This window comes from Barbus barbus (genome assembly GCF_936440315.1).
Source record: "Barbus barbus genome assembly, chromosome: 47".
In the NCBI taxonomy this organism is placed as follows: domain Eukaryota; kingdom Metazoa; phylum Chordata; class Actinopteri; order Cypriniformes; family Cyprinidae; genus Barbus; species Barbus barbus.
This window is the reverse complement of record NC_136725.1, coordinates 10,948,945-11,087,111: the sequence shown is the minus strand read 5'-3', so window position 1 is coordinate 11,087,111 and position 138,167 is coordinate 10,948,945. Positions and strand designations below refer to the sequence as shown.

At 36.3% G+C, this 138,167-nt stretch overlaps 5 protein-coding genes across 8 annotated transcripts in view; 3 read left to right on the top strand and 2 right to left on the bottom strand.

Annotated features, from left to right (window-relative positions):
* Positions 1–1,386: 1,386 nt before the first annotated feature.
* LOC306865600 (short transient receptor potential channel 4-like) lies at positions 1,387–17,929 on the bottom strand. Of its 2 annotated transcripts, XM_079410307.1 has the most exons (12): positions 17,436–17,929; positions 13,600–14,003; positions 13,085–13,214; positions 11,779–12,297; positions 8,148–8,493; positions 7,901–8,040; positions 4,902–5,230; positions 4,613–4,808; positions 4,207–4,401; positions 3,853–3,894; positions 3,539–3,628; positions 1,387–2,667 (listed from the first exon to the last, which is right to left on the bottom strand). In XM_079410307.1, exons 4-12 carry the CDS (start codon positions 12,196–12,198, stop codon positions 2,224–2,226), a joined length of 2,202 nt encoding a protein of 733 aa, XP_079266433.1. In that variant the 5' UTR covers positions 12,199–12,297; positions 13,085–13,214; positions 13,600–14,003; positions 17,436–17,929; the 3' UTR covers positions 1,387–2,223. The 2 variants fall into 2 exon arrangements, with proteins under 2 accessions (XP_079266433.1, XP_079266432.1); XM_079410306.1 differs by lacking the exon at positions 13,085–13,214 and having other exon boundaries at positions 17,436–17,884.
* Positions 17,930–49,394: 31,465 nt separating this feature from the next.
* Positions 49,395–57,732, top strand: LOC306865616 (ubiquitin-fold modifier 1). Its single transcript, XM_079410331.1, has 6 exons — positions 49,395–49,648; positions 49,749–49,805; positions 50,672–50,729; positions 52,775–52,814; positions 53,478–53,510; positions 55,925–57,732. The coding sequence occupies exons 1-6, from the start codon at positions 49,575–49,577 to the stop codon at positions 56,020–56,022; spliced, it is 360 nt and encodes a 119-aa protein (XP_079266457.1). The 5' UTR covers positions 49,395–49,574; the 3' UTR covers positions 56,023–57,732.
* Positions 57,733–65,162: 7,430 nt separating this feature from the next.
* On the top strand, positions 65,163–120,995 carry LOC306865530 (FRAS1-related extracellular matrix protein 2-like; the record flags this gene model as incomplete). The annotated part of the gene is made up of 25 exons (XM_079410199.1): positions 65,163–70,161; positions 72,726–72,815; positions 81,537–81,683; positions 85,927–86,157; positions 93,015–93,140; positions 95,035–95,286; positions 106,715–106,864; positions 107,383–107,592; positions 107,768–107,965; positions 110,627–110,791; positions 110,928–111,110; positions 111,364–111,494; positions 111,579–111,737; positions 112,339–112,642; positions 112,831–112,962; positions 114,350–114,681; positions 116,495–116,687; positions 117,852–117,956; positions 118,093–118,119; positions 118,216–118,343; positions 118,549–118,683; positions 118,981–119,107; positions 119,262–119,449; positions 120,229–120,375; positions 120,495–120,995. 25 exons carry the CDS (start codon positions 65,163–65,165, stop codon positions 120,993–120,995), a joined length of 9,360 nt encoding a protein of 3,119 aa, XP_079266325.1.
* A 5,122-nt stretch (positions 120,996–126,117) lies between these two features.
* trim47 (tripartite motif containing 47) lies at positions 126,118–133,765 on the top strand. Its single transcript, XM_079410552.1, has 8 exons — positions 126,118–126,372; positions 126,661–126,878; positions 127,118–127,163; positions 129,401–129,496; positions 129,642–129,866; positions 130,532–130,554; positions 130,684–130,799; positions 131,775–133,765. The coding sequence occupies exons 1-8, from the start codon at positions 126,187–126,189 to the stop codon at positions 132,302–132,304; spliced, it is 1,440 nt and encodes a 479-aa protein (XP_079266678.1). The 5' UTR covers positions 126,118–126,186; the 3' UTR covers positions 132,305–133,765.
* The window catches only part of trim3b (tripartite motif containing 3b), a 33,781-nt gene continuing 29,057 nt past the window's right edge, over positions 133,444–138,167 (bottom strand). Inside the window, exons 10-13 of one of the 3 annotated variants that reach the window (XM_079410550.1) lie at positions 136,865–136,924; positions 136,527–136,597; positions 135,817–135,957; positions 133,444–135,717 (exon numbers count right to left, since the gene is read on the bottom strand). In XM_079410550.1, coding sequence (XP_079266676.1) covers positions 135,565–135,717; positions 135,817–135,957; positions 136,527–136,597; positions 136,865–136,924 — 425 coding nt within the window. In that variant the 3' untranslated portion in view covers positions 133,444–135,564. The remainder of the gene's footprint in view (positions 135,718–135,816; positions 135,958–136,526; positions 136,598–136,864; positions 136,925–138,167) is intronic. The other 2 variants (XM_079410549.1, XM_079410551.1) reach the window with 2 other exon arrangements.

Here is a 138,167-nt window from a genome sequence, read left to right as displayed (position 1 = left end):
TCGTGTGACTGGCTCCTTGGTCGGCTTCCTGGGATTTCTTCTTCTGTGAGCTGCCCTTTGCATCCCTGCACTACTGTGACTTTTCAGCCCTCAGCTAGACTGATGTGGACTCGCATTTGTGTTTCTTCTGAGATTCTCTAATAAACTGTTTAGCACCCGTTATTGAATCCTGTCTTTTCTTCCTTGTGACATGTATTTAACATTAACAAAGTCCCATAAAAAGTCCACTAGGGTCACTAAGCAGATTTCTTTTACAGTATCTTTAGATTTTACAACATTTCCGAGAGATGCATTGATAATAAAGATCCCTTCCTGAGTTCTGACAAGAAGTGACAAGCTGAACAAAGGTCTACAGAGTAATTAAGATTGTTTTCTAGAAGATACTGATTAGTAGTCATGTTCAGTAGTCTATAGATTAAAATACCAGTACCAGAATAGCTATTTACAATGTGCAACACCCACACAAACAAACAAACAGAACAGACTCATTAATTCCAGGGAATTGTAGCAATGAAATTTAATAAACGAGATTCATCGGATCATTGCCAAATTTGCATCAGAAAATGTTGAGTCATGAATTAACGTAAGTTTTGTGTTGGCGTGGTGGATTTATAATTTTAAATTTATGATAAATTTTGATAATTTTTTCGAGGTTAGTTTGAGTGTATGTTTCAGAGACTCATAAAGGCAGAATGTTGTTTTGTACCTGAATGATTCAATGTGTTTGAAGGAATCAATTGAATTAATATATGTCGCTTGTTGTCACCTTCCGGTTAACCTGCAAGTCACTGAAACATCCTCACCACTAATACACAGACTGGCAGCCTGTCTGGAATACACAAAGATCACATTTTCTGTATTTTTCTATGCCTTTTCAGTGATGTAACTGTTGAAAATCCCTATGAGGTCAGCTCAGTAGTTCTGGATTTTAGCATTCACAAAGCATAGCGTGTTAGTGCATTGCTCCTCTCCGCAGTGCAAATGACTTGCTGCTCTTTTAAACTTCTTTCAAGTGCCCTTGGGCTGCACACTGGACTCTCTAGGGTGCTAATTCAAATAAATTATAGATAGGCCTTTGTATCCCGGTGAAGGATGGAAAATGTGAATCAAATTAGATGGTGAAATCTGCCCACAGTTTAATGTTCCCACCCCATCAAACTGTGCAGCACTGCAGGAGTCTGAGCCTATTTACAGTATTACCATTACAGATCCTCCATTTACATCAGTAGATAACCTGTTGCTGGCTAAAATACGGCATGCCATAGGTCAAAATAAAATGAATCACAAGAGAATTTACATTAACCTCAAGCTCTCTCTCACTGTGCTGTTTGAATGCAGTGTAAGATTTTATTTTTTTCCCTCAGGATATTAAAATATATACCGAGTCATAGTACAGCATATATGTATTTATTTATATTTGTTCATTTATTCATGATCTGTAATATGAGGCAATAATCTGTTATGGAACCAACAAGGATAGATGGAATAAGACATTTAGAAGCATAAAGGACTATGTACTGTGCAAACTGTTTAATATTATGTTCTCCTTGTTCTTTAGGATGAATACAAATGAGGAGGAGGAAACAGACATGACTACACAGTACATTGTACCATACTGACTTTGATATGTAATGTTTAATTTGGACTTTAATCCATGTTTATAAAAACACACCCTTCAACTGGTTCCTTCTTTTATACAACTGCCTCTTGCTCAATGCAAAACGTGACTAAAAAGGTTAAAAAGTAGTAAATATTTGCATAGTAACCTTTATTAAAGAAATTAGGTTGCATGGCAGTAATGACATCTCTTAACGCTGGAACTACAGATAACATAAAATTCTAAACAGCGTAAGGCAGAATGAAAAGACTAGAATAGCAAGGGGTCGGCTATTGCTCCTTCATATATGATTCAGGAGAAAGAGGAAAACAGAACAGCGATAAACTACAGGAGCATTTACACTCTTGAGATTGTAAATCACTGTGAATGACAACATTGGACCCCCTTTTCTCCTAAAAGTGGCAATCATCCCTGAGACTCCAGAACAACACTTGATGTTCAGATCATACAGACGCAGCGCCCTGCACTGGACCTTCACCACAGCTGCTTCTGGGATACAAGAGAGAGTTCAGGAGAACAGTATCTTTCTCTTTCTTTTGCAGCATTTGGAATCTGATCGTCACTTTTTCAAAGTGTGAATGCCATTATAATCTGCTTCCTTCATATTAGTTTTCCTCCTTCATCTCTTCATCACACATATAACGCATATATAACATTTCTTCATCCTCTTGCAAAGAGTCGTTCATTCCATCCTTCTCTGTTTCATTGATTTGGTTCTCGTTTTCTCCCTGTTTGTCATCATCCTGTTCTTCACTCTCAGATTCACCAGCTTCTTCTGACACAGAGTAAATCTCTCCTGGGTTGTTTGGCTCTTTGCAGTTCATTTGATTGCTAACAGTCTTTTTTGAGATGAAAACTTCCGCTAGGCTGCTCAAGCCACCAGGCTTCCAGGGGTTGCCAGCTGAAGTAGAATTGCTCTTCAGAGGGTTCTCAGCATACACTAGGTTTGAAGCTCCTGTGTTCCCTTTTGAGTTTGACACACCAGTCTTAGTGCCCTTTATCATTCCCATCACCTCGTAACGGAAGCTTGAGATGTCCTGTTTAAGTTCCTATGGTAATAATAATCACACATTGCTCAGTAAACTATAATGTATTAACTCTTTTTTCTTTGATAAGTAGCTGTATAATAAAAATGTGAAAATAATGTGTTAATTGTAATAAAGCTATATATTTGACCCTGGACCACAAAATAGTAAGGGTCAATTTTTTGAAATTGAGATTTATACATCATCTAAAGGTGAATAAATAAGCTTTCCATTGATATATGGATTGTTATGATAGGACAATATTTGGCCGAGATGCAACTATTTGAAAATCTGGAATCTGAGGGTGTAAAAAAATCAAAATATTGAGAAAATCGCCTTTAAAGTTGTCCAAATGAAGTCCTTAGCAATGCATATTACTAATCAAAAATTAGTTTTGATATATTTACAGTGGGAAATTTACACAATATCTTCATGGAACATGATCTTTACTTAATATCCTAATGATTTTTGGCATAAAAGAAAAATCGATAATTTTGACCCATTTTGTTGACTATTATATATACTTTACTATATACCCATAATACTTATGACTGGTTTTGTGGTCCAGGGTCACATATATAATAACATACATTTATATAGAAAATGTTGAAATGGAAATGATAAGCTTTGGCTTGACAAAAAGTGAAGTAAATTTAAGTTAAATGACTAAAATTATTTAATTATTAAAATGACTAAAACTAAAATAAAGTAATACAATATTAAAGAAATAAAAATAAATTAAAGTTACAAAGAAATATTATAAATAAAAATAATAATAAAATTGACAAAAGCACATAAAAATGACTAAATGTTAAACTAAAGTGAAAACAGGAAATGTAAGAAAAAGTTAATTCAAAATATTAGTACTATAATAATATTAAAAAGCACACTTTACCTTAAAGTTCTCCTCAGTTAATCCCTCTTCTTTTTTGGCATTCCTAATCATTGCTGCCACATACCGTTTAACCAAGTTTCTAAGTACCTCCTAAAAAAAATTCAATTCATTTGATTATGAACCGGGAAAAGATTAGACCAAACAAGCGGCCTACAGAGTCTTTCAGAAGAATTAGATTGTATTTGAAGGGGAGATTAATGTCTAAATTCCGAAAGAGTTGAGTTGATTTACAGTGTATGAAATAAGAGATTGTGGATCTGATGCACTTTGTAGACAGATTTAATGATCGGTTGCTTTGAAAGAGACACCATTACCTGATACTGGCGGTTTGTGCGGACATTTTCAGCAGCACGTATCTGAGAAAAAAAGAGAATAGTTCAATTGTATTGATTTTTCATGATACCTACTTTACTATATTACAAGGTAGTGAAAACCTCAGCAGCTCCGATCATTTTGTTCACTGAATCATTTAGCCTCGTTTCAACATTTTGACGATTACTCGTCATACAGAGCAATTGTAAGACTTAACAAGACGTGGACTCTGATGTTTGGTTCTTTCTGTATATTGACAATATAAATCACCAGCTGTCTGTTTCCACTTCAGAAACATGAGGGTTCATTTTTTTATATTTATTATGAACAGAAGAGGAGAGCAAATGGCTTTTTACCCCAAGTGATCCAAACGTCTCTGTTCTTTTTCTGTTTTTAACATTGAAGCAGTGGGTCTTGATCCATCTGATGAGGTACCACGCTGATTTTGGACTTGGAACGATGTTGAAAGGTGGAGGCAACGTGCCGCCCTCCTCAAAGTAGCTCATCCAAAGTTTAGTTCTGGCAAACTTCCATTCAATATCAGCATGATCCTGAGGAACAACCAAAGAGAAGAGCTGAATATGCCAATTAAACAGTAAACTGAAAGAATATTTGTAATTCATTTGTCACACCAAAGGGGCCTAAAATTAACTAATGAGGCAAAAAGTAATATGAAAAACTTGAACTATATAATTAGGATATTTATAATAAATGTATAATTTTTTAATTGTGCCCAAAAAACTAATCATTTACAGCACTTACAGCAATATGTTGGTAGGAATTATTCATCATAGCAATGAGCATATTAAGAAGCACCACCAGAGAGATGATGTTGTAGGTCCCAAACATTGTGGCTCCAACAAATTCGGTGAAATAGTGTTCGGCGTCAACTTTGGTCACATACAGGGCAACAAGACCAAATATAGACCAGAACAATGACTGCAATGTCTCAAACATGCTGAAAAAAACAACAATCAAAAAACATAATATCATTATTTTACTGCAAAACAAGCAAAATTAAGATGAAATCTATAGATCAGAGATTGCTCACGTGGTGAATGCATTGTTCTGATTTGAACAGCGGATACCCTTGCATACGACGTTACTTATATTTTTGGCATCAGTTTCATAATAGAAATACAGTTGATTAAGTCCATTTGCAAATGCGAGCAGCACCAGGCAGTAAATGAAGAGGAATTTGAGGATGTCCAGCAGCATTCGGCCAAGAGAGATCTGAAGAGGGCCCAGGTGCGAGTTGGCTGTGAAGAGTGAAATAAGTCGTAGGGAGCTAAATATGTTAGCAATGGCGAACAAGGCCTCGCCCACCAAGGCGGGGTGCCACATCCCCCATTCCTCCCGGTGCCCGTAGTTTTCAGAGTACTGCAGAAAGACAAGTGTTGAGAATTACAGTATCATCGTTTTAAACCTCTGGTCAACCTCTTTCCAATTAAGACTGGACTAATATCTTGTCCTAACCAGGCACAACCAATACGTTTTCCATTGACAAGTAATTTGTTTGTCCACAATGAAAGTCCAAATGTTTTGAAGGCAAATCACAGGCAATCAAAAATGTTTATGGTGTAATATACGGTTATGCGGACCACAATTTTGATCCAGTGAGATTCCACACTGGGCGGGGCTACCCAGCACTAGTTAGCAGCACTTCCAACTGGTCAGTAGGTGGTGAGATATCTACTTGCCATGCAAACATTTCAATTTCGTTTTTTTTTTTTTATTATTAACCCTTTGGTATTGTTCTTTTAGTAGGTACACTTGTATTATTTGCAGTCAACAAAGACCATAATCGTATAATAATTTTAATGCACTATTTTTTTTCTTTAATATTTGGTATTTGGGAATTTCATGTTACTGTATTACAATAATCACATCTAAATTATGCCAGCAGTTTCATTGATGCATTATTTGAGAACCATTTGGTCTATCAAAAACTATTGGTAATGTGTTTCAGATTTTTTTGACAAACCGTTCAGAAGCCTACGGTGATGCATTGCTGCCGCACACATATTATTTTTTCCACTCAATTATGTCGTAATAACGACATATTTTCTAATTTTAACGACACCTTTTCTCGTTAAAACAACATCTTTTCTTGTTAAAACAACACATTTTTTCTCATAATAGCGACATATTAATTAATAAAAACGATATATTTTCCCTTTACAATAGATGGTAGCCTATATTATGTGAGCAGCTGAGCGATTGTCCGTGCTTATGTCGCCAAAGTCTTACAGAAATGAGGATCTACACGCTGCTGAAGTTATGAAATACACTGTTTTAAATGTATTTTAATGTAATGGTTTTAATTTGTAGCGGCATGTTTATTAGGATTAATTTCCAATCTGTCTACATTATAGTGCTATCCAATAACTGCAGTCAGACCCATGACTTGTTTAGGCTATGACCAGATCAAAACAGTTATTTTTGAATATGGACTCTGGGCTTGGAATATTTCTATATTTGAATGACTGAAGTTTGATTTAACAGCAAATGTCTTGCTAGCTGTGTGTGTCCATTAACTGATCGTCTTTTTCCGTTATATTTGTATATTATTATTAGCTATTATTATTATTGTCATCATCATCATCATCATCATTATTATTAGCCTATTATTATATTTTTATATTCGTTTTTTCCCTTCATTTCGATCTCTTTACATAACTTTGACTAGTTTTGTAAATAAGTCTACTGTAAATGCTCGACATGCTAAAGCTTTGATTATGCTGTGACTAGAATTTATAGGCTATTGGAAATGCAGTTTAAAGTTTTAATTTAACATATATTTCTTTTTTTTTCCTGCGAATGAATAATTATAAATATTATAGCCTACTGCCTAGTGTTTCATTGAGGAATGAATCATTCACGTAGTTTCATTTGTAAATGAAAACACAACACGCTCATTTATCATCATGCACTGGCATAAATAGCCTACAATCATTAAGTATTGGCATAATTGTCAGGCATTTACAGTATTTGCAAAATATATGGTAGCAAAAAGCATAATTATATACACAACGTTATAATTATAAAAATATAAATAAATATAAAAATATAGCCCTAGCAAGTTAATATAACCTAATAATAATAATAATATACAAATATTAAATGAAAGGTTTAATGTTAATAAAAAAATGTTTTATCCATCTCTGATAATTCCGGGTTGCTATGGTCACGTAGGTTTGTTTACGCATTAAACTGGTGGCCACGAGAAATGGATGTCGTTCCCTCAACATAACATCTCGAGGCCACGACATATTATCACGTTCCCACGACTTAATATGTCGTGGCTACGACAAAAGTAAGTGAACCGAAGACGGTCCCTCACGGCACCGTACCTCACCAGTAGGTTGTACTGTGCCAAAAACTACTGCAAGTAGCCTCAAGTGTTGCTTATGATGCCGTACCAAGTTTACTCAGAATACGCAAAAGCATTGCCAAGATATAACCTTGCTTTCAATATGGTGTCCTCTTCATTGAATTTGTTCATGTGATGCTCGAGAAGGGTTGAGTTTATCAAAAGGCTTTTGATTATGTTTTTGCCAGTGTGGTCTGAAGATGATCTGAGACAATTTTGGTATTAAAAAAAATCAGACAAACCTTCTAGGACAAGTTTAAAATGGCAAAAAATTGCATGCATTTGACTCGGCATGAGCCAAGGAATCAGAGGGGGCAAACTAACAGATACAATAGGTGCTTGGAGTTGGCCCCAATAATATGTGACAATGTGAGTGTTTTTACTCTATTTTTAATTAAATAAATGGAGTCTTTGCGAGGATAAGACTTATCCTTTGATTTTGAACAGTATTGTATATTATTGTTTATTAGGTTTTTTTTTTTTTTAAATGAATGTTGCAATTGGAATTTTCCGATGCCTGGATTGTTCTTTTGACATAATAATTCACACATAAAATATCAGGGAAATGTTTAAGTTTGTAAAGAATCAAATCTGTTAATTAAAAATGCAAAGGTAAAATTAAGCCAAATTCGGTTTTATATAAAAAGTGTAAGAGTACTAAATTTTTGATTTATTACCTTAAAGTAAGTGACGAACTTCAATGAGATGGTGGCCAGATACAGAGAATTCATGACAAAGTCCATGAGGTTCCACCAATCATGAATGTAATCCTGAAAGCCACCGTCCCACATTTGTTTGATTTCAGCCCATACAAATCCTGTAAAACAAAGAAATTCAAGAAAATGAATCTACAACGGAACTAATAATAATAAAAAAAAAAACTGTTCAAATCAGACAGATTTTTCAGCCCTAAATACAAATTACCTAAAACCCAGGGTAGGATCATCCATTCCACAGTGGTAGGCTCTGGTCTCTGCTTGGTGGACTCTTGATTGTTCATGCGGTCCACATGTTGGGAGGCCAACAGCAGGAGAAAGAGGAAGGTCAGATAAGAAGCAGTGTGGCATATAAACTTGATGAAGGGTTTCCGGATGAAGAGGCCATATTGGCTCTTGGGAGCGATCAGGTAGAGCAGCGAAAAGAAAGGGAAGAGGAATCCGATGAACATACAGGTGATGAACTTGCTGGCCCAATGGCGGCGTCTCCAGCCTGAGAACTCATCGTACCAGCGAGATGCGAGCAGCTGCTGACAGTTTGGCTGTGCTACAAACTAACCACAGAATAATGAAAAGAGATTAAATTGACAATGAATGAACTACAAGAGTCTGTTACAGGAGTAAATTCACTGTTGACTAAATAAATTAAGACAAACAGTACATGTAATGTGTACATTGAATTATTGGGATTTTGCTGAACTTTAATTTAATGATCTGCCTGCATTTTCCCACTGGAATGTGCAGCAAAGCAAAATAATTTTCTGCCTTCTATCATGCATGGAGACTGTCATCATCTGCATCTGCAGTTGCAGAAGAAATGCTCTCTGCAAGAGAAAACAAATAACGGAGCCATGTCCTAATGAGAAACGAGTGCCATTTGAGAGCAAAAAAAAAAAAAAAGGCACAGAAAGGCTTACAGTAACACGTTGTTCTTTTCTCTCAGCCTGCTAAGAGAAAAGATCTGGCTTTCATCATATCTGGTTTAAATCCCTATATGGTTGTTGCATTAGAGCTTTTCTGCATCTTTTGTAAAACCATCTGGGCTGCACATGGAACCCAGCAAGCCAAACACTGACTTGTGTGAATCAAACGTGTGACTGTCAATTTGTGATGTCAGTAGCAGCAAAATCAGCAGATATATATGGATAATAAAAATGTAAATGACTAATTCAATAATTATGTATAATATATCATTTTAATACTACATATATTTGGTAATTAAATAAAATGTAACAAATATAAATATGTATTTTTATGTATTTAATTTTTCACAAAAGCTATATATTTATTTGACACTCAGTCAGAGCTGGGTAGTAACTGATTACATGTAATCTGGATTACATAATCAGATTCCAAAAATTAAGTACTTGAAATCAGAGTAAATTACATTTTAAAATACTCCTAATCAGACTACAGTTACTTTTTTATGGATTACATGATTACATATTATTCACACAATAGCAATAAATTATTAATAAATAATTTATTCCCCCTAATTTCTCTTTTTCATCTTTTAAATGTTCCTTTCTAAAATAGTCTACCGAATATATACTTATTATATATGTATAAATAGTCCAGTTTTGTGGACATTCACACAAAGATCAGTCATTATTCAGGTGGCGACAGCATTTGACCACTGGATTTACAAAAATCATTTCAGGTTTAAGAAGGGTTTCAACATTGCATCAACTACTGATGAACACATTCATTTTTATTTGAATTATTACTCTGTAGGTTTTTTTAACCATGTATTATTAATTATAACTAATTAAAATGCACATATTCACGTTATTTCTTAGATACATGTAATGCAGGCATTCCAAAACCTTATTCACCAAATATATTTGCTTTAAGTACCCCTGAGAATTTAAAATAAATATTTCAATAATTAAGTATCACATTTGCATGTTCACGGTTTCTTTGATGTTGATTAATGATCACATGGCATGCAGGTAAATACAAATATTTCATCTTTTTTAGTAAGTGTTTTATTTAAAACAAAGACTATAGAAACACAAAGACTGTTCACTCCTATACTTATGAATGGGAGAAACTGCAACACGCAATATGGAGGAATAGTCCCACCTTCGAAATGAAAGAGTCAAATTTCCCAAAGAAACCTGACTAGACCTGCCAATCCACATGTACTGTAAGCAGGTTATGATTCAGCATGCACATTGCCTGGTCTAGCCTGAAAAATACGCTTTTTAAACGCTATTTGAGTATAAGAAACAACATTCATGGGGCAATTAATTTCAGATTTTTGTTGCTGATTTGACATAATGTGAGTTCAGCGAGCAGTGTTTGAGATTTCAGGATTCCCCTGTTCATTAAGATTGTCTTGTATGAGCTGACTGGAGGCGTTGCAAATATGGCTGAAGTGAAGAGACTTTCCTCGAAAGGGAGTTCAAATAAAAAAATAAAAATAAAAAAAGGGGAGTTTGTTTTAAAATGATTTATTTTAATTTAATTTTTTATGATTTCATTAATTTTCAGCTTTTCATTAAACTCACAACCCCCCTGCAGTTCCTTTACGAACCCTAGTTTGGGAATGTATCGGCATCCTGACCAAATTTGCCCATTGGCCTCTGACCATCATGGCCTCCTAATCATCCCCATACACTGATTGGCTTCATCACTCTGTCTCCTCTCCACCAGTAAGCTGGTGTGTGGTGGGCGTTCTGGTGCAATATGGCTGCCATCGCATCATCCAGGTGGATGTTGCACATTGGTGGTGGTTGAGGAGAACCCCCCCCCCAATGTAAAGCGCTTTGAGTACCCAGAAAAGCGCTATATAAATGTAACAAATTATTATTATTATTATCTACAGATGGAGAATATACACCTGTGAAATGTAAGTTATGCATTTAGGAAAAGAGCAAATAGCTCAAACCAGCTCTGTCAGCGCAACACGCAGCCTTTCTGTCAGAGCCGCTTTGAACTGAACCTATAAACTATCGGCTACTATATCTTCCGAGTTTTTTTTAAAGCCCTTCATATAAATCTTGTCACATGTTTAGAACAAAGTGTATTATGCACTTTCTCTGCAGCAGTTCAGTCTGTGTCCTCCCTATAGATATTTTTTCAGACTCTCATATCAAACTCGATATTAACGGTATTGCTTCATACCGTATCGCTTATAAAAAATATATCGATATATCGTACAAACTCGATATACCGCCCAGCCCTACTTGCAATATGACGTATATCACATAGAAGCCTCTCCTGCATAAGAAGAAATATCCTTCTACCTTTCAAACAGAAAGAAAGAGCTTGTAATGTTTAATGTGCACAGAAGGGGGCAACATAGATCCATATAATGTTGCCTCCACTCTGCAGCATCCCTCTTGAGCAGTTCCTGGATGCCTCAACACTGCACATTTGGCATATCTTCTTTGTCTGACACATCTGATTCAACTCATCAGCTCAGTAGTAGAGACTCCAAGACCTGAAATGGGCTTCCAGGAACATGATTGGGAGCCACTGCTCTAGAGGGGATAAAAAACAACCTATCTTCTTGGGGTGAAAATATTCTACAGATTTAAACCCAGAATTTGCTAAATAGGAAAACACCACCACCTGAAATATATTATCCACAACATGTAAAATACACCAAATTGCCAAATCAACAGGGCAGTCATCCAAGCACAGTCCCTGACTATTGAAACAAACAACTATAAACACCTGTGTTTGTAATAATGAACCTTTGTAATATGTTCAAGTGCTGTTCCTATCTGCAGTGATTTTTTTGTGCTACTGCTAATGATCTTGAAGTAGTTGCAGATTGCTTTCAAAGTTCTTGTTGTCAAATGTTGACATCTGAAGAGCACAAAACTCACCTCTTTCTGGTGGTACTTGATAGCCAGTTTCAACCTGGCAAGATCATTATTCCCCTCATCCTCCAGGAGATTCATATCGTCCCTGTAGTTCAGAATCAGTTCGAGCTCTCTGGAGCTGCGCGTTTGGTCAAGCAGATTTTTGGCGAACTGCTTGCACTGCTGGGAAAGCTCTTCATACTCTGACTTAAATTCATTCTCCACCTTGCTAAGCTCCTGGAGCTCCCAGCTAAGCTGGAAGGCCGTCAGGAAGGGGTCTTCACTGGAGAGGGCGATGAGCGAGGGACTGGCCAGGGCATGGTAGATGTTGAGACGGGATCGGGAATGTCGCAGGCAGTCCACGTCTGAGCTGGACACGCATTCCATACAGTTGCAGCGCACCTGGTGAGGCTGGGGCATAGACACACCCTTCTGAACCAGCATCTTGATGATCTCATAGTTGTTGGTGTGAGCGGCCAAGATGATGGGCGTTATGTCAGGGGTAAAATCGGAGAACTGTTTATCCAACAGGATAGGAGGAACCTAGAAAGAGAGAAATCAGGGTTGATAAAGTTCACAATCAATTTCTTATTCTGTACTTTTGTCTTGTTTTCTGGTATAAATGTCCTTAAAACAAGATACATGTGCTTGAAAAAGCAGAATTAAGACTTTTAGATCTCAGAGAACTAAATTTAGTTAAAATAAGAAAAAAAAAACTTAATGGTTGAATCCAGTCAAATCCTGTTGGAAAATATTTCAAGCATAAACCTCATTAATGGTTGATTTCTAATGAAAACAATACCTTTCCCCGTAGTATCTTATTTTAATGATGCTTTCACTGGAAAACAAGACCTGAATACCGAGTAAGAAATTGATTTGTTTTTAAAAAAGGCACAAGCTATCACCTTTAACCCCAGGATGCTTCATGGTGTCTGTTTCTACAATAAATTAAAGTCCATGAAAGGCAAGTCAATTCAATCAGTCAATCTTGGTTACACCCCCGGGCAGATATTTTGTGTGCAAGCTATAGATAAACATGTAAACAGTAACTGATGTCTACTTGAGCCAAACAACTTATCAAAAATCTGATTTGCTCTTTTAAATGAAGGAGATCCGTTCCTCTTGCCACCATATTATACATTACAATTTCTCTTTATACAATTGTATAATATACACTACTGTTCCAATGTTTGGAGTTGGTTTTGGAGATGTCTCTTATGTTCACCAAGACTGCCTTTATTTGATTAAAAATACATTACAATTTGAAATACCTTTCATATTTTTAAAAACTTAAATATGTATTTAACTTGCTCAACCAGATATTAATCACCTTATTTTTCTGTGAGACATGGTGGCATGCCAATCAATTTGCTACACTGTGTGCCACTGAAGTCATTAGCACTTTATCTGTAGCAGGGGTCTAGCCCTTCAAACAAAGTGGGAAATTACTTAATCTTCAACTGCAAGACAGAGACAAGAAAGTTATGTTCATGGAAAAGCAAGAAAGCACTTTTAAAAAGAGCACTACTTTCAAAACTTTTAATTAAACAGCCAGGTCTACAGGGAACAAATCACTTTCAGAGAGGATTAGTGCATTCTCGCGTTCCAGGTATCACTGCAACATGGTCAGGAAAACTATTTGAAACGCTCTAAAACAGTTTGGGCGTAATCTGCACATTTACAGTCGCTTCACAAAAGAAGGGATTACCAAGGCAACTGGGAATTCCTGCAAGTGTAAGCTGAATTGAAAAGAGGACCCGAGAGATGCTACAGTAGGTGAGACATCAAATTGTTTTGGGTATACAGGAAACTCTGAAGTAAATTTGTCAGAGATTGCCATCTTACCTGCATGCCTCTGCTGGGCTTTTTATGATTCAAAAGCAGCTCCACAGCCCCCACCACTTCCTTTCGTATGGCGTGTAAAAGCGCATCCCCCACATACACGTTAAAGCTGAGCAGCAACTCAATAATTTCCAGGTTCTCATTCTCAATGGCAATCAACAGAGCTGTCCGTCCCAAAGGGTCGATGCAGTTGATGTTGATTTTGAAGTAGATCTCTGCTTCTATCAGCGCTTGTTTAACGCTGGCATAGTCACCTTTCTCCACAGCGCACAGGTAAGCTTTTTCCAGCGGTGACAGTTCAGACTCTGCTCGAACTATTCGCAAAGGAATCCGGTCCCTATACGCGAAGTCGACTGGTCTGTGAAAGTAGAGCTGTGACATTGCTGCTATGCCTTCATGTGAGACAACTGGGCAAGAAGAGAGATGGGAATAGTGAGACCAAGAACAGACAATGAAAGGATGCTGGTAAATGAGGATATATAAAAATCATGCATTACAGAGGAAATGACCCTAAGCACTGCAAACCATCATCTCCACACCCAACATCCCATTAGCATGGCACTTAGCCCTCATTTGCTTGGTTTTCTGTTAACTTCGAGGTTATGAGGAGGTTATTAGATTTGGGTGTTGTGTTGAAGGCCACAATGAAAACCTCAGATACTTCTAATGGGACAAGGTCTTAATGGAGTTAAGAGCACACTTGATATATATTAAGTCATAAATGTATACCATGGACTGGGTTTTTGTTATTTGTCTAAGGGCAAGGCAACGCGGTACATTCAAAAGTCATTAACATTATCAATAAAATGTCTGCAGGAATTCAACCTGTTGAAATCGTCCCAACAGTTTATCAGGCATCTCATATCCAAATATTTTGATCAGATTTGCTTTCTCTCACCACACAAAGGAGCTCTGAAAACGCCCTCTTGTAAGCTGTCATTTGGATTGATGTAAATCACTATAGACTGCTGTGGGGATGTTGTATTTTTGTAGAACAAAACCCATAAATGAGTTAACAATTTAGCACTTCCGGTTCCACCGGTTCGAATAGTACCTTTCATGCAGTGTGTAACGTAGCTGTATGTGAATGCAAATGATCTGCAAAGTTGTAAAGGTGAAAGTGCACGATAAATAATGTTATTGTCTCCCAAAAGAAAGAATTGACTCTGAACAGCGTAAACAAGTCGTTGATTTGAATTCTCACTTTTGTGATGGCTACACCACGTCACAGGGTAACATTATGTGTGCCTACTATGTTGGCTGGCCGAGAACAACTTGACCCGCCCACAAACATGTCATTTTAATTACGACTGCTTCTCTAATCTCAAGGAGTTCATTGCGGGATTCACAAAATGCTTGTTCTTTAAAAATGGCTCAGTACCTAGTTTATTTGGACCAGCCAGCTCCTCTGAATCTCAACTTGTAAGTATGACAAATAGTAGATGTTTATATTTTCAATCAAGCTTTCAAAATATGAAACTATGACAATGGGCTTTTCGTTTCCGACACGCACTATACAGGGTAGACCAGTAATCCTGAAATCTGGCCCCTGCAGAATTTAGCTCAAAACCTGCTCAAACTCATCTACCTGTCATTTTCTAACGATCTCCTAGACATTGATTAGCATGCTCAGGTGTGTTTGATTAGGGCTAGAGCTAAACAGGAAAGTGAATCTCGCAAGCCGGGTTTGACTGGGCCATCTGACCAATCAGAGCAGAATAGGCTCACAGAAAGGAGGGGTTTAGAGAAGCGATGAAAAATGAGGTGATACTAAATGCATATTTTGAGAAAACGAAAGCATTGTTTGACCTTGCATGCATGTAAACCTATTGTAGGAGACTCCCAAAACAATATTAGGAACCTTAAAATGGCATAACAAGGGCACTGTGTCTGTGGTTAACTCATATTTTTACTAGTGATGTCCCAATCAGAATTTTTGTGTCCCCGATCAGAGTCATTGAATAGTGAATATCTGTCAATACCGAGTCCCAATCTGATACTTGTATTTTCCTATTGCTTGGTGCAAACTTCAAGTACGTTAAAGTTATAAAGTAAAAAAATCCAGTTTCTACAGGGATGTGCAGAGAGTTGGTTCATATCCAATGTTTAGCTTTTGCCAATTGCATTTAGGCTTTAAAATTCATAATATTTGTTAATTTGTGAAAACTATCATTAGCAGCAAAACATGTAAGAATCATAAACTTTTACTGGTCACAGAGATTATTTTTTGCAATAATCCAAAACCCAATGGAAAAATAATATTGGCTTTTAATCGAGGGAACCAGGGTGATGCTAACCTCTGGGCTGGCCTACAAATATATGTCATCACTGCAGCACTCGTAGGTGACATGGGTAAATTATATCTGTACTCACTGAAATCTGCATATGTGTCCTCTAGATATGAACTGACTATTTGTCAAATAGGTTCATATCAGGGGACTGAAAATCAATATCTAACAATCCACAATTGAGTCAGCTTGTAGATGATGCTGATGTTTTATGGACAGTGCTTTCTGGTGTGTGCGTTACAGGAACATGCTGTTAAAACATTTTGTTCTTCAACAGACTTAACGGTTACTATTCTAAAACCTCATGGTGTTTTACAGGTCCAAATATATATAGTTAAACAAACACTTGTGACTGACACTGTCAAATATAGTCTAGTGATAAAACATTATGGTCCTCCAGTGTTCTCACACAAACTTGTAGACTCATGAGGATCTTCCAGACTTCTATTGTTGCACTCACTGTGTCAAATTAAACAAAATTGTACAGTGTAAGATGAATGTTTTACTTTTTTTAACCAATTTAACCAAGTTAAATGCAAAAATACTATTTGCAATAATTTATGATATTTTAAAAATAATTTAAGCAAATTTAGTTTCTTTAATTCAGCAAAAACATAAGATCTGAGTTCAACAAATTGTTCAGTTCACACTTGCAGAAGACTACCTTAGAGGAACTTGATAGGCTACAAGAGAAAGAAATGTGATGTAGGCTACATCAACCAAATAAGTGTTTATTTCGATTTTTAAAGGCGTTTTAGACACATCTGCACCACGTAAATTTGAATTCTGGCAATATTTAGTCTATTTATGAACGTTTTACCCAGTGAAGAGGTTTTACTATAATTTACGAGGGCATTTTCATAATGTGTGCAGAAGTGGTTGATGAACACAGTGCGCAGTGCGCTCTCCAGTCTCCACTCATGACTGCCGCAGGCTGTGTCTCAAAATATAGTGAGCAGCCTACCTCAGCGGCATTTCTGGCCGTAGATGTTTTTGTCGCGTTTCGAGTTAGCAAAATGTCAAAAAAAAAAAACAATCCACGCGCATCCAATGGCCGAACATGATGCATACTATTAAGGTAGGCAACGTGCGTTAGTGTGGAAAGCAGGCTACGTTTCATGCAGTGTTTAGTTTAAAAGCAGTCTTTACAGACACTTACTTGAGATTTAATGTATTATTGATTTCCAAATACCACAGTAATTCATTATCTCTCTGGAAAAGCGCTTTTATAAAACGGAACTCGTTGTCACTTTAAAGGAATCGTACACCTTAAATGCAAATTCTGTTGTCATTAGCATACTCACCTTTGTGTTGTTCTTAGCCTATGACTTACTTTTTTCTGTTTTACACGAAAGTACATGTAGGCTAATAATAGCCTCAGTGTCCATTGTATAGAGAGAGGGAGAGAAGTAAATGGTGACTGAGGCTGTCATTCTGCATAACACCTCCATTGTGTTTAACGAAAGAAAGTCACACAGATTTAAAGAAAAGAACAGAATTCGCGTTTTTCGGTGAACTGCCCTTTTATGAAATAACGGAATCTCACCTCACCTGTTAGTTTTGGATGTTGCACGACTCGTGACTGATTCCGTCTAACTAACGTACAACAGGTGCCCAGCGCGAGGAAAATCCGTTACACTCCAACCGCCTCCACAGAGAAAACGCGCGAAAATGCGCAACTATAGAAACAAAACGCGGGAAAATAACATCCATTTGTACGCGCAGCAAGGCTCAGTGATCCTCTCATTTCGCATTCAAGATGGAGCTAATCTGCAGAGTTTCCCAAAGCTGAAAATATTTGTTGTTTCCAGAAAGTGCATGTGCGAGATCTTTGATCGTTTATCATCTTGCATATTCGCTTTCCCAAGCAGGTTTCATCGCACTTTGGTGTGACGCGTTCTCATCTTCCTTCTATAAGAGTTATTTTGATCATTGAAGAGACTTGGAGCGCAAAGGCTACCAGATGTCCTGTCTGCATAGTCTCTCTCTCTTTCTCTCCTGAGAGAGTGCTTGTACACGTGTATACGGTTCACCACTCGACGTCTAGTAGCCTATCACAGACAGTCTTTAAAGGTGCACTCAGATTTTAAATGCTAATTAAAAAGGTTTGCACATAATGAATTGAAAAGCACTTTTGAAAAATATTATTTAACTAGAAAAAAAACTAGATATATAATTGCCTAATATACCTAGAAAAACTGGCTCCTTCTTGGGCACTGCCATGTTTGTAATCACATGACCAATAATAATATTAATAATTACTTTAGAGCTTTCAGTGAGTCTTTAAGGCACTTAAAGTAGGCTATAGAAGTCAGCAATAAGTAAATAAATAGTTTTAAATCCTACCAGTGACTTTAGGCTATAAAAATAGACTGAATGAATTCCCAATACTATCTCAAAATTGATTGTAATTTATCTCAGGCATGAGTTAATATAGAAATAATAAAATAGAGATGAAAATGTTTCAGAGTAAAAAGATGTGGAGCCATAAAGCAAATTTCACATAATTCCTCAGCAGCTATTGCAAAATGTTCACCACCTGTCATATTCAAACTCCTCTGAGAATATGCAGGTCTTCAGCCCAAAATGAAAATCTGCTTCTGTTTTTCCTTTTTTTAATCTTTCTCTTTCACAGTTGTTTGCATATCAGTCATCTGATCCTCAATGATGAAGAAAATCTTTGCAAGCATTCTGGCAATCCCAGAATGTTCCAGCCAGAGGATGAAAAAAACTCATGATTGCGAGAAAAAAGTAGGAATTGTCAAATGAAAAGTCGCAATTACCTTTTTTATTTTTAATGGTGCAAGTTCTGACTTTTTTCTCCCCTCATAATCGCAAGCTTATGTCAATAAAAAAAATCTAAATCAGAAAAAGTCACAATTAAGCTTTTTTTTTTTTTAATCCTGTGGTGGAAATGGGCTTCCATACATTCAATGTATTGATAAAAACATAAATTAATAATAAACAAATATATAATTAAAAAATAAACAATTAATAAATTAAATTAAAAAAATGTATTTTATTTTCATTCAAATGTATATGCTTGTTAGAGTATTGCACAATTTAAGTTAGCAACATACTAACAAAAAGCTTCTGAAATCAACTGGCTTAGCAGCAAACAAATCATTAATATTATAATAATCAATAAATAATCAATAGTTCAACTTAAAAAAAAAACATGTTAAACATTCAAATGTGTATAAGCTTTTATCCCAGATGCCAATTAAAGCCATTCAAAAGAACAAATTATGCTTTTTTTCAGTTTAGAAATAGTAAGTTGTTTTTTCTTCTAATGCTGCTGGAGACACTGTTTCAACCTTTCCCTGGCTATAATTGTTTAGAAAAATGCAGGGTGAATAAATCATATAATGTCTATACATGTGCTACACCCTGTAGATTCCTTGCATGGGAAAAAAAATATGTCAGTGAGAGATAGGATGATGGGGAAACAAACAAACAGCTGAATTAGCTTTTAGATGTTCATGTTTCTATATGAGCCCCTGTGTGAAAGCTGGGTATACACTGCTACCTCCAGGCAATAACAGAAAAATCTTGGTATTCACACATCTTAATATAAATACTCACAAGCCTACATAAAGAAAAAGAACAGGGGACTCAAAATGAGAACAGAAAATAAATCCAATATCACCTTCTTGATTCCAATTGCTCTAAACAAATACCAAGATTTTCAGTGTGACCTTAAGTTCTCCATTTAGATCATTAAAGCATGTGAGCAGATAATGACACAGTGAATTATTATAAAATGGGATAATCTTGCAGAATGTCAGTATTGATTTACTGGGCCAGACATAATAAATTAAATGTCTCCTGTTCTTTGTTAGTGCAGGTAGGAGAGTTTGTGTATAGCCTACTTGTGGAGAAATGGAAAGAAAAGCTTTATCAGGCCTCTATATTCACGGCAGATGTTTAAAACCGTATTAGTGTTTGCCACAAAGAGACCTGGCTAATTAAAATTGATTGGATTTTACCCTTAGAGAGCCCATGGCCAGACACGGCTTGTCCCAGTGATCAACATTCTTGGACCCTACTAATATTTATACAGACAGCAAGACAGCAAACCTCCTTTTAATAGTGCAAATAGAAAAATAGACAATATTGTTCTAGAGCATTCACTTTATTACTCGCCATTTTCTTTTCTTTATGCTTCTTGTTTCAAAATCACTTCAGTGTCTTTTTTAAAGGGGCACATAAAGTATAAGATTACAAGTACAAAATAAGCACTAATTCACAGGACACTGCTTTGAATTGGGTATCCGCCTAAAAAGATAATTATAGGATGCAAAAAAATTACTGTTAATAACTGTTTTTGTAAATATGTATTGTATAATTTATCTTAATTGAATTATTTTTCATTAAATTTATTTCAACATTACATTTAAATAAGAGTATTTAGGATGGATATACTAATATACAGGAGTCATTCATGCAAACATAAAACACCATCTTGGTTACACATGACACTTAAATTATACAATAAACTTTCAGTAGACAACAGAAGAGGTAACATAAAACCCTAATGTACATAACTGATTAAAAAACTATTAAGAAACGATTATTTAAACAAAATGCTTTCAAATGTGAAGTGTCACGCAGGGAATTCTGGGAATATAAGTTCACAGTTACACGGATCTGTTACACAGTTCACAGATACGTTGATCTGTTATGTTTTTACTTGCAATACTGTACAATTAACAGCATTTTACTGTAAAATTACATGAAATGTCTGGTTAGATCTTTTCCCTGTATTTACAATATTTTCAGTTAAAATTTCACTCATTTTCTACAGGATAGATGGATAGATGGATAGATAGATAGATAGATATTACATAATTGCTAATTTTTTATCCTTGCCTGCACAAAATGTACTTATGGAACAAACAAATGCAAATGTTCCCTATGATTCCATCATCGAAAGAGTTACATTTCCTATTGGCAGCATCTCACCAAGCTTAATTCATAAAGTTTCCAGGCTTTTATCATTAGCGTAAGGTTAATAAATGCAGCGTGTCTCCTTATGGCAGCTGAATATGTTCTCTCTGTGATAGCTGTGGTAATTTGTCTGGCTCTTTCAGTTTGAATGGATGGTAAGCCAGGCTTTTCTCTGTGCTGACTTCACACTGCCGAGCTTGATCTGTCACACAGAAGCCACAACAGTGGAAAAACTCTCTTGGAGCACTGCTTTTATTATTTTGAATGAAGAAATGTGAAAGGGGTTGACGGCGAACTGTCACTTGAACAATAGGGACTCAAATCCAAAATGTCCAGAACAGAATAAATGAGGAAAATATATGAAAAAAGGCGGATGGGGGGGAGGGAAAAACCCACCTCCTGTTACCTAGGCTACGGGTCTCTAGAGATGGTGTGATGAGCGGCCGTCACATCGCAGTCCTGTGAATAAATACGTCATTAGCTTGTGGATTGGGTGGCATGTCTGTTGTTTTCCATCAATGACCCCACATTTTGGACACATGTGATGTTTCAGACTGAGCAAATGCCATAGAAAAACATCTAGAAACTGATTAGAGTTCAGCGTTTCCATCAGCAATGGTTATCATTCAAAATGTACTCACTTCTGACCTCGCTGCCACAGGAAGTCGAATGAAGCGATACAACTCGGAGAAATATTTTGATATGTTGTCAATCACAGAATTGCTTGTTGTGTTTGTAATAGGAATGTGAGTGGACTAATCTGAGGGGGCAATTGAGAGCAGAAAGCTTCCCGCTGAATGCTGGACAGATTCTTTAGAAGGTTGTTGGCAGCACTGGAGCGGGATGAAAGAAAATCACCTCAGGAGCTGCTTGATAGTCTTTGATGGCTTTAGGAAGCCTCACTGAGTAGAATGAGATTCATGGGTACAGGGCTGCGTTAATGAAAAGGATTTGCGAATTACACACTTATCCAAATGGAGAGACTTTTCAATTAGGTTGGAAAGATAGAGATTGCAAATTATGCTTTACAGCTGTATAAAAAGTTGAAATACTTTGAAGCCTTTGTGTGTGTGTGTGTGTGTGTCTTTTCAAATCCCTAGTAACAACAAACACAAGCTCTGAGCTGAAAAAGTATAGAAAAAAATTGCATCTCCAGTCTCTTTTCCACTTGACTCAAGAGACTTGTGTTTGAAATCCATACTCTGAGGTAAACATTACTGAACCCAAGAGTGGTACACATGTGGTTTTATTGTTGGTGGTGGTGTTTGCATAAATTAATCTTCAGAGACCTGTAGATAGCTTATTCATTTACTCCTCTTCTGATTATTTTTCTGACTATAAATAAATAATGATTTTATTATTGGTTGAATTTCATAAAACAATACATTTCCAAGGTAACACAATTTCACCACTGCTACCCACCTTTTAGCTGAACGCAGAAGTCTCGTGTCTCGCCTGACTGGAACGATGCTTTACATTTCCGGTTTATGGTGTTTCTAGTCAAATTCATGTATTTTCCGAGCTGATGATATAACGTTAAACCTATGAAAATGGTTTTAAAAAGCACATGGCGCCATAGTTTCATCACTTTACTGTGTCACAATGACCGTCTTTTTGCAGAAACTCATAGTTTAATGAGTGGGTAGATGACATGAAGCGACCCGCAGTTAGCTGCATTGAAAACACATGAGTGCACATATCCTACATCCAGCTCTCGAACAGGACGAATTTATTTGATCATTTTCACACACAGTATTTTAACTTAGGCACTGCAAGCCATGCTAGTTTTCTCTTGTCAGCGTTTGACATAAAATGCAATGCATACACTGCTGGATACGGCCAGCTTTGCTGGTGTGCAAAACTTCACAGTAATTCCTTAAAGGGGTCATCGGATGCAAAATGTTGTTTGAACATAAATGTGTGTAGGCAGTGTGTGTACACATCCACCCTTTAATAATAAAAATCCACCTGGTGGATTTAATAATGTGCCAGTTAGCAAGGCTAAATGCGGCTAAATTAAACAGTACTGCTCCTCACCCCACATAGAGAGGGGCGGGGTCAGCAGAGCTCATTAGCATTTAAAGGAACATGCAAAAAAACAGGTTGCTTTGAAAAGAGGTGATTTTGATGAGTTAAAAAGGGTGTTTTTTACAGGGAAAATTTAACCCTAAGTTAAGTTTAAGACCCTAAAGAATCATATCAACTTCTGGAAAATGGGCATCCGATGACCCCTTTAAGTTTATTGCTGTTACTGTGGCAGCCAATAACAGCACAGCGTAACCATGTGCACATTTTTATATTTGGTTACACTGAAAAAGTTTCAGTTTAATTAATTCATTCGATGTCATTACACCGTTTTAACATGAATTTCTATAGAGACCGAAACATGAGAGCATGCAAAAGTTAGAACCCATCATGGCAGCGCTCATCAGTTACTCAGGAAAAAGGTAGATATATACAACTACAAATATTTTTACATTTCTTGCGAAGTTTTCCAAATAAGCTGTAAGGGTTGAATTTTGGATATGTTCATGTCAAAACAGCTTTCTTTCACTTTCTACAGTTTTGTAATTGTGAGATACATCACTGACCCCCTGTAAAATACCTGAGAATCCATTTTAAATACATACTGTGATGACCTCAGTAGTTGCTTTGACCTTTATACCTGACTTCAGAGTGAGCTACAAAACTAGAATATCAGGATGTTCATGTCAAGGCACATGTTTTACAGCATCAAGTTTCATATACCTGGGATATTCCTACACCACACTGACCCCTGGTATAATACCCAAAATAGCATGTTAAAAGAGACCTTTAGAGAGAGAGCAGAAGGCTGAAACTTCATGTTCACTTCAGAGCACCCCTCCAACACTATTATACAATAGATTTATTACATAAATTAGTGTAAAGGGATATAGTTCACCCAGTTGTCCTTACTATTTTTCTGGGCCTTGAATGTAGTAGTTGTGATGCTGTGCAGGTCAGAAAGCACTCAAATTTCTTCAAATATCTTAATTTGTGTTTCAAAGATGAACAAAGGTCTTACGGGTTTGGAACAACACACTTAAAACAAAAAAGTTTTTACGATACTGTTCACTTTATTTAAACAATTCATTCTAATTTTACACAGTTTTGGGTTCTTGTTCAAACACAGTTGCAGTGTGGTAAACTGACTTGAAACAGTTATGCTTTGGTTCAAATAAATGTTTTCAGTTTGAAAGAACACGTGCCAATGAAGTAGGTCAAAAGAGCATTTGGTGCTTGTTCAGTTTACTTAAATCAAGTTAACCTTAACCTAAATTATTTTCAACCATATTACTTAATGCAAGTTTACTCAATTCAGTTTAGTTCATCATAAGCCCTATTCAGACGGTAATTGTTTCTCAGGGGGACGTAAGTGATGAATAGGGTAAATAGGGTTATATTATAAAATATGCTTGTAATAATAAGAATGCATTTTACATAAATAATAAGTATTTTTAAATGCATTTTACACAATAATAAGAATACATTTGTAAATAAATTTCATTTAATTTACAGCACACAATCATGTGACTGGCCACGTGAGCAGTGCGTTCTCTGGTTCTCAGGATCACAGAACTTGCTCCTCCACTGTGAATAAATCGCCATCCGAGGTGATATGTAAATTAATTTTTACAGGCGTCCATATGAGAAACAATTAATTACTGTCCGAATCGGGCTATACATTATGTATCTGAGTAGAGATAACATGTTTCTCTTATGTGAAACCACTGAACTAAGTTAGTTTAAAGTATCTCTTTTTTGAGTGCATGAGGGTGACTAATTAATGACAGAATTTTCATTTTTGGGTGAACTATAGGTTTATATTATTATGTTTACTTTTGTTTGAATAAGAGAATTTTTCATATTTACATATTTTTGGGAGATATGGGCAATTATCTATCTAACCATACAGGCACAAACACATTGCCATTCAAAAGAGTCAGTAAGATTTTTTGTTGGAGAAATTAATTAATACATTAAATTGATTAAAAGTGACATTAATGCTGTTCTTTTGAATTTGAAGTTTGAAATAAATTAATAATATTTTAATAAATGACATTTTAAAATATATTAAAATAGAAAACAGTTCTTTTAAATTATAATAATAGTTTACAATATTATTGCTTTACTGTATTTTTGATCAAATAAGGGCAGAGCATAATAGACTTTTTTGGATTGTTTAACAGAAATTGAAGACTAGAGATATAAATTGTTCCTACCAAAATTGGTATCATGTGAACTGCCTTTAACCCATGTTTTTTTTAAAGAAAAAAATGGTACACACACACCTGCTGCAATATTGCTACCGAGTGTTAACTGGAGAACCAGGTGACTGAGTTAGATACCCTTTTAAATAATAGCAAACTACAGCTGAATTAGGGTCTAATTTCAGATAAAGTTCATCAGATGCCTCAGGACAAAAACATGAATGCTATTAGTGTCACTCACTCTCTTTACAAGTATGCACGCCCCCTCTCAGCAGAGGTCTGTGAGGGGTTTTTATTAATTAAATATTGATCCATCACAGACGAAGTCAGGAGAGTGGCTTCAAATTCGTTTCTAACGACATGCAGAATGGCTAACTGGAACTGTAAAATGTTAATAGATTCTTTGCATAGAAAAAAAATTAAAATAAAGAAATTAAGTGATTTCAAAGATGTGATTTAATATGGCTTTAAAAGAGTTAAATGGTGCCTGAAATAAGTATCTATGTTTGTTTGTTCAGTGTTTTCATCAGAGGAAGTGGCTGCTAGTACATCTCAGGTCAAAGATCATACAAACAATGCCAACAATGTCTGTGTATGGCACAAAAAGGTTTTTAATACCAAATGGGTTTCCAAAAACTACAATTTGCAAGCACTAAAACCAAAAGGAAAAAATCCTATTCATGGAATGAATCCTTTGATACGCTTCCCCATTAAATGGATTTCAAATTCAGGTGTGATGGCAAGATAAACCTTTGTCATGAGCTGGGGTGATATGAGGTGTCTGTATTCTGGAGGTGGTTTTATTTCCAATGTTTGGATTCTCGTGAAGCGAGTGGGTGGAGACAGAAGATGAAACATATTTCCCACTGTCTGGAGCTCAATATAAGACATGAGTGAGCAGCTAATAAAATTCACTCCAAGCACAGCCAGGGGAGCGACCAGCTACTTTAAGACAATTCTGAACTGCCACAAATGCATCTGCGGAATTTTCACTCCAAACACACAAAAGCCCAACAGTATTTTAAAATTTATACAAAGTCACCACTCAGCTTAAGAGGAAATAGCAATTTTGCAACGCATTTAAAAATAATGAAGGCGAAAACAGAAAATAATGGATTTACTCACATATGTTTTAACTAATAAAGGTCAATTTGCTGGTGACAGATAATGGAGGGGAATCTTGTGGGTTTTCAAATAGTTCATCTGTTTCTGGGGTTCAATTCACATGATTGACAAGTCAAGTTAAGTCAACAAAACAGTTGGATTTGTTCCATTTCAAGGATCCAGATAATTACTTCTCACCGTGAGCAGATGGATATTGAATAGGGCTGAAAAATCAAACCTAGTTCATTTCTTGCCGAGAAAGGTTTTAAGGCTGAAGGTTATGGCAATATAACATATAGCCTTATTTCCTCTTGTGTTATTTCAGTCTAAACAGGACTAGCTTTAAAATAGGAACAGCTTTTTTAGAGATCAAGGTTGTGCCTTAGTTCTTGACTGTGCACTGAAAATGTCAGAAAAAAAACCTGTAATTACAGAACACAATCTTCAATAGCTGAGAACGTCTGAGGTTACGCATGTAACCCTGGTTCCCTGAAGGGAACGAGACGCTGGTTCGGAACGCTAGGGGAACGCCTTCAGCATGACCACACTCTGAATCACGTGTGTAATCTGTCCAATGGATGGGCGAGACGTCATAGGCGGGTGACGTCACCAACCGGGAAGCATAAAACCACATGTGGAGGAACTGGTATTTGCTTCTAGGAATGAAGCAACCTCCGGCAGGGATGCTGGAAGTATGGCCTAGAGACGCAGGGTCTCGTTCCCTTCAGGGAACCAGGGTTACATACGTAACCTGAGACGTTCCCTTCCAGGAACTCTATCTGCGTCGGAACGCTTGGGGAACGAGATGCCCACGCCTCCAGACTTCCAAGTCCCTGCCCTGTAGGTATCCCTCAGGAGCACAATGAGGGTGAGAGGAAAAAGGGGCCACGAGTGGATAAAGTGGGTTGGGCCTGCGTCCCAAAGGCCAACTTGCTGCCACGTAAACCCTCAGGGTGGAGTGGGTTAACCCTGCGGAGGAACAGGCCAGCACAAACTCCCGAACTGTACCAATCAGGCAGTTGACTGGGTCGAGCTGGCAACCTCCGCACCATGAAGTGACACTTCACTTCAGGGCGTACAAGTTCCTTTGTTGTGGAGGAAACATGTAACTGAGGGGTGCCTACCCACTGAGAGGCCACCGAGAAGGGCGCGGTAGGCCGGATAGCCGCCACATAGACCCTCAGGGTGGAGTGGGTTAACCCTGGAGGAACAGGCCTGCACGAACTCCAGAACTGTACCAATCGGGCAGTTAGCTGGGTCGAGCTGGCAATACCATACTCCCCAGTGGAGCCGGATGAAACAGAGAGAACCAGAGGGGACATTGCGATGTCTCCTGAATCACAAAGAGGTCCACCTGTGCCTGGCCAAACACTCTCCATATCTGCTTCACAACCTCCATATCTGCTTTACCACCTCGGCTAGCATTACGCGGCGACCAGGAGCTCCCAGCTCCGGCCCTGAGATGAGAACCAAAAACATGTCTAACATGTCTAAGGCACGTAGGCATCGCCGCATAACCTTGAATGCAAAGTGGGTTTCCCCTTGGTTCTGGGCCACCACTGTAGGGGTCTCATGTACAGCAGGCCAATAGATATCACGATGGACGCAGCTGCCATCAGACCCAGCAGTTTTTGAAACTGCTTGACAGTGAGACCCAGGAAAACTTGATTTTCGCATTGATCTGAATGAAAATGCAAATTCATTCTTTGCCACTAGATGTCGATTTTGGAGCGTTAAAAGCTCACAAACACTGTGTTAAATTGAATCGACCAATCACCGCAGATTAGCGTCATGCAAAGGAGGGGTTTGGAAAAATTCATCATTGAGCGAATCGTTTGGGAGTCATTGAGCAAATAAATAATAATTGCATATTATACGAAAATGAAAGTGTTTTTTGACCTTGCATGCATGTCAACCTTTTGTTGGGGACTCCCAAAACCAAAATATGAACCATTCATAACCCATAATAGGGGCATTTTAAAACAGAAAGCACTCTGGTTATCAATGGCTGTTGATTAGGCATTAAGGGAATAGTTCCCTAAATGAGGATTAAGTCATTATTTTCTCACCCCTATATACTTCTGTTATTTCTGTCTGTACAACACAAAAATAAACTGTTACACAGGTCTTTCCATAATCAACACCTCACTAACTAATAAAACACCACAGCAGTGTTCTGTACCACTTTATTTTATAGTCCTGTTCTACATGTACATGTAGTTATTATAGTAAATGCCAAGTTCTATCATGAAACTCTACACAGACTGATGGGTTGTTAATGCAAATTGATGATATTCACAGTGTTAAACTACTTGGCACAAACTAATTGGTTCATATTGCATACACAACCAATGTCAATGAGCTTATTGCTTAACATTTAAATGGCTGGTTAGTGTTCACTAGAGCATTTTCTTCCTGGTTTCATGGCATTTATGTACCTGGGTGCACTTTTTAACGTGACGCGAAATAAGTATCAATAAGTACATATTTAGGGTTTAGGGTTGGGTCTGGTGTAGGGCATATTTGTAACCGCTGCAATACGTTCCTGAAGCAATGTAATAAAAACACAGCAATATGTACCTATATCAACATAATAAAAATGTGCCAGGGTTTACGTATTGAATCCGTGTTTTAGCGCCACTCAGTGGACATTTCTCTTTGAAACTGCTGCGAAACATGCAGTAAGGTATGTAAAAACGGTGTTGCACAAAAAGTGCACAGAGGTACATATTTTTATGAGACCAGGTTGAGCATTTCACAGTGTGCTTTCAGAGTTCCTCTGAAACCCTCCACCTTCCCAGCTCCACCTAGATCTGCTATTAGTTATTATTTGCTACTTGTGCAGCAGCAGTATGTCTTAAATACTCATAGCACCATATCACCTTATGTATTGGCAGTAGCAAGTTCCTGTTCTTGCTTTAAAACAGCAACAATAATCTCTTACAACATTAATAACCAACAGCAGCAGCAGTGTAGCAGATCTATTCTGCCAAGACCAAATACATTAACATTGTCATATCCTTTTCCATGCTAAAATCTTCAGAGAATTGTAATGAAAGAACTGCAATCATTCGCTAAAAACTAGATACTAACCCTGAACCTACCCCTAAACCTAACCTTAATCCATAGTTACCTTATATTACAGTACGTTTTAGGTAAGTACACTGTAAGTACATGTAAGTGAATGTACTGTAAAATAAAGTGCAACACTATATTTCAAATATTACTTAAGTCATTTGATAGGTTTGTGTAATGTATAAGGCTGCAATTTACATCTTTATTGATTAGGGTTGCAAATCGGGACACATTTTTTTATTAATTTGTTTGATTTTTATAAATAGCAGAATGTTTGGTTTGGTTTTGCAAGTTCGTTCTTCAGCCAATGTGTTTTAGCCTACTAAAAGGGTCTGAGTTTTTCGCACCCAACTACAGAACACAAATTCCTGAACAAACAACTCTTAATTTGTTCTTTTTAGTGAATCAAACACAACTAATAATAAAAAAACATAAAATCTTAGGCAAATCAGTGTTTGTTTAAGTGAGTGATGATTACTGCTATGTTTTGAATTTTAGTTTTGTTTACTGTTGCTGTTTTTGTTTTGTTTACTATTTATGACATAGATAAGTACAATTTATAAGGCTAATTTATCTCAATTGCATGTATCCACCATTGGCAAAAAATATTCTAAATTTTTTTTTTTCAAATCTTCTCATCATTTTGACAATATAAAAAATCTATCAACTTCAAAGGACTTGGAATACATCACTACTTTACAATACTTTTTTCCTTGTTTGTTTGTTTATTTATTCATTCCTTCACTATAAATTTATATGGCAAGACCACATGATTTCTAGTTTTGCGTTTCACAGAACAAAAAAAAACCTGTAAATGTATTTAGAATAACATAAGCCTGAGTAAATAACAGCATATATAAAACAGGTCATATTTCATATCGATGAAAATCATAGCAAGTATTTCACAGTGGTCATAAACCGATTCATATTGAAAGTGAACCCATTAAACCATCTTACTCAGAATGAAGAAAGGCCCCAAGTAGAAATTTATTGTGCAATTATCTGCTAACAAGTCAAAGAGGAAGGCAGACCATCTTCTCTAGGATGAACAGAATAATAACAGAGTAACGCTTGTGGCTCCAATGAAAGCCAACACTTCACTCCTGTCAAACAGACTAACAATGAAGTGCGTGTTGTGCTGGTAAGTGCAGAAAGGAAAACCTAATGGAGCCCAGAGGGTTGGAGAGTGTTTTTCTGAGAGTGAGGTAATGACTGTAACCTCTGCTGCCGTCCCATCTGCCAGCTAAGGCTGAAAAACCACTCAAACCAACTGAAGGAGAACCTGCCAGGCTACTGGACTACAGACAGTGGGCACGGCAAGGCTTGGGAAATGCTTTGCTTGAGCTGTGTGTGAAATAAGAGACAATATCAAGAAATTAAATTTCAAGAAACTCCTGCTAATAAGTTTAAATTGACAACCATAAGACTCATAAGGTACATGGGAAATTGTTTGTTTTTATTCAATCTAATGCTTTGAGGAATCCAGCGTAGTGCTAATGATGCTCATTAAGAAATTAATTATCTGCTAGGTCTTTAGAGGGTCGTAATAACTCATTAAAACATGTATAAGGTTCATTTAGTCTGTTGAATCACACTGTAGGACTGGTGCTCAAAAAATGACATAATCTAAGAACATGAGTTGTGTCTCTAACACAGTGTAACAGGGACGCTGGAGTTTGGTTATCCATAAGCGGAAGTTTATTAGAGGACAGGGCTTTAAACAGTGATTGGTAAAACAGGAAGAAGGTCAAACCAGAGAAGCAGTTAGATCGTTCGTCAAACACAGGGGCAACATCAAAGACAATGGTGATAAGGCAGGCAAAAGGTCCAAACACAAACATCAGTCAAATCAGGCGTCAGAACAAAGGGGCAGAGCACAATACCATACGTCAGGCAGGGTTAAAGACAGGTTATCAAACAGGAACAGTAGAAGGAACAAATGCTTGGTAAGGCAGAAAGACTGGCAATACTTCGCGACTAGCACGTGAGCAGGTCTCAGAATTTATGAGAGTCAAACAGGAAGTGACAGCAGAGGGAGCGGCCAGGTTCAGTACTCGGGTGAGGGTTCCCTCTGCTAGCTAGACGTTACACACAGTTCAAAGATCTCCTCAAAGGCTGCTCAAACCAGATAGTGTGTCAAGAATGCCACAGAACGAGATTTCACCTAAAGGAATGATCTGAAAATAGCAGGTGCTTTCAGCTGTTTATTCTGTTGGCTCTGTAGTGTTTATTTTGTGCTGGAGACTTCTTCTGCATATAAACCTAATTCATTATATTCAGCCAAAAGATGTTCTGTAAAGGCTTTCCATATTATTTTTGGCATTACTACTGGGATTTGCCAAACAACATTCCAAAAAAAATGTATTCACTGTGCTTTGCTTCATAAGAGAATCATAGGGTCTTGAAATGCAATCATACTGCATAATTGACTAGCAAGGACTGAAATCAGAGTGAAGAGTGATGTTTTCGAGAGGTATAGCAATTAAGATAAGACATTGCTGAGATTTAATCAACCCTGCCACTCTGAACTGTTTAATAAAAAATGAGTGCCATTTATAGATTAAGAGCTTCTTGATTTTAAAAAAGATTTAGAATGCATATTTTGAAGGAATTATCACTGTACTTATGAAATATACAACAGCAGGGGCAAATTTAATTTTAACACAAATGTAATGTTTCATTATATTGTTTTCAAATAATGTGAACAATGTCTTAAAACTAGAGTACAATAAGAAATACAAAAAATTACGAGACAAGAAATTCTAACCAAAAAAAAAAAGCAATCCAGCTTCATGTCTCTATTTTCATTTTTGATTGTCATGACGAAATCTGTATATTTGCAGCTTAAATGAGTACAATAAGAAATCATGCAATATAAAATAAAGCAATTTCATGTAAGCTCAAGTCTAGCTGCATGACTGTGATATTGTTTTGTTTTATAAAAATAATATGAAATAATATGTATCGTGAAAAGCGCTGTACAAATAAATGTAAAGTGAACTCAGTTGAGTAGCCTACATCAGTGGTGCAAAATAAATTTAAGAATGAAGTAAAGGAAAATAAAATTACATAAAAAAAATAAATGGTAACTTTAAAAGACATTAAATTTAAAAGCGCTTTCTCTGTGATTGTCTTACAGTCGTCATGTTTGGCCTTTTTGAGTAGAAACATTTTTATTTTTATTTTATTTTTCAACATCAAATGGCAATGAAATGGCTTCCTGTTCTTCTCTCTGAACACATTAGGACCACTTTAGCAGTTTTTTTTATTGCCTTTGGTTTCCTGTTTGCCATGTTGATTGTAGCAGGGAGAGAGAGGGACACAGTTTTTTCTCTAATGTGGTTGGATGCAAATGCAAACAAATCAGTTTAGACATGAGACCATCCCAAACCACAAAGACAGACCCATTTTCGTCATGCACAATCAAGCACTGATATGTTTGAAAGTCATCTGAGTAATATCATCTATGTGCTGTACAACTATACACGCGGTTTACCATAATCAATACACATCAGAGAAATTATGAAAATTACCAGCAATAGAGTTTTCTGTCCTTTTAATGGTGGGAGGAGCATTTAGCACTCTGATTTAATTTTTTACATATCTGCGAGCATGGTTCTGTACTATTAAAGTGTATTCAAAATATCTGATATGAAAAAAATGATCTGAACATAAAGCAATAATACCATAATTGCAGCATCTGATGTGATTCACCCTGACCCATCAATTGTATTTCTTTTATAATGATATACTATTTATGGTCTCAGAAATCCTCAGGGAATGTCACACAAGCTTGAGCCACATATATGGAACAGAAGATCAAAGAGAAATGTAGGCTTGACTATATTCCCCAGGTGGTCATCATCTGCCCTTCAAATTATTGTCCAGCATACTGATATTTCTCAGATATTTATAGGCTTGTGTGAAAAGTGTCTGTCTAAACCCTATTAAAACTATCCACAGACATACTTTCTTTGAACTAACATTCATTATCATGCACTGACACTCATGTCCTATACGCCTACATGATTACTTTAAAAAATATACGAATTATAGAACTAATGATTAAGATCACAGAGCAGGATTGTGTCGTGAGACTCGCACTGTAATTTTAAGTGACTGGTTTGCAGCTGTGCTATGCATAACAACCACATAAATGACCCTCTGTTGTATAACTGGACCTTTGGAAAGCCTACGGTGTGGTTATCATCAGTAGTATACAGTACTTACATTTCCCACAGTGAACTCTTGGTTTTTAGTATGTTTTAGTTGTTGCTACATACATTCTGTGTTGACGGGCATAAAGGAAAATTGTTATCCTTTTGGAACAGCAGCTGCAAACAATATAGAATGTAAACTCAAATGGAGTCCTTGAGATTAGACACAAATGAATCATGTGGATAATTGATTTTTTGATTAGCAGTAATGTACACAGTAGCAGGTGCCAAATGTTGCTGCTGGCAACAGTATAATCAAATATGTAACAGTCTCTGGAAACGGAAAATGGTAAATGGTAAATGCATAAAATTATTGGTAAATGCATAAAAAAACAGAAATACTTATGTAATATTTTAAACAATTACATGCAAGAAATACTAAATCTGTTTCACATGGACTTCAAGTAAAAGCAAATGTTATATCAGAAAAAGCAAGAGTTCAAAAAATATATATATTAAGGAGCCAAATTGCATAACTTGGCATAGGTGGCCATTCACAAGTTCCTGTGATTAAAATTAATTCAGCAAAAATTTTAAATAGCATTGAAGTGCATTTATGCATGTATGCATGCATCAATCAATCAATCAATCAATCAATTAAACCAAGCAAAGCTCAAATGACTAATATAAATGTATATTCTCCCCTCTGGGTGATCTTGCAACACAATATTTTGAGGAAAACCATCCACAAATGGCTTGTAAGGTAGGATTTTTTTAAATCTAACATATAAAAAAAAAGCAGGGAGAAAAGCAGTTAAATGTCGCAATGTGTAGAAATTGAGCACCTTCAGACCAAACGCAGTGCAATAACAGCTCAATGTGGATTCAGAATCCAGTGCCAAAAATCTATTTCCTGTCTATAGCGTGCTGCATTGTCAATCAATAACTGCTCTGAAATAATTTCCCTCTGCATTGGTACAAAAATATCCAGATGATTCACTTTTCCTTCTGTGAAGTGGAAATTCAACTGCCTCTCAACATGGGGCTGTTCTAATTTTAGCACCTCTCTGTCTCGCTACCTTTTCTATATCTCTCCGTCTCTGTCTTGTTACGTCTGTATGTGACATTCTCTCTCTATGTCAGACACAGAAAGATACACATGCGATCATCTGGTGGGTTTTTTGAATAAATCATTTATCACATTTAGGTATTCTGTTACAAACTGTTCATTTTTGGGCTCAGGAAATTCCTAGTAACACATCCCACATAATAAAGAAAGCAATATTTTATCACTGTCCTCAACCTCTGTAGACCTCAGGTGTTGCTAAGGGAGAGATCAATGATTTGGAACAGGTGCCGTTTCTAGCCAACATTATGAGAAGTGAGGAGAAATACAAGGTTTTGTGCACATCAATGCATGCTTGAAAGATTAAGCCCCAATAGAACCATATATTGTATCTTGCCTCACATTTTTCTCAGTATCTCTGCTCCATAAGAGTTGGTGTTGGACACATTTCCTTTCTTCATTATTTCATCAAGTGGTTCAACTGACAGGGGTGCAGAAATGTTCACACTTACATGCAAAAGAATATTCTGATGCTAAATGGATTTGGTCAGATTCTGATTATGTATGCATCATAAAAATATGCTAAACACTTTCCATAACCCAGTTAAACCAATTGATCATGTATCAATCAGAATTTGGGTCCGTTAAACACCTTATGCTGGGAACACACTGCATGATTCTCAAAGCTGTTGCAACACTGTTCTTCTCACACTACTACATGGCTATCTGTGGTACCATATAGTTGCTTTTGTGTGCATATTACACCATGGAACACTGACAAGAAGTCACACATTACACAACTTTTCAATTCGGAAGAATCCCCAACAACTGTCTGGTCTACAATCTCACAACCAAACACACGAGAAATGATGCAGGACAAAACATAACGTCTTCCTGTTAGACTTTGTAGACAGCAAGAAGCTTGTGATATGCTGGTTTGCAGTGAAAAATAAAAAAAGAATATGAAGGAGACAGTGGCGTGCGGTAGTGCTTTAAAATGAGGCAGTTTTATATATGTGTGTGTTTGTGTCCCTGTTACACTTAATGTTGTCACATTTTCCTTGGTAAATAAATATTACATAAAAAAGAGAACAAATATAATTATATTTTGTATTTTATTAATATTATTTTTTATTTTATTTAATCGTTTTAATACTAATTATACATTTCATAGTGTTTTTATGCATTTTATATTTATTCCAAAATAATAACTAAAGGCAGTAACAATTTGAACAATATTCTGCGAACAATAAGGTTTCATTAGTTAACATTAGTTAACTACTTTAGTTAGCATGAACTAAGAATAAACAATAGCCTATACTTCTACAGCATTTATTAATCTTAGTTAATATGAATTTCAACATTTACTAAAATCAAAAGTTGTGTTTGTTAACATTAGTTTATGCACTGTGAACTAACAATGAACTGTCTTTGTATTAACTAATGTAAACAAAGATTAATAGGCTAAATACTGTAATAAATGTTCATTGTTTGTGACTTTCCCCCACTCATTGAAATGAATGGGGGAAAGTCACGCGATCATAACCGATCACGTGACTTTCCCCCATTCATGTCTTTTTATTTTTTTATTTTATTTTATTATTATTTTTTTTTTTCATTCATGTCACTAGGTGCGTTCGACTTGAAGCACGGCTACAGACGGTGGTCAACGAGAGTAGCCGCTTGCAGTCAGGGGCGGAGTTGAAAACGGAGTCATCAAGTCGGACACTTCGGGGCTCTCGTAGTTTGCTGCATCTACCTCAGTCATGGCAGATCACGTGGCGTTTGCTTGCTTTATTGCAGACGAACTGGAAGCTATAGAAATGCCGTTATTGTTGTATGAAATTGAGCACAATGAGCAACGAAAGTGAGTAAAGGTTCAATGTAATAAGTATTATTTTTATATATCCAAAGGGACATGGGACCATACCCAACACCAGTGTGACTTGTTATTTCTAATACTAACCAATCAATGCAATTATACTTAACAATTTTCATTAGAAGTGATTCTTTTTTTATTACTATGTTGGTTTATGTTTTAATAAACCTTTAAGATGTATGTAATATTTTGAAAGGGTGTCATCACGACAGAAACGAGTTAAGTAAATAAATAGAACATATTGAAAATTTGACTTGTGCAGTATGATTCATTATGTGTGTTTTTGCTACTGCAACTTAATAAAAATAATCTATGAAGATAATAATTGTATGTACTAAATGTGGTTTTCATTACAGATAAAAGAATTAGGATGTTACATATTTGTTTACTTATTTTACTATTTCTCCAGTTAGGTAAGCACATTTTAGTAAGACATTCATACGTGAACACCATGAACAGGCCTACGGATAAGCCCAATTTATTTGCCTTTCTATTATGATTTATACCATCTTATGAAAGTGATCTGAATGTTGTATTAAGTTGACATCCAGCCAGAGTTGTTGGTAGTAATCACATGCAAGTGAAGATGGATGAACCCAGCAACTAGACAATTAGTATCAATCAGAATCCATGATGACCACATTATATTAAAAGTCTGTAAGATTGACACTTGATTTATTCCATAAAAAAATTATCTAAATAGGTTATGCAGCTTAATACTGTAAAGGGTCTGTATGAAAAAGGTCCAAAATAAACCTATGCACAAAACCTATATAAACGAATTAACAAAAAAGTGATTGCAGTAAAAATAATTGTAATCTTTTAATAAACATGATTTACGAGATGAAGATGACATGAAAAGTTAATTTATTTTAATTTTTTTGAAAGTCCGTATATGAGCATTAGTGGGACTGAAGTTGTCAGAATAAACCCGAAATACACGTCCTTGTTGTCATGTGGTGAATTTGGCCAATCGTGAAACAGCTGTGTCGTCATCAGCGCTCCCGCAGTCGCTCTGGAGAAATTGCGCCGGCTGAGTCAGCCGGCTGCTCTCGAAACGCTATCGCGGTACTTTGATGCCACACGTGACAGTGACGTGTGGTCGGCGCCGGTTCAAGTCGGACTAAATTTCTAACCGGCATGCACTGCTTCAAGTCAGCCGCCGATCGGTCTGCTAAGTGCTGCATGAAGTCGAACGCACCTAATGAGCCTCCAGAAAAGTCATCACCGCGCGCTTTTTAAGTCTGTGGACCGAAGGGAGGCAAGCCTCCGCTGTAAATTTACCTGCGGGTGTCGCTGTTTGACAGCGTTACTTTATAAAAAAAACCGAGTGACTTTTATACTTTTAATGCCATATTTAATGCATATAATATTTGCGATTTATGTTTGTAATATCGATTATTTTCTCATCCAATTTTTTGAGGAGACACTGCCTCCCTTGCCTCCTCGGAGGAAACGCGCCTGGAAGGAGAGTAAAAGGAGGGTTGCTTGCAGAAGCCATGCTTGCTAATAATTTTGTGACTCCTCCCCCTGAACCTTCCCTCTCATTGGCTGTATGTCATTTCCAGTCAAAACACATTTCACACTGCAGGAGTTGTAGACAGGTCCAGATATCTAGCATGATAAATATCTCATGGTCATCCGTGACAAATCTGCACTGCTCTCAGATCATGCCTTTGATAACACATACTACGTGATTGTTGTGAACACTTTACTTAAAGCCTTTATGCATTATAAAAGGGGATAAAGCATTATAATTATTCATAATGTGGGTTGTAATACATTATATCTTGTCGTAAATAACTGAATTTAAAATGCATGGTGTAACAATGAATTGATAAGTGTTATAATCTATTAACTGTGGTTACAATTATTCATGAGATAGTACAATGCATTATAAGGTGCATTACAAAGCATAATTAATGCATTACTACTTTCATAATGCATTTTACATAAAGGCTTTAAGTAAAGTGTTACCTATTGTCCTTCACATGAACGAGCACCAATTTGCCTTCGATTTCAGACATTTGTCTGTGATTTCGACAAGTGAAAATTGGGGCTTAAATCGTGCATTGTGTGCCTGGCTTATCTTGGAACATCCACTATAACATAATTGCATTTCAATATTACACACATGGCTTCTCTTAAAATGAACCACATTAATTAAAATGCTTTGTATAAATGATATGAAAGGAACAGTTCACCCAAAATAAAAGTCACTTACCTTCATGTCATCCTAAACTTTTCAACAAGGAAACACAAAGATGAGGGAGTGGAGAAAAACACATGAAAGCTACTATATAAGTAGTCCATGGCTGCATCCGAAAACTTAGGCAGCTGACTTGCTGCTTCGATGCCTTATGAGGCAATGACTTTGCAGACAGCATTTTTACACGAAGGCACCTCATTAAACTGATTTCGGACAGCCTTCTGATGCAGCGTAGCGGTTTAATGATCTAGAACAAGTTTTGGTGATAACTAAACTAATTCAACTAAAATTTAATTACCATAATACTGATTTCTCACTAGAAATAACATCATAAGTGCAAAAAGTTAGTCAGAAATATACATTTACACTCAAACTGACCACCGAACGCAACTTTCAGAGGCCATCTTTTTTTTTTTTTTTTTAGCTCAACCATCACGGAATTGAACGCACAGGATTGTGGGATACTATATGCTGCCTTCAAAAATCGATCAGATGAAGGCATCTCATGAGACAGGAAGTAAAGCTAACTTTGGATGTGCCTCGATGCCTTCCTACCATGGAATGCGTCCTCCGAAGGCAGCCTTTTTCAGTTTTCGGAAACAGCCCATGTAATTTTAGTTTTTCTTTTTGTGTAGAAAAACATATTCACTCAATACAATCCAGATTTTTAAACGTGTAAGGGGCGTGTCCCAAATATCGAGAACCACCTCATCAACAGAACTCGTTCAGTCCTTAAAAACATTTCAGTTAAAATTGGAGTTAGAACATTTTACAAGAATGTAATTTTAAAATTAAACCCAATCAAAAAATCGACTTCACAATTATATATAATATATATAATAAAGAAACATCCTAGCAAACATTTGAACAGTAAACCTAATATCAAGTGTAACACACATTCATTCAACAATGGGTGATGCACATATGACATACTTATTTCTAATGTCAAATGCCACCATACAAAGAATACAAGATGTGTCTAATAACAAAACCATTGACAATCATTTTGATATATATTACCATTTGTTAATACTTCATTAGTTTTGCTGGGTAGGCACTTAAAGTCCATTATAAAATCTGAGAGGTGTAGCAAACCCAGTAGACAGCCACTGATCTAACCCCTTTGCCCTGATATATGCCGCTATAAACAATATAAAGCCTTGCATAAACTCTCATAAATACCCTGAGTATGCCCATGCACTATGTCATCCTGAAGTACAATTTCAAGTGAAAGAGGGGAGATGTGCAGCTGTAATGAGGCTTTCTGCTCTTGAAATAAACCGTACAGCTACCTTCATTATCACTGGAAGGCATGAGAAATATATTTCATTCTACTTGTGTTCTGGCAGCAATAGTAAAAAAAAATGACAACTTAAGGTTGAGCTCACAGTGTGTGTCTATATGTCTTTGCCGGTATGACATTTGTTAATGGGGCAGGCGCCAGTGTCTCACACATTGGACAGAGGTAACAATAACGGAGGAGCGAAAAGCGGATGTTTGAAGAAGATGGCAACAATATTAGATGACGCAAAGCTTGGTGCATGTCTCCAGCTGTGCATGCTTCATTAAAGGGTTACTAGGTGATGTCTGAAAATGTGAGGAAGGCAGTGGGTGTATTTGTATGTACAGGATAGAACCTAGTATTCAAGTATAAAATCAGACAAAACATTATGACCAAGATTTGAGAGTCAATAAATGCATTTATATTTACTGAATATTTTAGGATATGGAACTCAATTTAAATAGTATATCATATTAAACAAATTACAAATTTTAATATACTTGAAAATATATTAACTCATAAATTAATGATCTTTCTGGAATATTAAAATATTTATTTATAAATGCACATATCCGTGTTATTTCATATTTCACAATGTAATGTAACTCACAGAAACACATCATTAATGTTGCACACTGGACTTCATAATGAGAACAAGAAAACAGTTGAATAGTCAATTATGGCACCATAATAACTGTGAGAGTATTGATCATTTAAATGTAGCTGTACCTCCTCAATGTTATTTCAGAGCGAGTCTCAGCTGCCCACGCACTAAATGAAGCTCAAGGCGCTAATTAGCAAATCTGTGATTACGGTTCAGGCCTCTGACTCCTTGTCATCAGAGCCTGATCATACAAGCTAAATATAGAGATATAAAAGGAGAACTGAAAAAAAATCCCAGCATGACTCTCCACTTACAAGATGAAAAAAAGCTATAAATGTAATCTTGAAAATGAAAATACACATATGAACATAAACTGTAACATTGCAGTGATATTCTTTAATGTAATAGCTCACTTCAAAATTATAAAATAATACATTTAGAAAATTAGATAATTAAACAATTTAAATAATAAAATTTCTTTAGAACTGTTTTCATTTAAAACAGTGCTTGATTTATGTATATTTTTCACCTGATACGGTCACGCTTGACCAGGAAGCAAGGAGCGAGGAATAACACAAAACGCAATCTTTAATAGTCCACACACATAGGAGACACAGGAGCACAATGAATGACGTTTAAGAACCGACAAACACTAACAGAAGGGCTGGGGCTTTTAAACATAGAGAAATCATGGAAGACGACGAGACATACCTGGAGGAAATTAACACAATCAGACTGGGGAGAAACTGGGTCACAGGGAACACATGAGGAGCAAAAACACAACAAAACAGTCCAGGATCCTGACAGATACAGACGAGTCCAATTTTTCACTGGAGAGAGCAATATTATTCAAACGACTCATATTTTAGTTGGAATCTGCGGTTTGAATTTAAAAATATCTTAATAATACCTTTGTTAATTGATGGACTGGAGTCATATGGATTGCTTGTGGATTTTTGTGATGGTTTTTTTTTCAGCATTTTGACGGCACCCATTCACTGCAGAGGGTCCATTGTTGATTAATTGATCAAATTCTACATTTCTCCAAGTCTATTCCAATCAAAAAACAAACTCCTCTATATCTTGGATGTCCTGAGAGTGAGTAAATTTTCAGCAAATTTAAATTTTTGGGTGAACTAGTTATAAGGGTTGCTCTTTGATTAATCAGCTCAAAATGTCATGCTATTGTAAGCTGAATTACAATTATACACAGAGAGAAGAAAATCCCACCTTCCTTTATTAAAAAAAAAAAAAAAAACCTGAACATGCCCATGCTACAAAAGCAAACCCACAATACATGATGAAAATGTTGCTATCAATGCTAATGATGTTTAGATATCGACTGTCATTTCTTATAACTAAAATGATCACTAAAATGAGGCATCTGTGGTTTTGTTTTTATCTTATGATCACTGAATTGCATTTTAATCATAATGACTCACAGCATGTCAGCTTTCAGGTGTACAGACATTTATTTGCCATCCTTGGCTGCTTATGATTACTGATTTGCATATTGATCGAACATGCAAAAATGTGAAATTCTTCACTCCAGAAGCGGAATATCTTAACATATGGCAAAATCATTTCAAGAGGAAACACAGGAAAGAAAACATCAAATAGAAAAGAGATTTACATTTTCCACCTATATATAAAAGTTGTTTATTGCTACGTCCTGGTGAATATTAGATCTCTGATTGTATTTGGCATGGAGATTACAGATTGCAGGGACCTGTCAGAAGCAAGTAGACGTGAAGATGGTTGATATAACATGCTGAAATCAATTAAACCTGCATGAAGGGTGAAAAATATAGACATCTAGACTACACTCACGCAATTTGATCGCCAGCAAATCCTCTGCATTTTACATGGTGGCACTGGAGAATCTCCACTTTACAGTAATTTAGCAGATCACCTATTTGCAACAATTAGCACATTTGCTCTGAGCCATTGCAGAAAATTAAAGAAATAGTTCACCCAAAAATGAAAATATGCTGAAAATGTACTCACACGCCATCCAAGATGTAAATGAGTTTGTCTTCATCAGAGTTTTTTTTTTCTTTTAATCATTCGTTCACCAATGGATCCTGTGCAGTGAATGGGTGCATTATCAACACAACTGCAGCTGCTTTTATCAGCTCTTTGGACACTCATTCTGACGGCACCCATTCACTGTAGTGGATCCACTGATGAACAAGTGATATAATGCTAAATTTCTCCTAATCTGTTCAGATGAACAGACAAACTCATCTATCATCATGAATGGCCTGAGGGTGAGGATGTTTTTCAGTGCTTTAGTGGCACATTTCAAATATATGAGAGTAAATGATGGCAGAATTTTCATTTCCAGCGAACCATCCTTTTAATCCTTAAACACAGAATATGTCCTGTGAGCCCTGATGAGCAACTGTGTGTCTCCCTCCTAGATTAGCACAGTCCACTTCACATTAAGAAATCAGCTGTGTAAAGTCTTGGAGAGACAAATAATTGGCTTTGATTGCCGTTTTCTTTGCTGAACCATTTGGCTTATTTGTTCCCTGTTGTTTCAGGTCACTGCAGCCCATAGAACCAATCAAGTGGACACAAATGATTGTGTAATCCAATTGAAAATCCATTTAATCAATTAAATCCTACATATTGGCACAAACTCTGTTTGTCCAGATAAGGTTGAATTGTGTCCAGAATTGTTGAATCTAATAGAATTGGTGGACCTGAACAGAGTAAATCGGCGATTAACTGTCCACCTGGACACCTTTCTCCTTTTTGTGCACTACAAAATGATTTGAAACAAGCATGGCTGCCACCAACAGACTTCCAGATGTGAAATATATTCCTCTGAAAATGTCTTTGTCACTTTTATTTGTATTTCTGCTGTAGCTATGTACTGTAACTACTATTATACAGCTTGATAGTTTAGTCTGTAATTAACCATGCATATCAATTAATTAATTAATGGTAATTAAACAAAGAAAGAGCCATGAAGGGGCACCGTCCTAATGTTCTTCACGTTCTGCCTTCTATCTGTTTTGAGCTGTTGACACAATCAGAGCAGCACGTTCAGAGCTTCACCTGCAGAGATTATGCTGAAAAATAGATGAAAGTGGGGCCACTGCACACAATGTGCCACTGTTTACTAAAATAGTCCATTTAGATAAGCTTAAATTAAATGAAGAAATAAAAATCAGAGGTCAATTTTAACCATATATTTGTCATTTTGAATTAGATTTTATTTATTTAGATTTTATTATTATAGTCTGTTTTCATTTTAAAGTTTCAGTTTTGATTTGTTTTTTAGCTTTCATTCATTTTTATTTCATTTTTGTATGTGTATCTATTTTTGGTAACTAACAATTATGTTTTTCATCTAAAATGTATGTTTAATTTCTATTTATTTATTTATTTATTTTCATTAAATTATATTTTATTTTTATATTTTCAGTTTAACTTTTAATTTTAGTTAAAGTTTTAGTTCTTAAGCTAAAAATAGTTTTCACACACACAAAATGGATATGTAAATGTACTTTCTAAATATGTTGTCACATGACAAAACTGTGGACAGTTTCCTAGATTAAATGAGTATTTGACACATCTTACTCTTATTTTATACAAAATGTCTGAAGACACTTTTGTCTAGATCTCAGTGTATGACCCTTGACAATATCTGCAGCACAGCAAAATGTCACAGTGACCAAGTCAATTGGATTAGCATTGGGTCCCCTTTGTTGCAAACCTTTCAGTCTGGTACCAAAACGTGATGTTCTGTGGAACTCACTTGCAGGCACCTTCAGTGAAGTGAGTGTAGGTGTTCAACAGAGTGCCAGTTTAATTAGAGTGAAAGTACAACGTATGAATACCTTATTAAGGAACTTACACTGAACTTCCAATAAAGTCATTTTAACCTGACTGTTTAAAGTAGGCTAATTTTCAACAATTATAGTTAATTTAAAGCAGAGAGCGTACTTCAATAGCACTTAAAACATGTAGCAGAACAAATACAATAGGAGATTAGTAATAGCAGGGTATTAAATCTTATGAAATGATTGCACATGTTCTTTGTTTTCGAATATATGCAATTGAAGTACAATGTTGACCTTTTCTGCATTTAATTTTTATTTCTTTTGATGCACAAGCACGCCATTTGAATCCTAACAGGTACATTCAGATGTGTTTAAGGCTAAATGACACACTGTTCTGTTATTTTCAAAGGGGATGTGCCAGTTGTTAGCATTTCTAAATATCGTAAATAGAGAGAATTGTCAGGCCACAATAGAGGCCCATTTTTCCAAATGACTGGCACTAGCACTGCTCTCGGTTTTACCGGAACATTGGGGCGTCTTTTAAACAGTACATGACAAATAGTTCCTAATGCATTTTAAATCTACATCTGAACAGTCACAGTCACGGAAAAAGTGTCAAGTATTTTAAAAATGCTCAAATGGCTCGGTTTTTGTGTCATTTGTCTCTCCTCCAGGCTTAACTGAAACATTAACCTTTAGAAAGAACTAGTTCACCTTTCCAATACGGCCAAAATAAATCTATATAGTAGATGGTAATGCAGGAATGAAATAAGAATTGCACAGTCATAAAAAAATAAATAATAATCATTTAGATGTGACAAAGACAAATGTTGGTTTTGACCTGGTCACTATTTTCCATTATTAAGTTTTCAGTTTTAATATTGCTATTTAAGCTTTACAACTGAACTACTGTATTCCAATACTTCAAACATGCACTGTATTTTGTTGGAGCTCATATCCCTGAGGGCAGTCCGGAACGCTCGTCTTTTCCACTACACTGAGGATGCCACACTCCTTTGCCCTTATCAAGAGTCTGCAGATGTTCTAAGCTCTCCAAATCCTCCTTCCTCCTGAAAACAACCTAATACTGCCTGAAATAGCCATCTAGATTCTGCAGTTCTGCCCTGAGGAACCACAAACTGACTCGTGTTATATGCGTGTTATATATAGCACAGGTGAGGTGTCACACTCAAGACAATGGAAGAGGAAATGGCTATGTTAAAGTCCTATGGTTGCCTATAAAATTCTTGCAGTGAATGCAAACACGACGGCTATGAAATCATGGTAAAGAAGGACCAAATGTGTAGGCGTGAAAGGTTTTATTTTTAGAAACACAGCAAACAAAGATTCCTCATCCTCCAAAAATATGACTAATTTTAAATCACATATTGCGAATTTCACTGCTTGGATATCTCTGTTTTTTTCACTTATTGAACTCGATTGAATGATTGGGGGAAAAAAAGATACTACAAACCTGAACAGTCCCTGCTTTAGATACAATGGCTTTTCTGTGTTTTTCTTGTAAGGTTGACACAAATTCTTTAGGTCTTTTGCTTTAGATTGCAGCGTTCGGTTTTCAGCACCATGGACAGCAAACAAGGAGACTTTGAAACTCGCTGTTCCAATTCTCCAAAATACTCTCTTTCATTACAAAAAAATTAATGCTGATACTCTGACACACTTGGACAGAGGAATGTGTTATCATTTCACACATTAAGTTAAGTATGTCCTAATTCAAAAGAAGGAGGGAAAAAAAACAAAACATTAAAGGGTTTACACACAAAGAATTTTTGTATGGAGCCTGATGATATAAGACAGTATTTTTTGTGTTAAACACTACAATTAAAACTGTCTTTATTTATTTTGTTATTGCATGTTCCTGGTCTTATTGCATGTTAGACTCAAGAACAAAAAATGCTTGTCTTTCTAAATTTATTCAAAAAAGAGCATTATCATATTTCGTGTTGAATATCTTTTGTAGAAGTACAGAGGTCTTCTTATACAGAAGTAAAAATGCTAATTATCTATATTAGATTAGATTAGATTACAGTAGATTAGATTAGATTATTTTGTAATAATTATATTTAATATTATCATTTTGTAGTTCATATAAATATTATTTCAATATAATATTTTTATATATAATGCTATTTTCCAATAATAATATTATTTTATATATTATTATTTTTAATCCATGATGACTGATACAAGTCAGTACAAATCCTATTTGTGACCCTGGACCACAAAACCAGTCTTAAATCGCTGGGGTATATTTGTAGCAATAGCCAAAAATATATTGTATGGGTCAAAATGATCAGTTTTTCTTTTATGCCAAAAATCATTAGGATATTAAGTAAAGATCATGTTCCATGAAGATATTTAGTAAATTTCCCACTGTAAATATATCAAAATTTAATTTTTGATTAGTAATATAGATTGCTAGGGACTTCATTTGGACAACTTTAAAGGTGATTTTCTCAATATTTAGATTTTTTTGCAACCTCAGATTCCAGATCTTCAAATAGTTGTATCTCGGCCAAATATTGTCCTTTCATAACAAACCATACATCAAAAAAATTAAACACTTCTTAACATTGACACTTAAGGCTGGTTTTGTGGTCCAGGGTTACATTTGTAGAATCATAGTGTTGCATCATATCAATAAATATGGCATATCTACACTAATAATTTGTTAAAATACAAAGCATCAAGAGATACATTACTAACTATTATCCATTTTTTTATTAAACATTATTATGTTATAACAGTAACTAACTTTAAAGGTTTCTTTCAAAAATGTAAATTAAAATCCAATAAACAAGTAGCTGTTTGCTTCTAATTTAACAGATCTTTGGTGTGTTTTCCAAAGTTACGTCGTTACCAGTATACTTCAGTAGAATAATGACCATATTTAGCTAACGATGCTTTTGGGAAACGCACCCCAGAACATCCTGCAAACAATCCTGATGTAATTTCACATTGTTTAAAGTTTTCACCACATCCATTTTCTGCCTTCAATTGTCACAGCTGAATTATTTGTTAGATTGTCTGTACAAAAAAGTTCATCTGACAGTATGAGCGATGATTTTTATATCTCATCCTCATCACCATGGGAACCGCACAGCTGCTTGTCGCCACAAATGACTCACTACGAGCTTCAGCACGGGACATGATTAGGATTTAGACGACAGATTCAGGAAATTCCTTCAGGAGATGTTTGTCAAAGAAAGGAATAGGCTTTTTTTGGCGTACATATCTGTAATATTAATTACTGAAGACTCAGTGTACAATGTTTGTGTTTTGAAGGTGCCATGGCTCCTGCCTCTGGGCGCGATTCGGAGAGAAAAGATTTGCAAATTCTTCAGGTCTCAGTTGCTCAAATTTGATACAAAACAACTTTACTTGTGTCAATAATGATGCAGAGCAGCTACTCTCTGGTCTGTATTCAGAGGAACAACCTTTCCACTTGATCTAAGTGGTTTCAATAAGCCAGTGACAAAAGTGTAATGGACTCCTACAAAACTGTCAGCGTCTGGTGAATTTGGGTTTCGAGTCTGTTTTCTTCAACACCCACATGTCCCTCTAGGGAAGCTGCTGGCAGTGTGCCCTATGGTGCCAGCAAGCAGGGTTGGCTTTATGAGGATGACTCATGAGACTTAAGTTAGCTTCCAGCCCTCCTTAAATCCAACAGCTGCCGGCGCTATACAAGCTGAACTCTGAAACCAGCCAGAAAATAGACCTCTGGGCCAAACAGATTATGGCAAATGTGTATTTAAAATATGATTAATCAGTTGTTCCAGCACTAGTCCTCCCCTGATCCCTAATTGGCCTAAGTGGGCTTTTTGCATATGAAAAATTATTTGAGTATTATACGCAGGCCTATTTCCATCTGTGTTGCTACACTGATCCTGGGTATTCTGGCTTATTTTGTATCTGTGGCTCATTGGTTCAGCTGTCTGCATTGGAGATATAAAACATAAAAAAAAACATTATTAACATCCTTACTGAGTCCTCTGAACTTCTGCCAAGAAATAATGCAGTTTTTTCTAGATAAAAAGTGTGAAATACAACACTAGGTCTCCTAGAGTGACTGTGAATTAACTTGCACAACATATACAGCAATGGTGTAAGAAAAAAAGAAGAAGCTGTGACTGACTACTGGTGTGAACAAAATTAATTCAGATGTTTTCAGTTATAGTTTTGCGCTTCTATTCCAGTATCTCTTTATTTATAAATGATTTTAAAAGTTTCTGAACGTCAAAGTACAATGATAATTATTTTAAAACAGGGTTCATAGACCTAATTTAATTCAATCTAAATATGGCTTTAAAAAAAGTATTCTAAATTCCATATTTTTTTTTTTTCTAAAGCACAAATTATAGGACCAAACAACACTGATTTTGTCATGAGACTTATTAGACATGTTTGAGCAATAATTATCTAAAAGTCATGTTTTAATCACATCAAATGTCCAATGGCCAAAATAGCCTATTCCGTCTCTTAAAATGAGCAGAAAATAAATAGCTTTAACAATAAAATGGTGTTGAGTTGACTATATTGTCTGAAGGTTTTCTAAAGGTTTGTCTTCAACTCAAAATCTGACCGTTCCTTGAAGAAGAATATTTTTTTTGTTTCCTATTTGTGGGAATAAGTTAATATAAAGAAATAATCTAGCACAAGCACACTTTAAACTCAATACATTTCACAAAAATACGTTTGGTAAGTTTCAAATGATAAAAGGAACTGATTTCCTATGCATTGTGACATTTAGACCAGCCGTTAAAGGCAGTCATATTAAGTTATGATAGAGAAAATGTTCGGCATAATTTGTCTGCAGAGAGTATACCACTTCTATTAATAGTTTTTACAGAAATGGAATAAGTATTTACCATTTTAAGTATGAATAAATTGCCAAAATAATTTTCGGGCCGTTGTATACAAATGCATCACTGTTTCCCTTCATTTTAAATGCTCTTTTTTTATTATTATTATTGCTTAAACATACAAAAACACCAATTAACAACAGTCAGAAAATTCTTAATAATTGTATTAAGAATTTTCTGACTGTTATTAATGGGTGTTTTTGTATGTTTAAGCAATAAAAAAATTAATAAAAAAAAAGAACAACACACTTTACGGTAATACCCACTTTTAGGTCAGCTTGAAACTTGCCTGACTGAAATGTACAAGCCGCAGCACTTTCTGTTTTACCTGCTGATCGTATATTTTTAAAATTCTCTAAAATACATAAATATGATCCAATCGATTAAGTCTAATGTTAGAAGATTAAAAAAAGTGAAAAATAACAAAAGACGGAAAAGAGAGGTCCATCGAACAGATGACGTGTTACAGCGGGTCCTTGCTTCTTCCGGCTCCGCGTGTAAACAGTCCTGTCATACAGATCAGAAAAATGTAAGTAAACCATTTATCATTAAACAACACTTTATTTTAGCGATATAAAGTATCGTATCTATAAATAATCTCTGTGAATATGTGTCTCTTTCTGCATTAGGTCAAAAGTAACGTTTAAAATCACGCTGACGTCGGATCCTCGGTTACCATATAAAGTGTGAGTGATCATTCAACACATGACAAAAACGAAATATTAATATTCATGATTTAACGGATTCATTAGCCCTGATTTGATTCATTCTGATAGGAGCGTGTTTTAATATGTGCGCCGGCTCTTGAGTTTGAATAGCTAAGTATTTTTTTTTTCCTCTTCGTTATTTATACACTTATCTATTTACTTTTTTTTTTTTTTTTGTTAAGTGAGTAACGTTAATTGATAAAATAACGGCCTGGCTGGGGAATTAAACTGGCACTCCAGTATTAATATTTAGTAGCACAGCTGTCAACAGAGAAATGCACGACGGTACTTTAAGCCTAGATAAAATAGGTTAAACAGTTTAACTTCTAGATATCACCATACTTCCCATGTTGAATAATCATAGTACATAAAGAGATTTGTGCATGAAAAAAGTGTTGTTCTGTCTGCTATATTGATTGCAATCACTTAAGTAGTGCTATGGTCGGTGGTAATCCATGGATGTCATGCTGTGTCTGATGGATGGGCAGACACGCATGCTGTGTGGGTGAGAGTGGTCTGTCAAGGGCCATTCAAACAGGCTGATTTACCTGATTCATCTCCGAGCACCTGCAGTGCTGATTGTTGGATGATTTTTCACATGCCAAGTTTTTGCAAATGTCTTTGATCTCATAGAGCAGCTGGTTAAGATGACCAAAGAATAATTTTGAAAAGCATAATATTTCTTAATGTGCTCTGGTTTAAAACAGAATAAGGCAGCAAAATTGTTTGTGCTTTGTTTCTGGACAACACACATTCACTAATGTTTTCCACACTGGGTAGTTTTCAATATTTGTGTGTGTGTGTTTACTGTTGCACCGAGATTCATTGGAATAATTGTATTTCAGATTAAGTGTACCTGAGAGCACGCCATTCACGGCAGTTTTGAAATTCGCAGCGGAGGAGGTAAGTTGATTCATCTTATGTTCTTAATAGACTTGTTCATAGTCTTATTGCAACCTCATTTGAAAATTTATTTTTGAGAGATCTGCTGAAATGTATTGTATTGTATTGTATTGAGGTTAGAGAGAGCGCTGTACATTCACTCCCCCCCACCTACAATCCCTGCTGGACATGAGACTCGAACTCGCAACCTTTGGATTACGAGTCCGACTCTAACCCGGGGTTCCTCAAATCTTATCCTGGAGGTCCAATCTGCTGCAGAGTTTTAGCTCCAACCCTGATCAAACTCACCTACCTGTGATTTTCTGATGATCTTGTAGACTCAGATTAGCATGCTCAGGTGTGTTTGATTAGGGTTAGAGCTAAACTCTGCAGGAATGCTCCAGATTTGAGGATCCCTGCTCTAACCATTAGGCCACGACTTTAAATTGGCATGGATCATAGCATATATCATGATGTGAACTTTAGCTCAATTGTATCCTATGTAATAATAGTGTGTCCTTTTGAGTAGGTAATGATTTAGTCTCATTTGAAGCACACTCAGACTTATCTCTGTGTCCACAGCCTCTCAGATCAGGATCAATCCAGAATCATATATTACATTTGGCTTACAGTCTCAATGAAACTAGAGCCAATGTTATTTTGACTACAAGGATATGATTAATGGGAATAACAATAGGTTTTGCTGATCATCAATCTGATTATTTAAGACTTTATTTTAGACATTTTTATTGTTTAAATAAAAAAAAATGTCATTCACATTAGAGATTGGCTAATAGGCTATTTTTAGGCTGTTTTTCCTAATATGATGTATTAATTTGATATATCGTGAAGCTTAAGTAACCAATGTAATTGAATATGATTTTAAATTATTGTAAAAAATATATAGATATTATTGTTATTTGTTAGATAACAACAATGCATTATCAATATTTTACTATTCATTAATAGCCATTAAATTATATCTATACAATATATTTGATTTTGTTCTATTTTGCTGTATCAACCTTGGTCACTTATAGTATAGATCAACTATTTAAACTGGAAAAGTAAAGTCTAATATAAAGCTGATACATTAATGAAAAAAAACACAAATAATGGCTGATATCGATATGTTGGTGATTAGCCATAAATTTTAGGAAATTAGGGTCAAATTTGACAGAACCCTCTTGATTTGTGGTGGGCTGTCTGGTCTGTTTCACGGCTGTATTCAAGGCACGCAGACCTACGGCATGGCAGGATGATGTTGCAGATTAGCTTGGGTCGTCGCTTCTTTTTTGACATAATGAAATGCCAAATCTGACAACCTCATAATAAGAAGGTCTAATGCATCAAGTGGAAGCCAGAAAGAATGATAAAGTGCCTTTTTAAAAATGCAAAGGCTTATTTTCAGCTTTTTTTCACCCTCTCAAAAACTATTTTTGTATTCCCGCTTCAGGTTATGGTTATGCCATAACCTGAAGCGGGTTATGGCATAACCATATGCCATAACCCGCTTATGGGTTATGGCATATGGTTTTCGTCTCTTTTCCTCCTGACAAAAGATAGGCAATGTAGAGTTCGAAACTGAATAAACACCCACAAAAATCTGTAGTGAATTAATTAAATATGCATTCTTGTGCAATATAAACAGTTATACATTTGATTTGCTGATCACTAATTCTGCCACTAGCCTGGCTGCTTGCTCCACATCTGTTTTATGCTGTTCAAGGGAGTAGAAATGCCTTCAGGTCACCCGGCAAGTTTTTCAAAGTCCCTTCAGAATGAATTTGCCTGTTTTTTTTTCCTTTCAGTGGCTCTTTGTGACAGTGACAGTTTCTTTTAAGCTCAGCCCAGAGAGCTCTTTCCTCACACGTTTGAAGGCTTCTGTTCTGTAGGACAGACTCTTTAAATCACCTGACGCAAACACAGACTCAAGTTGATTTTTTTCTTATCCTTGCCTGACAGAGGGACTCTGCAGGGCTGTTTATGGGACGTATTTGGCTGTCAGCAATTTGTTGATGGATTGAACAATAAAACTTGTTTTCTTTTTATTCTTGCATTTATAGTTTAAAGTGCCAGCAGCCACCAGTGCCATCATTACAAACGGTAAGTTATTGATATTAATATAATCATCATAATGCTCATATTTGGTCAAATCCTTAAATCAGAGGTTCTCGCCTTTTTTGACTAATTAAACTAAAATAATCAGGATTTCCTAGACCATGGGAACTTAAAAAAAAAAAAAAAAAAAAAGAATAAATAAAAATATCTTGATTCTTGTTTTAGCCTATTTTAATGATTTTTTTGTTTTTTGTCTTATTTTAAATTGATTTAACGCTCTGGCAGATTCTCTCATCACCTTCACATCTTCATTGGGTTGGATTCGTCGTCAGCTGCACAAAAAAAACAAAAAAACACATTTGCTCAAATTACAAAATGGTTGTTTTTTGTGAATCGGACAAACATCTGCTGAATCCTTCACATAATGAATTCACTCAAAATGAGCTGTTGTGTAATTTTATAGTTATAGAGGGAGACTGCGGGGCTATGCTGCGTTATGAGTAATTATTTAACAAATCATAAACAGAAAGAAGACAACTCACCTCTCACACGCAGGACAGATATTGTAAATGAGATTAAGCGTTTTAGCACTTCAAGGGTTTCTCTGCTCTTGGCCATCTGTCTTATTCATTGATTGTCTTTAATGATTGTTCTGCGTATGTACTCACATTGTGATGCTGATGTTGTTTGTGATTATTATTTGTGTAGATGGCATCGGAATCAACCCGGCGCAGACAGCAGGTCGGTGACGCTCCTTCACTCGATCAGGGCTGTTCTGTGCGGCAGCATCTGGCTGTAATAAATGTCATTTTGTCAGCCGTAAATTATTTAGATATATCCAAATGTCACACAGGACTGGAAATAGCGATATTTGTGCTTTTTTTGTTTATTGGTGCTTCAATCCACTTTCCATGTTTTTTAAGCTTCCTTTTCCATGCATTTTCTCTTAGCCATCTTATGAAATAATACCTCATCTTGCTCTCACTGTTTACTTGCATGACTGCGATTTTCCTGCCTATCCCTCATAATCACGGACATGCAAATGAATGGATCCTTCTGTTTACTGCCTCATATTGTTCATGTTTATCTGCCTGGGGACCTTTTGAGAGATCAAATGATTTCCTGAGACTCCTTCAATAGGCTTTGCATGTGAATTTCACATATTACCTTATGAATATTGATGATGTGCTTCAATTACACCATCCCCCATTGCTGTGAGTTTATTCCCTTGACTAAATGTTTCTTTATAAATGTTTTCCATCCTACTTTACTTGTCATTTAATGCTGGAATGATCTTTGTAATCCATTATCCAATGCATTTACAAGACTCTTCCAGTCTTGTAATAAGGATTAAAGGGGTCATATGACGTTGCTAAAAAGAACATAATTTTGTGTATTTGGTGTAATGCAATGTTTATGTGGTTTAAGGTTACAAAAACAAATTATTTTCTACATATTGTACATTATTGTTGCTCCTCATTCTGAGAAGCGAGGCGTGCTCTGATTGGCCAGCTATCCAGTGCATTGTGATTGGCCGAATACCTCAGTGGTGTTACGCCCCTTACCATATTGTGATGCCGCGTCCCGGCGCGATGACACAAAAACAATAAAACCCATTATAAATGAGGCATTTGTTGCATCCAGTGGGGACATAATTACTGATTATAATGACTTACAGTCTTTTTACGCGTTGCATTGCATCGCGCCGCGTAAACATTACCATGTCTGCATTTGTGATCGGAAACGACAAGCAACAAGCACTACTCTACACTGCTCAAAACTCGCGTTTGAATCGTCAGTGGCAAATTCTTTAAATATGAAAACATACTTACAGGCTGTGAGTCAGAAGCACCAGACTGTGCTTGCAAAGTTGGAATTGCCCCACTTTATAGAAACAGCCTTTGAGCAAGCCAGCATTGTAGGCTACACTCCTGCCAGGTTCAGGAAATAGTCCTCCGTAAAATGCGCTGCACACACACTAATATTTGGGTTGAACTGTTCTGGAACAGTGTTGTAAATACAACTTAACCACTGATTTCTAGTGGTGTTCTCTTTTGGAAGCCCAAACAAAATACTTTAGCTTTCACAACGAAACACAGCGTCTCCACGACATGACGCTGGCGGCAGCAACAATACTACAGCGAGAATAATAGTTCCACCTTCTTTCTTTGTGTAAACATTTGGGCGGTGTTTTGCAAATCTTCCCACACCGTGACGTAGACATGTGGGGGCGTGTTTGAATGAGCCGTTTTAGGAGCGGGTGGTTGAGTCTTTTATAAAGAATATCTCTTTGGTTTTGACACTTTAGTCTTTGCAACTTCAGGGATCTTATCTATGCACAAACAGCTTGTAACACTCCAATGAGAAAGGAAACTTGAAATCGCATCATAAGGATAAGGGTTTTTCATAACCCTGGAAACCATGTTTTTAAAAAATAAAAAAAACATTGAAAATAAGAAAGATTGAATGATTGTCTTAGACTCTATCAGTAGGCTTTGCGTGTACAATAAATTTCACACATTAGCTAATGAATATTGATAATGTGCTTCAATTATACAATTTCTCATTTTTGTGAGTTTATTCCCCTGACTAAATATTTCTTTACAGATGTTTTCCATTCTGCTTCACTTGTCATTTAATGCTGGAGCCATCTGTAATCCATTTTTTGCTGTCTCTAATAAGCTGTCCCAATGGCGTTCTGTCAGTGTTTTCCTCCCTGAGTGCCGTGCTGCATCTAATCACATGAAAATGGCCTATAATTTTTCATACGTCATGGGTTGAAACTTAAATGTCAAATAAGCTGTGATTCATTAGTTTTATAGTAGCAACATGTCTAGCCTGACCCGAATATGCAGCGTGTGTGTATTATAGAAACAGATACATTCAGCTCTGCAAGTTATACAATCACATACTAAATATAGCAGACACCTGAATAGATTTTGCTTTATGTGCTGAGTGAGTTACTTATATCAGAGGGAACTGTGTGAGTCACAGTTTGTTGCTTATACAAGTGCTTTAGGATGATTTCATGAACTTTGATGAGAGGAAAACCAAGCTGTACTAATCAACCACTGAACAGACCTTTATTTATAGTTTTAGCTGTAATCGTGTGTCATATACTGTACATAATATTTTATATCGCTCTGATTCTACAGGAAATGTGTTCTTGAAACATGGCTCGGAGCTACGAATCATTCCCAGAGATCGGGTTGGAGGATGTGACTATCCAGTGCTTTTCTGTCACAGACAATGAACATGCTTATTTATTGTTCGGCCCTGAGGTGTCAACTCTCACGGGCACTGCTGCAGCTCCAAATCTGTCAGAGGACCTCACAAATCTCACCTAGCTGCCGTCACAGCCCCCTTCTCAAAGATATACACTCACAGGATGTTGTCGATTTGTTGTGCTCCCAAATTCCAAACCACTAGGTATTTATCTTTTGATCTTTCACAAAAAATTCCAGCTCTCTTTTTTAAGATCACACACTGTTATAGTCTTAAATACATAATGTTTACTTAAAGTCCAATTAGATGTTTAAATACTGTTAAATAATATGATTGTCATTTTCCATTTTAAGAAGAAAAGAAAACTTTTTTCTTCATATTTTATTTAATTAATGGTTGTTTTGAGTTGTGATGAAACTCCTGCAGCTGTGTAGCTAAACAAAACTATACAACCGTATGATTAAAGAAGCTCTAAATAAGATGATAAAAGATGCATTTCATAATATAATTACTATGTAAAAAAAATTTTACAAAATAACTCTTCCCATACTTGTAATGAAATGTTACATAAACCAATTTGACGTCTCAAAAGTCGCTTTTTGTAACTTTCGTGGTCACTCAAGTCGACGTGTCTTTTCATTAAGGCTTCAAATCATGGCTTGACTTGAATAGTACATCAGGCTATGACAGGCCATACCTGCTTGTACACCCTCCACTTACCCTCCTTCCCTTACATTACTGCCAGGCGGAGGAGGAGAGGGGTCTGACTATTCAGTGTGATAATGGATCTTTCATTTGTTTTAATAAAAGAGCAGGCATGCTGTGCCCTTTCCATGCCACTCATTACTGGGAAAAGGGGAGAAGTGCATTATAAATACAGCAAGGCCTACATTATTCAAAGTAGACATGTTACTCTGGATCACATTTGAAAAGGCATCGCTTGCCTCTAGCCTCATTTGGCAGGAAATGATGTGGTTTGTTCATTAGCCGTGGAAGAAATTGTGCTTTTACGTAAGTGAAAGGGCTTGCCAGTGTGACAAATGTCAAATTTAGAAGTAAAAAACTTACAAATACACTTGTAGTATTCTTGTCATAAACATTAAAGAAAGCATTGAATACCATTCTGTATAGTGCCTGTTTTTGTTCAATATGTTCAGCTTGTAATTCTGCTACTTAGGATGTCATGGCTGTTTGTTTATTTTTTTCTTATTTTATTATTTTTACTGACATTTTAAAGATAATGATTTTTTTATGTAATTGTTTACACGATAAATAAAATGATTTGTTTATGTTTAGATCATCGTTTTAATCGTAATAACTGATTAATTAATAAACATTATTAGAGTGTTCGTTCAAAGTTATATGGTCTTCAACAATGTTTTCAAAACATTAGCAAAAAACATTTATACTTCATGGAATGTTTGTTTTATGAAACATTTCAAACATCAGACAATATTTATTTTTAATCATGTAAATATTTTTTTTTACAGGATAAATTATTTGTTTATATATCTATTTAGATCATGTTGTAATTGATTAATAAACTTTAATAGAACATTCATTCAAAGGTATCTGGTTTTTAATAATGTTCTAAAGTCATCAGCAAAATCGTTATTTATACATTGTTCATGAAATGTATTTGAAACATTTTAGTTGGACATTGGATCATTTTTCTTTTTTTATTTGAAAAGTTTATGTAAAACATTTTCACACTATAAACAATAAAACTGCTTAAGATTATGTGTTTAGATTATAGTTTTAATCATATACTAGGCTATTTGATTAACAAACCTTAACACTTGTTAATTTAGAGGACATTAATTAAAAATGTTTTTAATACTTAAGAACGTTAGCAAGACATTCTTGGAACATATTTTGTTAGCTTTGGTACCCTCATCAGAACAAAACATCCAAACAAGGTTTCATAAATGCAATTTATGATAATTGAATCAACAAACACGATTAAGCTGGAATCTGATACAAAATCATCTCGAATAATGAGACGCAGTATAAGCTAAAATCCTCAGAACTCATCTAATCCAGTATAAGTTTCAATTCACTATTATTTACCAAATGTTCAAGCATTTCAACCTAATCATCCCTTCATAAAAGTGTTATTTGATATCTCACATTTGAAGAACCAGATTGGTGCAAGCATAGCCTACAAACAACAGGCAAACGCTTATGAAAGGAGCATTATGTCACTCCACGGCATCGATTAGGCCCTCCATCTACAGCATGTGGCCTATAATTAACCTCCATCCCCTCTCTCTCTTTCTCACGCCACTCCTCCTTCCTTGCTTTCTTCCCATTACTTTGGACAGGGAAAGTATGATGTGGTGGCACCAATTATAACAGCCTATTTTCTTTAGTGGCTGCACAGAGGTAGACATTTGGCTGTAGAAAGCAGCAGCAGAGCTCTCCAGAGAGCCAGATTAGAGCGGTCAGTTTGCCCACTGCTTTTGTCAGCCTCATTAATAACCATCTCACTCCGCCACCGCTGATGTATTACTGTCCATAAAAGCATTTTGGAAACCACAGCTCAAACTGCAATCCAGCTGAAGTACTTTGTCTATGTACAGAAAGATTTGAACATGGCTCGTGTAGTGATTTGCGAGCATGTCCGCTCGGTTTGATCCTCTCGGTGCTCTGAGCCAGGAATTCATTTGAGTGTTTAGCTGTTGTTAATATTGCGTGTGATTCTTGATTAGAAAGTCGAAAGGGCTCATAATAAATCTGATAGAGGCTTGTTGCAGGCAATTTTCAGAATGAAATTGTTTGGAGGGTTTGAAAATTAAACAGCACTTTTTCCACGTCAGATTAACTTTTTTAATAAGAATAACTAAAGCCATTTATTTTGCATGTGATTTATAGCTATGAATTATGGGATTGCAGTGAAGAGGTGTAGGTGAATTGAGCCCATTTAGGCACATTATAGCCTGTAACAATTGTACATTTTCTTTTTCTAAAAGTAATTAAAATATTTCCACAGTGCAATTTTCAGCTTTCAAATCACGTGTTATGATAATTAGCAATAACACAAAATTAGCAATAAAAGCTTGATTAGAAATGATGTGCAATAAAAATATTCTTTATGTAGTGAAATTAACCTTGATTTTTCTTTTTCTTCATACATCGTGTTTTTTTTTTAATCTCAGGCTTTTTGTTAATAGCAAAAAATAAAATAAAACATTAAATAATTTAAAGAGATTTGTTTTTGTTTTTTGAAAAATGCATAATCATTTTCACGCTGTAAGAATATTGATGTGATATATTTAGTAAAATAACTTTTTTACTGACAGTGTAAATAAACAAACAAACAAATAAATAAATAAACAACAGAACAAATAAATAAATAGTTTTGTGTTGTGGAAATGGCAGAACTGCAGGGCAGTCATATTTTTTGGGGGGAAAAAATTACACTATAAATATTGAAATAATTATCATAGTATGCATTTTCATAGTTTCAAAAATATACCAAATAACTACAAGAAACAATTGATGGGGGTTGTAGCTGCTAGGGTAAACTATTAAATCTAGGGTTCACATACTTTTTCCAACCTGCCTACTGAGTGTTTATACGATTTATTGAATAAAGTCATGAAAATGAAACATTGTGGATGTTGTTTGTTTAAACAGGCTTTATATTTGTTTGACTTGGATGTTAAGTTCAAATTTCATGCATAATTTTAGGTAAATCACAAACAGTTTCCTTCTTATCTTACATGTTAGTGTTTGACATAACCCAAGGAATATAATGAACTCTACTGCAGTCTGTTATAATTGTCTTTCCTCCTCCATCATGACTTTAAATGTGCAGGTCTGACCTTCTCACACGGCGTCATTTCAAAAAGCTTTACCCAATCTTTGCTGGAGGCTGGATTCTCTCTCAATCACCGCAGTCAGATTCAGTGTGAGGGTCTGACCTAAAAACTGTATTTCATTCTCTCAGGTAGTGATATTAGAAACTAGCCATCTGATGTGGCACGGTCCTTTCAGGTTGAGCAGATCTTCGCCTGTGGCCTCTCCTGATACCAGTGCATCTATCCATCCACCCTCCACAGGGCCTGCATTAGATCTCGTTTTAGATTACCTGCTTCTAATGGAAATCCAAGCGACCTTTCACCAACAGTCTGAACATACGCAGAAGACAAACATTTCTCCTTCTTTGATTCTTCTCCACTCTTGTTCAAGCTTATTCTTTCAATTTCAACCTGACACTGTAATATCCCTTGAAATTCTGCTATTGTTTGGATCAATACTGTAATCAGCTGAAAAAATGACTATTCTTTGGATCATTATTGAAGGTTGGACAACAGTACAACAGTGCCCTCATCTGGACCATCCACCTTAATGCACGAGGATTTGGACATTTGCCATGAAGCTGTAATGATGCCTAATTATAACTGGCTGCCATAGAGCTGATGAGGTCTGTACTTCTCAACCCCTACAATCAGAACCCTTTATGTAACACTCAATTAATCTCTCGAACAAGCCGGAGTATGAGAGCTTTCTCTCTCCTGCGGGTTACTTTGGAAAATTAGCCTCGGTAATAGCAGCAGGTGCCACACCGCTGGCTGCCAACATGTAGACTATATTACACCTCACTGACTCATATGTCCTTTTTGACTGTATATTAGATATGAGACTTACTTTTTAACAGTGACCGGAAAGGCCTTGGGTTGGTAGTTTGTCCTTGAACTTCAACAGCGGTCGTTTGAATAATGATATCAGTCAGTTAACAAGCGCTCGTGCGCATTTAGTTACAGAGTACAATATAGAGAGTAAAGTGCAAATGAGGCACTAATGAGGGTTGTTCTGGAATGTCGGAGAAAGATGTGTAAATATTTACCACGTAGTGTGACATTTACAAATTGGGCAACAATGTATTAATTATACTAATTACTACCCCCCCCCCCCCCCCCCTCCCCCTGCCAGCAGCACTAATACAGAGAATTAGCCTAAAATGTCAGTGCTTTGTATGGAATATCTGCATATTTCCTCCCCAGAAATGCGAACCCTCTTAAAAGCTTTAATAGTTTCGCCATATTTCTCCATGTGTTCTATTTCACGTGTTGTGTCCTGTTATCTTCCATTAGTTTTTTTTTTCAGCCAAAAAAAAAGTGATTTAAAGAAAATCAAAACAAAACAAAACAAAAAAACAGTAATGTGAACAGTAAAAAAAAAAACAGTATGTGAAGTTATGTAAAAACAGTATGTGAAAACTGTATGTGAAATTATGCTTAAATTTAAGCATCCTCTTTTTGACATTTTCCATTAAAGACAAGGCATAAGAAGCAGCCAATTATACAAAGGCTTACATAGGATTGATGAAGCTCATAAGCCTTTATATAAAACTTCATATTAAGCCAACAATGACTTTTTATCTCATAATATCATCATTTTATCTGATAATTATTCCTTTTATCTCATAGTTTAGTCTTTTATGTCATAATTATGTCTTTTATGCATGAATTCTTCCCCCTTTTTCACATTTGGAAGAAATGGTCTTTCATTAAAAGCATGTATGAATATGCTAATTATGACCTAGAATGTCATATATGTGACTTCTTATCTTGTCATTTCAACTTACACTGTATGTCAAAATTATGACGTTTAATGTCATAACTATGACGTGTTATCTCATAATTATGACTTTTATGTAAAAATTATGATATACCAAAGCATTTTTTTTTTTTTCTCGTGTGGCAGAAATGGCCTTCCATAAAAGTATGTTTGATGCTAAATATGATAATTATAGCCTAATTAACATCTCATTAAGGTGACTTTTATCTTGACATTTTGACTTATGTAATAATTCTGACATAATTTAGACTTTTTATCTTATGGTTAAAAGTTGTCTAATAATTCCACCTTTTTCACCTAATTCCATAATAATGACTTTTTATCTCACACTATGACAAAATTATGATTTTTATATCATAATTATGATTTAGCAATACATGCTATTTCATATGTGGCACAAATGTTCATTTATAGGCCTGCGTATATAATTTTAGTTATGCAATTTTGTTTCTTTATGTTTTATTGTTGAATGCTGCCAATTTATAGCAGTTGGAAAGATATTTTTTTTTTAATGGCAGCAGTTATTCCTGAGAGCAAACACATTTCTCGTCTGACTTGAGCTCAGTGCCATCAGCAGGGCAGTTGTTTCAATAATTGTCATTTAGCTCCAAACAAAGTTCTAATTTGAAGCTAAAGCTCTAAAGGTGATGAAAACATCTAATGTTAAACGAACATTTAGACAACACCTGAGTACTGGCTTGAGAATATTTCCCTTCCCTTCAAGCATCTGTGACAGAAATACCAACAGTTCTCAAGAGGAACAAGCAATCTTTCCGAAAACACATGATAATGTTCTGATACTCTCTCACAAATCCTTTAGATGATGCTTTACTGCTTTGTAAAGTTGAAAGATGCACCTTTAATTCCAACAAGATATTTTTAACTGTGATATAGCTTCTTTCAGATCCATTGGGGGGACAAAGCCTAGAAAACATTTTGTTATTGTAGGCCTAGTACCAAGAGAGTGTTCCAGATATATTTTCTTTTGGATACCAGGAGGATTGTGGGTAACATGTGTCTTTAATAATCTTACCTGTGTTCATCTACTGTATGCGAGAGATAAATGAAGTTGACAAATTTGTGAAGAACCTGATGATCATGTTATCCAGCATAATTTGAACACCTCCAAATAATAATTCTTATTTTAAAAAAAATCTGGTTTTAAGTTGGTTTGATTCATGACTTATTCAGTAAGACTGTCTGACAAGTGGGCATTTTTAAATGTGTTTCGGTCGTGTGTACTATTTTTCATTGTAATTCTGAACTTTTCTCAGTCTGCAGTCATAGATGACAGACGGTCACCACAGGACAACAGAAGGAACCTGAGAATGGACGTCCAACAGCTGTGAACTTTAATATGAGTGGGCTGCCTTTTTTTCTCACATGTATTAGGATGATGTCATGTCTATATGAAAATTAAATGCACTGCTAAAAAAAAAACGTATAAGATATTAAACAAATGAATGTTTTTGTCACTCGTTGTGTGCATTATGTCATTGGACGGCTCAAGGCATGATTTCATCATTTAATACCTAAAATGCTTATCGTTTAAACATCAGTTTAAACATTGGCACATTTTGTTTCCTTTCTTTGTTTTTAAGTGCCCCACTTTTTTGCAGCACTGCAGACTTTTCAAGGTACTTTTAGTCCCTTTGGACAAAGTTCGTTATATTCTTGATCACAGAGATTAGAGGTTTGATCGATTCTGTCTACCTTCACCAATAAAGTGGCTGTATTTTCCCAGGGCTACATTGAGACAAAATATTACATTGAAAAACTGAGATGGGGAGAGAAAATACCAAGACTCTAACTCAGTCGAGCCATCAGGAGTTTTTGGTGTCTGAACAGATGATTGATTACAGGTTTGAAGGTTTGTGGGAAACAGTCATTCTCAGAGAGCACACATGAACACACTGACTATAGTCTTTCATATTGTAATTATAAAACACATGTGACCCAACGAACTTCTGAAGACTCTCGCCTTTCTTCTCCCTCCAGCATTTTTCTTTAACCAAGAAGAAATCATTGTCCAAAGTGTCTTCCCCAGAAAATCTCAAACTGTAGAAAAAAGGCAAAACGTTTGTTTGTTTATTTGAAAATTTTTCTTATTTTCTCAGAGACTACACACAATACAATTTTACTGTCCATCTTTTAGTATAAGAAAAAATATACCCTGACAGTAACAGTATAATTTAATAGTATTAATTAGTTAATACAGTAGTTAATACAGTAAAAAGGACCTGATAATAATTTAAAATTAATTCAAATTAATACATCCTATTGTATCTCACATACATCACTGATTTTTATTGAGTATATATATATATATATATATATATATATATATATATATAATCATTAATATTGCTGTCAGGAATGATAGATGCTTAAAGCAAAAGTTGTAGCTACACTTTTTATAATGGGTTACATACTTTTTACTAAAATATATTCATCAGCAGAAGTCAAGAACAGTCTTTTTAATATAGGCACATTAATGAGATAATGTTCATTACATATTTTAAATATTCAATACTTCAATTCAGTCATACATTTTTTATTACATAGCTAGCGTTGCCCCGACTTCATAACTAAGATAAGATTAAGTATTTTATGGCTCCCAGTGACATTGTATGTAATGCTTATATTAACTCTTAAATAGTTTCAGTATTCTGGGGGTTACATATATTGGAGAGTCTGGAGGGAGGAACAGTGAGTAAGTGGGCCTAATTTCTAAGTAAAATATTAAAAAGGGTCCCTGAGGCAGGTCAAAAATCTTAGAATAAAAACTCTAGCATTAACTCATCATCTTTATCTGATTTAGGGTAAATGTTATTCACCTTGCTGACTTTTTTGAATGCACTTATATTGCATTCAAGGGTCACATCGAGTATTATCACTTCTTGCATTCCCTGAATCGAACCCATCACCTCGGTATTGCTAATATTAAGCATTGCCATTTGCGGTACACAGGAAAACTGTAAGCAGTTTTTTATTTTATTTTGATGTTTCAAAATTGCAATACATTAATTTAATATAGGAACAGATGCAAGTTTAAATTCAAATGCTTTATAACTATAGACAACATGAATAAATAAATAATGGATTTCCAGGGGACAAAGAGACTTTTACAACTTAAATGTTTTTTTTTTTTTTTTTTTTTTTTTTTATAAAATTAAAAGATACCTTTAATGAAAACATTTTAAAAAATCTATGATTGTTTCTAATGTAAGAAATGCAGAAAGTTATAAACGCGTCTGTCAGATGTAGGCTATAAGACAACTAAAGAAGACTTCTGAGAACATCACCTGCGAACGTGGGAATACAAGTCTCCGTCCAATAGAATGAGCCTGTGGGCGTGTCCTCCTGCTGCCATCCATGCACAAGTTAAAACTGAGCTCGCGCTGAGACTGTGGGAATGCTGCGCGAGCATCCTGACGTGTGTGTGGGATTTTTCAACTTTCTGTGTTTGTCTCCTCTTCCCTCTTGGATGTAAAGCATAAGAGCAGAAACCCCCATCGAGCTCCATTTGGATATTTCAATTGCCCAAGAACCTCTTGTGGCTGTGTACCTTGCGCGTTCAGCATGGAACTTCATAGATTTCTAATTCTCTTGCTTTCATTGACAGGTAGTTCAGCGCGAGGAGTTGAAACGCACGGATTGTCGTACGCGTACACGCCAGAACTCTCCGAGGACGCGATACTGGTGGAAAACAACGGCATACACGTGCCTTTCGGGAGATCTGTTTACATCGATCCGATCAACGACTTGGTCATTGAAGTTCAGCCTGGAGACAGGTGCAGTATTACCGTTCTGGATAATGATCCGCTGTCTCAGAGACCGGGACATGTGTCTCCTAAAAAGTTCCCGTGTGAATTTGGTCCTAACGATGTGAGATACTCTCATTTCGGTTCTAGAAGCCCTGCGAGTGACAGAGTGAAGCTGCAACTCAGGTATGACACTCAGATTGAAACTATTATCATCCCCTTTATGCTAGAGGTGGAGGTTGTTTTCACACAATTGGAGATTGTTACTAAGAACATGCCTCTTATTGTTGATAAACTGCATGGTACAAGTAATCCAATCGGCAGAAAGGTTTTAGACTTCACCTATGATAAAGACTTGGAACAATGTGAGGTAATATCACTGGCAGCCAGCAGTGCGCTTCCTAGATATGGTAAAGTTGTTGATGAGAGCAAACTAGAGAAAATGATGGATTGTGACCCGTTTCTCAAATCAGATATCCGCTATGAGCACACATCTACCCACAAGTCCCCTAATAAGGATTACATCCCAATGGTTGTGGAGCTACGGAGCAAAGAAAATAATTTACTGAAACAAGAGTTTTTCCATGTGATGATTCGGATAAAAGAGGGTGAAGAAAACACTCCCCCCAGACCGAGTTTTGTGGCTATGATGATGATGGAAGTTGATCAGTTTGTTATGACGGCTTTAACTCCTGATATGTTGGCTGCGGAGGATACAGAATCCAATCCTGATGATCTTATTTTCAACATCACTTCTCCTCTGTCCTTTGAGGAGGGATATATTGTGAGTACAGATGATAGGAATTTACCTATCACATCCTTTTATCAAAGGGATCTCAAAGATCTGAAAATAGCATACAAACCTCCCTCTTTGGACTCCGATAACGAGAGGATCTTTCAAATAGAGTTTGAGGTCATAGACACAGATGGTGGCATTTCAGATCCTTTTGCTTTCATGATTGTTGTGAAGCCCATGAATACATTAGCGCCAGCAGTCACTAAGAATACCGGCCAGCTTTTATATGAAGGCCAGTCTAGGTCTTTGTTTACTCAGAACAATTTAGAAATAAGTGATGAAGACAACCTGGACAGTGTGAGGATAACGGTGGTTGATGGACTGCGTCACGGTCATTTAACTGTTCTGGGCACCAACAGGAAGTATTTTACGCCGGCTGATCTGGAGGTCGGTATTGTGGTTTACCAGCATGATGGCAGTGACACATACAGTGATAATATAATATTCAGAATGTCAGATGGTAAGAATGAAGTTGAGTTTTTGTTCCCCATTACCATTGTACCCACAGATGATGAGCCACCCATCATAAATGCAAACACTGGGCTGATTTTATTCAAAAATCAGATGGTGCCCATCTCACAGCTCATGCTCAGTGCAGCAGACATTGACTCAGAAGATTCCACCATTAAATTTACACTCGAGCCTCCATTTTCTGCTATTGGTGAGGTCGTGATGAGGCAATCTGAAGCACCCGAGGACCCATCGTCCTGGAAATTTAATGCAGAAGATGGTGTGTATGAGAAAGTAGTGACACAGTGGCTTCAGAAAGATATTACAGATGAAAAGCTCTTCTATAGGCACATAGGTCCTCACGTCACAGAGACGATTATTGATCAGTTTGTTTTTAGAGTACAAGATGATGCCGATCCTCCCAACCAATCTGGTGAGAATTCATTCGTTATTAAAATTTTACCTATTGATGATATTCCACCCGTGCTGTTCCCAGGCACTACTTTGCAGATGACAGTACATGAGTACAAGCTGACTCATTTCAACAAGAATGTTCTTCGTTACACTGACTTGGACTCTGAAGACCGTGACCTGAAGTATACAATAACTCAACCGCCAACTGACACAGATGAGAATAATCCCATTAAATTTGGGTCTATTGTTTTGACTGACAGCCCCGATACTGACGTAACAGAATTTACCCAAGCGCAAATTAACCATCATAAGATTTCCTACAGCCCACCAGACCTTGAGCTTGGCATCACACCTCATGTGGTGCAGTTCCATTTCACAGTAGAGGACACTGCTGGAAACAGTGCTAATGGAGTTTTTACAATTTTCCTGCAGCCTGTGAACAACAAACCCCCACAGATAACGAACACTGGATTCACAGTCCTTGAGAAAGGGGTGCATGTCATCACGAGTGCTGAACTTGACTCAAATGACCTTGATACTGACAGTAAGCACATTTCATTCACGCTAAGTCAAACTCCACAGCACGGCCATGTTCAGCATGCGTTTACTGACTTAAAAAAAGGAAGTAGTTTTAATTTGATGGATATCTCTGATGGCAAAGTGTTATATATCCACAATGGGGATGAAACCACAAGTGACTCTTTTAAATTAGATATTAGTGATGGTGTTCATGTTGTAACAATCACTGTGAAGGTAGCGGTAAAGCTTATTGATGATGAGACACCAACTCTCAGACTCACAAAGGGCACCTTTGGCTCTCGCTTGGATGTGCTGGAAAATGGTGCCACAGAAATTACCACCAGTGTTATCCAGGGAAAAGATGAGGACACTGATGATCTGAGGTTGACGTTCATTGTGGAAGAAGCCCCTAAGTTTGGAGAAATTCTGGTGAGTGGAGTTTCCTCAAGCAGATTCACCCAAGCCAATATCATCAGTGGCCTGGTTGTGTATGCTCACACCAGTGGTGAGATTGGTCTCACTTCGATAGAAGACTTTTTCAACCTGACCCTCTCTGACATGTCTGATGAGTGGACTGTAGGGGGTAACCAAGTAAATGGAGTCCGTTTTCACGTCACCATTCTGCCTGTAGATAACCAGACTCCAGTGGTCACAGTTGACCCTACCTTTACCGTCTTTGAGGGGGATAAAAACACAATTGGTAGGCATCATATTGGGGTGGAGGATGCAGACACACCAACTGAGGACATCCTGTGCACTATCATTGTGCAGCCCACATCAGGATACGTGGAGAACATCTCTCCAGCACCAGGCTCTGAAAAGTCAAGGTTGGGAATGGCAGTAAGTGCTTTTTCCATCAGAGATGTGAATGAAGGTCATATCCACTATGTCCAAAGCATACATAAAGGAGTTGAGCCAGTGGAAGACAGGTTCACGTTTAGATGTTCAGATGGTGTGAATTTCTCAGAGAGACAGTTCTTTCCGGTTATAATTATTCCCACTAATGATGAAAAACCGGAGATCTTTATGCGAGGGTTTGTTGTAATGGAGGGCATGAATGTAATCATTGACACGCCACTCTTGAATGGAGTCGATGCTGATGTTCCTGCAGAAGAGATGATGTTTATCATCACCAAACCCCCAAATCATGGCTTCATTCTCAATCAGCTTGCTAGTGGCTCTGTTCCAATCACAAATTTCACTGTGGAACAAATCAAGGAAGCCTCTAGCATAATTTATGAACATGATGATTCTGAAACCACTGAAGACAAGTTTGACATTCTTCTTACAGATGGGAAATATTCAGCTAAGGCCACCATCATGATCATGATTATTCCTGTGGATGATGAAACGCCAAGGCTTGCCATTAACGATGGGCTCGAAATCGAGATTGGTGAGACAAAAGAAATAAATAGTAAAGTACTAACAGCTACTGATCTGGACTCAGATGACGAGTCTCTTACTTTCATCATTCGCTACGGCCCGGCTCAGGGCTTCCTTCAGAGAAAATCAGCAGGATATGTGGGGGAAAGATCTGCTGGGTCTCTAGACAACATAACAGTTGGCATGAACTTTACGCAAAATGAGGTGAACAAGAGTCTCATTTTGTACACTCACAATGGACAGGAAGGCATTCGAGACCTTATAAAGTTTGATGTAACAGATGGCATCAATCCTCTAATTGACAGATACTTCTATATTACTGTGGGCAGCATTGACATGGTGTTTCCTGATGTCATCAGCAAAGGGGTGTCTCTTAAAGAAGGTGGTAAAGTGACACTCACAACGAACCTCCTCAGCACTAGCGATCTCAACAGCCCTGATGAGAACTTAGTCTTCACCATCACAAGAGCCCCAGTGAGAGGGCATTTGGAAAGCACAGATTCACCAGGCATGCCTATTGTGTCCTTTACCCAATTACAGCTGGCCGGGAGCAAGATCTACTACATTCATACTGCCGATGATGAAGTCAAGATGGACAGCTTTGAGTTTGAGGTGACCGATGGCTACAACTCTGTGTTCCGCACGTTCCGGGTTTCAATTGTTGATGTTGACAATAAAAAGCCGGTACTGACCATTCATGACCTTCTAGTGACCGAGGGACAGACCAAACTCATTACGCCCTTTGAGTTGACCGTTGAGGACCAAGACACAGCTGAGCGCCTTCTCAAGTTTACAGTCACCCAGCTGCCCATTCATGGCAAACTGCTCTTCAACAACAGTCGACAGGTGACTTCGTTCACAAAGCAGGACCTGAATGAGAATATGATCAGCTACAAGCATGATGGCACAGAGTCGGACAAGGACAGCTTTTCTTTTACAGTCACTGATGGCACCCATTCAGATTTTTTTGTCTTCCCTGATACAATTTTTGAGATCCAAAGACCTCAGACCATGAAGATTTCCATTGTGTCAGTGGACAACGGTGTGCCACAGATCGTGGTTAACAAAGGTGCACCGACTTTAAAGGTCTTGTCTGCGGGTCACTTAGGTTATCAGATCACAAGCAAAGTCCTGAAGGCAGTGGACAGAGACAGCAGCCCTGAGGATTTGGTTTTTCACATCACCACACAGCCAGAGTATGGCTACCTGATCAGCCTGGACAGAGGGAATGATTCAATCGACATCTTCACACAAGGTAATGTACCATTAGAAATGTTCTTATCAGCTGTGATTGGTTCCTGTGAAATCTTATTACTTTTTTACATTTGCTGTGCTAGAATTGTGCAGTGTAATGCTCTGTAGAACCATCATTTGAAGATACGCATGTAAGAATTTTCTCTGTAAGAAATGCTATGTACCCATCATATTCAGGACAGGTTCTCTGGTCTTATTAATGCTTGAAATAATGTAGGTTCTATCACAAAACAGGCACTTTGCCCTTTGCCAAGAGCGCAAGCTGTAAGATGTGTCTGTCTTTTAGCCTTCGGCTTAAATTCTTGATGAGACAACTAGAGCGTTCACACATCTCCTTTCAATTATCAAGTTCTCATACTTTTGTCTTCTAACTTCCCTGTAGTGAGAAAGGAGTTACTAGTTACAGGCAAACCACATTTTAAAAAGAGTTTGAGGTGAAGGGTATAATTTGTCCGCTGCTAGCCATAACAAACAGACTCGCAGGCATTGTGGTTTTTAGACAGGTAGCCCCGTCTATTACACTCTCAAACTTTAATTGGCTATTTAAATACTCAATGTCAGGACTCTTTGTTTTGTAATTTGTTTATAAGTTTACACACTCCTTGCAATATCTTAAAGAAGTTTAGTTTTTAAAAAAAGAGAAATAATGCATTATATATTACAAATTTTATATATAAAATTATAATTGTATATAGCTAAACTATATAACTTAAATTTAAATTAACGATCTTGAAGTTTGCAAATCTGTAAACAGGGGCCTGTACCAAGTAAGTTTCAGTTTAGTTTGCACCAATCCTGGGTTAAGTACCATGAAAGAGGCTTGACTTTTAGCTGTGTTCATTGCCATAGTAACTTACACTGTTAGAGAACTCAAACTGAAATTGGACCAATCAGATGTGAGCAAAATGACACATGTCTAGCACAAAAAGTCACTCTCCCAGTTTCTCTTGCTCCAAATTAAAGGTCACTAGTACTAAATAAATAACAAATAATAATAAAAAATGTCTGGCTTTAATGATAATTACTTGGAGTTGTTTTATATTATTTATATAATTATTATATGATCTATATTATTGTTAATCCATTACACATAATCAATTTTAGTTTAACAGTTATTATAAATCATGTATTTTAAATGTGCATATATATATATATATATATACATACATACATACAGATCATATGTAATATAAATGAGCTGTAGTATCAATAGATAACACCATTTTAAAAATGAGTCTCTATCGCTATATATTTTCAATTGTATATACTAACTTAACAAGTTTAACTTGTGACTGCACTGATAGAGCACAATCATTTTTTATTTGTCCTCTTTCATGTTTCATATGACATTTAAATTAGTCATATTCTTCAAACTATTAATCTAATATAAATAGATTCATAGTATATAATTTTAAGAAACTCTTTTTCTGTTAGTTTGCTGAACGATCAGGGTGATCAGTTGCTTAGTTTAATGGCCTCCTAAACAAACAAACTAACTCTATGCAGATTACAAAAAAAAATAAAAAATACTTTAAAATAAACTAGCCTGGCTTTTCTGAATTTTAAAAATATCCCTTTGCACATCCCTACCCATCAGTCAGAATAAGAATTTTGTTCAGAAACGAGGTGTATTAATCAGCACAGCTTCATGGCTTCGAAAGCATAAATGCACTCCTTCAAACATGAGAGCCATAGTGAGAAGATGTGAAATCCATGTCAGGCTAACTTAGTCTGAAATTTGTCTCAGACATTGGAAGAGGCAGAAGTGTGAGAGGGAGAGAGAGGGAGAGACCTAGCAAACCTGACTTGACCTCATCAGTATGAGCACTGAAGCAGAAGGGACAATCACTTCTCTTTATTTACTTTGCCCTTTCCCCATATTCTGCTACCGCTTGCTCTTTGGCATTTGCTAAATATTGTATGATGAGAGTGTGTGTGCTGGCGATGAAAGAAGACATTTTATTTTCAATATGAAAATGCATGGTTTCATCCATGCATAAAGAATCACAGGTTTACATTTTTATGAGGCTTCTTCCACTGATATCAATAATTTAAAGAAGTGGGTCAGAGCAAGGGGAAGAGAGACCCAGGTTGATCATGGTACACCGTAACCTAACTGCAGTGTATCAATGCAGAAGTGGTTAAGGGGTCTAATTTGGGAGATGGGACAGACCAGATGTAGGGAAGTCTGGGTCTTTGTTTAAAATTCTTGTTCTCACCTGTCATTATGTAACAGCTTGTCACCTGTTTTGCTGATTGTTTTGTGACTCACTCCCTGCTGCTTTTGTGAAAATTCTCACCTGGATTTATTAAAACCTAAAAATCCTTTTATCAACATGCTTTTTTTTTGCAAAACCAAGCATGCTCTTTGAATTATAATGCAGATATTTTTTAAGTTGATCAGCTTATAGAACTATTTTATTTTAAGGGTTAAACTCTAGGGTTTGTAGATCATCATAAAAACAAAGAATTTCATAAATTGTTTTGAGATGTATTTTCTTCTGAATGAATAATAAATTGCATTGTGCAGTTTAATGTTACAGTTTTGTGTTTGTGTGTCCTCAGCTGACATAGATGATCTTAAGATCTGCTATATCCTGAAGGATAAGATTAACGCCACCAGTGACATCTTTAGTTTCACCGTGGAGGACAATGGTAAGAAAAATGGCATTGACATTTTTCAGGCTTTTTAATGGTTTGATTGTGCGTTTAGAGTTATTCATTAACACATTTAGCCATATAACATGAGGAATCAGCACAAATCATTTGAATTCATTATTGATATAATGTCCTCTGATTTTAGGTGTTATTGCATATGAAATAGCCTTGGATGATTAATTGTGAACCCTTAGACCAGAGAGGGATATATTTAGATATGTAGCATTTAATTAGGCCTTTTCTTTCCATGGTAGGTGAACTGTCTGTGTGTGCAGCTTATTACATGCTGTGCTACCTTTGACTGCAAAAAAAAAAACATTTAAATGAGTTTTTAGTACATCAAAGAAAACGTAAAATTGAGTTAGTGTGGGTTACAATGACCCTAAGAACATATTTCAACAAGGCAGGATTAAATCTGGTGAAGCATAGATAATCATGTATAAATTAGGTTGAACGTGATGATCCAAGTAAAAGCTTGCGGGTAAAGACCTTGTTGCGTTTAGTGATGATTTGTGTTTTGTTTGGAAAGCCAAATATGTGTGATATGCACACTACAGAGCATACTGTAGATGTGGATTGTCTCAGAAATGGACATTGTGGACTGAAGGGTCTGCATACATGCAAGACAAAGGTCTGTTTGGTATATAAAGCTAGAGGCAAAATGACACATAATTAGAGCCTGTAGCCATGAGTATAAGACACACCCCTTGTCAGGCTTACAATTACTTTGAGTATTAGAGGGTCTCTAGCATTGGAAAGAGTTGGGAAAATACAAGCTCTATAGGAAAACAGCTGGTTCAACTGCTGTATTGGGGCTTTATGTCTCTCCCATGCTTAAAATCACCAGCTTTGTCATGAAATAATCTGTTGTGGCTTGAAACAAGATGACCATTACAATCTGCTTAAGCACCTTCAAGTCAAAGAGGCAGGATTGTGCAGTGGCTGCATTTTGTGTGTTTTTTTTTTTTAAACCATTTTAATTTAATTAAGTGCACAATATGCTAATGGGACATTGGTCCTCAGCTCAAATTTTTGATATCGCTAATATATTTTTCTGAAGAAAGATAAACATGTATAGTGATGAAAGCCAAAAGATTAAATGTCGTGGATGAATATTTACTGAATATTCATCATGCAGCATCATAATGTTATTTTTACACAGAGATTGGTAGGTCTGTTAATAAAATCTATTGACTTTAGCAATCTTTGTTGCATTATGTGCCAATGGTGGTGACCATTCAAAAATGGGGATGCCTGTAACTCAAGAAGTATTAAGTATATCTTAATGCCCTTTTAGATATTGAGTCTTAAACTTTCCTTTTTGAATCTTAATTTTTAAGGCCCTATATTGTTCAGTTCCTGAGATATTGGGATTTCAGTATAGCCAGGAGTAAATCATTAAATTGTACACATTTCCAGTGGTCAAAATACAAATAAGGGGTCACTTTGCAAAAATATAATTCTTCTTTTCTTTTAAAGAGGAACGTCTGAAGAGCAAATAATGCCGACATTAGAAATGTATCTGGTTTCCTTCTGTCAAAACAACTTCATTGAACATACCCGAGTGTCATAAATATTGTCTTTCCAAAGTTTGCGTGCCTATAACTCAAGAAATGGTAAAGATATCACAATATGATTTTATATTATAGTTCTTAATAAACTTTCCTTTCTTTTTTTAAATTAAAATTTATTTGAAAAGGGACCATGTACAATTTTAACATAAATGTTTCCATTTCATGCATTGTACCGAATTTAGCCAATGGCTAGTTTCCATCCGTGGTCCCTTGGCAGGTAATCATAATCACAGGTAAACATAAAAACAAGACAACAAACACATACAATACAGTAATACTTATACACATCCTATCCTAATAGAATCTTCATTTTCAAAATCCTGTATCATTCAGTTGTAAAGATATGGGGTTGATACGGAATGACCCTAATTAATTTTGTCTTTATTATTATTATTACATTTTATGCATTTTAAATAAGCATTTATTTACTTAAAAAAAATTTATTTTACTTTTTTTTACAAAATTAACACATTGTTGACAGGACTAGTTTTTAGAATTGTTTTTGGTTTATGTTTCTATTTGTTCCCTTCACTTTTTTTCCCCTCTTCCTCCCTCCCCTTTGGGAGTGTTTGTCCCTCTGTCAGTCATCTCTCAATTCAGGCAGGAAAGACTGAGGAATAGGAACTCATTGGTATGCAGCTGTGTTGGTGTCTGACCCCTGAGCCCAGTGGGTCATTACTGATTTTGTTTTTTTGCATTCCTGTGGATAGTTTCACTCCATTGGTTATGGATGCATTTATTTTATTGGAAAGACTTCAAGCAGTAAGGGACTATCTGTATCTTTCTCATCTCATTTTACAGATGTAGTGTGCAAACACCAAAGGGCTCAGCTGAGCTGTTTTTATCATGAGGTGCCTCAAGGCTTTCTCCTAGGACCCCTTTTTCCCACATTTGTGCAGTAATGTACAGCTTCAGCATGAAATTCAATGATTACAACCATTTTGCCGCATTATGCCTGAAGAAGCTGAGCTAATTAGACTATCTTAGTTTGTGCTTGTCCAAAGAGCCTGACAACCTCAGCTAACATCATAAACTCAATTTTACAGCCAATTTGTGTTAAACAGCTGCATTTATTTAATGCACTCTGTTAGACTGTGACTTACGTATTTAGTACAAGTAGTATTCCAGAGGGGTTTAAATAATCGCTTTGTTTTCCAAAATGTTCTTTCCCTGCATCCCCTATAATGATGATGAGGCTGTTTTTCAATGCAAAAAACTATTATTATATTTTCCACATGCAGCTTAAAGGACTATTTGAGTTCAAACAAGATTGTGACCTTCTGAAGATATTTCTGTGTATTTTTTCAGAATTTATAAATTAGCAACATTTTTGTTGTACGGCTAAGGCTGCATACTAGCTTTGTTTTAGTCTGTAAACTGTCCATCAGAGTTTGGCCTAGATCATCTAATTTTTGTTTATCTTTGCCTCTGACTCTTTTGCTCTGTTCCAAAACCTAGCAAGCTGCCTCTGGAGACAACATTGTAAGGCATCATAGGTGGACTGCTGATGCTAAAGCTGTTCCAAAATGTAGGCAACTTCATCATTCTGCCTCCTAAAGCCTGATTCACACAGACAATGATTCAGTTGATGGAGATCAGAGAGATGCACACAAACAAATCACCTGCTTTCATTGAAACTAAATGATATCCAGTTGTTTTGTCATGACAAACTGTCGTCACTACAGTATTAACATACCTTACAAAACCTTTTTTTAGCATGTATCCCTTGTGGAAAAGGTATAATGCACTGCAACAAGCTCCATGAAAAAAAATTAAAGGTGAACAAGGCAATTAATACATTTATTTTCATTTCATTCGATACCAAAACACATTAATAAACATAATATTTGATTGTGCTATGTATTTTAATACCTAAGTGCACCCTGTACCCTCATCCACTATTCCCTACCCCACTAACAATTAGCAGTTAGTGCACTTAAAGGGGTAAATTAAAACAAGTGAACAAATTCAGACACTGAGTATGCCTGAAGTGCTTTTAGACACCATTACAGATGTACTGCATTTGATTTTGTACACAACATATTTACAATGTTCAAGAACAGCTAGGATTCTGCCTTAGAAGGCAGTTGCCTATTGTATGTAGTCAGTGAGGCAGCTCACTAGGTTTGAGAACAGACCTTGTATCGAAACTCTTTTTTTAGTCACATAAACAACCTTTGACTGACACTAATAAATGCAGTTCTCCATTTGAACTATTTTGCAACTTGCAGCTCCCAAATTTAACGGGCAAAAGAGGACAGATTTATCAGTTACCCTTCCTTTGCAAAAGGTCATAACGGGTAGCACTTATTTTGAAACCTCTCACTGCAATCATGTCTCAGAGGCAGCTATAGAAATATGACAGGAACGACTGCAGGGAGACATAGGCAACAAAGATCAGAGGGAAGCTTTTCGTGATGCATCATAGCTCTGCTGTGGGACTTAGGGATTTTTTTTTAAACATTTGTCGGTGTGAACCAGTGTTCACTCTAAAGCAAAAATGTACTTAAAAATACTTAAATATTTTTTTCTATGTACTGTTAAAAAGAAATATTGGTTTATTTTCAACAGACCTGACCATCGACATCAGGTTGGGAACCAAAATGGTGCCAATTTTATGCCATTTTAAACCATTTATGTTTCCTGGAAAGCAATTTTGCAGAGTGTTCACCACCTTTTAGGTTGTTCCTAAAGCTCTGTTGTGTCTGGGTTAAAAGAAATCTCATTGCTGGCTCTGTTTTCCCCAGTGTATACCTTGTATTGTGAAGGTTTTTTTACAGGGGATTTGTTGAACAGGATCCAGGGCGCTGTAGGAACAATGCTAATCTTAGCGTGGTTGTAGATAAACATGTGGTTGTGCTGTTTATTTTCTTCTCCCAGAAATAACATTGCAATAGACCATTTTTGTAGCTCTGTTTCTCATTGTTGGCTAGACATAAGATTGTGTATTCACATGTGGATTAGCAAGAGCTAGCATTGAATTTCCCCTGAAAGCTTAGTTTCTTCTGACTAAACCAAAGTTGGGATGTTTTGTTTGGTTCAGAGGGTAGCGCAGGTATTTAGGGTCAGTTCAGATGTGGATTTCTGGATTAACCTTAGACCTGCATGGCTGACTGTTTCAGTGACAAGACCACACCTGCAGGTATTCCTGGTTAAACATTTCAAAGTGCCACTGATCGAGTGGACAGGGGATGGACCAATAAGAGGTTTGTGACTGCTATCTTCAATCAGTCTGCTGACAGTTCAAGGATCTGCTGTTCTTGCAACAAAGTTATTTTAAATAAGGTTATGCAGGTCATTGGTGAAGACAGAGGCACAGAAGAAAGTAATTGAGGGCATCCAGGCAAGTCGTGACCTTCATTGAAGATAACTTCCTGTGTTTTGTGAGGTTGTGAACCTCTTGTTTAAATCTGAGCAGCCTGGATGCTATGAACTGTCTTTATTGCATGACTATATGTCCTTGTTGAATGTTTCCAAGTTCTGCTAGACTAGCTCAGCGTTTTCAATCCAACCAGAAAACAGTAAAGCACACAGTCAGCCAAAACTTTGTGGCTGTAGTCAAGAACCCATTGAGCTAGACGAGGAGAGGCTGGAGGAACCATGTAATGAACAACAAGCTGCTGTTCTTCGCTCAGCACGTGCATGTGTTGGTAATTAATTTATATGATAGTTATGTTGTGATGTCCTTTCTTCTTAATTTTCTGCTCTTTGAGAAGCACCTGACCCCATTTGTGCATTTTCAGGGAAACCTACTGTTTGGGGAGGCATAAACTGACACAACTGTTATCATACATATGCATAGGTGTGCATGTAATCCATCTAGGAAATCAATATAGAAACATGAGCATGTGCATCATGCATAATAGTTTTGATAAACAGGTCTCAAAGTTGCACTTATGCCTTGTGTTTAACTAAGTTTTGGGAGTGTGGTGCTCCTGAGGGTTTGTTGATGTTGATGCTGTTGGCATAGAATTAATAAAAAGAAGGAATTGGGCTTTATGGCACATAATACTCTACCCTTCTCATTCATTCTCGTATTCAGATTTATTTTCCAGCCCTGATAGTAGAAGACCCTCATGATTCACTATAGTGCTTTGTAAGTACCCTCAGGGGTCATCTCCATTTGACTTTATCCAGTCACTCAGGAGGATTGAGAGCTTATCTGATGAATTATTTGTGAGCTCTATTTATAGATGCTGTTAAGAAGTTCTTCAAAATTTCTGGATAGGGTAAAGCTTCTCGTGCACCAGACACTGATTAGCTTTTAATGAGTTATTCTGTCAGCTTTTGTGTTGTCATGTCTTTCTAGGAAACTCTGTCTGAACTATCAGGCTCTGAAACGCTACTGTTTAATAAAGTCATCAGGGGCTTTTTGTGTGAGAAGCTTCATGGAGACTGTCAGGATGAGGGTTTGGACAAATCCACTGGGCTTCAAAGCAACTGTCAGTACGTTTTTTCGGAGGCAGAGCTAATGAGACCATGTTATTGTTCAGTCTGACAACAGAACAAATACAACTGAATTTAAAATTCAAGTGTGATGCTATCCAATATGACTAAATAGCTTGTTTCTCTTTTCTTCTCATTTATTTGGATCCTTTATTTCATTTTCAGTGGCCTTTTTAGGCGAGAATCAATAATACTATTTCGCATACTTGGTTAACGTTTCTCAAAACCCCCAAATAGTACACTAATTTATGCTAGAGACAAGGATGTGACACCTTAATATTTTTTTTTGTTTGTTTTATCAGTTTTTTACTTCATTTACATGTTATTAACATCCATTTTAGCTAAATACAAAATAGTTTATTTTGACACTGTGGCATGTTTTTCATGGGCAAACACCACTCATGTTCTTTAGAAAATGTAAAACTCCATTTGATTTTGTTTGTCTTTGGGGTAATTGATGGTGTTTTGTTTGTTCGGCTCATTGACCTGCCTGAACACAGAGAATAGTGGAGTCCTTGAACTGAGAGCTTTTTCTTTACTCGCAAATGGATTTTGGCCACATTTAAACCACATTTCACTTCTTTCTCAAATTGATAGAACCTGACACGATGAAAGAAAAAGTGTCATTGCTGCTTGGATAATGCGCTGCATTAATACTCCGCCATTGACTGCAGAAATGATTGGAGAAATGGTTTTAGCTTGCTTATATCCACTGACAGAGGTATAATAAAACACAAAACCATAAATCAAATCAAATATTGTCCACTGTTAATATGTGATTATTAGTATCTTTCTTTTTGCATATAGATGTGGTTGTTGCCTTTTTGATTTATATACATTTATATTTATTTTTAAATTATAATTCTATTTACTTCATATTTCTTATCTGCAATCCACATCTATAAATGGAGTCGAAATATGAGTCCATAAGTCCTGATGGACGACTAATTATTTGGACCACTATGATAATTCAATGAACCATGTGGCTTATGCTGCTAATCTTCATGAAATGTCAAATATAATTACTTCAACGTGTGAAATGATTTATTTGCCTTCATTCTGAATTTGTATATGCTGCGTATTGTCTACCGAATGGTTATCACCTAGCAACCAGGCTAATATCAAGTTAGAAATACAATGACATTGGCAACATGTCAATTTTGGCAACAGTCTTGACATCTCTCAGGCAAGGTTAGAAAGTGAGATATTAGGAGCCCGGGGTTAGCTTGAGGAAATCAAGTGAAACAAGTATAGAAAAGTCATGAATATACATGGTCTGGCTTGTTGAGAAACTGGGAATTAGTCTCTGATGTTTTGTATGCACGTGAAGTGGGTTATCAATACGCATGCAGACTGTGATACATGGCGTGAATATAGATTAGAGATGCAGTTGGTATATAGGTATGTGAGCATGGAATGATGCATTCACGCAGACTTTTGCTAGAGATTTAATCATCGGCTTCGTAATGCATGAAGTCCATGCTCTTTTGGATATTCTTTCATTGTTTACTCTATTAGAGGTGTAGACTGCCTTTGAAAGCATCTCTATAAGCTCGCTTTGGTTGGGGCAATCATCATTACCATGGTAATCATTCAGTATCTTGGTGTAAAATGATAATGGTGATTTAGGAACATCTGGATGATACCATTTCAGTGTGAGATACACCAGGAATTGTGAAGCCAAGCATGTGAAGTGTGAAGTCAGCATGCACAAGGTATACATATTTCATTATGTCTGTTCTATACACACTAAGTGATTTTATGTTAAAAAAAAAAGCTGGATCCTTGTAGCATAAACTAGTTAATTGTGCTATAAAACCTGAGGTGGGTTTTCCCAAATGGGGAAATTACATGTAAAATGTAGCATTATGAGAGAGTTATTTACCATAAACCCCTTAAGTAAACAACTGGTAGTGTGTACATTATGTTATGATGTAAATGATCACTAATTAATCCCTTCTGAGTCAATTATATGAGGATCGTTTTCATAATGTGTTTGCAGGAACATGTGTATGCAGAACTCCACAGAAAAGCTCTGCAGAATTGTAATGACTTAATGTTTTGCACATCTCCACTCCGTAATATTTAAACAAATATTTTATGGAGTGCTGCAGGAATGAATCCTGTAACCTATGAGGTCTGTGGTTAACACAAGCTCAAGATATTTTCATGTTTTATTCAATGGCATAAAATAGTAATACCTCTTTTTTTAGGTTAACTAGTGGCTAAATGGGACTACAGAGTTTGTCTGGGACGTTAAAAGTCATCACACCAAACAGAAAAGCTAATTTACTCACTATAGTCCACTTTTACAGCCTCATTGCGTTTATACTTGTGCTCTTGCAAAGTATTCTAACTCAAACTTTCCAATTTGTTACATTTAGATAAAGAGCGAAAGAGCTGGCAGCTTTTACTTCTGAGGATTGTATTGAGGCTTCAAAATTCATGAAAGTTGTGTTCATTTGTGAAGATTATCATGATGTAAAAAACTCGTAAAAATCATAAACGTTTGTTGGTCACAGAACTTATTTTCTGCAGTAACCCAAAAGCCAATGGAAAGTCCTGTTGGGTTTTTGTCAAAGGAAGCAGGGTAATGCGGACTTCTGGGTTGACCTAAAAAAATATATTGTTACTGCAGTGCTCTATTTATGCTTTCAAATGCTGATAAGAGTCTATAAATTTTAATTGTTGTTTTCAGGAGGGAACAAACTGAAGAACCAGCAGTTTTGTCTGAACTGGGCTTGGATTTCTCTGGAGAAACTGAACTATGTGGTGGATGAGCAAGACAAAGTTCTCGAGGTGATCCTCCGACGTAGAGGTTTTCTCGGTGAAACGTCTTTTGTTGGTGAGTATCAGATCACTGGATCATTATTTTTTTGATTTTCTGCCAGCATAATACTTTATTTCATACATTTTCCATTCACCGTCACCTATTTCTTTGCTGAAAAACAAATTATCCAGAATTGATTTAACTTGTCGAGAAGTCACCAGTACAGGCGTTAACAGGGAGTCATTAGCATTCAGTAGCGCCTGTGTTCACAGTGAGAGCTGTTATTACTTAAGCTTATCAATGGGAAGCCGTTAGAGATGTTTTTCTAAGTGGTTTTGGCTTCTTTGTGACTGAGATGAAAGCCCTTGCTCTCTCTCTGACATCCGTAGAACAGTCTGAACACTTTTTTTTGAGCGTACACCTGCTTATCTTGCCCTGCACCGAGCTCAGCTCAGCCCCATATGTGGTCAGTATTCTTGAAACTAAGGGGCTTTGTTCACGCTGCTTCGGATTTGTGGTGTTTGTGTTGGCTTGAAGGGATGTTGAGGTTATTGAGGTTAAGTGGAGAGCAGAAGGCAACAAGAGAGATGAAAAGGAAGGAGGGCAGAATGAAAAGCAGGATATACGGTGTAAATAATGAGGTTCTAGAGTGCAGGTTAATAAAAACGAATGAATCTCCCTGTCTCTAGGGGGCGGTAGGGTGATCAAGACCTCTCCTTTCTGACCTTAATCATTCCACTCATTTTTCCCTCTGTTACTCTGTACTCTGTTACTCTTCCCTCTGCAAAAAGTTGAAATTATCTTTTTTTTTTTTTTTTTTTCTAAATTTTTTTTTATTGTTATTCAGTGACAGAAACTGGTTTCCAAACCCCCCAGACCAAAAAAAAAAAAAAACATGCATCTCTAGACCTGTTTTTTTCTTTTATTCCACTGACATGCGTTTGAGATTTTAATTGCAAAACCATTAACTGTTCCGAATGGCCCCATAGGCTTAATTTTAGCTGAAATTTGGGTAATTTAAATATTAAAACCTGGAACTACAGAAGTCAATTATTTTTTTATTTTTTTGATGTGATATGAAAGTGGGCTTCCATATAGAACTGTTTGTACTCAAATATTTAATAATACACTATTTCAATAGTTTGTGATCAAGAAGATATTTTTTAAAAAGTGTTTTTTTAACAGAGGTTTTCTATTTGAAATAAATGATGTTTTATACTGTCTATTTCCACACAAATGCTACACAACTGTTTTTAACACTGATAATAATAAGAAATGTTTCTTGACCAGCAAATCAGCATATTAGAATGATTTCTGCATAATCATGTGACACTGAAGACTAATGGCTGTTGAAAATTAAACTTTGCCAACACAGGAATAAATTGCAAATTTGTAATAATATATCACAATATTACTGTTTTTACAGTATTTTGATAAAAAAAAAATGCAGCCTTGGTGAGCAGAAGAGACTTCTTTCAAAAACGTAAGTACAGTATATGATCTGATAAATTGTCACTATTCATTTGAAGTGGCAAGCAAAAATGATTGCATCAAATCACTGTAACAGAAGAAACAAAACACCCATGGGTTTCAAACAACATCAGTGAGAGAAGATTATGTCCGAATTTCATTTTTGGATGAGCCATCCCGGTAACAGCAAAAGTGTGATAGTGATGCTCACAACCAGTGAAGAGTGTTTGAGATCAGGCTTCATCTGTGCTCTTTGGAGCCTGGAGCTCTCTCTGCCAAACATATCTACCCCCACCCATCATATAGCTTTCTACTTTTTCACACCCGCCTGCCTCGGCCCTTTTCTCTCCTTTTCCTCTTGTCTCACTCACTCTGGCTGGCGTCCTATATCTTTCAACCAATTTCTGTCTTTCCGAGCACTGTGCTTTCTTGGATGATTTTTTTTTTTCCATGTACATGGTTGGATGGAATCTGTGAAGGGTTTTGTTCTATCTGAAGTTATATTCTGCTGAAAGCTACAGCTAAATAACCTTTAATGGCCACATGAGGGAACGTCTCACAGACTAAAGATGGTTTGAAATACGGCCCCTTAAGTGCATTGTTGGGGAATAACTAGTTACATGTAACAGTGTTACGTAATCTAATTGCAAAATGAATTGGTCACACTTTATTTTAAGGTGTTTTAAGTATGCATGATTACAATTCAAGTAACCCTAAGCCAAACCCTAACTCTAACCAATATAGTAAGTACATGTAGTTAATTAATTTTACTCAGAATTTAAATGTATAATTAACTGTAACAAGGACACCTTAGTGCCACCTTAGTGTTATCCCTAATCCTAATCATATAGTTGTCACGGTGCACACAGCAAGGATGAACGAGGAACAAGGAGACGAGGAGTAAACTCAAAATAAACTCTTTAATGATTCCAAACAAGGCAGAGCAATACAAGGCAAGGTAGACACAGACTGGAACACCGGGGAGTAACGAGTATACCAGACGACACGAAACTGAACAGGCAGGAACTTAAATACACAGGTTAATTACACAAACACAGCTGGAACAGAATTAACTAATGATCACATTAAACAAGGACAGGAAACAAACCAAATATGGAAACAAGAGGCAGGAACACATGACACACACAACAGAGGTCTGACAATAGTAAGTACATGTAGTTAATTAATATTACTGCGACTCACTATATAAATGTAATATATATATATGATTTAATAGTCAATGCAATTTGGGATAGAAATCATATCTGTATGTGTGAAAATATTCAGCTGTAATCCCCTTTGTTATTGTTACCATTTTTATAAGTAACTGTAATTGAATTACACATTTTTTTCTCAGAAACTATAAAAAAATTACAGATACATTTATTGGTTACATTTTTATTTTAAGGTGTCATTGCTATAGTGTAATTATACATTTAAGTAGTGAGTAATATTAATTAACTACATGTACTTACTATATGGTTAGGGTTAGGGGTAACACTTTATTTTAAGGTGTCCTCGTTACAGATGAGTGATGAGTTTTTGGCTCAAGGTCTGCATATAAAGTCACACCAGAGGAGTTCAGCTGGGATCAGGACTTGGCTTTCTGCAGACCAGTCAAGCTCTTCCACACTGACTGAATCAATCATGTCTTTTTGAACCGTGTCTTATACACAGAGACACTGTCATGTTAGAATAGAAAAGGGTTCGGTTCAAACTGTTGCTATAAAATTAGAAGCACACAATTCCCTAGAATATCATTATATGCTTAAACATTAAGATTTGTACTCATGGGAATTACTAAAGTAGTCAAACATGTTCATTAGAAGGGGTGACCCAATACTTCTGGCAATATAGTGTATGCGTGTGTGTTTGTGTGTGTGTATTACATTTCCAAACATTAATTTTGCCATTAATTGTAATAGATTTTCTTCATCAATTAACTTCTATTAACTAAATTAAATCAACAATTTGGTGTGCCCATCCTTTGCGTTTAAAGCGGCTTTTGCCCTAGGTGCGCATAGTTTTTCAGGTAGCTTTGCAGGTAGGCCTCTTGAAACATCTTGGAGATGTTTTTTTTTTTAATGTAACACTACTACCTGGAGGAAAACAGCCTGTGACTGCTTGAGATATCTGAAACCTATGGTCTGTATTATGTGTAATTTTATGTACATTTTTGATGCTTGTAATATTTCTAGTGGGTCAACATAAAAATCTATATTTATAATTAAATCCCTATCTGCAGTCTTTTTCTACAGTTTTGCTTTTTCTTTCATGTAGTATCTTAAGTGTTATGGATTGAAGCTCAGCGATCATCCAGCATTGATCTGAAATACTGAGGTGATTTAATTTCTCACATCTGTTTGGGAGGTTCTGGCAGACGGATCCCTGACAGTGTCTCTGCTTGATGTATCAGAGATCAAATGCTTCCGAGCAGGTTCATTGCAAGTTTTCCCACTGTGTGGGAATCCCATCACAGCTTCGCACCAGTGTTACAGTAGAGAGGAAGTAGAGTCTACATGCTGCACGTTAGTTCAACATGTTCCTTGATTTTGTTGCTACATCCTAGCCTCTTGAGTATTCAACACCTACAGCCCTGGGGCTTTTTTTCTTCTATACAAAGTGCATCTCTTTCTATATGGCGTCGATTAGTGCGTAGTCACCTGCACTGTTGTGCTCGATCTTTATAAATCTGGAAAATGCATATTTAGCTAATCCCTACTCATAAATTTCATAATAAGCTTCTTTGAGTAGATCGTTATCAAGGTCATGGGTTGTGACACATCTGTAGGCTGGACATATGAAGTCAGGAAACTTTGTCAAAATTGTTATATTGTGCTGTTTTAAGGGATTGGTACTTTGGATGGCAGTGCCGAGAAGGAGAAGGATTTCCTGGGAAAATCGCAGAAGCAGGTGCAGTTTAACCCCGGCCAGACCACAGCCACATGGAGAGTGAGGCTTCTCACTGATGGAAAATACGAGCAGTCCGAGACGTTCCAGATTATCCTGACTGAGCCAGTGATGGCTGTTTTGGAGTCACCAGCAATAGCCACAGCTGAGATTGTGGATCCAGGTGATGGTAAGTCCAACAGAAGTTAACCAAACATTTTATAAGCATGTAACAATGAACAAATTCTTAAGGCATTTACACTTGGCAGGTTTGGTTTGATTAAAACAAGCTGTGGTGAGGTTACTGTGTGCTCTGTTAGGCCCTTCCCCTTTCCCCTACACCTCCGTTTCGCACGTTCACATGAAGGGGTAGGGGTGTCTCGATTCTCTTTTGGTTGGAGGGGTAGGGGAAGGGCCAGATAACCCTTCAAACGAAGATTTTTCAGGACCACACTTCAAACGAAGGGGTATGAATTTTCTAAGCACAAACCGGCTACAGCAGCAACATGGCTGTCCGACCGAACAAAAAGACACATAAATGTAAGCGTTATTGGCATTAATAAAATTTTATGTTACATTCAATCGTGAGTTCATATTTACGGTCATGTTATTCAAAGAAATGTTTGCAAAACATCGCTAAAGTTTTCTAATGTCATATCATTACAGACCGCACGATAGTGCCACAACATATTTGCATGTCTGATCAGGGCGATAACCACCATAGACCTTGAGGGGGGCTAGTCCCCCCAATAATTAGAAATTGCTGAACACTTTTATCAAATATTGCCAAATCGAGAAAGAGAGATGAAAGTGTATGTACGTCGGTACATCTCGCTCTTTACAATGAGTGACTTTACTTCAAAAACAGCGATTTTATCCTCTTGTTGCTGGAAAATATAATATAGCGATTCAGTATTTAAACTGTTATTAATAAAAGTCGTGGGGCAGCGTTGACAAGTTTCTTTGTTCCTGGATGTGTGAGCTGCGTACAGATCTCTGAGATCTCCGATGTGTGTGTCTGTCAGCAGCACATTAATATAGAACGGTAATTAAAGGCTCTAATGCACACCAGCACACCAGTATAGGCGTGTTTATTATAGGAGCTAGAGGACGTATGATGAAGTGTGACTGGATTGTAGTGGTGTTCCAATTCTTAGGGGAATATTTTCACCCCTACTCCTTGACACTCTGTTCCCCCCTCAAGGGGGAAGGGGCAGGCGGAGGAGTAGGGGTAAGGGAAGGGGTATAAGAATTGGGATTGGGCCTTAGTGCGGTTTATTTGAAAAAGTGTGAACGCTACCATGTGAACCTTGGTGTACACCACGCCTTGTCAGGGGATCTCAGGCCACTTCCGAATGAACTCTGGTGCGGTTTTACTGGTAAATTAATGCAAAATGGACCAAGGACATCTAACCGAACCCAAAATAGGACATTGTCAAAAGGCACGTTCCTAAAAAGGCCAGAATGCTGAAGTGTACCTGGTTCTTCTCATCATAGGATCTTTGTTGCACATTACAGTTCAGTACAGTTTTATAAGCTCTTTGTAAGTTAATATCTGGGAAAAATACCACCATATGTAGTCAAGTCACCTTTATTTATATAGCGCTTTATACAAAACAGGTGATTTCAAAGCACCTTTACGGTGATAAACAAGAGCATAGTCAATAAATGACAAACAATTCAACTCAATTTATCTATAAAGCATCTCTGGAGAAAACAGTGATGTCATCATCTGACCATGTGCAGTTCAGTATTCAACTTACATTGTCTGTGCAGTCATGAGAATAAATTTGCCAAATATCTAGTGTCCCCATCTAAGCAAGCAAAAGGGGACAATGGCAAGGAACCCAAACTCCATCAGTGAAAGAAATGGAGGAAAAAAAACTTGTTCATGTAAACACGTACAACGAATGCATTTAACACAGCATTGTTTTGCATGTTTGGTTAAGTTGTAAAGGCTGTCCAGTTAGGTTGTTACCGTTTGCTTATGTCTTTTGTTTTGTATCTTTAGCTTCAGTGTTGAAAGTGACAGTGTAAATGCTAAGTGAACCAGGACTAAACATATCATTTCCTTTTTTGGCCTGGACTGAAAGAATCAAGAGAATAAAACTTTTAGTATAAATGTCCTTAATGTTCACCTAAAGACAAACATCAGTCACATACTTGTATGAAACTCATTGTAAAAATTGTCCCAACCCCAAAGTTCCGAACAGTGGTGTTCATCATATGTTTTATCTAATGCACATTGGCTTTTTGAACACATACTTATGTAAAGATTATATTAGATCAGAGTCCTTTTTCAGACCCATTTAATTCTTAAAAAATATCCAAACATCACCGCTTCAGCCGCTCAATATACTAAACCCCTATTACATCTGGTGAAGAAGTGAGTGAGTCAGAGAGCAAACACACAATAAAGCTGCTAAAAACATCCCAGGCTATTTTATTTTCTAAAATTTTCAGTGTTGCAGATAAAAACACAAGCCTTATCTCTATACTGCAGATGCCTTTTTCTGTCTTTCAGTGGACCTCAATTATCATAGCATTTTATATCTCTTCCTACTTCCTACCTGTGAGCTTCCAACGCACCGTCCACCCCCTCGTTTCGGCGCCCCGTCTTTTCATCTGGAATTCTGCGCAATTCTTGTTTTGAAAGCGTCTCGTCGATAAATGTAAATTGTCGACCGGCGTTTGAGAGAGATTTGACACGTCTGTGCCAGCTCCCTCTGTAATTAAATCGTTTGCATATGAAAGTTAGTCGCACAGGTTTTGAGGGGTCATTTTGAAGGGGGCGCCACACTTTTATCTGCAAGAACCCAAACAGAGAGGCATCACAAAGCCGTAATGAGACAGCCGCACATAAATCTGTCCGAGCAGCTCTCATTACAAAATACAGCTTTGTCAGTCTGTTGATCAAACCGCGTTTGTGGCACACTGTCTGTTTTGGGTTTTCTCGCCGAGAGCCGTGATGGAATCATTTGCCTGTTCATCATCACGACATCATCTCATATTCTCACAATTACCGGCGTATTTAGATGTGCAGCACGAATAACCGGAGGCTTGCATTGTTTTATTCTGTGTGTTTTTGTCTTTATCGCCTCCTCGGGGTCCCTGGATAATTAAAATTTTCATCTATAATCCCAAACGCTGCGATAGTTTCCATCTGAATGTTACTTAAGCCTCGCTATCTTTGCAGAAGTTATTTCTCCTTAGAAAAAAAGAAAGAAACTCCACTACTTCCCCAGTGAGCTAATTATCAGTCTAACGGTGGGGTTTGTTTGCTGAGGCTGATGCCCCATGGGAGGCTTAACGTGACTGAGTCTGGCTGCTCTTTCTAATGGCGAGAGGGAGGGGAGATGGGGTGGTCGGCATGCTGCCGCCCTGTTGCTCCACGTGTCATTTTTTTTTTTCCTTTCAGGTTAATTATCCTTTTAGCATTTATGTGTGTGTGGCAGTGTGAGGTTGCCCTCCTCACGCATTAATATTTGAATGCGAGAGGGAGGTAGTTTTCTTCCGACAGGGGCCTTCGGAGACCTGTCTGACCCAGTTGCCACAGAGCCGTTCACAAATGATGGCTTACACCAACCTGCGGGCTCAGACAAAAGCCTGCATCTGGAGTCACATCTGTGACTGGGACGGCTGCGATGTGACAAGCTTCCTCCTTTACAGCCAGAACCTTTCACTGCTCATTAGTGTAAGGAGCAATAAAGAAAGAGGAGAGGCTGGAAAGGCATTTTTATGATGCTTACTTCAACTTTGCTTTCTGGTTTGATGTCTTATGTTGGAAATGGGTTTAATGAAATGGCTATACCTTTCCTTGATTGAACACCAAAATAAATCATTTTAAAGATTATGTGAATTGAAAAGGACAAGAAATCTACACTGCAAAGATACTCTAATGTTAATAAAGAAATGCTTGGAAAGCAAAACTGTAGGCCATTTAGATTTGTTTTCAAGTTATATATATTGAGTAATATATATTGAATTAGGTATATTTAAATAAATAATTCATTTTTTTCTTATTATAAGCATGAACCACACTTAATGACACTAAACAAGAATAAATGAATTGTCGATGGACGGATGCTTCGATGTAGATGGATAATAAAGATGGGTGTATGGATGGATGGATATGGATTGATGCATGGATGTGGATGAATGATATAGATGGATGGATATAATGACTGGATATGGATGGATAATATAGATGGCTGGATAGAGATATTTATAATCTGACAAAAGAATTAAAGCTTTTTAAGGCAGTGTATTTATTAAACAACAGCCATTTACCTAATGCATTATATATTCATTCAAAGGGAGTATAGAAAAATACTATATAAATAATCTGATATGATTGACAAGCATGTAATTAAAATAACTTCTGTCTATACCATGCTGTGCTGCAAGTTAAAAGTCATTCTACCTCCTGTCTGCAGAGGACTCTTCCAAGAGCTGAATATAAATGCGTAGGATTTTACTTTCTCATCGGCCTTGTTTTTGATCGGTACAAAACAAGGTCATTATTTCGGCCCCTCATGCATGAGTTTCCTGTGTGAGGGTAAGAGACGGTCTAAATACGTAAGCCTTATACCTGAGAGGCTGCATAGATTTGTCTCATTGTTATTCTTTTCTCACAGCCAGCGTTTGAGTCTTCAGGGCTGTAAGATTCATTCTTTTATCAGGAGAGTAGTCACTCAGTCTGTACAATGCTCAGAGACTGAACAGTGGACAACGTTCTGGTTTTGCGGAGAATATTTTGTTCTCAAGTTCACACTCTCTTGCCAATGTCGTATAATTGAAGAAATCTGGGGTGGATAAATGGCTACTAAATATAGTAATTGCAGTTTTTTAGAAGAACAAATGAGGAAAATAGGTCCTTAACCTTCAGAAAATCTCAATCATCAATATCAGGTGGTCAAACTACTTCAAATAGTTATATTCTATTCTATTTTTGCAACCCTGTTACCATGCTAGCATATCTAAATAGAGATTAAAGCAGTTGAGATTGCGATTTGTGAAAAAAAAAAAAAAAAAAAAACAGGGGGGGAGGTGCTTTTGAAAATTTTTATGAAATGTTTTTAATACGACAAAAACTGTATTTAACGTGATCGCAGTTTAATAAAAAACATTGTAGGCGTACGTTAGGCCTATTAATTGTAATGATTTCAGTTCCACGGTTATTCAAACAACGAATAAATTACATAGAGAAAGCGAGCAAAGAACACAATGGAGCTTTTTGAAACTCCGAATCAGTTAAACCATTGCGTCGCAAAATGATTCACTGTTTCGGAGATCAGATCGGGACGTCAGAGCGGCTTTGCGGGATGAAAGTAATTCAGCAGAGGCAGGAATGCACAAAGCAGAGGGGGGGAAATCTCCCCATCCCCTCCTACAAATCGCACCCTATATATATATATTTCCATCTCAATGAGCGTCTCTGGTCCTTCCTTATACATCCTTTCAACTCTTCTTCACCAGCCTGCCCTCGATACAGCTGCCTTTCAATCTGATGCTACTGTAATGAACAGATGGTGTCTGTTTTTCCGTTGTTTATTCACATATACAGTGGTGTGAAAAAGTGGTGACCCCCTTCCTGATTTTGTATTTTTTTTGCATGTTTGTCACACTTTGTTTCAGATCATCAAACAAATTTAAGTATTAATCAAAGATAACACAAGTAAACACAACATACAGTTTTTAAATGAAAAAAAATATATATTTGATAAATATGCCAAAATTTGTGAGTTGTAAACAGATGATCTGATGTTGTTTTAAAAGTAGAGACAATTTAAAAAAACAACAAATTTTCAAAAGCCAGAATTTGTAAAAAGAAAAAAATGTATATTTGATAAATATGCCAAAATTGGTTAGTTGCAAGTAACAGGGTTGCATATTTGAAAACCATTGCTTTTATGCTGTTTTCTAGCAATGTGTGTTAAATAAACAAAAATTTGGAAAAAAAAAGCCAGAATTTGTAACAGAACTGCAAGTAATAGGGTTGTAAATTAAGCTGAAATACAGCTAGGTTCAGCTAGTTTTAGACCAAATATTTATATCTTATATTTCCGATATAATATTCCCTATAAATTAATCATTTTTCTTATAATGACTTGAGTAACAGAGTTCAGCATCAATAACTAGTGTATACATTTAAACTATAGATATGTAAAAAAAGATTATAATGCAAAGTTAATCTTATTGCACAACATTTGTGAATATAATATTTTTTAAAAGTCTTGGTGTACTATATTCATGTTTTACCTTTCAAAGCTGTCAATGAAAATGCAACTGTCTAGATGTTGTTGTTTTCTTCACTCTCTTTGCTTCTTCCTTACCTATTACTTCAATAGCTTGTTGGTCTGTTTTTCACCTCCACTGTCCCTTGGTACCAAATGACCACTTGCAGATTGATGATTGGAGATGTTTGCAAAAGATCATGTATAATTGCATAGAAAGATCTGGGGCAGGACGGGCCACACAGAGAGGGACTTTTTTTTTTCTTATTGGTCCCTGTGCGGCTCCATTTCAGAAACATCACCAGCCTTTCACTAGCTCTGTCTTTTCTATAGATTTTCCATCTCTGGTTAGAGCATTTTTCTCCCTCCTCCTTTCTGTGCTATAAAAAAAGATTGTTTAGATGTTGACTCAGACCTGACCTGCGGTATTTGAAAATAGCAATGCCTGAACAAGCTCCCACTCAATCAGACGGTTTACACTGCAACACAATACAATACACAGCCAGTACGGACAGATATCGATGCCGCTTGGTCTAAAGGCCACTAAAAACCTAATATGAAGCGCTCGATATGATTTTTCTCATACAAAATGTATTTTTGCCTTTTGTGCAAGATAAATGTGCATTACACGCCCAGTATAGAGGTGTATGATTTGAAATAATTATATGTTGAAGAATCAATCCACCGCCTGTGGTGTTTTAAAGCCCTGTGGTAATAGTCTTTCTGACAGGGAGCCACTAAATCCCTCTGTGACTGATATAACAGAACAGCAGTCCTAATACTGAGCTATATCTTCTTTTCCCTTTGACAGAGTCCACGGTGTTCTTTCCTCAGGCCAGCTTTGCTGTGGAAGAAGATATCGGAGAACTCCTGATCCCCGTGCACAGGAGGGGAGATGTCAGTGAGGAGCTGATGGTGGTCTGTCACACTCAGCAAGGTGCAATATATAGTATATACAATCTTATATACATTATGCATCAGAGAAAAGAGTGCAGCCGTCTTTACAATATATTCTTTGAACTTCCATTTTTTTTGGTAGCTCTATATCATCACTGTTGAAAAATAATTAGCTGGTGAAGTGGGTTTATTTATTGTAGAGTTAACAAAAGTTAACGTGCATTGTAACATTTGAAGTGGATGTCATAACAAATGTTAGTAGACCGGGACGAGTTTAAAATGAGCCGTTCATTCATAAATTCATACAGCTTTACCTTCACACTGTGGAAATACATCTGGAAGACAGACAATGAGTGTGTTTTTACATCAGCAATCTTTAAATTATGTTATAGATTTACCTCTGAACACAAATACTGATTAAAACTTGTATTTGTTTTTTTTTTGTACATATACATAACGATAAAAATTTTTTTTTAAAAAATACAAGTTTTAATCAGTATTTGTGTTCAAAGGTAAATCTATAACATCATTTAAAGATTGCTGATGTAAAAACACACACACAAAAAAAAAAAAAAAAAAAAAAAATATATATATATATATATATATATATATATATATATATATATATATATATATTAATTAGGGGTGTCCTCGACTAAGGATTTTCACAACCGAATCGGAATTTTCGAATCTTGCTGATAGTCGAATCATATATTTGGGGGCGTGGTCAAAACACATTTACCATAATGACGTAAACACACAGGGAAAATGTGTACCGGACACTTCGCAGATACAAACGGGGTAAATAATGTTTTATGTTTTGATGTTAAGAATTCACAACATTATTTACAATAGTGCTCTCGTTATGACGTATATGTTATAAAAAATCCAGTCTTTCACTCTGCCTGTGTCACTTTGAGTCTTGTTAAAGATTTAAATCCCTGCCGCCAAGATGCTCCTCTGTTGGTCACGGATTATTGAAAGTGAAACTTAAATCTATAGGGGTTCACGCACGTTAAAATATTTATTTAAAGCTTCTTTCTTTTCAGATTCTTATTTACAGAATTATCATATTAGGGTGTATATTAACTCATTGGGAGAAAACCGGTAGTTCTATGTGAAATCAGACATTTGAGCACCCCCATATAGCCAAAATGGCATGATCATAACACCCCATGAATATTCGACTGTGAGATTGTTAGTCGAATCAGGCTCCTCCTATCAAAGCATCAAATCTTCGACTATTCGGGGTTACCCCTAATATATATACGTATATCACACACACATAATAGTAATATATATTATGGATTTGTACTACATGTGTGTACAGACCACATATATTTATGTAATTTGTGTAATTTACATTTGTCATTTATTTATGTATGTGTATATATTTATATAATTAAACAATTTATGATGATAAGTTATAGTATACATTTTATGGTAATTTACAGTTAACTCTACAAATCAAATTTCTGAAATGTTTTTGAAGAACCTTTTGTGTTCTTTTTTTTTTTTTTTTTTTTTTTTTAAGTTTAAAATGATCCAGTCTCACTATCTTCTAACAGATAGATACACAGATAGACAGACAGATAGATCTGTTTAAGACTTCTGTAAAACCTTTTTTTAATGTGTAGAATTAAAAAAAATAGTCTTTTCAATGTCTTTCATACCAAACCAACATTAAATTTTGTGTGTTTCTACTTTTGTGTTCCACGGGGAAAAAAAGAAAATGGGTTTGAAACTAGTTTGAGTAAAGAATGACAGCCATTTTTGTAAAATGACATTGTCATTTTTGGGCAAACTATATCTTTTAAGATTTTTGCTGTCAGTGCTTCCTCAGATGTGTTCTCCACGTCCCTTTGAAGCATTTGTAAATGCTTTATGTGGATTTGAATGAATTCCCTGCATGTGTCCTTTTTGTGCTGCTGCAGGCTCCGCCACAGGAACCGTCCCCACTTCTGTTCTGTCCTACTCTGACTACATCTCCCGTCCAGAGGAGCAGGCCAGCATTCTGCGCTTTGATAAGGACGAGACGGAGAAGCACTGTCGTGTGGTGATCATTGATGACTCACTGTATGAGGGAGAGGAGAGCTTCAACGTGACCCTCAGTATGCCTATGGGAGGCCGTCTGGGCCCAGAATACCCCACTGCGCTTATCCGCATTCTGCCAGATCAGGACGACGGTAAGGGCTTGTTTGCTTTTGTGTGATTGAAAGTAAATATTTAAAGGAACATGAAGTCTTCACTCCAGGAAATATTGATTGTCATATTGATGATTTAATGAAATGTACTCGTGACCTGAGCAAAGAAAGAAGCAAACTCTCTTCTGTGTCCTAAACAGGGGGAATAAGTAGGAGCCAGTGTTATTTTAGTATTATTGGGAAAAAGTTTTTATTAACATTTAGAATTTTTATTTTCATTTTTGTGTCTATAGTCATAGTTTTTATACCTTTCATAACTTTTATTTCAGTTCTATTTTTTTTTTTTATTACCAATTTGAAATCTGAAAATTAGATTTAACAAAGGTGTGCATCGGATACAAGTTGGTATATTTGTAGTTAGCATATTTGCATCGGTAAAAACGGATTTATTTTTATATAATTGCTAGTGGATGCGCTATAGCCTACTTTTTATTGTTTAGAACGTGACCAATAAGCTGTGACCAATATTCTATGTTTATTTTTATATGTAGATTGATTTCTCCTCTCTAAACTGTTTCTCAAGCGCATTCTCTCATCACTGCTGCTGTGTGAATATGATGCATCACAACACTACAGAGACCTAAGGAAAAGCTGTGATTTAAAGTCCAAAGCCTGACTTGCAGTAACCTAACAAAGTTAGGGTAGAGTGGTTCCATAAACAACAGTTTATGGAAGTTCACACAATCTAACTAATTTGTGGACGCTTATTCTTAAACAGCCCTTAATATCGATCATGGACCAAATCGATCCACAAATATATTTGTGCTGTTTAATGCATTTGAGACACTGTGTTTTCCTCAGCGACATTTCACAGCTATATTCTTCATCTGTAAATGTTAGAAAGTCATGCAAACATATCCATTTTGCCGTCGGGTGTGGGCGCGTGAACGAGCGCTGCTGCATGTGCACTAAACAGACGGAGCGCAACAGAATAATGGCACAATAATTATAATGCTAAAATATTTATTGTTGGTTAAATGTTCCTATTATAGACTTTTAAACCTACATATGTGTATTTCTATGATAGTAACTGTAAAGGGATTATTGTAATATGTAGGCTAAATAAAATGTAAGCCAGTACAGTCCTAAGCTCAAATGAGTTAATGTGTGTTTCTCAGCAGTTAAAATGTAGTCTTTTTATTTATTTATTTTCATTTTGAAATGAGTGATTTTAATGCTTTAAAGAGCAATTTTAGATTGTAATGGTCTTTGGAGATTGCGTCCTGGGGGCGGTGTTTTCCCCCTCGTTCCCTTCGCGATCCGTTTGCGACCTTGTTCTGAGTAGCCAGTCCGTGCACAATCGCGTACTTTTGCTCCGTTCGCATTCATGTTCCGGCGGGGATGTGGGTGGGATTGTGGCTTGGGGTAGTGTGGTCCCCCTCGGTCCATTCGCCATGGGGCCCGGTGCGACCGCACCAGTTACACCCCCTTAAGGAAGGCCCTACATGGCTATAATAGTATGTGAGAGAGTCAGCGGTAATATCATTGTTTTGCTATTGGTCAGTGTTAGAGGAACTCAGCTTAGCTTGACAGGTTGCCTGCTCTGGACCAGGTTAGTTTCCCAGCATAAGTTGCTGAGCTTGATTACTGTATGTTAAATTTGCTTTATGAAACCAAATAATTTGACAATGAGTCAGACTAACTGAAATAAGCCTGCCTTATTTGGTAAACTTGTTTTATGAAACGGGCATTGAGGTGTTAGAAGTAAGAAGACACTAAAGTTAATTTATGATTTGTTGTCTGTCTGATCCAAAGAAATAAAAGCGAATTAAATAAATAAATAAATAAAATAAAAATTGGATCGCACTGCATCGTAATGGGATGAATTGCATCATATCGCATCATTAGTTGCTTCATACCTATCTTTAATGTACACGTGTGTGTGTGTGTATATGTGTGTGTATATATATATATATATATATATATATATATATATATATATATATATATATATATATATATATATATATATATATATATATATATATATATATATATATATATATATATATATATAATATTTTATTATGTAATTTAATTATGTATATTATTATTTATTGATTTATTTGTTTTTTATTTATTTGTTTAGGTTTGCTTTATTTTATGTATGTTTTTTATGGTTTTACAATTTTTAAACTATAATAAACATGGTTGGAGCTGTGGCATTGTGGTGCAGTGCTCATGCTGTAGTGCTTAAGTGGGAAATGTGAGTTTGAGTCTGCCTTGTGTCATTTCCTGTTCCACTTTTTCCCCCAAAAAATCAATAAAAGTGCAAAAAGTAACAAAAATGAATATTATTTCTTCTTAAAAAAAAGTATTACTTACAATTTAGTCTGTAAACCATACAAATAGAGCTACAGTATTCACAGTCCATATCATGCTCAGACAGATATGTATTTGTTAGTTCAACATGCAGTGATATTCAAAGAGCGATTTATCTTTCCTCAAAGCCCTGTATTTCTGTGTGTCTCATGCACATACAGCAGCCAGCGGATGAACCCAGAATAGACACAATGCACATGTAAATGGGCAATGCTGAAGTTTGCATAGGAGTCTCTTTTTCCTCCAGCGTTATGAGCCCTGAAATCATAGATAAAGTTGAGTTATTCTAAAGCCTTCTTTCCTCAAAGTAAGAATTTATTATTTTTCAGCAGAAAGCGAATGGATTTTTGTTCTTTTATCTCTGTTTTGCTGTTATTATGGCTCCTCTCAAAAGTTTGCTGAGGAAAATAGGAGCCACTGGCTTAGCCCACCTCAGACAGAAAGCGTGAAATTGCACTCAGGAGAGAGCTGGAAGGGATAGAGTTCATCCTTTGGCTGGGAAACTATACATGCACATATATGTATATACCACTGTGCGACTGAATCCCTGTGCTGCTCAGTGCTTAACGTGGATTAATGCTAATTCCCATGTGACACGAAGGTGAAAGCTTTCATCAAGTTAAGTTCAGCTGAGCGTGCTGCGTTCGGTATATCTGACAAATACTGTTTATTAAAGCATGAATAGTGTGTGTGTGTGTGTGTGTGTAAGTAAGAGACTGTGTAATTAGAGGGTGTTGCTGGCGCTTTGTTTTGGCACGTCGTTCTGAGTCTTTATCTTCCTTTAAAACCCCTTTTCTCTCTCTCACACACACACACACCTCAGGCTACTGAAGTTTTTTTCTGGGGCAGTCCTCTTGTATGGTACAATATCCTAAGGGTATTAGATTTTATCTCGCTCTATCTGAAGCCGTTATCAGTAAATCTGGGCTAAAACCACCTAAACATCAATCAGCATCCTGCAGCAGGAAAACACTCCTTAAATTCAGTGTTAGAGCTGCAAATGAGCATATGTTTCAGTCTGTTGGGATTATTTGTGCAACATGAAGGCTATGAGGTTCCTTAAGGCTTTAATTATTTACTTAGTATAATACTACAAGGTAAGTGTGACTATATAAAACATGAACTGTGAAAGTTCAAGTTTATTTGTACAGCGCTTTTTATGATACAAATCGTTGCAAAGCAGCTCTACAGGAAATTAAGTTGCCACAATATATTTATATATTGCAGAACCTTAATATATTTAATTTATGGCAAAATTTGGTAATTCTGTATGTTGTCTGAGCGTTGGCATCCTCTGAGGTCCTCTGAGGGGTTGGCATTATCTTTTCTCAGGTGTTCGTCATCTCAGATCATTTAAGGGTTGGATCCAGACTGAAGCTTCTGTCATTCCTAGTTACATCCCGTGGCAGAAACAGAGAAACAAATAGAGACGTAATTAGCGCAGCTGCTGTTCCATCTAAGCAAAAATGATTTGTTCAACCCAAGATAAAGAATAATAATAATGTACATTTGATCAGATATAACTGCAGTACAAGATTATAAAATGCATTATGTGAATGCTTGGCTAAAGAGATGTCTTTAATCTAGATTTAAACAGAGAGTGTGTGTCTGAACCCCGAACGTTATCAGGAAGGCTATTCCAGAGTTTGGGAGCCAAATGTGAAAAAGCTCCACCTCCTTTAGTGGACTTTGCCATCCTAGGTACTACCAAAAGTCCAGAGTTTTGTGACCTTAGAGAGCGGGTTGGATTGTAGCGTGGCAGAAGACAAGTTAGGTACGCAGGAGCTAAACCATTTAGGGCCTTATAGGCAATTAATAATATTTTGTAAATGAAAGATACAATCCTGTTATTACAAAATAAGCTTGTTTATATCTTGATTTCTGTCAGAATGATAGCTGAAAACATTAAGGAATCATATGCATATTACAGCACCAAAAGGTGGAAAGCAACACTATTCTGCCCCATAAGACTCTAAGGCAGTGTCATATGTTTACATTTTTTGCATTGCCTTGCTTTGCATTGCAACAAGCTCAAATCACCTAAAATGTACTTTTTATTATGGAATGAAATGTCAATAACAATAATAATCTAATTTAAAAAAATACTATTTTACTTAATATACAGTACAGTAGGATTTTTAAACAATTTATTCAGCAGGGATGCATTCAATTGATCAAAAGTGACAGTAAAGATGTATTTCAAAGATGTATTTAAAGTTCTATTTCACATAAATTTTGTTCTTTAGAATTCATTAAAGATTACTGGAAGAGAATGTATCACCGTTTTCACAACAGCACAATTGTTTTCAACAGATAATGTTTCTTGAGCAGGAAATCAGCATATTAGAATGATTTCTGAAGGATCATGTGACACTGAAGACTGGAGTAATGATGCTGAAAATTCAGCTTTGCATCACAGGAATAAATTGCAATTTAAAATATTTTAAAATGGAAACAGTTATTTTGAAGTTGTCATATTTCATAATATAAAATATATTTTTGATCAAATCAATGCAGCAATATAAGGTGAGCATAAGAGGCTTCTTTTCAAAACACTTTTGTAGTGTATACATAAGTGATTTTGTATTTTATATGCATTTTAGAGCATTGTGTCAACTTGGTATCTATTAAGACTGAAACTTGAACTTAAATTTAAAAAATGCAACATGCTTGCATGAGATACTGAAAAATAGTGTGTGCGTGTGAAAAGTTGTTTTTCTACACTCTTTGTACTTGTGAAATGCTGACTGTGAATACTAAAAATGAAATTCTGTATGAAATTGTGCATACCTCCAAAATCTGTATCATCCCGTTCTCCTTGGTTTCTGGTTCTCTCTTGTGCACACACTAGCATATACACACATATTAATTATTGATCTGGTGGCCCTAGTTGGGCTGCTCAAGTAGGTTGTGTATCATTTCTGTTTTTATTTTTCTGTTTATCAAGGTTTCAGATCAGAATGAAGAGTCTGTGAAATTTAGGCTGTTCTCCATGTCATTTAGATACACGATGAGTGGTTAACTACAGAACTCAGACAAAGTAAAGCACAACAACTCCCCTGAATGATCAGAGACGATGAGGAAAAAAGACTGGAAATGTATGTGTGTGTTCGTGTGATGTAGGAGTTTGCAGGCAGGTAAACAGACAAAGGTTGACTCCCTCAGGCAATGCAGGAATGATTTTATCTCTGAATGCTGGAGAGAAGATCTCAACGAGCAAGGAATGAATGTCAAAACTACAGCTGAAAATTCGGTCCAAAACTCAATTACTCTCTCTCAGTTGTGTGTATGTGTGTGCTAAACATGAGTAGTGGTTTGCTGCTGCCTCTGCATGAGCGAAACCAGAGATGAACTAAAACTAGTAAAAAACTATACACTTTTCAGTAGCGTGACGCTAGTTTAGCTCTTTTCAAAATACTCTTGCTTTTTTCGGTGAGTCGTGTGGTGGACTGAGTCAGGAAGTTACACTCCATACTGCTGTCTCTCTCTGAGAGCTAATGAACTGCATCAAAACAAACATGGTCCGGATGCTGAGCTCAGTGTTGTTTGGCCGGCAGCGACTGAGCACACTGCAGATTAAAACTGAAGAGATGTTCTGCTGCAGAGATAAAGAGTACAACAAAGACTAGTGGAAACTAGTCGGACATAGCCAGGCTTTTGACTCCAGTGAAACATCTGGTCCTCGCTGCAGGATGTTCTGGCTCCTTTAAAAGGAAGAGACCACCTGATTTATATGTAAAAATTACCATTCATAGTTTTTGTTTTTATGTGCCATTTGGGCCAGGGTTACGGAAATTGATTTTACTTTATAAATATATTTGCATAGGAAAAATAATTCAAAGATTCCAGCGGTGTTTGTTAAAGGTTATCTTGAAAACACTGGAAATTCTACACACATTTTCTGCTATTTTCATTGTATGTGATTTTTGTTAAATAAAATATAGTTCAATAAAGATGCATTAACTTGACAGTATTTATGCAAAAGTGACAGTACATATTTATAAGGTTAAAAAAGATTTATATTACGAATAAATGCTGTTCTTTTCAACTTTGTTCATCAAATATAATATATTTTAGAGCATTTGCTCATCTGCAGTACATCTGCTTACTGTCAGGTGTTAGATATATTATATTATATTATTTTAAGCTTTTGAAATGCATTAACTAGATCCCATATAAACAAATGTGCTTAAAAAAGAAAAATTTCAGATAAATCGCACACTTCAAAAATTGTATCCACAATATTGATTTGCTCTCTGAGTAATACACAGTAACATAAAAAAATGTAAGATTTGTTTTCGGAAGTCTCATATTTCCTGTGCATTTGTTTGTTCAAAAATAAAGTAAAAATTATAATATTGTGAAATATTATTGCAATTTAAAATAACGGATTTCTTTTTTAATATATTAAAATAATTAAATAATTTTGTTTAATTTTTCCTGTGACGTTGAAGCTGAATTTTCAGCAGACTTCAGTGCCACATGATCCATCAGAAATCATCATAATATGCTGATTTGCTGCTCAGGAAACCTTTTGTTATTATTATTATCAATGTTGAAAACAGTTGTTTGGAAAACCTCTGTTTTGTGTGCAATATGCATTAGATGGTGTGTGAATGGACTGTGAGAGGTCCATATGTGTGCCGCCTAAGGCTGAGACCATTCAAGAGCCAGAGACTGATGTTGGACATGATGCTTTCTGCTCTGCATCATTTGTATGATAGTGTAGCCCTAGGTGTAGGAGGAGAATGTGAGAAAATGTGGTGTACGTAACTGTTTGAAGGAAGTATATCTACAGAGACATCTGTCTTTAGTTTCAAATTAATGCCTGACAGCATGTGCGTCTGTTTGACAGATGTTCATAGTCTGAGAACAACAAATGTTTATGTCTAGAGAAACTCAAATATTAGCACACAACTCGGCATGCACTGACTGTCAATGAGTATTACATTCACATTACGTACCCCCTCATGCATTAGCTTTCACAGGCATCGATATCAGAGCGTGGCGTGATGCACACCAAACCCATGCAGATCATCAAGAACTGCTGCACACTGAGCTAAAATGTTGTTCTGTGTCAAGCAGTATCTGCAGCATCAGAGAGCCAGCTGTTTGAAGAAATGCTTTGTGCTGTTTCCTGTGCTGTCATTTAATTACACACAGCTATTATTGCTCACATAAATCTGTCAGTACTAAATCAGTGCTGTTGAAGCCTGCATTAGAAAACCACCTGTGTAGCTCCAGACTAAATCAATACTTACTTTAATGCACAGATAGTGGACCAGTGTTCACACATGTGCACTACGTGTTATTGTAGTTTATGTTGTTCTTTTTTTGGAAAATATAACAGTCGTTTTATAGTTGTCTTGGCTTTTGAGGTTTTAGGATTTCTGAAGGATCATGTGACACTGAAGATAAATCGCATTTTAAAATATATTCAAAATGGGTATTTTAAATTGTAATAATATTTCACAATATTACTGTTGTTACTGTTTTTGACCAAATAAATAAAGCATAAGAGACTTCTTTCAAATACTTTTGAAAGTGTGTGTGTGTTTGTGCATTTGTAATTGAACAGACTTTCACTTAACGTAATTTAATAGAGTAGTTTTTCTCTAGATAAAAACAATGAGTGGTTTTAAATAATTAAAAAAACAGGGGGTCATGTTAAAACTGAAACATTTCAATAGAGAATCAATAAAACCTATAAGAAATAAAAAAAACAAATAAAATAAAAATGCATAACTGTTTATGCTTATTGATTATGGTAAAATAGTCCAATAGAAAAAAAGAGCTATTATTTTATTATAGTTTAATTTCTGGAAATAGAATCTATTGATCTACAATAATGAGGAGCAGTCCATGCTTTCACTTCAAATCCCACAGCTCAGCAATGCTTAATATGCAAGAATGTCACAAAGAAATATTCTACATGCCAAAAACACATTTTTGATGTCTCTTTTCAGAATCAGTTCCTAGTTAACAATAATTTCTAATCTTATTTTCCCTTGAAGTGTAAAAATAGCTTCAGTTTTTGACAGATACAACTAAATACTGCACAAGTCTCAATGCTTCCCACCTCCTTTTCCTACTTTGTTTTCTGAAAGATGTTTCAAAAAAGCTGTCAAAACTGCATAAACCCATCCGCACTCCATGCTGCTGACAGACGCGCTAGCGAGTTCAAACATGAGTTTCCAGAATCGGAGAACACACAGACTTTTTATCCGTCACCTGAAGCTTTAAAAAGCTCTGACAGGCTTGTGGCCGAGAACAGGCTCCCGGAAATAGACGTGACTTGCTGAGGTTTTGATTGGAACGGGACATCTCTGGGGAGATAGCCGCAAATATTTGCCAATATAATGAATGTTTTGTATGAACACAAGCTACTTTTGATAGCTGGAATATGAATCTAACAGTGTGGTGGTCTAATCGAAACTGTTTGTTTGGACACCTGGATATGAATTATCCCCGTGTGCCTATATCCATATGGACTTGATCATTTGCAGCTTTGTCTAATTGTATCTTCATCAAATTGAATCTTTTGCAAGTTTGCTCTCTGTGGTGCAGATGCCATCATTCATCTGCTTTGCGCATGAATCATCCCTCATTAGCCCTGCCGAGTATGATAACGCTCGGATGATTCAGCACAGTTCATGTATGCTGTGATAAGTCCTGAAATGAGTTTGCTTGAAGCTTCTGCCTGTGTCTCCAAATATAATGCAGCATGAGATTTTACCCTGAGGGCCTTTAACCTTCAGCTTCACCCTTCGTCTCATGCGGCTGTGAATATTTCAACACACTAATTCTTTTTTTATGCTTCCCCTCGTTCTCAACAATTGAATCATTTTAAAACATCTTAACCATGATTATTATACTTTCTATTTTATTACAATGTTTGTGTTTTCAAAAATGTCTCAAGCTGTATCCAGGGACCAGAATGTTTTAGAGACTTGATCCAGTAAGAATTCACCTTGCAACAACATGGCAACAAATGTTCAGAATGCCTTAGCAACCAAATAGCAAAACCCTTGAAATCACTCACAGTACTTTAGTACCTTTTTCTTGGGCAATTGAGAGGAATTGGGAAGGATTCACCATCTTAATATCAGTGTTTTAAATATTCAAGCACTGATGTACAGAAATGACTGATAATTGCATATTTTTGTCTCTAATAATAGTGGGTTAGAAAAATGTGGGATTAGTATGTTTAAAGTTTGTGTTATTAGTAGTAGTATTTAGTATTATTATAGTATCTATTAATACAATTTAACTAAATAATTTCTAATAATATATATGAATTAATAAATAATTCATAGCTTTCATGTAGCTCAAATAGTAGAGCATGGCGCTAGCAACGCCAAAGTCATGGGTTCGATTCCCAGGGAAAGCAAGAGCTGATAAAATGTAAAAAAACCTGTAACTTGAATGCAATGTGAGTCGCATTGGATAAAAGCGTCTGCTAAATGCGTAAATGTAATAATAATAGCTATTATTTTTATATTTTCAGTTAAGTTTTCTGTCACTTTAATTGTAGTTTTAGTACTTTTGTCATTTTTCTTTATATTTCTGTGTAGTTGGAAGCCTGTTTCGGTCACTAAATAAAAAATAAAAAGGTAATCATTATTTTTTATCTCAGAAGTGCGTTATATAAACTCGCAATTGAGAAAAAGTCAGAATTGTGAGATACAAATTGCCATTCTGACTTATTTCCTTGGAATTCAGACTTTTTTCTCACAATTCTGATATAGTCAGAATTGCAAGTTTATATCTCAAATTATATCTCACTTTATAACATGCAATTTTTCACATGATTCAGACTTTATATCATGCAATTCTGAGAAAAAAAGTCATTATGAGATAATTGCGAGGGGGAAAAAAAATCTGAATTGAGTTAAAAAGTCACAATAACCTTTATTCAATGGCAAAAATTTTATTTCAATTATTTTATAGTCTTTTTACTTGCCAAGTCAACATTTCAAATTTTAATTTGATATTTATATTTTACCTTTTGTTTCAATTATGAAAATGATTTTTTATTACACTGTGGCTATAAAAAAATAGTTTTGGTCTGTTAGTTGCCAGAGACATACAGAAACATCCGCAAAATCTTAGTTCAGGCCAAGTATCATTGGTATTTATACCTTGTATGCTGATTAAAGAGGAATCTATTCAGATTAAACCCTGCAATTTGCGACCTGATCTTATGTTTGGAGTGTGTTCTGAACAGAGAGGTTACAGGCATTTCTTTGTAAGTGGCTTCCTGTAGATAATGTGAGATGACAGCTGTTGAATCCCTCTCCCAGGGACCTCTGCTCTTAGACGCCACGGGTGAGAAAAACACAAACTTCCATACAAGGTGTCAGTTTGTTGTCATAGAAACCGGCGTCCGCTGTTCAGTCATGGTGAAGCTGGTGTTTATGAGACAGAGCTGGTTTTAGCTGTCATACAGCTTGGTAGGAAGTTGATTTTATTATTCAGTACATGATTTATTCAAGGGTTTTTCTCTACTGTTACAATTAAATGTAACCGTGTTCTTGTGTGTCAGAGAAGACTAAAAAAGGAGGAGGAAGGTTGATTTCGAGGGTTGGTACATATATTATAATTTCAATATCTGCAATTAACAGGGTTCCTGTGGTCATGGAATATACATCTGAAAATACCACTTGAATTAATAAAATCTTAAAGGTCATGGCTGGAAAATTCATTAACATTCCGTAATGAATAAAACTTTTTCTTAGTTATGTCCTGCTATAAAATACTTTTTAAACTGGTTTTACATTGCACTTGTGTAACTGCGAATTGATTTTGCAGGCTTACATATTTTCATATCCTTCAAAAGAAGGAAGTTATGTTTAAAAGTTCAAAAGTTCTGGTTAGTTATGATAAAGGAATATTGTAAGAAAACACTATAGTGTTAAACATAAATGAGAATTTAACATGGCAATTAAATAAAGAAGAATAACAGGATAATGTTCAGTAAATAAACCATTTTTGTATTTTAGTGATTACAAATGACTGTAAAATCAATTAATTGAAATTCATTATTCATGGAAGTTTGTTTATCTTTTTGGCTTGTTTTCCCCCACAGCTCCTGTGTTCTATTTTGACAATCAGGAGTATAATGTCGATGAGAGCGACGGCCACGTTGAAGTCCGTGTGTGGAGGACAGGGACAGATCTTTCTAAAAAAGCTACGGTCACTGTGAGGTCCCGCAAAACGGACCCGGTTTCTGCTGACGGTGTGTGATACCATTTGATTTTCACAATAATCCATCCTTTTTCCCATCCTCAACCAGTACTGTTACTCATTTCATACAATAAGATATAGAATTAATTTCAATTAATGGCTAATGAAAGAAAATATTAAGCTTTTTTTGGGTAGAGAAATCCTGACTTGTTTTGGAAAATATAACTACTACAAATTAATAAAAAATAAATGAATAAAAATGTCCTCTTCTTTTAAAATGTTGTCTCTTTCTTTCCCCCCCCTGCAAATAAACTAGAATGGCCGAGGTTATTTCATCAGTGTGAGATTTATAAGCTAGCATTATTGAATGTTACAGCTAAGTCCTTGAACAAGTGACATGTGGCATCAAAAATGCAGCTTGGAGCTCTCAGCAAAACTGAAATTAAAAAAAAAATTCTCTTCATCCGAGTTCTCTATGCAGTCAACCCAAACTGAAGCAGTAAGCTCTATATTGTACATCGTCTGACCTCTCTCTGACCTTTTAGCCTTTTTTCTGTGTTCATCTGCTAGCGGGGGTGGACTATGTGGGAATCAGCAAAAACTTGGAGTTTGCACCGGGCGTGAGTGTGCAGACGGTCCAGGTCACCATCCTGGATGACCTAGGCCAGCCTGTTCTGGAAGGGACAGAAAGATTTGAGCTTATTCTCCGGATGCCTTCCAGTGGAATTCTGGGAGAGCCAGCGAAAGTCACGATCTTTATCAATGACTCCATTTCAGACTGTGAGTATTTCACAGTTTTCTAACAAAATTGTGACTGTGACATATGCATACGCTCATTCATAGACTTTGCTGTCACCCACAGCATGAATGACCCAATTATTACTAGTTTTTGTTCTTGATGTTGAGGTAGACTGTTATATTAGAGCGTTTGGATTTGTTTGTTCTCTTTCCTCAGTGCCAAAAGTGGAGTTTAAACAGGCTGTGATGACTGCAGAGGAGAGTGAAGGTCACATAACTGCTGTGGTACACCGCAGCGGAGACATCAGACACAAGTCCACTGTACGCTGCTACACCCGGCAGGGCTCTGCACAGGTGGTGTCCGACTTTGACGAGAGACCCAATACTGACACATCCATCGTAGCTTTCTTGCCCGGTAAATAACCTTTTACTTAAGATGGGAAATGGAAGGAAGAAATGAATGAATGAACAAATGAGGGAAGCAGAAAAGGAATAAATTATTAAAGAAACACATGAAATGAATGAATGAACGAATTAATAAATAGATTAATGAACAAACTAACCAACAATGAACAAGTTAATAAATGAATGAAAGCATGAATTAATAAGCAAACAAATGAAATTAATGAATGAACAAACAAACTATGAACAAAGAACAAATGAATTAAAGAATGAATGAACAAATAAACCAACAATGAACAGATTAATGAATGAACGAACAAACATGATGAACTAATTAATAAATCAATGAACAAATGAATGAAGGAATGCATGAATCAATGGACAAAACAATTAAATGAATGAATGAAAGGACACAAGAAACAAATGAATTGATAAGCAAGCAAATTAATAATAAATTAATGAACAAACAAGGCAACGATGGACCGATAAATGAATTAATGAATTTATAAATCAACAAATAAATAAATGAATGAACAAATGAACTAACAAGTAGTTGAGTGAATTAAACTTGAATTGACTGTTTAAAAACATTTCACACTTAAGTTATAGTTAATTTTGTAAGTTTGGATGTGCATTGGGGGAATATAACTGAACAAAAGAATGAACACAAATAAATGTACAAAGAAATGAAGGATAAAAAGTCGAATAAACAACTAAATGAATGATTGTACATAGAAATTAATGACTGAAGAAACGAATAAACTAACAAATACAGTGCCTTGCAAAAGTATTCATCTTAATTTTTTTCACATTTTATGTTTCTGCCTTATGTTAAACTGCTTTAAATTAAACTGCTTTTTTCCACATCAATCTACACTCCATACACTATAATGGTAAAGCAAAAAATAAGGTTTTTAACATCTTTGCAAATTTATTAAAATTCAAAAACTTGATTCCATTGCATAAGTACTCACACTCTTATCTGGGAAAGTTGGAATTTAGCTCAGGAGCATTCATATTGTTTGTAGGCGTTACTAGACTTTGAGTGAAGGTAACCTGTGGCAAATTCAATTGAATGGGTTTGATTTGGAAAGGCATACACGTCTTAATAAAAGGTCCAACAGCTGATAATGCATATCAGAGCAAAAACCAAGCCCTGGGGTCAAAAGAACAGTCTGTAGAGCTCAGAAACAGGTTTGCGTCAAGCCACACATCTGGGGAAGAGTTCAGAAAAAAAATTCTGCTTCATTGAAAGGTCACAGAAGCATGTAGTCTCTGTTACCCTTAATGGAAGAAGTTTGAAACAACCAGGATTCTTCCTAGAGCTGGCCTCCTGGCCAAACTGAGCAACTAATGGAGAAGGGCTTTGGTTAGAGTGGTGATGAAGAACCTGATGGTCACTCTAGTTGAGCTCCATGATCATATGTGGAGAAGGATTAAATATCTACACAAGGACAAACATCACTGCAACACTCCACCGATCTGGGCTTTATGGCGGTGTGGCGAAACTCAATCCTCTCCTCAGTGAAGACAAAAGAAAACACTTTTACTTTTTACATTTTACAAAAAAGCACCTAAAGGACCCTCAGACTGTGAGAGATAATATTATCTGGTCTGATGAACCTCAATTCTAAGTGTCATGTTTGAAGGAAACCAGCTCTGCTCATCACCTGCAGAGTACCATCCCAAAAGTAAAGTATGCTGGTAGCAGCCTCAGCAGCAGGGACTGAGAGACTCATCAGAGTAGAAGAAAAACTCAGTGCACCAAAATATTGAGAGAGCCTTAATGAAAACCCAGTCCAGACCTTCCAACAGGACAGTGACTCTAAGCACACAGCAAGAGTGGCTTACAGACAACGCTGTGAATGTCTTTGAGTGGCCTAGCCACAGCCTGGACTTGAACCCAATCAAATATTTCTGGAGAAACCTGAAAATGTTTGTCTGCCCCCATCCAGCCTGACAGAGCTTGAGAGGTGAAGAGGTGAGGAGACAAATGGCAGATAATTGCCAAATGTTGATGAGCAAAGCTTGTCGCATCAAACAAAAAAGACTTGAGGCTGTAAAGGTGCTTCAGCTAAATATTTAGTTAAGGGTATGAATACTTATGCAATGTACTTATTTGAGTTTTTTATTTTTAATAAATTTACGAAGTTGTGACAATTCTGTTTTTGCTTTGTCAATATGGTGTATGGAGTGTAATTACTTTGTAATGTAAAGTAATTTAAAGCAGTTTATCATGAGGCAGCAACATAACAAAATATGAAAAAAATGAAGGGGTATGAATACATTCGTAAGGCACTGTATGTGAGTGAATTAAACTTAAGTTAATCAGTTAAAAAATCACACACACAAGTAAAATATTCGAGTGATGATTGTCTAAGCTTGGATATGGAATGGGGAAAATACAACTGAATAAATGAACAATCCAACAAAGGAATGGATGAATCTACAAAGAAATGATGAATGAACAAGTTAAACAGGTAAAAATCACAAACTTCACTTGATATCTGCCATTCAAGTGACATAAACATTTGTCCAAAAAGGAGGTCATGCTTTGTTTAATCGCACAGCGTTGTCAATTTTACTTTTTCAATGAATTTTTTTAATAATACATAAACGTTGAGGTGGATTATTTTTTTCGTTCAGTCTTTGGTCTCCATGTTTTGGTCCCCAGGTGAGTCTGAAAAACCCTGTGTGCTGAAGCTGGTGGATGATTCGATTCATGAGGAGGAGGAGGAACTGAGGCTGGTTCTGGGGAGCGCGAAGAGTGACTCTCCGTATGGAGCTTCCATAGGCAACCAGAATGAAACGCTCATCAAGATCAAGGACAACTCTGACAGTAAGAAAGAATTCAGATTTCTAGAATTTGGATCAAACTTCTGTAAACTCACTAAACCGATTCTCTTTTGGCTAAGAATGTTTTAATGAACAAAAACTCCTCAATTCTCATATGTCTTCTCATCTTCCTCTCTCAGAGCCCATCATCAAGTTTGCTGAGACAAAGTTCAGTGTTAGTGAGCCAAAAGAGTCGGGGCAGATGACGTTGGTGAAGATCCCTATCCGCAGGACGGGAGACGCTTCGAAAGTGTCCCTGGTGAGGGTGCACACGAAAGACGGCTCTGCCATATCTGGAGAAGACTATCATCCCATCTCCTTCGGTAAGGCTTCTGGAGGCCAGAACGGGTTCATTTGCATTTTGAATATGCCGTATCTAATTATACTTTGTAGATTGGCAGGTGGCTCAAGCTGCTTCCACATGCATGCATTTCCTGTCTACATCAGGTTATATAGAGTTCAGGATGCAAATGACAAATGCAATCAGGTGTGGAAGCATTTAGGAGAAGAAACGTTAGTATGTGTTTATCTTTTAGTGGATGTAATCATATATTTTGTGTGTGTGTGTGTGCACAGATGTTGAATTTAAAGCTGGTGAGATCGAGCATGTAGTGGAAGTGGAGGTTTTGTTTGATGGTGTAAGAGAGATGAGAGAGGCCTTCACTGTCCATCTGAAACCAGACGAGAACATGGTTGCTGAAATCCAGGTAAGAAATGTTCCATGTGGTACGTATCTGGAAATTAATATGCAGTTTATGTAACTTGAAAAACTATGTCTCTCATGTTGGCAGGTGACTAAAGCAATAGTGTACATTGAGGAGACCAACAGTATGGCTGACGTCACGTTCCCTTCACTGCCTCATGTTGTGTCACTGCTGCATTACGATGATGTCAGAAGAACCAAAGAAAATGCTCACCCACCCGCTGGATACCCTGTCGTCTGCGTCACGGTATGTTTGTCAGAAGAAAAAGTCAGTGAGAAATATTTCCCTTGTGAGCAGCGTCATTTATATATTAATTTTAAATACATTTTTAATGCTAATTATGTGGTGGTTTTTATCAAGTTTTTAATGGGTCCTTGAAGTACAAGTGAATGAAAAAGATAAGATATATTATAAGATTATACATTATAATATTATGATTTTTCAAATCTTAAGCTATAAAAAATGTAGTAATGGAGACTTCACAGTGATTGTGCTTTTCTTAAACCATCAGGACTTGAGAAAGAGTGCAAGAAACACAAACAATGTTTAATCTTTCAAATCCTCCATGTTGTTTCCTGTGATAAATGATTAAACAGGCGTCTGTTGTGTGCAGAAGTTTGTTGTGAGGAAGTACTGTGATGATATCACAGAACAGTGATGGTAAAACTGTGGTAGTCTGATATGTGCACCATAGTATTCAATGATTGCCATATTCCTGTACTATTATATTATATTGTATTATAGTTAACATATAACAGTGAATCTAATTGAATTTTGTATTTTAAAATGTAGTTTTCATTGTCAGATTTTCTTTCTTGTCCTTGTTTAATTCTCTTGACTTATCCAGGCTTGCAATCTCAAATATCCCGACTATGACAAAACAGGCTCCATCTGCATTAGTGAACGCATCAACGATACACTGACTCGTTACCGATGGCTCATAAGCGCCCCCAGTGGTCCGGATGGCGTCACCAGCCCCATGAGAGAGGCTGACTTTGATACCTTCTTTACTTCCTCCAAGATGATCACCCTAGACTCCATTTACTTCCAAGCGGGTTCTAGAGTGCAGTGCGCGGCCCGTGCCGTGAATTCTAATGGAGATGAAGGGCTGGAACTGAGCAGCCCCATTGTGTCTATTAGCATGGAAGAAGGTGAGCCCGAAACCATCACATTAAGTGGAATCATATAAAAATGCTTTGCTTTGTATAGCGGCACCAAAGAACATTATGCTCTTCCTAAATTTCTGGTTATAATATGCCATTTGCAATGTGGAATTAGACTGTCAGTAGGTGGTAATATGCTTGAAGTAATGTTTCATGTCTTTGATGTTCCTGGGCAGGGATGTGCCAGCCACGTAAATTGGGCACAGTAGGTGCTGAGCCCTTTTCTGCCAAAGTGCGTTATACAGGCGCTGAAGACCCTGAATATGCCAATCTCGTCAAGCTTACTGTCAGCATGCCCCACATAGACGGTGAGAGAATTATTTCCCCTCTGGCTGCCAGGTTGTTTGCTTAGTTCAGCCCCTCTGAGAGAAACTCCTCTTACATATCCCCTTGGGAAAAAAGCTGGTATTCTTGTAGGATTTATGCGTTATTTGCTGTCAAAACTAAATATTTCAGCTCTCTTCAAAAGCCTAAATCAAAGTCTGAATGATACATGAAGTGTCATGTCACACATTTGCCAACAACATTTTCCATCAAAATCATGTTTGTCTTCCATCAAAATGATTTTCTGGGAAGAAAATAATAGAAGGTTGCAAAGTATTTTAAAGTATTTTGTGGGAAAGTCACTAGTTTCACGCCAGAAATCTAGGCCATTTGACTAAATATGGTTGCATTAATTTTACCTTCCTAACCAATCAAAATCATCAGTTTTTTAGATGGTCCAAAACAACACTATAAAAGTAGCCCATATAACTCATAAACTACATTCCTAAACTTCTGAAACCACATGGTAGCTTTGTGTAAGGAAAGGATGAAAATTTAAGACCTTAATAAGGGAAAATCGTCCTGTCTGCAGTAGCTCTCAAATCACATTTGCGCTAACATTTAAGTATACTGTAGGTTCTAATCCAAAGTTCTGGCATGAAACTCTAGATGGTGCAGTCCGATAGGTCTAACTCAATCTCATTATCACATGTCACAGCTGATTGGTTCTCTCCTGTATTGGTAGCAATAAGCTCGACATTCAGAAAAAATACTGCAGAAACCCTCCACCTTCCCCAGCTCCACCTGTATAGATCTGCTACAGGGTGATCATGTTATATGTGCAGCATCAGTATTTCTTACATGCTCACAGGAGCATGTTGTGGATGTATTGGCAGTAGCAAGTCTCGGTACTTAGCAGTAGCATAGCAGATCTATTCCGCCAAGACCAAACAGATTAACATTGTAATGTACATTACCATGCCAATCCTTCCAAGAGTTGTCATGACAAAAATGTGTTTCATAACTAAATTTGTGCATATGGTATTAAAGCAAAAGGAAAATAGTTCATAAAAGTCAAATTAATTACTTTTATGGTATTTTTAGTTGTTTTGATTGCTGATTTGTTAGAAAAGAGAAGCATGCACATTCTTCAAAATACGTCCTTTTTATATTTAAAGTAAATAATAACATCATACAGGAACATAGTGAGAAAATAATAACAACATTTGTCATTTCAGGGTGAACTATAGCTTTAAATAGTGTCAGGTAATGCTTCTAAATCTCATAAGATTTAGATTTTTCTTTTTCAGATGCGCATTTCAGTGCTATAGCTTATTTTTAGTAGAGTGACATTCATCTTAACCGATGCAATATTATGAAAGTGATTTTAGTATGTTAACTGTCATTTATTTTCTATGCGGTGTGCTCCAGGCATGCTTCCTGTGGTGTCCACTCGTGCACTGTCCAATTTCGAGCTGACTCTGAGCCCCGATGGCACTCGTGTGGGAAACCACAGGTGCTCCAATCTGCTGGACTTTAATGAGGTGTCCACACGCCATGGATTTCTAACCAAGGCCACCCGGAATATCGAGAGTGTCGGTGAGACTCTGCCGTATCAGTACAGCCCTGTCCTCAGAGGCCAGGCCACTCTACGCTTCTACAGGAACCTGAACTTGGAGGCCTGTCTGTGGGAGTTTGTGAGTTATTATGACATGTCTGAGCTGCTCACAGACTGCGGAGGAACGATCGGAACAGATGGGCAGGTGAGACGTCGCCGCCACTTTTAGAATCCTCTGAATTGTAATGATTAGTGGTTCATAAATTGCAACTGTTCTTGTCCTAGAGCTAAAAGAACGCACAAAAAAAGATTCCTGTTTGAGAAGATAATAGATATTCTGATTCCTCATTTATCTCATTTGTCATTTATAGTTTTAGCCAGATCATAGCAAAACTCCATTAAGATGAGTTCACATTGTAAAAGTGGCCCAAATTGGAATTTTTTTCCCCTCACATGTCGTTCACAAGATTGGGCGTCAGTTATTATTATATTAATTATTCAACAAGGTGGCATTAAAGTGACAGGAAAGACATCTATAACATCTATAATGTTACAAAAGATTTCTATTTTAAATAAATAATGTTCTTTTGATTATTCAAAGAATCCTGGATGGAAGAAAATATCGTTTCCACAAAATTAAGTAGCAGAACTTTTTTAACATTAATAAAAATAAGAAATGTTTCTTGAGTAGCAAAGCAGCATATCAGATTGATTTCTGAAGGATCATGTGACACTGAAGACTGGAGTAATGATGATAAAAATTCAGCTTTGCCATCATAAGAATAAATTACATTTTAAATATATTCAAATAGAAAAAGATTTATCTTAAATTGTAATTTTGTTTCACAATATTAATATTAATTCATATTATATAATATAATTAATAATCAATATAATATTGATATTAATTCAATCTAACTCAACATTGCACAGATAACTGCAAGTTTGGCTTGCCATAAAAAAAGAAAGAACTACACTATATTAAGTATTACACAGAATGATGCAAAATTAATGTTAATTTAAAATAAATTAAAAGCTATAATGACATCTGTATAATGCAAAGTCAAGGAGCAAAATATGCCTAATTTAAAAGGACATCTGATTTAAGCAGAAAATGAGAATTTGGTGTGGATTTAGCCCATTTCCTTTACTTGCTTCATTGTATGTGTTTGGTAAAAGTCATCTGCTCTACTATAGACCATGTATAGAGTGGGAACTAGCATGTTTAAACTTGATTAACACCTCTCCATAAACGCACATCTCCATAGGTAGGTTTCTTCCTTAGGACTTTTTCTTTGTTTTCCTCTATTGCTATGCACAGTACTTCGTGACATCCATAGCTCTCTTTGGGGTTTATTTCTGTCACACTCCTGATTGTTCTCAGTAGAGGAGGAGATTGACTTCATAACCCGTTGAGATTTTGTATTCATTCATTTCAGAGTTTGAGGTCTTGCTTAAATGGCTCCCCCTCCTAATCTAGCGTCTAAATGTCTGAATGATCTGTTATTACAAAAATAAGCCTTAAAGTCTGCAATAGCTCCGTAAAACGAGACATGAATTCAAAACACTTCATCTAAAGGACGTGCTCGGTTCCTGCTGAGGATATTGAACGGAGCCGGTTGAATATGAAAAGCCTGGATCTTCTCTCCCTCAGGATGGGAATTTGACAATGTTCATGGGGATTTTTCTCGCCTTGATTAAACCCAGTCCAGCAGGTGTTCAGACCGGCCTCATTACTGAGGAGCACATTTTTATAGCCTGGTATTTTGATTATAATTGACTATGTAAATTAGCAAATGTTTCATTCAATCAAAACAGATTATGCTTTGAGACAGCTAATCTCTTCCTCTGACAAAACGCATCTTGGCTTATTGATGAACTTTACTTTGACTAACAGCCAGTGCTGATTAGTAGCAACCTCTAGTGGAGAATTGGGCTCTTTTTTTGAATCTTAAAAAGTCTTTTTGCAGTATTCGTTGCTATTTATCTTAAATATCATTTGAATGTGTTTTTGAAAGGTGCTGAACCTGGTGCAGTCATACGTGACCCTGCGAGTTCCTCTCCACGTCTCTTATGTGTTTCATTCCCCTGTGGGAGCAGGAGGTTGGCAACACTTCGACCTGCATTCTGAGCTGCGGCTTACCTTTGTGTATGACACTGCCATCTTATGGAGGGATGGAGTCGGTAGCCCTCCACAGGCAGAACTGCAAGGCAAGTTGTGAATTTATGTGTTAAAAAATAAATAAATAAAATAGGTGATTCCTTAATTAGGGGATGTTTTATGCCCCACATGATGAGGAAAAATAATATAATTAAAAAAATAATAATTCAAGTTTTAAATGCTAGATTTTTTTTTTTTATCCAAAGATGTATTTAACATTAGCTAATGCACTGAACTAACATCAACAATGAACAATTATATTTTTACTAACATTTGAGGTATAGTTCATCCAAAAATGAAAATTCTGTCATTAATTACTCACCATCATGTCGTTCCATCATCTTTGTTCGTCTTCAGAAAACAGATTAAGATATTATTGATGAAATCTGAGAGCTTTCTGACCCTGCATAGACAGCAACACAACTACCATTTTCGAGGCCCAGAAAGGTAGTCAGGATATTGTAAAAATGTGTCCCGAGTGACAGGGAAGAGAAGAATTGTTTAATAAGTTTGTTATTTTGTTTCATTTGTAGTTTCATAGAATTAAGGTTGAACCACTGATGCCACATTGGCTATTTTAACAATGTCCTTACTACCTTTCTGGGCCTTGAACGTGGTAGTTACATTGCTGTCTATGCAGGGTCAGAAAGCTCCTGGATTTCGTCAAAAATATCGTAATTTGTGTTCAGATAATGGATGAAAATCTTGCGGGTTTGGAATGAAATGAGGGTGAGTAATTAATGACAGAACTTTCATTTTTGGGTGAACTATCCCTTTAATAAAGATTGATAAATGCTTTATTAAATATATGTTAGTTGGTTAGTGTAAGCTAATGCATTGACTTATGTTAAAAAGTGGTACTTGTAAAGCGTTACTGCTTTAAATATGTTTATTGCATCTCTTAAATTACTTTTTCCTCAATTTTAGGAGTGTTGATGTTAATTGGCCAGAATTTCTCTATTTTTGAATTCTATTCTCCCTTCTGTTATAAATGTTTAATAAAAGTTAAATCAGGGCAATCAGCGCCTTTTCTATGAATATAAAATAGGGGAGCACATCTCTGCCAAATTCTCATATTCTTGAGAAGATATCACGTGAACATTTAGAGGATTACAGAACTAGTTCAGGATGTGGAAACTGGAACTTTAAATGGGAAGAAGTCATACAATATTTAAAATGAAAAGATTATCACGTTGGGCATGTTTTCTCTGCAGGAGCTTTATATCCAACCAGCATGAGAATTAATGAGCAGGGGAGGCTTGTGGTGAACTTCCGCACAGAAGCTCGCTTCAGGGGGTTGTTTGTAGCAGCACATTCTGGTACATTTTGGCATCTCTGAAATCGTATTAATTATCATTTTATTAATTATATTAATATTGATAAATACATCAACATTTATAGAAGGAAAGATTAATTTTTTGAAGATGAACAAACTTTTTGACTTATTTCCAGCAGCAAATTTGAGGGGTCTGAAGACTGCAGGTAAAATCTAAATATCATATATTTCTTCTTAAACGGTTTATAGAACAAATGCCTTGACTTGATTAAATTAACTTGCTATCTTACCTGATTACCCAGCATCCCCTGTGAAGTCCATTGTATTGAGTGCAGACCACCCAGGCTTGACCTTTAACCTCACTCTGGTTAGAACTGAGCCGACCTACAGCCAGCCTGTCCAGCAATGGATGTTCATTTCAGACTTTGCAGTGAGTTGATCTCTCTTGTCCCACTTTGTGGTTTTAAGGACATTTCTGTTTACTTTTTGTGATTTAAAAAGTTCTGGCGGTGTTGAGTCGCCAATTTATGGCCAATGTAAAAGCTGTGTGCTAAAGCAAAACCATTTGAGAAAAATGAATGTAAAACAACTAATGTGATGTTAAACTTGTATGCCTGTGTGTCTGTGACCTGCAGGTTCGTGATTATTCAGGCACATACACAGTGAAGTTGATTCCCTGTACAGCAGCGATGAATGTGGAGTACACCATTCCTCCAGTCTGCAACCCTAGAGAGCCGGTTACTTTTGATCTTGATATCCGCTTTCAGCAGGTAAACTAGAAAAATATTCTGTCAATAAAGCAAAAGTTAAATAAATTTTCAAATTCAAGCTTTTTATTTCAAATGTTCTTTCTACTTGTTCATAATAGAATTTGTAATAGAAAAAAAGTGTATTAAATTAGAAAAATGCAAACAGGCTCTATGGTGTGTGTTATAAATAATATATATTTTGTATTTTAGAATTAATCAGTTGCTTGTATATCAGAATGAAATATTTATTTGTGACATATCTTATCAGTTCAACCTGAGGCTCTTGTAAAGAAGTATTATTGTGTTTGCTTTCTTTAGGTGAGTGACCCTGTCGCGGTGGAGTTCAATCTGAACACACAGATGTTCCTGTTGTCTAAGAAGGCGTTGTGGTTGTCAGATGGATCTATGGGCTTCGGTCAAGAGAGTGATGCAGCTTTCTCTGAGGGTTCGTCTTACTGGAACACCTAACTTAATCAGTTCAAGAGGCTGTGTGATTGAATACAAGTCAAATGATCTAATTAGTTTGTCATTTTTTTAATAGTCTAAAATTTACATTTCCTGTTCAGTGTTATGCTGACACTGAGCTTTTTCTCTTCAAGGTGACACAATCTATGGACGGGTGATGGTGGACCCTGTGCATGACTTGGGTGGCTCGTTCTACTGTAACATTGAGAAGGTGTATCTGTGCACCGGCGCTGATGGATATGTTCCTAAATACAACCCCGCCAAGTCTGAGTTTGGATGCCTTGCAGACTCTCCATCCCTGCTGTACAGATTCAAAATTATTGTGAGTATGTTAGCGGTGTTGTTAATGTTAACTAAAACTGATTGTTAAATGAAATAAAGTTGAAATAAAATAGAATTAAAATATTTGAAAAAACTTTATTACAAAATTGTAAATGTTGGCAGCTAACTGAAATTAAAATAAGTTACAATTGTATATAAATAATACTAAAATAACAATGTATACTGTAAGTCTTCTAAATAAAACTTATGCAAATATATTTCTATTTTATTTGACAATATATTATTTTTAAAAATTTAATTACATTTTTTATATATATATATATATATATATATATATATATATATATATATATATATATATATATATATATATATATATATATCAGTGCTGTCAAATCAATACTCAAGAATAATATATAAAAATTAATTATATATGTGGATACTGTGTATATTTATCCATACACATATATATATATATATATGTATATGTGTGTAATTTATATTATAAATATTTCTTAAATGTAAACATGTATGTGTGTGTATTTATATATACATACACTATATTGCCAAAAGTATTGGGTCACCCCCTTCTAGGGGTGACCCAATACTTTTGGCAATATAGTGTATAAATATACACAGTACACACACATATTATGTAAACAGAAACTTTTGGATGCGATTAATTAATTTGACAGCACTCCATTTAACAATTTATTTAAGCGGTCTGTTAAGAACCGTTTCTAAAATTTCCTGTGATGTTTGTTTGAAAAAAAAAAAGTCCCATTTGAAAATGGTCCCATGACTCCACCTTGCCTCTAGGACAAAGCCCAGCCAGAGACTCAGGCCAAGAGTTTTGGGGATGTGAGTTTCAAGGCCCTGCTGGCTATAGATGACCCCTCTGCCCTCTCTCTGGTGAAGCAGCCAGGATCTGACGGATTCAGGCTGGATTCCACTCCTCTTTTCCAGGTCTAATCTTTTTTGATGGTTTATTAGTTATGGTATGAATATATACAGTGACATCCTGTTCTGGATTCTTGACATTTACAAGGTCAACTCAAATCCTCTATTATCCTTCTGGTCTTTAGGTGACAGTAGGAAGGGAGTGGTTCATTCACACCATCTACATTGTGCGTTCAAAAGACAAGCGTGGCATTGGCAAGCGAAGTGCAGAGTACCACTCAATAACATCAGGTGACCTTGTACCAGCCGAGGCCAGAGGACGCTACAGACGGTCCAACAGAGAAGTCCCGGTCCTGGCAGAGGAAATCGGACCCGAGAACAACCGAGGAACGAATATCATGCATATCGCTCTGGACCGCAGCCGTCGGCACTCTGCATCTGGGGAGGAGCTGTTCGCAGACGGACTGTCTCCACGGGAGCTCAGTGTACGAGGTGTGGAAGAGGACGCGGTGACTGTGGCAGGAGCCGTCATGGGACTGCTTCTCACCGTCCTCGTGGTTATAGTGTTGGCACTGATGGTTTGCTCAAGGCGGACACCTGTGAAAAAGGCCCCAAGAGTCTCGTCCAGCCTGCAGCCTGTTATAGTTAGAAGTAGCCTTGATAATGGTGACAGCTCAGAGGTGTGAAGGACTAATAGACTACTTGGAGACTCTACTGTTCTCCTTAGTCATACATGGGATCAATTTGTTTTCTTTTCTTTGTTTTAAACAAGTGCCTCTGACAGGTTTTATCTTACGGAGAACTCACATACCAGTTCATCACCAGCCCAAAGAAATTATTTTAAATGACGTTTTATGTTGTAACTGAATTTTTGCTTGTCCAATAATGAATTGTTTAGGTTTACCCAGTGTTCAAAGTTCTCAGGGGTCCCAATAGTGCCCTACCCACTTTTTTGGACGCAGACTAGAAAGAACGAACAAACTTAATTCATTCTTTAAATATTAACCATTTTAATATTTTTTTTTTATGCCAGTGGATATATTGATTTAGAAACAAGATTTCATTTGGTTCCATTTTAGTTCCATTAAATTCCAAAATTAATTTTTTTGAATCCAAACTAAAATATTAAATAGAATAATAGTAGTAGTAATAATAAAAGTAAAAGTAATAATAACAATAAAATAAAGAAGGGCCACTCATTGTTTAAAAAAAAAACTTTTCATGTAAGAAATAATAATAATTGAAGTTTGGCATCTTTTTCAAGAAAGATTATTATTATTATTATTATTATTGTTGTTGTTGTTGTACTGACTTTTTTTTTTTTTTAACCTTTCATTAGTTGTGAATACAATTTTTTTCATGGCACATTCTATACAAAGTGTATGAAAGATCAATTAAAAAAAATCTCATAATCTCATGCTGTCACTTTGAACACTGAGTAACACCAGATGAAAGAAAGATGAGAAGATTCTGAAAGGAAAAGTAAGTTTGATAATGTTTAAGTCATTTCTTATGGGTCACGTGGTGCATTCAAATGAACTGATCACGACACTGACACCTGTATTGTGTGTTTCACCTTTATTTATCTCAAGTGTTAAATATTTGCTTGTATTACAGTATTGGCTACTGTATTTTGGGATATGTGTGATGTCTTTGGAGAATATGACGTTTCCTCAATTGCTCAGTGTGTTTCACAGATATGCTGGTTTTTAACAGCAAGTGCCAAGCTTTTAATGGAGAAATGCTGAATATGCATTTCATATCACAGTCAAATAGTTGTTGTCACAAAGTTTACATCCAGTCTGTCAAATGTTGTCAAATTTCAACTCTTGCTGCTGTTTTTATTACTTGTTATAATTTAAGTGTTAGTATTCATGAGAACCGCATGTATTAAATATTGCAGTCTGAGTGTCGTTTTAAAATAAGGGAAAAACTGTGATGCAGGAAATTCCTCAGATTTCCACATTTGTGTTTGACTGTCTATTGGAGATGGGGGGGCAGACCAGACCAGACCAGACCAGACCAGACCAGATTCACTCCACTGACACTGGTGTATCAGCTATAACATTTTTGTTGTCTTCACTGTCATTAGATGCATCAATGTTTACGCATCCATGAAATTCAGCATCCTATCGTCAAATCCACTTCACTTCCCGACAAATATATTCCTCATCAGGCTGATGAATATATTTAAAAAGAAATGTGCTATGCAATAAAATCAGTGGATTGTTTCCATATTCACAGGTTAACAAACATGAGCACGACATTTTGGGCACAATTAAATACTCTTTGTTTGAAATCGTATTTATGGTGAGATATTGTGTTTTTTGTACATGGTTCACTCCTAAATATTTACAGTGCTAAACGCATTTTATGTAATGGGCCTTGAAGCACAAAATAAACCAAGTCTTGAGACTTTAAATATTTGAATGTCTTTTAACTGCTGAAAATGTGTTTGTTCAGTTGTAGTTAGTTCATAGTTGTGAAGTCATGTGAGTCTGTCGAATATGAAGCGCTGTTGGATGCTGATCTCCTGGAACACCGAAGGGTCCTAAAATCTAGAACACGCTTAAGGTTCTCTAGGCAAGAGACTCAAAATTTGGTCATTCTTTTTGGTAAAGTCTCTTTCCTCACAGGCTTAAAACTCAAAATGTGGTTGAATCTGTTGCTGCCTCAAAAGCTGGAGACTCGGAGCATGGTGCACCTGTTACTGTCTCTCTGGATGGGAGACTCAGAATGCTGTGTATTGTCTCACATGAGACTCAGAAGTAGTGTCTGTTAGAAGGGTACATTTATCCCTTTATGATGGGGAAGAGATTACAATCTAGCGCTTTTCCATTTCAGAGCTGTGATTGGCTGCTGGTATCAGAGAGGACACACACAGTTAGAAGTCTCCAAATTGTCCTTAAAGTTTTTTTTAATGTCTTTACCAATGCATTTCTCATTTTCCATACCACTACCAGAGTTTGTCCGTTAACAGCTAAATGTGTGTAAGATGTGGCACTAGACATCTCACATCTGTCACTGAGAATACTCTGAGTAAGTGTAAAATGGATTTGATGTAGGTTAGTTTGCATCAGTTTTAAGGTTTAAAAAACTTAGTTACGAATGGATCTTTGTGATCTCTCTCTGCTTCACCCACTGCTGCTACATCCAGAGGTCCTAAGGAATGTTTATGGTGGTCACATGCCAAAACTTTAAGAATTAGTCTCTAAATGGGTGAAAGGCAGAAACTGCATGTGGACCAATAAGAAGGCCTGTCCTTCCCAGGCTTGATAGGTCTACTTGCCCTCCAAGAGGTGTCTAGCATCTGATGGCATTGGATAGTTTCTTTGTGTTAGTCCACCAAGATCCAATCAAAATGTAGCAATCCTTTGTCCACTGTTGTGGTCAGAGAGTGGCCCCACCATAAAACTGGGCCTTGGAATAAAACCACTTTATTTGATAGAACTGTATTAAAACGCAATATGTACCCATATATGGCTTTTTAATGGCGTTCAAAAACAAATTATGAATACAACAGCAGTCGATTTACAAGAAGAAACTAACATGGGAAGCTCAAAACACCAAGCTTTTTTGTAAAGATTTACCTGTTTTAACTGAAAATGTATTATTTGGTTTATTTTTGAAAGATGAAACACATGATTTAGCAATTGACACAAGATTTCTGAAAATTCTTCCAAATTTCTAGGCTATTTCACAAAGAACTGTCATTAGACTTTTTGTCGCTGAAACGAATGAAGAAAAAGAATGCCTTAAACCTCTGTAATTTTAATAGAAAATCTTAATCTTGCTGAAAACCCCAAGTAATTGTTTTTCCCCTTATGTTATGATGCTTGTCTCTTGTGTTATTAAGAAATTTTGCATTTTGTACCAGGCCATTTATTTATATTTACATTTAGCAGACACTTTGCGACTTACAAATGAGGACAATGGATGCAATCAAAACCAACAAAAGAGCAACAACATGCAAGTGCTATGACAAGTCTCGATTAGCCTAACGCAGTACACGCAAGTTGTTTTTTTTTTTTTTAAGAAAACGTAGATAGAATATAGAAAAAAGAAACCGAGGCCCGGTTTCAAGGAAGATGAAAGATGCTTTTTGTTAAAATTGTTGTAATTGTACCCCTGCCATGAATTGTTACACTTATTCTTATGAATGTTTATTTGTTTTTGTACTTGCTTGTACAAACCCTTGTATAATTTTTGCATAATAATAAAAAAAATACTGCTCACAAATCTGTTTTTAGAACAGTAAAAGCTTTTTTACTGTACAGTCACAATGTTATATTGAGTTACATTTAATAAAAAAACTGATAAAAGCAAATATACACCCCACTTTATTGGGATTTAAATAGTATATGTTTATGTTGAACTTTATTCTTGAGCAGATGGCCCTGTATTAAGCAGTATATAAAAAGGTTTTCTGTTGCTCATGAAAACATTTCTGAAACGTCCGTGCATTTGACAAATATTGCATGTTATTCACTTCATCTGTGATACAAACACCGCGAGAGCATCACTACCAGGAGCAGAAAGAGTCCGACTGCAAGCGGCTGCTCTCGGCGATAGATCTGTGCGGCGCTGCATGAAGTCGTAACTGTTGAGAGGTAAAGTTCTTAGTATGTCTGTGATGTTAGATATAGAGATTCTAGGCAGGGACGGTTCTAGGGTGAACGGACACCTGGTTCTTAGCCCAGAGACATCAATATGTGGCAGAATACATACAATTTAAAACATGGAGCGTTCGTAATTCGCATCTAGAAACGCTTTCTCTTCTTTCAAAGCGCACCGGAGCTTGCGCTCTAGTGGTGTTTGCCAATCTACAATTAAATAATGAACTTGCATGCTCAAACATGTATGGCTGTAAATCCAATTAAGCTACTAGAGGTAGTATCAGTAGCATCCATTCAGTTGTAGCGTATTTAACAGTTGAGAGAGACTGCCGCTTCCCGCGAGTGGGCGTGGCTTCAGCGCAGCGGACACGCCCCCAGCGTTTGAGAGCAGAGTCCTGCTTATTTTTCAAAGATATTTTAGTTACTTGGCGGGGTTTTTTATCATTCAAATTTGGCTGGGTGGTTAATAACACATTTTTCTGTTGTGTGAAAAACTCAGAACGCATATTTTAATATCACTTTACACGGACTTTAATCAGCTCTGTTCTCTTGAGTAAAGAAATAAACTCTAATCCATAAGTAACTATATTTTTAAGCTTTAATTCATCCATTCCCATCTTTCTAAATTCATTTTTCATTATTTCTCGTTCATTAGTATACTTTTGACAAACACAAATAACATGTACTGATTGCTCTACTACAGTGCTCACATATTTATTTATTATTTTTAAGGTTTTATTCAGCATAGTATGTCCAACCCTTAATCTTGTTAGAATATTTTCCTCTTTGGTGCTTCTTTTTGTTATCCTCACTCCTCCTCCTTGTATTTCATAAAGATGACGTCATGTTTTTACTGTATCCCATTTATGTTGCCACTTAGTGGTATATGCTTTAATTACTGCTTTTGCTTCATATTTACTAAGTGATATATTCATGACCTCATTTTGCTAAACTATCAACCTTTTCATTAGCTGGAATCCACATAAATATTATTAAGTTCATATTCAGAATTTCATATATCTCATTTACTATATCCTGTCTACTGTGAGATGAGTGCAATGACTTTAAAGCCGAACATGAATCTGATGTTCTCCTATGAACAGAATGGACAGAACCTATTCGAGAACAGTTCTCTGCAGTCTGCTAACCAGTCAGATTCACCACAAGCCCTCACATGACTGGCCCAGGAAGTGAGTCCAGAATGGGCTGTCTCTGTTCCTCTGGCCCCCTGTAAAGCAGTTACACTGTAGCTTGGGGAAACATGGCCACTGCCGGAGATTCTAGAGGAGAGCTTCAGAGGGAATTAGTCTGCTCTATTTGCCTCGATTACTTCGACGACCCTGTTATTTTAAAATGCGGCCACAATTTTTGCCGCATGTGCATTTTGATGCACTGGGAGGAAAATGGAGGCGATGATGTAGGTTACCAGTGTCCGGAGTGCAGGATGGTGCGTGGTTTGTTTTGATAAATGTTGCTAGATTCTGGGTTGCTTAGTTACAGCTGCTCGAATGAACTTAACGGATTTCTATACCGTTACATTCGCGTCTAAATAATGCACAATGGCTTAAACCGGCAGTATAAATAACAACTGGACTTAACTGTGTTGACAATAATAGGTGTGATTTCTCCGACCTCGTTTATTGTATCATAACATACAAATCGCCGCACGAGCCTTTTATCAATACAGCACCGATACTTTTCTGCGTTGCACATGCAACTTTGTCCTTTTTTGCAGGTGTTTGCGAAAATGAGTTTCACCAAGAACTACCTCGTGAAGAACTTGGTGGATAAACTGAGCGACTTCGACTATCTGAAGACGTGTAGGCCCTCTGCACCCTCAAAACCCGTGAAAATGGACGGGAAATGTGAGCGACACCACGAGGAGCTCAAACTGTACTGCCACACGGACAGGAAGCCCATCTGCGTGGTGTGTCGGGAATCCAGAGCCCACAGGTGAGGCTCAGGGACCTGAATGTTCCCCATATTCACTCAAACACAGCGGCAAAACCTAGTGAGCTATCTACCTACACTTCATTTTTGGATTTATATGCTCATAATGCTGTCTGTGTGGAGAGCTCAGTAGGTTTCGATGCTTTGACCTCTGTTTGAGGACCAGATTTACCTCGTTGTAGCATTTTAAATTCAATGGCTTTAGAAATGAAGCATCATATGTCATTTTATTATTTTTCTAGACACCATGATGTTGCTCCAGTACCCGAGGTGGTTGAAGACATGAAGGTTTGTTTGGAAATGCTTGGTTTTGTCTGTTGTGTAACTTATTTGATTTAGCCTTTCTGTCTCTGTCACTTGTTTGTAGTGTCTTTTTCTCTCTTCTTGACCTCCTCCTTGGTCTAAATGCCTGAGTTGGCTCCAGAAGACATTGACATCCATTGCTAACCTTGGGGCTGGAACAAGCAGTGTTGTATACATGTGGCATTTAGCACTTACGTCAAGTGTTTTTTCTTTCCAGATAGCTTTGGAAATGTCTTTAAGTGAACCTGTAGCCATTGCTTGATTGTGGTGTTTGCAGTCTTGAGGGTTTTTTTCTAAGTACATTTCAAACCAAATAATATGTGTCCGGTGACTAGTTTTTTTTTCTGGATCTAGGTGTGAAATTAACACCAAATGCGGGTACTTTTTGCACTGTGGTGTGTAATTTGTTAATTTAATAAAATCTGGTGGTGGACGAGGAGATACCCCCCTTACTATGTAAAGCGCTTTGAATGCCTAGAAAAGCACTATATAAATGTAACAAATTATTATTACTATAATTATTAATTATTATTATAATTTTGCTCCTCATATATGCGTGTGTGTGTATGTATATTTAAATGCATTTTCCATATATTCATATATTATTGCAATTTATATTAAATTATAATTTAATAAAACATTTAAATGTTATAATTTTTAATTAAAAAAAAAAAATGTATAGTTGTATAATTCCAAATACCTTCCAAACCTAAGTTAACAAAGGGCTCTGTATACTAATTAAAAATAAATAAATAATAATATTTATTTTTCAGTAAATAAAATTTCAACATCATTTTATATATATATATATATATATATATTATATACACACACATTTTAATAATATAATAAACTTTTCAAAAATATTTTTTATTTAATAAAGTATTAAATGTATTTTGATATTGATTTTCATAGTTATATAATTCCTAATATATTTGCTAATATTTGTTGTTATATATATATATATATATATATATATATATATATATATATATATATATATATATATATATATATATATATATATATATATATACATATACATGAGGTCAGAATTGTTGGTACCCTTGGTAAATATGATCAAAGAAGGCTGTGAAAATATATGTGCATTGTTAATCCTTTTGATCTTTTATTTTAAAACATCACAAAAATCTAAGCTTTCATTGGAGAATAAGAATTTTTAAAATGGGGGGGGTATCATTATGAAATGTTTTTTTGGAGACAATTATTGGTACTCTTAGAAATTCTTATGAGTAAAATATATCTGAAAAATATTCTCATTAATATTCACAATTATGAGCACAAACGTGATTATGAACATGAAATTATCCAGCCATGGCTTCCTGTTTCACAGAAATATAAATAGGAGGGATAAACAAAACAAAGGCCAAATTCAAAATTAATCACCCATCACAATGAGAAAAACCAAAGAATATATTTCTGATGTACAGCAAAAGATAATTGAGCTTCTCAAATTAGAAAGTGGATTTAAGGAAAGAGCTAGAGCAGTGAAAATTCCCATTTCTACCATCAGGGCAATAATTAAGAATTTCCAATCAACAGAAAATGTTATGAATCTGCCTGGACATGTGTCTAGAGGTCAAAGTGTGGGTTGCTTCAAAAATTGAGTCCAGGCTGAGGTCAAGTTACAAGTTTCTTCTTTTCTTTTAATCATCAACGCCAAAAGTTACAACAGAGAAAAACCTTCTCCAGCTTTTCTCCACATTCACACACAAGAAGAATCAAAATCCCTCTGTTCCCAGCTCATCATCAGATTTTTTCCTTTACTCCCAACAGCTGTGCCTCTCCCGCTGAGGAACATGGTAAGTGTAATTTGGGACCAGTTGGCCATCTTGGTTTGTAGTCCCCATGCTGCAGCCATCTAGATGGCACATACCTTCCCTCTATGACACAACCTCTCACAATGCCACACTAGTGAATAAACAGAATAAAATGTAAAGCAACTCTACAACACATTCCATAGGTTATTGAAGTGTGCGATCTTAAACTCCCTCATAGTGCAGTGTCCAGTTTCATTATGTGGACTGTTGTTTTAACTCTTTGGTTGCGTTGTTGGTGCTGCTACGGTAATAAGGTCCATATATGCTGATTTTGCATATATGCAAAATCCTTCCCAGAACCATTTCTTCTATTGTACTTTGCATACATTTTGTGCATTAATACTTGAAGTTGAAAGATTTCTCTCTTGTTTTGATATGCAGAGTGAGCTGAAGCTGAGACTCATCAAGCTGAACTGGCAGAAGTCCATGTGTACGAGAGTAAAGAGCACAGACGAGCAGGCCAAAACTGATGTCAAGGTATGAAAGCTCAATTGTTCCCACGCTGACTTTGCATACATGCAAATGACTCAAATTGGTGGTTATATAATCTGCTGTGGAGGTTATATATGTGTGTCCACGAGGAGGCCTTGATGCTGAATCTCAAATATCTCTATCTCAACAGCTCAAAAAACAAGCCTTGAAGGAGAAGATCGAAGATGATGTTGGTGCCCTGGTTCAGTTTTTGTTGGATGAGAAGGATGATCTGTTGGAAAGGTTGGAGGTCGAAGCAGAAGCCACTATCGGGCTGATCGATGCCAACCTGAAGCAGGTGGAGAGCGAAGCAGCCAAAGTGGACAAAGCCATCACTGAAATTCAAAACCAGCTAAGTGACAGCGCTAAATTCGAGGTGAAGAACTTCATACCTCCAGTCACTGTCCAAAACAGCTCATCTGTTATAAAATAAAATGCTTCTAATTACATATATATTTATTTTATTTTTTTGTTCTTTTGGACATGACAGGGCATTAAAGGGATAATTCACCCAAAAATGATAATTCTGTCTTTAATTACTCACTTTAATTACTCAAGACCTTCGTTCATCTATTATATTATTCTACTATTAATTTATAATCTGTTCATATATTAGTGTCCACAAAAATGCCATCCATAATACGATAATGCTGTGTTTATTATAAGGATGCTGAAGTTTTGCCACCTTAAATGCTCAAGCTAATGAAGATGGATGGATTCTGATTGGCTGTCAAGGTTTTAACATTCATCAGCTGGAAAAAAAATTCTGGAAGCGATTCCAACAATATCTTCTGTCATTATCGTTATAGTTGAAATCTGGACATTTCTATTCTCATAGAATTAGAACAAATGATAAAAGGGTATATTTATTGTTATAGTTGTCATGTTTGGTGTAATTACGTTATATATCTTTACATTATATCGGCACATGTGTTTTTATATATTGTTATTGCTTCTTTGCTTCTCACAAATGTGACTATATGACTGTGCAGCGTGACACTATTATTATTATTAACGTTTAACTTTTTTTTTTCCTTCCAGAGTATCAGTAATTCATATTTAAGGTATGTGAATCTGTATTTTTTTTTTATCAGTTTAATTCCATAACTTGTTAACTGTGATTATATCTGCCCTGCTAATAATTTGAGTATTTTTAATGTTTGTCTGTCATAATGTTTTTTTTTCCTTCATAGCCCCTGTCACGTAAACCTCAGCGTCCAGTCCTCTAACTCTCCTCCAGATTTCTCAGAGTTCACAGGCCCCTTTCAGCTCATCATGTGGAAGAAGATGATGCACGTGTTACACACAAGTAAGTACTGTTGGTGCATTAAGGTGCGGTCACATTGTTTGGAGAATTTTTGCAGGTGAAATCCATTAATTTCAGTAGGAATCTGAAATCTGGAATTTCATATGAATTTGTCTCGTTGACCAACAGAAAGTAGCTTTTGTCACTATTGACAATGGACCTTTTTTGGCCCTTTAGAAATTTAGCCAAAATCTCACTAATGTGACCACATTTTTACCCCCTCAGTAACTTTGTCCAAGTATGGTGACCCATACTCAGAATTTGTGCTCTGCATTTGTCCAATCCAAAGTGCACACACATAGCAGTGAACACGCACACGGAGCAGTGGGCAGCCATTTATGCTGTGGCGCCTGGGGAGCAGTTGGGGGTTCGGTGCCTTGCTCAAGTGCACCTCAGTCGTGGTATTGAAGGTGGAAGAGAGCGCTGTACATTCACTCCCCCCACCTATAATCCCTGCCGGACCTGAGACTCGAACCTGCGACCTTTGGGTTAGGAGTCCGACTCTAACCATTAGGCCATGACTGCCCCACTAGCTGCGTTTCCATTACCCTTCAAATTGCGCGAATTTAAAATACAGCCAATGGAAACATGTAAATTTCGTAAAAATACCCATATATCGCGAAAAATATTTATGCTCACATGAGGTGGTTTTTCAGGCAATTCAAAAAAGGAATATTTCGCAAAACTGAAATGAAAACAAGTTTTTTCGCATTTATGTAAACCTACCAACATCCGTCACCATGACTTATTGCAAGAGGAAAAATTACGTTTTAGTCACATCGGTTAATGGAAATGCTGTAATTTCGTAATAGTTTTTAATCAACATTTATAAAATATTGCAAAGGCTTTGTGCAAATCTGTAATGGAAACAACACTTAATAACAATAGTATAATTTTTATTTATAATTTTTGCAACAATCTTGTTGTGAGTTTTTAGTTACATGCTATACAGCTAACCAGATCTTCCCTGTTTTCCAGTGCCTCAGAATCTGACTTTAGATTTAGACACGGCTCACCCCTCATTGGCCATCAGCGACTTTGACACCAAAGTGGAGGAGGGCCGTGTGCGTTCCCAGGAGCCCGACATGCCGCAGCGTTTCACCCGTTTCTTCGGGGTGCTCGCCACCGCTCAGTATTCCAGCAGGCAGCACTACTGGGAGGTGGACGTGCGGGACAAGGGGGTCTGGTATCTGGGCGTCACCACCGAGTACAGCAACCGCAAAGGTTTTGTAAACCTTTCGCCCTCTGCTGGCTACTGGAGCCTGTGTCTCCAAGACCGACTGTATGCCAACGAGGAGGATTCGCGCGTGCCCGTGGCAGACTATTGGAACTCTCCTCGTGTCGGGGTTTTCTTAGATTACGACCGGGGCCACGTTACTTTCTTCGATGCCGTCACTATGAAACGCATCTATAACTTTGTCACGTACTTTGACGAGCCCGTCTCACCCTTCTTCAGCCCAGGGAAAAATGACCCGGGCAGCCGACTGCAAATATGTCATTTCTACTGAAAATGAAGCGGCACGTACGTACATGCGTACAGTTTGCAACAAAGAAAACAAATAAAGATAAATGCTCCTGTTTTTGTGTTTTGGTAAACATTTCAGGGCATTTTCCCTCCTGGAAGTAGGGAGGATGTTTGTTCTTAAGCTCTGCTGGGTTTTTGGATTCAGTTGATCTGAATTTACTAGTTGCATAGAGCTTTGATACACCATAATCTGAAGGCGTGAATTGAATTTCTTTTGCTCTTGAATTATGATGTAGCCCCACTGAAATTCAGGTAGAGAGGCATTGCAGGTTTTTACGCAAATGTCGACTTTAGCTGCTCTGTGTCGTGTCGTCTTAGACCTCAGTGTTGTCTTTTGTATATCAGTGTAGAGGTGAAAATAAGGATTAATGTTTGATAACATTTCAAATTGGAGAAATTTGTCATAATTTGGATTTTTTTTTTGCTGTGTATTCCATTTATATGGCATATATTCACTTTTCCCCTGTTATATTTTCAATTTTTACATACTTTTTGGCACAGTTTTATCTGTATAGGATGTAATGTAATGAGTGTTACGTAAGGCTCTGTGTTCAACATTTCGTAATAGTTCAGACTGCAATAGGTGCTATGCAACTTCGAATACGACAAAGTAGATCAGCTGTGCTGCGAGGAGCATCCTTCTGTTCATTTAATTATGTAGAGATTCGTTTTTATAAAGGAGTACATCCGGAAGCTCATGTTACATAATTTTAATGTAATTTTCAAATCCATTATGTTAAATATCTTAATCTCTTTAGTTTTAGCAGTAGTCTAATCTGTCTCATGGGCTGATGATAAAGAGAGATGCTGCAAATGTTTGTTTTTGTTTCTGTTTGGACTGAAACAAGCACAAAGTGACATTTAAGCACTTTTTGACTGAGCTCAGATGGTTTTTCATTTTTGCATTTACAGAACTAGTTAATTTACTAGAATCACTGCAGTCAATGTCGTTTGAGCTGAGAAAGGACCAAGAAAACACCGTACCAGTGTTTTGTACATATTCTGTGAACATGAATACTCTGTGTTGCCCAGCTTTGAACTAAGTTTCAGTTAACATTAATAGTACTTTATTAATCACTGTCTATTTTTTTTCATAAGAAATGAGTTCAACTTGAACACACTGACTGTAATGTTTTTTTTATTTTGGATTCCTTTTAATCGCTGATGTAAGAGAACTGTTACATCACATAACTGCTGGGTGGCATCACAAGTACATTTTAGTTTTGTGTGACTTGTTAAAAACCACTGCAATGTGTTAAATGTTTTTCTCTGCAGTAATAGTCATTTTAAAAATAAAATATTACAATGATTTTTTTTCCTTAATATTTCGTATTTCTTAGAACCAAAGTTCTATCTTTAAAATATAAAAAATCCATAGTACATAACATTTTCAGAAGTGAATGATTTGCATTAAAAAAGACAAAATATGATTTTCAAGGGACTTGTATTTACAGTTTTATTTCAAACTGCAATAATTGACCAGTAAAATGAATATATGGTTGATTCTTTGTTATACAAGATCTTTTTTTTTTTTTTTAAACTGAAGCACATTAAATCATCTGTCCAAGCATTAGATCATGCATTGGATAGAGTTAAGGTCTGTTCACAATAAGAACAAAAACTATATATTAGTGCTTGCACTGATGGATGATAACTTTTTATTCTAAAATGATTGGATGAAAGAGGAAAATTCCAAAACTATTGCTGTGGTGTGACTGCGGTGAAATTAGAGAAATTTTGTCTATTGTCAATAATTTCATCAATGTGCTGAATTCGTGTGACCAACTTGAATTTATGAAATCTGGGTTTGGAATTTATTTGTTTTAATGAAAAATTGCTGATCTTGTGGATTCTAAATTAAAGTAACACTGAATTTTGCTGGCGAAAACTAAAATTGACAGCAACTTTGTCAGCGAGAGTTACTATTTCACTATAGTAATAGTTTATCATTCTTATTGTGAATGGGCCTTTAGCTCAATGGAAGCAACTAATTGTCAACTTGCAATTCGTATATATTACGAATCAATATACAGTATAGAATATTTGTTTTTGGTTATTACATTATTTTTTTTTAGTTTCCAGCCTGGCAATAGCAAATCATTACAGGCATCTCACTGCTGCAGAAACCATATGCCAATGCTAATAAAATCAGTAACATGCAAAAATGCACAGATATTAAAATATACGTTCACCGTTTCAACTGTGAGCCACCGTTCATTAACCTTGTACAGTATCACAGAGAGTAGCCTATTAAGGAGACTTGGTGTCAGATAACCTTCAAAGAGACAAAACTTCACAAAATTAAAGGGAGGTGATTTTTTTTTTTTTTTAAATCATTCGCTGGTGATGGACAACCTCGAAATGAATTATTCTGGAAATTGTGTACAAAACATTAAATAAATAGACAAATGAAGCATAAACTATAATACTGTCTAAAGACAACATTTGGTTGCTACACTGTGAACACAACATACGATTATTTACAGAGAAGAGATATAATTCCACATAGCTGATCATCTTTAGAGAACATTAAAAATCAGAGGCAATATATGTGAAACACTTGGGTTTGATTATATATTTTTTCGTTCAGCTGGATTTTTCAACATGTAAAGTAGCCTTGTGCTTTAGAAAAATAAATAATTTGGAATGGAAAAAAATATGTCCTTTTTGGCTCCTTTTGTTTAGTGGTTACATTTTCTTTAAAAAGCACAGCAGGGATGTGCATCACTTCCTGTTCTGAGGGATGATTTGAACTGAAAGCGCTCACCGAATAGCTCGGGTATACTGAAATCTCAGTGGCAAATGCTGTCATAGGACAATACAAGAAGCCAGTGTCATTTACATGTTACATACACCATATATGTTAATATGTACACAAATTTGTATATTTACAGATGCAGAATGTAACCATTCAAATACACAACAGTTGCAGTCATGGGAAGGTCAACCACTATGAAACAGGAGAAAGGAATTTTGGAAATAATCGACTTTTCTGCAAGGGTTGAAGATGGCTATTAACAAAATGTTTTGCTATATATATTTTATTTATACACAACTTACATGATTTCGAATAAGAATCTGTACTTATTGATATGGTTTCTGTTATTTACAATCAACATTCCCGGTTTATTAGAGAAGCAGTTCTTAGTTTTGGAACATGAAAATCAGCAGAAGATTAAAGAAAAGTGCAATCTGTTCATTCGCTTCGATTTCGCTGATATGACTGCAGACTGTGATGAGCTGTTACTGCAGGTATCGATAGACTTTGAAGCAGTGGTTACCAGAATCGGCCACCACAACGTGGCCGTCGGAGGTTAAAGCGAGGCCCTGCGGCCCATACAGAGGGTCAGCACTTGTGTTGATGTAGGAGAGGAATGAGCCTGAGCTGTCAAACACCTGAGGAAAAAAAGAAAATGGTCTTAAAAAGTGCTTCTAAAGTTACTAGTTTCCTGGAGAACTTGTAAAGAGGAAGCGGGAGTTTAGAGAATTCCTTACTTGTATTCTGCTGTTGCCCCAGTCTGCTACAATGATGTTGCTGTTAACATCAACAGCTACCCCTGTGGGGGCATTAAATTGGCCGTTTCCCTCTCCATGGGACCCGAATTTAAACAAAAACTCCCCATCTGCACTGTAGACCTGAGGAGATACAAATTTTAAATCACCAATACTTAGTAGAATATGATACATTCTGTCATTTTTCTCCATCATTAAAAAGTTTTACTAAGAAATGAAAAAAAAAGTAACTGTAAAAAGTAAAAGTAAAAGGACATCAGTAACTGCATCAGTAACACCACTAGGTGTCAGTCAAGTCAAACACGATTACCAAGTAAAACACAACTTAAAAGATTGCTAAGTGCACCTTTTTTTCCATTAACCTGTTAAAATATATGACGATATGACCAAACAGATGACGGTAGCCATAGACTTCCCCATAGTATGGAAAAAAATTCTATAGAAGACCATGACAACCGTCAACTGTTTCATCAAAATATCCTTTTTTTGTGCTACTCATTCAGATTTGGAACAACTTGAGAGTGAGTAAATGACCGAAATTAATTTTTTTGGGTGAAAAAAATTAATCCTTTAAGTCTCTATGATATTCTGGTCTCCAGATATGGTTCAGTTCCCTTCCTTCAGTGCAATTTTATGGTCTTTTATTGTCGACCAGGTGAAAATTTGTAAGTATGACCTCCAATATCACTCACCTTGACGGAGTGGTTATGAAAGTCTGTCACAACAATTTCATTTTTGTTGTTGACAGCAACAAAATGCGGACCTGCGTGTGAGAAAACAAAAATGAGGGGAGAAGAGACATTCAGACATGATAAAGAGAAAGAGAGCAGAGAGGAGAGCAGGATGTCATGTGATCAAGATCTCCTAACAGATCTGATAGATTTTGTGATGCTCGACAATTTGATTTCTGGCCAACTTTTGATTAGATACACAAAACACAGAATCATAGACTCATGAATTCAATGAAACTTAACTCATTTCAATCAGATAAATCCCCACATTCTGGGATGAGAATTCACTCAATACTTACTGAACCCAGGGCCAGATTTACTAAACTTTTGCTCCAGTGCAAACTTTGCACTACTTCTGTCTAAAAAGGAATGGGAAAAACACAAACAAGGGTAAGCGAGACAAATAAACAGCAGCGCAGACCGGATTCACACGAATAAAAAAAAAAGAGCAGGGGCTACTTCAAAAACATGGAGTAGACCAGAAGAACAATGGAAGATGCACATCCCAAACCAGTCCACATGCACTTACTTAACAAGGGTTAGGAAAAGGAACTGATATATTTACATAGTAAAATAAGCAGCAGAAGGAAAGTTTTTGATGAACTACAAAAAGCATGACTAATATGTATGCATCTATTAGAATATAGTCTCTCAAAAGTATGCATGCTAGGGGTGGGCGATATGACCAAAACCTTTTATCACGATATGAGTGATTTTATTTCACGGTAACAATATAACTAGACTATACAGATAAATAGTTTTGCTTTAAATACGGTTTTTATGATAACAAAATTGATACCATAGAAATTTCATGATTCTTGTCACCAGTGTTAACATCACAAAAAAATAATACTTGCCTAAATTAAAAGAAAAAAAACAAAAACAAACTCAAGCTCACTGAAGACAAGTAAACTATCACTGATTGAATAAGAATAAAAAAATAATAATTACAAGCAATAGGACAAAAAACTACAGTTGAACAAATAAATAAGAAATGCTACATTTTATAAAGCAATCAAATGTATAAAAACAATGCATATTCTTCACTGTGTAAATTAAATAGGCTATATATTTCTTCTTATTAAAGTTACAAAAGTGATTTAGCCAAAAGCAGTGAGAGGTTGTCTCTCTTTTGTTGTTTGATTAATATGAATGACAGACAGCAGGAATGATAGACTGCTGTCACTTTAAGAGCTGCCCGGATCCATTATACTGTCACACGTTTTCTTTCTTAGCTGTTTACTTTCACCTACTGCGTTTACGAGGATACTTGCAAAGACGGGCATTTTTGACACACACAAGTGTGTTTTTAACCATTCAAGGCCTATAAAGTGGCAGAAATAACTCTCTGACAGCGCTCACATATAGCGAAATTAGTTTTCTTTTGTTGCTGATTGCATTTCAAACACAATTTTTAAAAAACGCATGCAAACAATAAGTGTTCATGACCACGTAGCACAGCAACGTCACGCGAGCGTGTAAACTCAATAGAGATGATAGTCCAAAATCTCTACTGGTTGATATTTCTACCAGTTAATCGTGTCTACCAGTATATCGCCCATTCCTCATGCACTGGCTTTCATTATTTATCATACAGATAGA

Coding starts and splice junctions, on each gene's coding strand:
- LOC306865616 (XM_079410331.1), top strand. CDS start 49,575: ATGACGTGTTACAGCGGGTCCTTGCTTCTTCCGGCTCCGCGTGTAAAC. Junction 49,806..50,671: donor CCTCGGTTACCATATAAAGT/GTGAGTGATCAT, acceptor ATTGTATTTCAG/ATTAAGTGTACCTGAGAGCA. Junction 50,730..52,774: donor TGAAATTCGCAGCGGAGGAG/GTAAGTTGATTC, acceptor TTGCATTTATAG/TTTAAAGTGCCAGCAGCCAC.
- LOC306865600 (XM_079410306.1), bottom strand. CDS start 13,977: ATGTCACAGCTCTACTTTCACAGACCAGTCGACTTCGCGTATAGGGAC. Junction 3,895..4,206: donor AGACGTTTGGATCACTTGGG/GTAAAAAGCCAT, acceptor TTTTTTTCTCAG/ATACGTGCTGCTGAAAATGT. Junction 2,668..3,538: donor TAACTGAGGAGAACTTTAAG/GTAAAGTGTGCT, acceptor TTATTACCATAG/GAACTTAAACAGGACATCTC.
- trim47 (XM_079410552.1), top strand. CDS start 126,187: ATGGCCACTGCCGGAGATTCTAGAGGAGAGCTTCAGAGGGAATTAGTC. Junction 126,879..127,117: donor CGGGAATCCAGAGCCCACAG/GTGAGGCTCAGG, acceptor TTATTTTTCTAG/ACACCATGATGTTGCTCCAG. Junction 129,497..129,641: donor AGGCCAAAACTGATGTCAAG/GTATGAAAGCTC, acceptor CTATCTCAACAG/CTCAAAAAACAAGCCTTGAA.